Source organism: Mus musculus, chromosome 5 (genome assembly GCF_000001635.26).
Source record: "Mus musculus strain C57BL/6J chromosome 5, GRCm38.p6 C57BL/6J".
Classification (NCBI taxonomy): Eukaryota; Metazoa; Chordata; class Mammalia; order Rodentia; family Muridae; genus Mus; species Mus musculus.
Window position 1 is genome coordinate 107885290 of NC_000071.6, and position 144179 is coordinate 108029468.

General features: G+C 42.9%; 2 protein-coding genes, 1 long non-coding RNA gene and 3 other non-coding genes across 7 annotated transcripts; 4 read left to right on the top strand and 2 right to left on the bottom strand.

Moving 5' to 3' along the window:
- The first annotated feature begins 15218 nt into the window (after positions 1-15218).
- On the top strand, positions 15219-23716 carry Rpl5 (ribosomal protein L5). Of its 2 annotated transcripts, none has more exons than XM_006534684.3 (8): positions 15219-15357; positions 16581-16650; positions 16733-16848; positions 17980-18114; positions 18377-18579; positions 19428-19605; positions 21903-21988; positions 22608-22763. In XM_006534684.3, the coding sequence occupies exons 1-8, from the start codon at positions 15355-15357 to the stop codon at positions 22705-22707; spliced, it is 891 nt and encodes a 296-aa protein (XP_006534747.1). In that variant the 5' UTR covers positions 15219-15354; the 3' UTR covers positions 22708-22763. The 2 variants fall into 2 exon arrangements, with proteins under 2 accessions (XP_006534747.1, NP_058676.1); NM_016980.2 differs by having other exon boundaries at positions 15239-15357; positions 21900-21988; positions 22608-23716.
- Positions 19266-19359, top strand: Snord21. The gene has a single exon. It is a non-coding gene; the product is annotated as a small nucleolar RNA SNORD21 (small nucleolar RNA).
- On the top strand, positions 19888-20019 carry Gm22270. Its single transcript, XR_003956067.1, has one exon. It is a non-coding gene; the product is annotated as a small nucleolar RNA SNORA66 (small nucleolar RNA).
- On the top strand, positions 22056-22187 carry Gm26387. The gene has a single exon (XR_003956068.1). It is a non-coding gene; the product is annotated as a small nucleolar RNA SNORA66 (small nucleolar RNA).
- Dipk1a (divergent protein kinase domain 1A) lies at positions 22753-101788 on the bottom strand. Its single transcript, NM_026062.4, has 5 exons — positions 101660-101788; positions 39296-39430; positions 29057-29164; positions 26323-26499; positions 22753-24927 (listed from the first exon to the last, which is right to left on the bottom strand). The coding sequence occupies exons 1-5, from the start codon at positions 101711-101713 to the stop codon at positions 24115-24117; spliced, it is 1287 nt and encodes a 428-aa protein (NP_080338.1). The 5' UTR covers positions 101714-101788; the 3' UTR covers positions 22753-24114.
- A 4342-nt stretch (positions 101789-106130) lies between these two features.
- Positions 106131-117515, bottom strand: Gm42150. Its single transcript, XR_880537.1, has 3 exons — positions 117434-117515; positions 110045-110191; positions 106131-107153 (listed from the first exon to the last, which is right to left on the bottom strand). It is a non-coding gene; the product is annotated as a predicted gene, 42150 (long non-coding RNA).
- Positions 117516-144179: the final 26664 nt, after the last annotated feature.

Below are 144179 nucleotides of genomic sequence, written 5' to 3' on the forward strand. Positions count from 1 at the left end.
CAGTTCTAGATGAAAAGCCTTTGTTACATTAACTTTTTTTTCGAGACAGGGTTTCTCTGTATAGCCCTGGCTGTCCTGAGCTCACTTTGTAGACCAGGCTGGCCTCGAACTCAGAAATCCATCTGCCTCTGCCTCCCGAGTGCTGGGATTAAAGGCGTGCGCCACCACACCCAGCTACATTAACTTTTATCACAGACAAATATTCTTTTTGTAGAAAATATTTCATGCTGGGCAGTGGTGGTGCATGCCTTTAATCCCAGCACTTGGGAGGCAGGGGCAGGCAAATTTCTGAGTTTGAGGCCAGGGCTATACAGAGAAACCCTGTCTCAAAAAAACCAAAAAAAAAAAAAAAAAAAAAAAAAAAAAAAAGAAAGAAAGAAAGAAAAAAAGAAGAAGAAAAAGAAAATATTTCATACCCAAAACATGCAAATTCTTGAACTAAAACATTTAATGATTTTTATAAATTCTACTTCAAAGAAAATCCCAGAGACTAAAGATTAAAAAACCAGGACTCTTGGGTCATAGGGCCTCCTGTTGTTCTTAGGGCAGTGGTTCTCAACTTTCCTAATGATGCGACCCTTTAATATAGTTCATGTTTTGGTGACAACACCCCCTGTACTGGCTGGTTTTGTGTCAACTTGACACAAGCTGGAGTTATCACAGAGAAGAGAGCTTCAGTTGAGGAAATGCCTCCATGAGATCCAACTGTAAGGCATTTTCTCAATTAGTGATCAAGGTGGGAGGGCCCCTTGTGGGTGGTACTGTCTCTGGGCTGGTAGTCTTGGTTCCATAAGCAAGCATACCAAGCAAGCCAGGGGAAGAAAGCCAGTAAAGAACATCCCTCCATGGCCTCTGCATCAGCTCCTGCTTCCTGACCAGCTTGAGTTCCAGTCCTGGCTTCTTTTGGTGATGAAGAGCTATGTAGAACTGTAAGCTGAATAAACCCTTTCCTCCCAAACTTGTTTCTTGGTCATGATGTTTGTGCAAGAATAGAAACCCTAAGTTCCCCACCCCCCACCCCCGCGCGCGCACACACACACAGTAAAATTTTTTCTTTTGCTACTTTATAACTATAATTCTGCTACTGTTATGAATTTTTTTTTCTTTTTTCGTGACCGGGTTTCTCTGCGTAGTCCTGGCTATCCTGGAACTCACTCTGTAGACCAGGCTGGCCTCAAACTCAAAATTCGCCTGCCTCTGCCTCCCAAGTGCTGGGATTACAGGCGTGTGCCACCATGCCTGGCTCTGTTATGAATCTTAATGTAAATATCTGATACAAAGTATATCTGATATGAGACCCTTGTTGTCATGGTTTGAATATACTTGGCCCAGGAAGTGGCACTGTTTGGAAGTGTGGCCTTGTTGGAATAGGTGTGTCACTGTGTGTGTGGTCTTTAAGACTACATCCTAGCTCCCTGGAAGTCAGTCTTCTAGCAGCCTTCAGATGAAGATGTAGAACTCTCAAATTAAATGTTGTCCTTGCATTGGTCATGATGTCTGTTCACAGCAGTAAAACCTGTGACACCTGTGAAAGGGTCCTTTGGCCCCCCCACAAGGGTTCCACAGGTTGAGAAAGCCCACCTTAGGCAATGCTCTGACTCTCACTGATTGGGAAGTATGAAGAGACCCCCATCTCAGACCACGCAGTCAATGTGAAAAGCTTTTGTAGACCAAGGTCTTTTCCTTCCCACACTTAGAAAATTACTCTAACTCTGCAAGCTTCACATTCATCTCCATTGTTTTCTGATGTTTCAATTGGGAAGAGAACACTGTACAGTTTATTGGGTGAATTTTTTTCTACACCTTTCAAGCCTTAAGTCTCTCTTCTGTTAAAAATCCAGTTATACAGCCATCCCATGTTAATCATATGAAAGGTGGGTATAGAAAAACACAAAAGGGGCTGGAGAGATGGCTAAGCAGTTAAGAGCACTGACTGCTCTTCCAGAGGTCCTGAGTTCAATTCCCAGCAACCACATGGTGGCTCACAAGGAGATCTGACTCCCTTTTCTGGAGTATCTGAAGACAGCTACAGTGTACTTACATATAATAATAAATAAATCTTAAAAAGAAGAAGAAGAAAAAGAAGAAGAAGAAGAAGAAGAAGAAGAAGAAGAAGAAGAAGAAGAAGAAGAAGAAGAAGAAGAAGAAGCAGCAGCAGCACTGAGTTGATTTCTACCCACAAGTCAAAAGACATGGGTTTCAGGAACATTACTGTCCATGGTACGTACCATGATGAGAGCTGTCACCATGAAGTGGTAGAAGCAAAGGCTATCTAGGGTAGGTCCAAAAGAAAACAGCAAAGAGCAGTTGAAAAACCAGAATAAAGGTACTATGATCCATACCTCCAATTTCAGGGGATTTGACACACTATTCTGGGTCCTTCGTGTTGTGACAAAATTTTACCTAGGGAGACTCAACACAGAAAGGGAGCCCATGACAGATCAAAACCAGATACCACCAAAGTGAAAACAGTGAACCAATGTTTGGGAAATGACTCAAAGACATCTGCATTACCAAAGCCCACCTCAGCATGGGTGACAGCTCACAAAAGCTGACTACTTGGAGCACACTACACAGCCCACAGGCAGCTCAGCAGGTTGGTGCCTGTCCTTTCCGGGGGTGCCTCAGTTGGTCTGAATGGTTGCAGGATATTTGATCACACTGTGAACCCCAAGATTGTGTTACTGAAAAAAAGCTGTTTGTAGTTGTGTGGCTTAGCCTTGGCACATACCCTTTAATCCCTCTGGCTGGAATACAGACCTGCCCTTAGCACACACTTTTAATCCCAAACAATGAAGGTAAAGTTAGTATATAGAATGAAGCACCATGTTTGAAAGTGATGTCTAATTGAGGTAGCAGTCTAATTAATTAATCAGAGAAAGATTTGACAGAATAGGAGATGCCCAACTCTCAGGAGGAGAGGAAAAAGAGGCCCCTTCAGAGAGAGCAGCACAGAGACTGTAGAGAGATCATCTTTTGTATTGTATGGATGCCTCACAGGTCAGTTAAAAAGCCCACGGCCTATGGCTTAGGCAGGAAGTAGAGGTGGGACATCCAGAGGAGAAAGAACTCTGGGAGAAAGGAGCTGGAGAAGATGTGAGGACACAGACTCGTGGTACCTGAGCACAGGTGACCAGCCACATGGCAAAATGTAGCTTAACATGAACAAGTTATCTTTGGGTGTGATCTAGTGAGAGTAGAGCCAAGCTATATGGCCAAGGCATTTGTAAATATAATTTGAGTCTGAGTCTTTTTTTCTGGGAGCATGGGGCTGGGAGGCAGAACCTGGGCATAAATACAACAGAAGACTGAACGAGCCAGAGAATGAGAATGAGCCAGGAGACTAGAACAGACTGCTAGCGTCAGTCTTAGGCTTAAGCAGAGTCAAAATCAGGTGGAGAGAAAAGCCAGATTTTAAATCAGTCAGCTTGTAGAGGAGTTTTGAGCCAGAACACCTAGGTTAAGTTTTGAGTTGAACTAGTCAGCCAGAGCTCAGAAAGAACTAGAAAAGGTGGGCTTATTCAGCAGTAAGTCTCTGAGGCTAAAAACATTCTAGTCCTAGATTCGGCTGTATGGTGGCTAGAAGCTTCCAGGGCTAGGCCTAGGTTAGTTAGCAGACAGAGGCAATAAGCCTTCGGGGATGAATAGAAGATACGGTTACCCTAAGTCTCTTCCAGGCAGCTGGCCCAGCCCTAGTGCCTTCTTTGCTACTTTTCTCGTCCTCTTTGCAACTCAGCTTCTGACTTAGTCTGAGAAGGATTCTCGGCTTTTATTACTTACGTTGGCAGGGGAGTCTGGAGAACCTGGTGGTTTTCAGGAACTTTCTGAAACTATTTTGGGTTTAGTCTCCTGCTTTTGGAGCTTCCCTGCAGGGTGAATGTTTCAATGTCAAAGGAAATTGTTACACAACAAGAGGGCCCGGGTTTGATTCCCATCATTCATAGGGTAGTGCATAGTCATTTATAATTCCAATCCCAGGAGATCCAAAGCTATAGGACTCTTCAGCATTAGGTATATGAAGTATACGTCCGTACATGCAGGCAAAACACTCATACACATAAAAAAGTATATAAATCTTTTTTTTTAAATTATATGCCTTTATTTGGGAGGCTTAGGCAGGACTGTCTTAAGTTCAAATCCACCCTGAGTCACATAGTGAGTTTCTGGCTAATCTGGTCTAGGCTGAAGGGAACCCTCCTCCCCCTACCCCCTTGCATACCATAGGTTGGGCACAAACCATACCCAAACACCTGTTTTCACAGAGAAATCCTTTACTAAGCAGGGAAGAGAAATTGAAGTGGTTGCTTTCTGACTCAAGCAGAAATGACCTTGCAGGTTAACTTTTAAGAAGAGAAAAAGGGGCTGGGCAGTGGTGGCACATGCCTTTAATTCCAGCACCTGGGAGGCAGAGGCAGGCGGATTTCTGTGTTCAAGGCCAGCCTGGTCTACAGAGAGAGTTCCCGGACAGCCAGGGCTATACAGAGAAAGAAACCCTGTCTCGAAAACACACACACACCCACACACAACACACACACACACACACACACACACACACACAGAGAGAGAGAGAGAGAGAGAGGAGCAGAAGAGCGGTGGTATATTTTGATTTGGCATATTAATTAGGTGTACTAAAGAGGGCTTTTGGTTGTTGAGTTTCAATACTTTTGATAGCTGGACGTTGGTAATCAGTATCAGGAGGAGGAAGTGGCCAAATAAGGGGAAAGACCTTGGTGGCTAGCTTTAGAAATGTAATCTACCCGTTTTTTAGCTAGGAAGAGAGAATTGGTGAGAAAGGCAAGGCTTGCCAGGCTCGGGCTGGCCAAAGTCCCTTCATAGACTGTGAATCTTTGTCTTTAAAGTGGGGGAGGGGGATTGCAGGGAGGCTGGGAATGTAGCTGCATTGGCAAAGTGTCAGACTAGCATACGTAAGGCCTTGGGATCTGCCACTAGGTTGAAGTTTCCTCCTAACTGAAATATTCCCTCCAGGAGGCAGGGAGAGGCTCACGAGATTCAGGTGGACAAACATCACATATCTGAGAAAGCAGAATGTTGCAAGGCTGGCTGTTGACGGTCCCTCCCCAGCTTTATGGAAAAGAAGTAAACAGCTGCTGAAGGAGACTCTGACCTGAAGAGCTGCTGAGAGAAGACCTGTTGGGCTGTCTGCACAGTGTGCTGAGCACTGGGAGGGTGTGTGTGTGTGTGTGAAGCCGTCTTGGGTTTTGAGGGTTTTGTTTTGCTTCTTTGGGTTTTTTGAGACAGGGTTTTTAATGTTTAGTCCTGGCTGTCCTGGAACTCACTCTGCACACCAGGCTGGCCTCTTGAGTGCAGGGATTAAAGGTGAGAGCCACCACAGCCTGGCAAAGCAGCTGCATTTGAGTCATTTCTATTCCTGGTAAGTAACTCCCTCTCCCATACTCCTGCTAGTAACTCCAGTACAACTCATTGGTTCAGCAAATTGGACTTTTGGTGCGTGTCTTTCTTAGTCAAGGTTCCCATTGCTGTGATGAGACACCGTAAATAAAAGCAGCTTGGTGAGAAAAGGGTTTATCTGGCTTATGATTACCACACCACAGTTCGTCATTAAAGAAACTCAGGACAGGAACTCACACAGGGCAGGAACCTGGAGGCAGGAGCTGATGCAGAGGCCACGGAGGGTGCTGTTCACTGGCTTGCTCAGTTTGCTTTCTTAAAGAATCTAGGACCATTAGCCCAGGATGATGCCACACCATGGGAAAGGCATCAATCGCTAATTAAGAAAAGGCTCTGCAGTCTTGCTTGCAGTCCAGTCTCCTGGAGGCATTTTTCTCAACTGGTACTCCCTCCTCTCTGATGACTTCCAGCACAGTGCGGATGTTACTGTGTTTTTGATAGGTTCCCTTTCGGAGGGGAATAGAAATGTGTGTGCTATGCCTCCCCAGGAAACGTCTCTCACAGGACAAACCAGAAGGATCAGAAACCATCCCTCATCACAAATGGCATTCTAAACTTTGTCTCAAAACAACCCACAAGTATTTAATAATAAATTTTAAACCAAAAAACAAATAACATTATGGGATAGTTAAGTAACTCAGAGATAGGTGATACTATTATTGCTATTTTATAGGTTAAGAATTCTGGTGGTGGTGCACGCTTTTAATCCCAGCACTCCGGAGGCAGAGGCAGAGGCAGGCGGATTTCTGAGTTCGAGGCCAGCCTGGTCTACAGAGTGAGTTCCAGGACAGCCAGGGCTATACAGAGAAACCCTGTCTCGAAAAACCAAAAAAAAAAAAAAAGAAAGAAAATAGAGGAGTGTTAGTGAGCATCTCCCAAGATTCCACCTGTATCCTCTTCTCCTCCTTCCTAGTTTTCAACCCATCAACTGGTAGTGGACTGGATCATTTGTTGGGTTTCTCTTTGCCTTCTACCCTTTAGACCATGTGCCTCCTTCTGTTGCATAGTGGAACTGCAACAAGACCAAACTACCCAGCATCAATGCTAATACCTTCAATAAAATTAGAAAAACAAGGGGCTGGAGAGATGGCTCAGTGGTTAAGAGCACAGACTGCTCTTCCTGGAGGTCCTGAGTTCAAATCCCAGCAACACAACCACATGGTAGCTCACAGCCACCTGTAAATCTCACCTGTAATGAGACCTGATGACCACTTCTGGTGTGTCTGAAGACAGTTACAGTGTACTTACATATAATAAATAAAAAAAAAATTAGTCAGGAAGTTAAAGCAGGAGGATTGCTTGAGCCCAGGAGATCCAAAGTTTGATATTTACCTGAGCAACATGGTGAGATTTCATCTCAATGACAACAGGGCGGGGCGGGGTGGGACTGTCAGTGCAGTGTGCTTGCTCAGGGTACACAAGCCTTTGACAAAAGAAGAATGCCAGGTTGTTTGAGTATACATGTATGAAAGTCGGGCATGGTGGCACACACCTGTAATCCCCAGCACTCAGGAGGCAGTGGCAGGCAGATTTCTGAGTTCGAGGCCAGCCTGGTCTACAAAGTGAGTTCAAGGACAGCCAGGGCTATACAGAGAAACCCTGTCTCGAAAAACCAAAAAAAGAAAAAAAAAGAAAGAAAAGAAAAGAAAGTGTTATGTACATAGAACATGGACACAGAATATCAGAAAAAAGAGAGTCATCAAACATGATGCTAAGGTGTCTAGAGTCACTGGCCCTGTATCAAGTTTGTGCTTGTCCTCACAGGGAGTGTCCACTCACATTCCAAGACCAATCAAATAACTCTAGGATGCTGACAAGTGAGTGATTCAACACAGCAGTCCCATTCTGATGTTTCTGTAGCTGATAGAATTACACTTTTGTGTGTGGAATATGTCCTTGTTGTACTTGTTTTAAAATGCTCAAGAAAGAATCAATAATCTGTGTTGTTTCTCCCAAAGATCTTGGTGAATATGTACATATCTTAGTTGTTTTTTTTCACATGCTCTAGTAATGGAAGGAAAAGGCATATATTATCATTGTGATTTAACAAATGGGTTTTTCAAAGGATTTATGAAGTTTATTATGAGGCATATGTTTTAAGTATTGGGGCTGCTGAGATGGCTCAACAGGTAAAGGTGCTTGGTAACACCTTGGTACCCATACAGTGGCAAGAGCAAACCAACTCCCATGTGTAACTGAGGGCTTTCCCCCACCTGTGCCCCAGTTCCTGAAATAACAACTCTGAGACTTAAATATATATATGGATAAATGCCTAGGCCATAAGCTTGGTCTTGTTCTCCAAATAGCCTGTAACTTAATTATCCTGTATATTCTATACTATGAGTGACTCGTGGCTAGGTATGTCTTCTCAGTTTCAAGAATCTGTCCCCTCAGAGTTCCAGACCAATCTTTTCCCTCACCTGACTGTATCCTAGAATTCCTCTCTCCCTATGGGAATTCCCACCTGGCTCAGCTAATAGGCCAGCAGCATTTTATTGACAGGCAGTACACAAAAGATTCTCTCTACATTTCTCCCTTTTAGTCCAATAAAAGGCTCTTTTTCTTTCAATAGTAAACTATAAGCAACAATTAACAATTATGAGAACTTATCAGATAAGATTTACATTCATAATGTCAGGTCCCTTAGTATTTGATAAACTTGGATAAAGTACTTTACTACCAATCTTATCTTGGTGAGTTCAGAGATCTGTACCTAAATCAATTTCTATCATAACTTGCATTACTAACCCATAAATCATCTTCTTGACCTTAAAACATTTTATTCCATTTTTTATTAGGTATTTAGCTCATTTACATTTCCAATGCTATACCAAAAGTCCCCCATACCCACCCACCCCCACTCCCCTACCCACCCACTCCCCCTTTTTGGCCCTGGTGTTCCCCTGTACTGGGGCATATAAAGTTTGCGTGTCCAATGGGCCTCTCTTTCCAGTGATGGCCGACTAGGCCATCTTTTGATACATATGCAGCTAGAGTCAAGAGCTTCTAGCAAAAACATTTTCTTAAATCTGAAACAACTTACACTTAATTGTGAGATTAACTGTTGGCTATTGATGCCACTCAAGTGGCAGGGAAGGCTTTCCCTTTGTAAACCGTTTAAACCCTTAAGGCAGAGCTCCAGCAGCCAAGCCCCTCCCCTGGACATCCCTAAGGTTCATAAGGCTTTCCAGCCTCTGTAAAGGTCATAAAAGTCATCGCCAGCCCTCCTTAGATTATGCTAATTTTAAGTGAAAAGTCAAAACCCAGCAATCCCTGAGCTCCTCCAAGCTGAAGACTTGAAATCCCACATATCGGGCTGGTGAGATGGCTCAGCGGGTAAGAACACTGACTGCTCTTCCAAAGGTCCTGAGTTCAAATCCCAGCAACCACATGGTGGCTCAAAACCATCCGTAAAGAGATTTGACTCCCTCTTCTGGAGTGTCTGAAGACAGCTACAGTGTACTTACATATAATAAGTAAATAAATAAATAAATAAATAAATCTTTTTTTTTTTTAAAAAAGGATTCTTGGAGAGTGCTGATTTCCAGCCCAGCATTGCAAAGTGATACATTGATCAGAAGTTGTCCAACAGCTCCTGGAGTTTTTTTTTTAAAAAAAAAAAAAAAAAAAAAAAGAAATCCTACATATCCTCACCCTGGAAATCTCCACCCCAGAATAGGCCCTGCTTTCCCCCAGCCCTCCCACCCCATTCCCATCCCCAAGAAACCATATAAGCCTTGCCCTGTCCAGTCCCCTGCTGTCTACTCCAGAAAGCAGAGGGCAGCCATCCCTGGATTCGTCCTTCCTCACCCTGGAACCTCCAATAAATCTCTTTCATGAGGTTTGCAGCCTGGTGTGTCTCATCAGAAGACCCAAAGAAGAGAAGAGAAAAATTTGGAGCAGGGCTGAGGCTCCTGAGCGCCTCAGCTCAGCTGGGGTAACCTCCCTGGGAGCTGCAGCGCCTCTGCTGAGGAGGCTTCCTCTCAGAGCCGTGTGGTTCCTGGGCTCCTGTGTCTCAGGATATCTTTCCCTTGGGACACTGTCCCAGCTCAGAGCTGTGTGGTTCTTGGGCTCCCATGTCTCACGAAATCTTTCCCTTGGGACACTGTCCCAGCTCAGAGCCGTGTGGTTCTTGGGCTCCAATGTCTCACGATATCTTTCCCTTGGGACACTGTCCAGCTCAGAGCAGAGTGGTTCCTGGGCTTCCAAGTCCCAAGACATCTTCCCATCTAGGCACCAGGAAAATGCTAACGCAAATTTCTTGTGCTATGTCCACAAAACAGAAGGCAATTGTGTCTGAAGGTCACGAAGACTGGTTTCTGATGCTGCTGACATTTGGGGGGAAAAAATGCTTTTGTGACCAGTAGGACTTGAGTAATACATTTTTTTTAAAACAAGAGAAAATCAAATTGTGGAATTCTTTCTTACATGTTTGTACAAATGTGCACCTCATGCATTCATGAGCACAGTGGTCCATCAGAAGAGGATATGGAGTCCCTAGAAATGAAGTTAAAGACAGTTGTGAGCTGCCACTCTTGTGCTAGAAATAGAATCAGTAATTGAGTGCTCTTAACTGTTGGACCATTTTTCCATCCTATGGAAAAGAGTCTTAAATAATGAAGTGCCACATCTAAGTAGCACCTCTGTTGGTTTTTTGTTGTTGTTGTTGTTGTTTTTTGTTTGTTTGTTTGTTTGTTTTTCGAGACAGGGTTTCTCTGTATAGCTCTGGCTGTCCTGGAACTCACTCTGTAGACCAGGCTGGCCTCATGGCCTCAAACTCAGAAATCCGCCTGCCTCCGCCTCCTGAGTGCTGGGATTAAAGGCATGCACCACCACGCCCCGCTGTTGGTTTTTTTTTTTTTTTTTTTTTAAAGATTTATTTATTTATTTATTTATTATATGTAAGTACACTGTAGCTGTCTTCAGACACCCCAGAAGAGGGTATCAGATTTCGTTACGGATGGTTGTGAGCCACCATGTGGTTGCTGGGATTTGAACTCGGGACCTTCGGAAGAGCAGTCGGCGTTCTTAACCACTGAGCCATCTCGCCAGCCCTGTTGGTTTGTTTTTTAAGGTAAGATCTCTAGCCTAGAATGGTGAATTCCCCAAGTGGCCAGAGGCTAGATAGATAGATAGATAGATAGATAGATAGATAGATAGATAGATAAAGATGTAGCCAGAAAGGCCTCCTCCTTTAATTTCTGATCCAACTGCCTCCACTCCCAAATTCTGAGGGAAATATATATATATATATCCCATGACTAGGTTTGTTACTGGCAATGGGACCTAGGTCCCCAAACTTCGTTTTTCTGAAAAGACTGATTTGCTATTTGAGTACCTTTATTGCCGTGCTAAAAAATTTAAGCTTAAATGTAGCATATGTGTGTGGGTGTGTACGCACAAAGGCTATAAGAGTGTGTTTGGGTGTCTTTCTCTGTCACTCTCCACCTTATTCTTTTGAGGCAGAGTCTCTTACTGAACCTGAAACCAGGTATAATCTCCAGCCTCCGTACTGGGAGGGGAACAGACAGAAAGATAACTGGCATTTGCTGAGCACTAGCCCAGCTTCCCTTCCAAAAAAGGGTGGTGGGGGGGCTGGGGGTTGTGGGGGAAGGCAAGTACTATAATGAGCTGTAAGCTCAGTCCTAAACATCCATTTCTAACTTGTCTCCATGTTCTAATTTCTGGCTCCAGATGCATTCCTTGTGTTAAAATAGCTAGAGTTAATTTAGGCTTGGTATGAGATATTCTAGGATATTAAAGTATAGCAACACAAGGCTGGGGAGGTGGCTCAGTAGTTAAGAACGCTTCCTCCTTAACCATTAGGATTTGAGTTTAAATCCCAGCACTTAGAGAACAAGCCAGGCATGGTCTCAGGCTGTAACCTCAGTGCTAATGTGGGCAGAGACAAGAAGATAACTGGCATTTGCTGGATGCCAGGGCAGCCAAGAATTTTAAGTTTCAGGTTTGGTTCAGTCAGAGACTCTGCCTCAAAAGAATAAAGTGGAGCATGAGAGAGGCAGACACCCCATACACTCTTACAGCCTTTGTGTGTACATACCTTTACATATACGCCACATTAAACTTAAGCCCAGGTACACTCGTGTTCATACATACAGCAAGGCAGCAAAGGTGCTCAATGAGCAAATCAGTCTTTTCAGAAACGTTTTGAGTTAGTGATGTCTACTTGTGTACTACTGCTTGCTCTGAATTATGTCAGTACAAGCGTTCAAAACCCAAAGAGACCTGAATTCTAAAAGGAATTCAATTTATTTGGGTATGGTGATGCACACCAGCGGTCTCAGGACTCAGGTAGACTCAGAAGGATCACTGTAAGTTTGAAGCCAGCCTGAGCTACATACTGAACACCTGTCTCAATTCAGGGACAGGGCTGAAGTGGCACAGCAGATAAACACACTTGCTACCCTACCCCCGTGACCTGATTTTGATCAGCAGAACTCTGATAGTGGAAGGAGATAATTTTGTCTTGCAAGTTGTCTTCTGACTTCCCTATGCTTGCTGTGGCACACACAGTATAGCCCTTACAAACTATACAAATGTAAAAGAAGAAGAAGAAGGAGGAGGAGGAGAAGAAGAGAGAACTATTAGCACCTTTGAAAAATTGAGAATAAAGATAATATGAACTACTTAATGTGCATATATATGTAAACATTATATACATACATATACAAATGCACTATATATATGTACACACATATATATATAGTGTGTGTGTGAGTGTGTGCACGCACGTGCGTGTATTTATGATTTTCAGAACTAAGATTGAAGCTACCCTTTGGCAGATAGAATGAAGTGGAAGTTTTGTGAAGTGGGTGTGGTGTAGCCAATCCTTTTTTTTTCTTAATGAATACAGCTGATGATATACTGGTTTAAGGAATTGCAACCATTATGCATGATAAGTTAGCTGGTAATTATGATTTGAGTATATTTGCCTTTCAGAATGAAATTAGGAACAGTAAAACTGAAGGACTATGTAAACTAGCGTTTTTCAACATACAACTCTTTCACGGGGGTTGTATATCAGATATTCTGCACATCATATTTACATTACAATTCATAACAGTAGCAAAGTTACAGTCATGAAGTAGCAACAAAGTAATTTATGGTGTGGGGGGTCACAACAACATGAAGAATTGTATAAAGAGTCACAACATTAGGAAGGTTGAGAACCACCGTTGTAAACAAATACTCTTGTTTTACTTAGCAATGGAGAAGATTATTCTGGTAAAGAAGAATCGCCCGAGGCTTTTTCTTGGAGAACTAAAGAGCAAGAAGAGCCAAAGCTGACTAGGAGTCAGTGTTGTGTGTCTAATGATCTCTACCTGCTGTCATTAGTGATTTTTAAACTTCTGTACTGGATTTGTAAGAGCTTGAATTTTTTATTTCCTGTAACCAAAACAATTTTTTTCTTTCTAAATAAAATAATTATGATCAGAACCAATGGCGGGGGTTGGGGGAGGCATGCTAGTTGTCATACTTAGGGTTTCTATTGCTGTGATGAAATATCATGACCAAAAGGCCATTTGGGGAGGAAAGGGTTTATTCAGCTTACACTTCCACAAAGGAAGTCAGGATAGGAACTTGGAGACAGAGGCTGATGCAGAGGCCATGAAGAGGTACTCCTTACTGGCTTGCTCTGCTGCTTTTTTTTTTTAGAGCCCAGGACCACAGCTCAGGGATAGAACCACCCAGGATGAGCTGAGCCCTACTCCATCAACAACCAACCAAGAAAATGCCCTACAGCTGGACCTCATGGGGGCATTTTCTCAACTCCTCTCTGATGACTCTAACTTGTGTCAAGTTGAAACAGAAAACCAGCTAGTACAATAACTGAGCACACTTTTTTTTAAAAAGTATTTATTTTTATTTGATGTGTGTTTTATTTATTATTTTATTATGAGCATTTTATCATTTGTTTGTCTGTTTATTTAATGTGTTATTTTATTTGGTGTTCTGCCTAGATGTGTGTCTGTGTGAGTGTTAGATTTTGGGGTTTCAGAAAGTTGTGAGCTGCCTTGTGGGAGCTGGGAAACTCCAAGATCTGAATCATTAGAGAGGAGGTGGCCTCCACTGAGAAAAATGCCTACATGAGATCCAGCTGTAGGACATTTTCTATTGATTGCTGCTGCTGACCCACACACTTCTAGGGGATTCGGCTTCAACCTGGAATCTCACCACAGGAATGCTGGGATTACAGGTACATACTCCATTCCTGGCTTTCCATAAGGGTTCCGGGGGTCTGACGTCAGTACATCAGGTTTGTATAGCAATCACTTTTACCTGCTGAGCTATCCATAAAAATACAAATATTTTTAAGGAGTCCCACTGCCCCTCCAAAATCTGAGCACCAGTGTCATAAAATGCTATTGCTAAAAATAATTGGGTACACAGAATTTGGGGAAGCAACTTTGTTTTGTTTTTTCTTTTCTTTCTTTCTTTTCTTTTCTTTTTTTTTTTTTTTTTTTTTGTTTCGTTTTGTTTTTTGAGACAGAGTTTCTCTGTGTAGCCCTGGCTGTCCTGGAACTCACTCTGTAGACCAGGCTAGCCTTAAACTCAGAAATCCACCTGCCTCTGCCTCCCGAGCGCTGGGATTAAAGGCGTGCGCCACCACGCCCGGCTAGGGAAGCAATTTTCAAATTGCATTCTCATTGACTTTGGTTTTCCGAGACAGGATTTCTCTGTGTAGCCCTGGCTGACCTGGAACTCACTTTGTAGACCAGGCTGGCATCAAACTCAAATCTGCCTGCCTCTGCCTCCCAGGTCGTGCACCACCACTGCCCGGCTCTCAGACTTTTTTTAGACTTTCTAAAGCTCTCAGCCTTATAACTGTTCTTTCACGTGTTTAAATAATTGTTTGTATGCATTTCTTTTCCTTCAGGCAGCCCAGGCTGGCTTCCAATTCACTAGGTAGCCTAGGCTAGCCTTGCACTTTCTGATTCTTTTTCCTCTCCCTTCTAAGTACTGAGGCTGCAATTCTTAGCTGCACACCCAGTCCTAAAAAGAAACTTCTTGAGGAAGGGGACTAAGAGTGATGGAGGAGGCGGCGCTCATAATGTCAGGAATTCTGGGGACAATGGAAGCATAAAGGCAACAGGAGAGTGCAGTGGGTTTTGTTTTGTTTTCACCATGTAACAGGTAACTAAGAATTGACTGGAGGTCAGCACTCTGAGAAGTGCTGGAGAATGAAAAGTATGCTTGAAGCAGATGTCAAGATGCTATGCAAAGGCAGAAGAGTCTCTTCTAACTCAAACTTGAGGCTCTGAGGCTGAGCTTCCCGGCGGCCCTGTGTGCTGGGAATTCCGAAATATATATTCCAGAAGTGAGTCAAGTCATGGAGAAGGCAAGATTTCAGCATAGGCAAATTCATGTATTTAACTTAATTTTTACCCCCTCCTGCTTAGAAAAATAATTATATAAGTGTGGTGTGTGTGCGTGCATGCCGAGCGTGTTTTTAAAAATGTCCTCCTGCCCGGTAGTGGTGGCACACGCCTTTAATCCCAGCACTTGGGAGGCAGAGGCAGGCTGATTTCTGAGTTCGAGACCAGCCTGGTCTACAGAGTGAGTTCCAGGACAGCCAGGGTCACACAGAGAAACCCTATCTCGAAAAACCACCCCCCCCCCAAAAAAAAAAAAAAAAAAGTCCTCGCAAAAAGCCTCTATTTCCCTTTCTCATCGCCCATCCTCCATGCTCGTTGAGAGGAGGAAGATGACATTCATCCTCCTACCGGCAGGGGGCGATAGCCCGCGCATCTTGAGGCCTACAGCCACTCTTTCTCACGTCGCTTGCGTGCTGGTGGTGCTACATACTGCGCATGCGTACGTGACTCCGGTCTTTTTCCCCCTTAGCGCGGCCGACTCTGCAGGTCTGCGTGGAGCCGCGGTTGCGGGTCTCTATTCCGCAGGATGGTGAGTGGGCATCTGGGTCTCAGGCCCGTGCGTGCACCGGGGTGCCCCCTCCTCTCGCGGATGCCCGCTCGGGGTCGGCTCGTGCGACCCGGGGGGCAGATGGCATTCGATTCCCGGCTCTGCGCCCGCCGTTCCAGCGTGGCCTAATGGCTGCCGGGTGCCAGCCGGGGGAGGGGCCGCGGCGGAGGGTGCTCGGGACGAGGCTTCCGAGTCCGGCTGCCAGCCGCAGTTGTCTCCGGGGTCGTCAGGAGGCCGTGCCACGGAAGCCCGAATCCCTCGGCCTCGCACAGAGCCCTGAAGCCGGGAGTGTCTGTCAGTGGAGGCCGTGGCGCTGCTGCGTCCCGGAAGGGATGTGGCGGCCCCTGGCTCTTCCTGGCCAGAGTCTGGCCCTGTTTTCAGAGATTTGCTGAGATCGGACTTGAGAGGTGGGGTGCAGCTCTTCATTTGCGAGGAGTAATTGTAGATCGTACTCTGCCATTTGAGCCCGGTTTAGGCAGGGAGGAAGTGAGCGCCGAGTGGTTGAACTTTCTCGGTGAGGTGTGCAGTTGTCGGCACAGATTGGCTCCGGTGTAGGTGATACATCCCGGCGGTTTGGCGTAGGGATCGATCAGTGGTACAGGAATTGAAAGATTGTTTAAAGGCAGTACGAAAATGTCTTTGTACCTGCAAGTTGTAGTAAGGAGCCTGCAGTTGTGGATGGAGCGACTTGGGTCGGTGCCCTATTCCGCCCAGCCATCTTTACGTGTTTTCTGAGGCTTAGTTAGGTGTGTTTGGCGAAGAGAACCAGTGCAACAGCAGTTCTCCATCTGGTTCTTAACCCATCTGTCAGATATTTGTATTAACGATGAATAACTACAAGATTAAATTAACGAAGCAGCAACGAGATTTATGGTTTGGGGAAGGGTCACCACAGCATGAGGAACTAACCTTATTAAAGGTTGAGCACTGCACAACAGCGATTCTTGTTTCCGGTCAGCTTAGAAACATGCTATAGAAGTTGACACTTGTAATAATTTGCTTTTGAAACTTGGGCATGATTTTGTTACATAGTTAAATAAAAAAATACAGACCAAAACCCAGGTGGTTCTTGCCTATTAATTCGGCGCTCAGAAACTACCAAATGCTAGGTCATGTTGGGCTACATAGTTGGCCTGTATCAAAAGAAAAAAGTCATGGGACGAAACAATTAGCAAAGCCCTGATAATTTTTTTTTTCCTTTAAAGGGGTTTGTGAAAGTTGTCAAGAATAAGGCCTACTTTAAAAGATACCAAGTGAGATTTCGAAGGCGGCGAGGTATGAACTTTTTCTGTTTTAGTTTCTGAAGACTGTTTCAAGGTGGAACCTTCCCTGGTTAAATTTTTTTTTCCCCTTGCAGAGGGTAAAACTGACTACTATGCTCGAAAACGATTGGTGATCCAGGACAAGAATAAGTACAACACACCCAAATATAGGATGATAGTTCGTGTAACTAACAGAGATATCATCTGCCAGGTGAGTTATGTCCTAGACTTGAGTAGTGTGGTCAGACGCATCAACTCTAACTTTTGGGAGAGACTATTTTCTTGTGTTAGTAGATTTCAGTGGCGGGTGGGGGGGGTGGGGGTGGGGGGAAGGTTTGGAAATCCTGGCTTTGCTTAATTTCCATTATGGAATTTGAGAGGAGGACTGGGAAATCTGTTGATATGAATAGTCTTCCAATTACCTTCATCTGTCACGCATTAACTCCTGGTGCTTACTTTATGGGCTTGTGTGCCATTTTACTGATTTAAAAAGGCTGGTAATAGGGTGGTAGGACTCTTGTTGCCAGGCAGGGTTGCTCATCTGTCATCCCAGCATGACAAGCTATTTCTATTTACTGTTTGAAATAGGTTTTAAAATACACAAAAATGTCTTCCACTTTGAAAGCCCTTTAAAAATGGCAGTCCCTGTATTCAGGGCTTTTACAATAAAAATTTGCTGGTCAGGAGATAGGTGCACTTGCCTTTTGTGACTTTGTTAACTGAAGGTGGGGTTGTCTGGTGTTCTGATAATTAAGGATGAAGTGTCTAAGACTTGGTTAAATTTAGCTCAAAAGATACTTTTAAGTAAGTGAGACCTGACTTTGGTGGTGGTGGATCTTTATTTAGTTAACCTTGGCTGTTGCCTGTAGACCAGGCTGGCCTTGAATTTAAAGCTCTGCCTGCCTCTACCTCCCCAGGGCTAGGATTAAAGGTGCCCTTTTTTGAGATGGGGTCCTACTGTATGACCCTGGCTGACCTGTAATTCTTTGTAGACCAGGCCAGCCTTGAAAGAATCTTGCAATATAGCCATGAGCTCAGGATCTAGTCTGAGATCATCTCCTGCCCAGTTTGTTGACTTCTAAAGGCACCTATGATTTCACCAACTCACCCACCATAAATAATGCCTTCAGTATTTAGAAAGAGCTATTATAATTGAGTTCTAACATGCCATATGTATTTTAACCATACTTTTCCCCCTAAACCACCATGTAGTTGATGCCCATACAGATTAGTCTTCAATGAGTTGTCTCTTCTCATCACAGCTTGTTAAGAGGCACTTAGGTGGGACAGGTACCAAAGCATTGATAGCAACAAGTTAATAACCTGACTTTTCTCACTGCAGATTGCATATGCCCGTATAGAAGGGGATATGATCGTCTGTGCAGCATATGCACATGAACTTCCAAAATATGGTGTGAAAGTTGGCCTGACAAATTATGCTGCAGCCTATTGCACTGGCCTGCTGCTGGCCCGCAGGGTATGTATATAATATCTTCAATAAGGTGCCTGCTATTTGCTTGTGGCTTGCAAAGTCATCAGCAGGGAACATGGTTTTATCAGTCTGGGAAGTTGTCGTCTTGGGATATTGTAGACAAGTCGTTTAGATAGGCAGCAAAGCCCAGGTACCTATATAAAGACTGAAGAAATGTAGGAGTCAAATTGTGAGATTGTTGTAACATGAAGTACATTTAGTGGCTTGACTGTACTGAGACTGTTTATGTTGACTTCTCTGTTCATAGCTTCTGAATAGGTTTGGCATGGACAAGATCTATGAAGGCCAAGTGGAGGTGAATGGAGGTGAATACAATGTGGAAAGCATTGACGGTCAGCCTGGTGCCTTCACTTGCTATCTGGATGCAGGTCTTGCCCGAACTACAACTGGCAATAAAGTTTTTGGGGCCCTGAAGGGAGCTGTGGATGGAGGCTTGTCTATCCCTCATAGGTAATAGATAGTATTTAAGATTTCTGTGATGACTCCACTATTTCCTACTGGTTACTCACTGACTAGCAGTCATTCAATGCCTGTTCTGTGTAGTTACTGTACAAGGAACCTGTACTAGAGAACTCAGGGTGATGATTGTCCAGCCTCTGTCTCCCGAGTGCTAGGATTAAAGTTGTGTAGCACTACCCCCGGTCCTGTGCATTTGCCAGTCAAAGTTCATTTTTTGGGTTAGGGGAAAATGAGGCTTCTAGAATAAAACATTTAGAGGCAAAAGCCTGAGATTTAAAAGCTTTTCAGTCATTAAGATTGCTGAATACTAGAGATGAAGTAAATTAATTTGTAATTCCTCAGAGTTAATGCATTTTTTTGTTGTAACTAGCATATTGACTAACTTAAATTTTCATAAATTTCTTTTTGAACATCCTCATTGATTGTGATTTAGACACGTCACTAACTCATTCTAGCTACCACTGAGAAATAAATACTTAAGGGATGACTTTTGAACTGCCACCTGTGCCACAGGGCAAGGAAACCTGTGAAAGAAAGCACTGGTGGCTCTGGGTTCTTGGGATCAACAGGCTGGCTAGAGCCCAGGAGTTCTGAGGCACCCTGGGCAGAGCAGACTCTAGGAAGGTGAAAAGCAAGTGTGTTTATGGTCGTTTATCTGTGCAATTCAGAGATGAGCTGCCAATGATGACACCACACTAACTGAGCAGTTAGTAGTTGGTCCTTTGATTGCATGTGATGTAATCATTGTTTCAAGACGGGACTGAAGGCGGCTCCTGAAGTGAATTCCTGGGAGTGTTGTAATTTCTTGTCTGTATACTGACATAAAATTTTCATCTTAGTACCAAACGATTCCCTGGTTATGACTCTGAAAGCAAGGAGTTCAATGCAGAGGTACATCGGAAGCACATCATGGGTCAGAATGTGGCAGACTACATGCGCTACCTAATGGAGGAAGATGAAGATGCGTATAAGAAACAGTTCTCTCAGTACATCAAGAACAACGTAACTCCAGACATGGTAAAAATTTACCCGAACATGATGTTCACTTACAGAAACTGCTTATTTCAGTGGTTGTAGTGTTAACATTGATTTTATTTTGCAAACTGGAAGGTTGGATGTGGCTTTGTGGGTAGATACAGATAGGCTACTAAGCAGCTGCTCCTTTTGAGTGAAGTTAGTATATTGGTCAGGCGGGAAGAGGATTTTTAGATGCTAATAAATATGGGCTTCTAGCATTTAAAGTCTCCCTGTAGTAGGAATGGTTCCTGCATTGCCTGCTGTATCTTGCTGGTCAGAAAACTGCAAACTCGATCACTAGCTCTGCATAATGTGGCAGCAGCTAAGGGAACCAGGTTTGCTAGAGTAATTGTGGCGACAGCAATGTACCAACCTCAGAAGCTACTGAGGTGCCCATTCTGTCACAGTACAGCCTTTTTTTTTTTTTTTTTTTTTTTTTTTTTTTTTTTTCCTTTTTGAATGGCTGCTTTATAAGAGACTTAACTTTTTGATTTGTGCAATAAGGTTTTGCTGAGGAGCCTTGGCTATCCTGGAACTCAACTTCGTAGACCAGGCTGGCCTTGGAAATCAGAGATCCGTCTGCTTGTGCTGGGATTAAAGTTGTGCGCCGCCACCACCACCCAGCTTTGGGGGTTGAGGTTGGGGAGGACAAGCCTCACTTCTCCTGGATTTGTCTAGGGACTTGATATTCAACCAGGGTCACCATGGAATTTAAGACAGTCCTGACCCTTTAATCCCAGCACTTGGGAGGCAGAGGCAGGCGGATTTCTGAGTTTGAGGCCAGCCTGGTCTACAGAGTTGAGTCCCAGGACAGCCAGGGCTATACAGAGAAACCCTGTCTGGAAAACCCAAAAAAAAAAAAAAAAAAAAAAAGACCGTCTGACTTAAAGGGGTGAGTTACCATACCCTACTGCAGTTTAGAGTTTATTGAAATCCTCTGGGGCTCTACCAGTTGTTTGTAAAAGTAGGGGTTGGGGAAGTAATTGAGTTTGATACTGGAATCTATCAACTCTAAAGTCTCCTCTCTGAAGTATAGAGTGGAAAGCACTTTCTGTGGTCTGTGCGCTCTCCTCTGGACATAATCTTACATGAGACTCAGTTCATGGTTTCCTGTGTGCACTTCACTTCTTTCTTGTCTTTCTGGGTCTTGTACTGACTTCCTCATGCTGTGCTTGCTCAGCTTGAGGCTCAGGGTTTTCTATGGGATAAAGCTTCTGTGTTCAGCCTCTGAGCTTCCATCCTGTAGTTGCTTTTACTTATCAGGAGTGTTGTGGGTAGCTGCTGAAATCTCCTGCAGACTTAATGTTTCTCAGCAGAGTGAGTGAGTGAGTCCATGGCCTCATCTACATAGTGAAGCTGTTTGAAAGAACTGGGTGGTTTAACTTGCAGTTGTCAGGTTGTATGATAGAGGGTTGAAGAACATTCTGTCTCCTGAGTACTGGGATCACTGGCTTGAGAGAGTGAGGAAATTATTTTCTCTTTGTCACCTCTTCCATGTTGAAATGAATTAGTTTAGAAAGCTGGATTACAGTCACTTTAATAAGAGCTTGCAGGGTATCAAGCTCTTGGCATTCCTGTTCTTGAGCACCTATTATACTTCAGGGGTTTATAGCCTTGGATTTAATTTGTTTTTGTTTTTCGAGACAGGGTTTCTCTGTGTAGCCCTGGCTATCCTGGAACTCACTCTGTAGACCAGGCTGGCCTCGAACTCAGAAATCCGCCTGCCTCTGCCTCCCTGGGATTAAAGGCGTACACCACCACATTGAATTTAATTTTTTAAAACAAACTTGAATCAAAGGTTCCAGTAATGAAATCTAATAAGATAGCTACCACGTACTAAAATTGGCAACGGTATAGTATGTCTCTGGTGCTGGCTTAAAAGGCCTGTCACATAAGAGGGAATATAAATTTGGATATTTGGGATGATAAAAAAATTGTTACCTAGTTTGGTAGGATAACCCCCTCCTCATGCCCTTGCTCTCACTTGTTAGTGTGTCTTTATCCCTGTATAGTTCACATCTTTTAGGTGTACACCTTCTTTTGAAAGAATTTAGGTGAGGCAGTAGACTACAGAGTATGGTATAGTTGTACAAAAATGGGCTTGTAGTTCTCAGGAAAGCATGCAGGTGTTCATCCTAAACAGTGAGATGTAAGGATAAGGGTGGGCTGCACTTGGGGATATAAGGAGGTAATATTGGCTTAGTTAGGATCCTTTGAGAACTGAATGCAGGTGGTACTGTACCTTTAGGGCACATGAAATGAAGGCAAATACTGTTTGCTTTGCTTTCTTCCAGATGGAGGAGATGTATAAGAAAGCTCATGCTGCTATCCGAGAGAATCCAGTCTATGAGAAGAAGCCCAAGAGAGAAGTGAAGAAGAAGAGGTGGGTGGTTTACAATTCTCTAGGAAAGAAACCCGCTGCATCTTGCTGGTCAGATTTCTGTGCACTTGAGCAAACTCGATCACTAGCTCTGCATAATGTGGCAGCAGCTGAGGGAACCAGGTTTGCTAGAGTAATTGTGGTGACAGCAATGTGCCAACCTCAGAAGCTACTGAGGTGCCCATTCTGTTACAGTACAGTCCTGCATGGTTTCTTTTTAGCTACCTATAGAGTAACCTTTCTTTGCCTGCCTGAATTCATAACATTTCTGCCTCTACCTGACAATGTGAATACTGGGCTTGTAGTGTGAGCCATCATGCTCAGCTGAGATAGACTTGAGTTTGATGGCGTAAACAATGAGAATATAGCCATTGCAGTTGAGTACCCGGATTAGAACTTAATGTGTGTACTCAGGTTTTGAGGCATGACAATTGCAACAAGTTCAAAGCCAACTAAAGGATATATAGGAAAACCTATAATATACACACATGCATACACACACACACACACACATCTTCAGATAATGAGATTTTCAATCTATCCAATTACAAAGGTTTTGTCATTTTTTTTTTCAGCTGCACTTGAGAGATATTCCTGTCTTATTCCTTACTTTGTTTTGTAGGTGGAATCGTCCCAAAATGTCTCTTGCCCAGAAGAAAGATCGGGTTGCTCAAAAGAAGGCAAGCTTCCTCAGAGCTCAGGAAAGGGCTGCTGAAAGCTAAAGCAGTTTTCTATGAAGATTTTTTCATAAAGACAATAAACATATTGATCAAGCAGCTTTTTCTGTGTTAAGCTGTTATTAATGAGACTATAGGAAATAGTGTGAAATTACAAAAGCAAAGAAGTAGATAGTTATTTAATTAATTAAATTAATTTTACCTTTTGTGTTGCACCATAACCTACCACTGGTGGGATTAAGGGCAAGTATTACCATGCCTAGCTGAGAGTCTTTCTCCAGGAAAAACCAGCTTACATGGGTTCCTGCAAATCTCATGAGTGTTTCTTGGGTTTCTAGTCTTCCTGGGAGGTGTCCTTATCTTTCAGATTTTCAGATCTGGTAATTAGCATGATCATCAGGACATTTATTACAAACAAATTGATTAGTGGGAAGAAAGTATCTCAAGGTCAATCTTGGAAGTGAACAACTGGTGCTAATCCATGGCTTTAAAGATTTGAGAACAACGGTGAAATTTGGTTTGAGGAGAAGGGGGTGTCTAGGACGTTTCATTTTTATGGTACATGCCAGACATGAATGTACATAGGAAAATAACTTGAAAGGGTCAAATATTAAACCTTGAATATCAGGTTCACTTGGGAAAGCATTAGGTGCTTATGCCTCTTAGTAAATAGCCCTTCATCCCAGAAGGAGCAAGAATTGTCTTCCTGACTTAATCCAGTCTTAGCTGAGGTGCTGTGCATCTTTATCATCTTTGCCTTGCCTCACAGTGTCAGGCTCTGTGGTACTGGGGCTACACAGGTCAGGTAAACAGTTAACTGCTTACCTACATCCCCAGCAAAGATAATGTGACGATACTAAGATGAACCTATCAGAGCTTAAAGATAATGAGTTTCAGTCACAGTGATAACTGCATGCTAACTTCAGCATGTAGAATATATGCCGAAGCTAAAAGCCATTCCACAGTTGACTCCATCTGAAGTTAAAGTGTGTAAGTACACAGTAAATCATGCTATATTAACTGAACTTTTTAATAAATGAGTCATTTGAATTTACCTGTGTGGCATTCTTAATTTGTGTTAATGTGCAAAGTTTTACCATGCTAAAACATTAGTAAATTCATGTATAAATTTCCTTGTTTAAACAGCAGCTTCAATGCAAACAATGTCCGGCAATGGGACTGGCTAACATCTACAGAACACTCACTGTTTATGGAATGAGGATTTTCACAGCATTAATTTTTTTTTTTTAAAGTCAAGATAGTTAACAGTGAATATACTTGTGGACTTGTAAAAGGGCAGGGATGAGTTTTGGACATCTTGGCCCTACACCTGCCATTATTGTTACAACATGCATTTAAGATGATGACTCCACAGGCCTGGGGGGCAGAAGCCACTCTTTAAATGCTCAAAATCATAAGTAGATTCTCAATGATGGCAGTAGTCCAAATGAACTAAGAGTCATTTGTGTAGGAAATTTTCTTCCACAATAACGTTTTTAGGTTATTTAATATCAAAGAATGTTCCATTTCCATTTGATTTGCTGTGACTTTGAGAGCAATACAAGAATAAAGCTGTTTTTCTAATTCTTCCCGAATTTCACTGGGAGCACCGTGCAGTAGGTAGTCTTTGAGTAACTGACAGGCTTTTGCCAAGTTTGGTTGTATTACTTCAGAAGTGCACTTCATTGTACTCAGGTCACAGCTAGTTCTACAGTCTGTACCGTAGACACAGTCCAGGTCAGACTCACAGTGGCGGTCCTTAATAAGTTCCTTTAGGTTTGTCTCTGGCACAATTTTTCTCATATCCACCATTTTCAAGTCATACTTCTCATTATATCCTAGGTTTTTGGCACTGGTGTCACACATGAGAAAGTTTCCATAGGGGCCATGGAAAACATCCTCTACAAATTCTAGAAGTCCTATGGCTATCTTTGCCTTTCTGGGCCATGATGGTGTGAACAATTGATCCATGCTCCTTCTGAACCCAGATGGAATAAAAAGTTCCATAACCCATGGTAGACTTATTCCATACAGAGAGGTATATTCAACACTTTCCATCACGTAGAGATCACCACAGAATCCCATTAGTTTGGGGGTGTGTTCTTTATCTTGAAGTATCACCATCAGGAGAAACTCATTCAACTGAAGAAGTGCCCATGCTGACTTGGCTTCTCCTAGGGAGACCTGGCCATCTCTGTCTCCGTCAGCCACTGTCAAGATGAGATTAACCAATTCAGAGAGGTTCCCTTGGTCACCTAATTTTGCCTGTCAAGACAAGAATTTGTTGAGTTACACAGAGGAAACTAGAATTAGGATCCTAAGTTCAAGGCCAGTCTGTTTAGCAGGTAAATCCAAGTCTAGAGTTCTATGTGTGAGGCCCTGAGTTTAACTTCTAGTCCAACAGAGAACAAAAGCATCTGTAAAAGAATCCGTTCTAGGCCACACCACAGTGCTAGCAATGCAACAGTAAGGACGTCTGTGTGCACGTGGTGCACATGATCAGCTGTGTGGGTGGATGTTGGTGGACAACTTGTAGAAATCAGTTCCCTCTTTCTACCATGTCGGTTCTGGAAATTAAATTGTAGTTAATGCACTTGAGTGGCAAGTAAATTTAAGCCATTTCTCTAGAATAAAAAGTAAATTATTCTAATACTAATTGTTTTTGGGTGTTTAAGTGTTCTTTCTTTTGAGATAGTCAAACGTAGCCCAAAGACTAAACCAAACTCCTGACTCTCTTGCTTCTCTTTTCTAAGTCCTGGGGTTATAGGTGTGCACCACAATGGACTTTAAATTTCAAGTCCAATGTAATGGTGCACATCTGTAATTAATCCTGGCTACTCAGAAGGCTGAGATAGGAGGATCCCAATTCAAAGCCAGCCTGATCAATTTAGTCTGTTTCAAAATCAGCTAAAAAAAAAGAAAAGAAAAGAGAAAAGAAAAGAAAAGAAAAGAAAAGGAAAGGAAAGGAAAGAAAAGAAAAGAAAAGAAAAGAAAAGAAAAGAGAAAAGAATGGGCTAGAGATAAAGTTTAGTGATCTTGGTTTGTTCCCCATGTAAGAGGAGGGGAATGGATGGGAACCCAGGGATATAGAGTAGACTCATTTTATTTCACTATTTTGGTTTCAGATTTATTGATTTATTTATTTATGCACATGGTGTCACATTGTAGTCCAGGCTGACCTGTAACTCACTATATGGTCTCAAACTTGAGGCAACTCTCCTGCTTTGGTCTTCGAAGCAGCTGAGATAACAGCAGTAAGACATCGTGCCTGGCTCTGCATCAGCTGAATGTCAAAACGTACAGCAATCTAATACCCCTCAATTCTATGAAATATTTTAAATAAGAAAGCTTAATATTGCCGGGTGGTGGTGGCACACACCTTTAATCCCAGCACTCAGGAGGCAGAGGCAGGCGGATTTCTGAGTTAGAGGCCAGCCTGGTCTACAAAGTGAGTTCCAGGACAGCCAGGGCTATACAGAGAAACCCTGTCTCGAAAAAAAAAAAAAAAAAGGTTAATATCCTCCAATTTTTCCCTTTCTCTGAATCATTTATTCCAGATAGAGTCTCTGATGGAAGTAAAAGAATGTCAACAACATGAGGCTCTGCCAGGCTCTGTAAGGACGAAGCTTCCTATGGAGGTGTAGTATTGCATACACTCACCTTAAAGAGACTGTACACCATTTCTTTGAATTTCTGTACAGTAGTTCCCCTGGTTGGTTTATCAAATAGCACTATTTCTTTTCTTGGCTCCAATTCAGTTCCAAAATCAAGATGAAGAGCTTGTTCCATTTGACACTTCACAACACCTGGTAGATTATCCCAAACTCCTAAATACATCTTTGTGAAAAAAAGTGATAAGTTATGCATCATATGAAAGGCGACTGCACAAAGCACACAGCGGAATTTTTCAGGTTCTCTACAAAATGTAAACAAGCACTGGGCCTCTCAGATCTGTGACTTTGTTTTTACCTTTTTGAGATAGTCCATTGTGTAGCCCATACTCAAATCTTCTTGCCTTAACCTTCTGGGTATACACTAGCATACTCAGCTCCTGACTTTATTTCTGAATGCAAATCTGAAGTATTTCCAAAGTATTTTTTCCTTAAATGACTTTTAAAAGATGAACATAGGGTTGAGAGATGGCTTAGTGGTTAAAGCACTGACTGCTCTTCCTGAGTTCAATTCCCAGCAACCACGTGGTGGCTCACAACCATCTGTAATGATATCCGATGCCCTCTTCTGATGTGTCTGAAGACAGCAACAGTGTACTCATATACATAAAATAAATAATTAAAAGAAAAAGATGAACATAATGCATACCTAAGTACAGTTTTTTTGGTTTTGGTTGTTTTTGTTTTGTTTTGTTTTGTTTTGTTTTGTTTTGTTTTGTTTTGTTTTGTTTTTCAAGGCAGGGTTTCTCTGTATAGCCCTGACTGTCCTGGAACTTAGGCCAGTCTGGCCTTGAACTCAGAAATCCGCCTGCCTCTGCCTCCTAAGTGCTGGAATGAAAGACATGCGCCACCACTACCGGGCTCTAAATACAGTTTTTTAAAAGTAAAATTGGAAGGATCCTAGCCAAAAGCAAGGCCCACTATGAGCTACTTCTCTGGTCCCTATTTCAGGGGGGAAATTTTGTGTTTTTGTGCAATGTTTTTTGTGCAGCTAAGACTTAGGGTCTCTAAGCTGTTCATTCAGGCTGGTGGCAAATCATAGACATTAAGTAGGTACTTATCAAATTAACATTATGCAATATTTACTACATTTTATGCAAGGCTGAGTTCCCCACAAACAGCCCCTAAATGGGTGATGAGCTTGGTGTAAAGTCAACATTACAATGGAAACTCAAAGAGGATGGATGTGAAGATAAGGAATGTGTGAGGAACTTACAGACAGCAGAGCAGTAAGTGTCCCTGCTGGGCCTGCTGAGTCCCCCAGGAGCCCACATGCCATAGTGTATCTAAATGCCAAACAAGAAGCTGTAGGACTGAACATTGACCATGGCCAATCTCTTCCTCCTCTACCTCACTCCTCCATTTGGGGTGGGAATAGTTTTCTTAACAAAACAGTCTTCATGGCTCAGACAGTGTCTAAATGTTAGGGAAAGTGGATTAAGAAACCTTTGTTTTGGGCTGGTGAGATGGTTCAGTGGGTAAGAACACCGACTGCTCTTCCAAAGGTACTGAGTTCAAATCCCAGCAATCACATGGTGGCTCAAAACCACCCATAATGAGATCTGATACCCTCTTCTGGTGCGTTTGAAGACAGCTACAGTGAGCTTATAATAATAAATAAATCTTTGGGCTGGAGCAAGTGGGGTTGGCCAGAGCAAGCAGAGGTCCTAAGTTCAATTCCCAACAATCACATGAAGGCTCACAACCATCTGTACAACTACAGTGTATACTCATATAAATAAAATAAATAAATCTTTAAAAAAATCTTTTGTTTTATCTTGTTTGAGTCAGTGTCTTTCTAGGTAGGTCAGGATTACCTTGAACTCACTGAGTAGCCCAGGCTGACACTAAATTTGCAATGATTCTCTGCCTCAGTCTCCCAAATGCTCTGATTATAAGCATGCACCACATGCCTTGCTTAATAAATACCTACTTAGTGAATATGTATCAAACCTTACAAAATGGAAATGCATAAAATTCCTAAAGCTTTGTTTGATTCAAGAATTTTTAGTTATGCATATTTGGGAGGATGTGTACAGACACACACACACAGAGACACAGACACACAGAGACACAGACACACAGAGACACACACACACAGACACACACACACAGACACACACACACACACACCACACACACACACACACACACACACACACACACACACACACACACACACACACACACCACACACACATTCCTGGTTTACCCGGAATTTGCTATTTGTATAAAGCTGGCTTCAAACTCAAAATCCTCCTGCTCCAGTCTCCTGATATAAGTACTCCTCAGCTTCAAGAATTTAAAAAATATATATTTATTTAACATATATGAGTACACGGTAGCTGACTTAAGACATACTAGAAGGTGGTATCAGATTACATTACAAATGGTTGTAAGCTATCATGTAGTTGCTAGGAATTGAACTCAGGACCTCTGGAAGAGCAGTCAGTGCTCTTAACTGCTGAGCCATCTCTCTAGCCTCCAAGCTTCAAGAATTTTTTAATAATGCTTTTAGTTTAAAGGAAAATTAGAATTTACTAGCCAGGTAAAGTAGAGCAATACTATAAACACAGCTCTTAGAAGATAGAGACAGAATAATTAAGAAAATCTACAGCCACAGAGAGAGAGAGAGAGAGAGAGAGAGAGAGGCCAGTCTGACCTACATAAGACTGTAGCAAAAAACCAATAATGAATGATGATGACAACGGTCAGATCCATACCTGGTTGCTGGGCTTGTTGGACAGACATTTTCCAAAGTACAGTGTTTCTGTGACACAGAGGCTGTTGCATGCAGGTCCGTCAATAACTCCGGTCTTGTATTTGTCACACTGAGAATCAGGAAACAAGAAGGTAGTAAATGTTCATGAATAGAAATATCTCAAGGGTCTGAGTAACTAATAGTTACTTTCTGTAAGAGAAAGTTCTCAAGCCACGAGGTGGCACACGGCTTTAATCCTAGCACTAGGGGGGCAGAGGCAGAGAGAGAGAGAGAGAGAGAGAGAGAGAGAGAGAGAGATATGGATTGATGATTGATTGATTGATTGATTCTTTCTGATGAGAGGAACTCAGGCTTTGCATTTACACAGACCTGGATTTTAACCCAAGCTCTGTTATTTTCTTGCTCTGTGAAAAGCGTGCTTTGCTTCTGGGGTATACACAGAATTTTGGAAGCATTCTTCTCCACTTAACATGGTCTGAGACAGTACGGTTATTACTCCTTCCAAAAGAAAAGTACTATATTTTTAAAAATGGTTCTGAATTTTAATTAAATTTAAAAGTTTAAAGTAACAAAATAACATTACCTTGGTCATTTTGTCATCCTTGAAGTCATATAAAAACAAGAAAAAAATGAGAAAAGAAACATCCACTCTATGTTTGATAAAATTACGTTCAAATCTAGGTGTGGTAGTATGTGCCTCTATTCCTAGCACTCATGTGTCTAAGGCAGGAGGATCTTGAGTCTGATGACAGTCTTAGGCTACAACAAGGCCCTGCCTCAAAACAAACAAAAGTATATTAATGGACAAGAAATGAGTATGATCTACTACTACTACTATAATAATAATAATAATAATAATAATAATAATAATAATAATAATAGTCATCTACATAATTCAAAGATTATGTCAGAGCCCAGAAATAGTTGAGATTAAATTCCCACTGAGACATCAGACTAAGTCGGCAAGGCACCAAGTAGAAGGTGCAGCTCAGAAACAAAACCATTGAAAGGTTTAAGGGACACAGCTGTGGGAATTTCCCAGAATTCTGTTTGGCTTCATCAATGCAGGGCTGAACAGCAAAATCCTTAAACTGTTACTTTGTTGGGGACAGACAGTGGGTGGCTTGGAGTGGGAGGGGCTGTGATCAGCAGCCTGCAGGGGTCCCCAGGACAGCCAATCTGCCGCCCTGCCTCAGTTCTCTCTCCTTCTCATACACAATGCACATAGGCACACGCACATCAACTTCACTTCTAGCTTGGTTTACTGCCTGACTGTTTATGAAAGGAATATGAGAAGCAAATATCAAATAAAGACAATATCCCGGGAACTGCTGGGAAGAAGCAGAACAGAAAGAGTGCTGTGAATTCAAAGGCTTTCCTGACATCCCTTAAAAAAGACTGCAAAGCATCAGAAACAACGAAAAACAGAGGAAATGTAAAACAAGCTAATGGAACTTAGAAAGAAAAGGGACAAAAACCTAGAAATAAAAAGCCACATTATGGGGACTGGCGAGATGGCTCAGTGTTTAAGAGTATTTGCTGTTCCTATAGAGGAGCTGGGTTCAGTTCCCAGGACCCACGGGGTGGCTCACAGCCGTAAATAAACTGCAATTGTGGGGACCTGACATCCTCTCTAGCTTCCACTGAAGGCTCATGGTATTCAAACAAGCAGGCACACATACCTATTTTTTTTTAAAGGTACTGTGGGAGAAAGGATAAACAAGGGTAAAAATACAGGAAGACCTAAGATACTATATTGAAAAAAACTGAGAAAAATAGGGACTGAAAAAAATTAAAAAGAATTTGAGATAAATCTGTAGATGATATGAAAGACCAAAGATGTAGAGCATGCTGGCTGTGGTGGCACACGCCTTTAATCCCAATACTCGGGAGGCAGGGGCAGGTGGATCTCTGTGAGTTTGAGGCCAGCCTGGGCTAAAGAGTGAGTTCCAGAACAGTCAGGGCTACACAGAAAACCCTGTCTCATTAAAAAAAAAAAAAAAAAAAAAAAAAAAAGGGTGCACAGCAGTCCACATGTTAGAGCTTGCAACTGGACCGACCCACCCCCCCAACGGCTCGTGCACTGAAAGCCCTGGTCTCCAGCTGGGAGGTGGCGTCAGTGTCAGAAAGTAGAGCTGAGCTGTAACAGGGGCCGCTGGGTAGAACCTGTGAAGGATCTTCTGCTCTCTACCCTTCCTTCTCTTCAGCCTTTGCTTCCTGGCATCTGTGGAGCCTCCTTCACCACAGGCTCCGGCCACCGTAATATTCTGCCTGTGTCAGACGTACAGCAGTGGATCTAGCTAGGCACGAAGCCCGTGGCACGAGCCACATGAACTTTTCTTCCTGAAAGCTGTTTTTTTCTGGGTATACTGTTACCCACCCTGACAGAGAGCTGTCAAGAACAGTGGAAAAGAAAAAATATTTCAACATAGATTTTTTTGGTTTTGTTTTGTTTGTTTTTGTTTTTTCGAGACAGAGTTTCTCTGTATAGCCCTGGCTGTCCTGGAACTCACTCTGTAGACCAGGCTGGCCTTGAACTCAGAAATCTGCCTGCCTCTGCCTCCCAAGTGCTGGGTTTAAAGGCGTGTGCCACCACTGCCCTGCTCAACATAGATTTTAAAAGCTTCACTTTAACCTGCAGACAGGAAGGGTATATATCCTAAGGAGGGCCGATGTGAATGACTCTTGTGACAGGTGCCTTGAAGTTACTGGACTGTGGGTATGGATGTATATGAATGGTGGGCAGCTGGGGAGCAGGTCTGGGGTGAGAACACCCTTGGCACTGACTTGGGAACTGCTGATGCAGTACTGCCGTGCCTGTGTGTCCTCAGTGTGATAGGCACTGCCCTAGGGCTGCAATCATCTATTGTCTTGACAATTCTGTCACAGAACCTAATTACTGCCACTTCCACTGTAAACCTAAGGAAACACAAGTGTAAGTTAAAAAGCCAGGATCCCAACCGCTCCTGTACATACATGTACATACATGTTCCAGGCTCCTGACACCTGCTCTCACTACTAACAGCACTCGGTGCAGTTTCCTGTGAAGATAAGGATGGTCCTGAGGAGGGCTGAGAGCCCTTCCCTCATGCAGAGTAAAGTGCTACTACCTGGAGAAGCGCCTTTAGCTGCCAATAGCAAAAGGTTTTGAGACAAGCCTTGGACTATGCCCTGCTTTCTCCTTTAGCTCTGGCTGTAACTAGAGATGTAGAGTTCCATCTTCATACAAGGAGTAAGGCAATCTGGTCCCTACCGTATGTCTGGGAGGCCATGAGGGTGCAGTGATGCTCAATGCCTTCCCTTTGTGAGATTTCTTAGGAAATGCAGGCATCTGCATGGTGCATCTGCTTGGCAAAGGTGGTGGGAGCCCTGAGCTTCACACTGGAGTGCAGCCTCCTACAGGGACTGTCCAGTGAGGGATTTAAACCATGCAGACCACATATTCTCTGACCAAGAATCAATAAATAGATTGGAAGGAAAACAAATGTCATTGAAGTTCCACAGCTCAAATATAGACCAACGCCCCCCACCTCCTCAAAAAAAGATGAAAATAAAATTTACTGAAAGTCTATGTAGGAAGAAAAGGAGGCTGGGCATTCAGAGTGAGCATTCATTAGAGTGGTCTGAGCTACAAGATGACCTCTGGACCAGCCTGGGCTAGAATGAGACTCCATTTTTAAAGAGGAGGAGAAGGAAGAAGAGGAGGAGGAGGGAGGAACAGGAAGAATCTAAAAGGAAATTTTAAAGTAAACTAGAAAATGAAAATACAAAATATTTAGAATGCAACAACAATTAAAACTTGTAGGATACAGGTGCCACATCTCTCAGAGGGGAATTTATAGCTCTAAATGCAAGGCTGAAAAGAATAAGAAAGCACACGGAGCACTACATAGGCTCAAACTTAAAGCTTAAACTAAGTAAAAACAAAACCTCAGCACTAATGACAGTACAGTCAATTCCTCAAGATAGAGAGGCATGGGAGCAAAGAAGTCAGCAATGAAATATCCAAAGATCCTTCCTCATAATCTTAACAAAAAGGAGCCCTTAGGAAGACTGAAAGCAAAACAAAGCACTAACAGGCAGCCACTGGGCAGTGACTGTGAAAAACACAAATGACTTTATGGCAATATATTTAAATGAGCAATTTTCTAGAAAAGTACAAATAACAACAATAATGCCTGAAGAAGCAGCCAGGCTGAACAAGGTTAACAGATCATTAAAAAAAATGTCCCAGATAGGATGTCACCCTGTAATCCAGGCTGGGCTGGAACTCGGGACCTAGGCTTGCATATGTGGAAATCTTCCTGAGTTGGCCTCCCAAGTGCTAGCATTATAGGGACGACTTACCTGGATACTCGAGAATACTTTATATAATTAAATCAGAACTGAGAGAAAAAAAAGGAACTGCTGAAGAAGGAAGCATGAAGAGGTACTGAGCAGAACGAAGTAGCACAAAGCATGACACATGTGTGCAGACGCTATAACGAAACCCATGCCACCTGTCCACGAAGACTCGTATCTTTGAACACTGGGCCCTCAGTTGGTGGAACTGTTTGGGAAATATTAGGAGGTATGGCCTTGTGGAAGGAGGTGTGTCACTCGGGGTGCATTTTGGCAGCTCAAAAGCCCATGACATTGCCAGTTAGCTCTCTGCTCCTGCTCCTGTTCTTGCACCATGCCTGCCTTCCAATATGATGGTCATGGACTCACCCTCTGAAATGTAAGCTCCAATAAACTCTTCTATAAATTGTCTTGGTCAGCCGGGCAGGGTGGCACACGCCTTTAATCCTAACACTCAGGAGGCAGAGCAGGTAGATTTCTGAGTTCTAGGCCAGCCTGGTCTACAAAGTGAGTTCCAGGACAGCCAGGGCTATACAGAGAAACCCTGTCTCGAAAAACAAAACTTTAAAAAAAAAATTTCGGGCTGGAGAGATGGCTCAGGGGTTAAGAACACTGACTGCTCTTCCGAAGGTCCTGAGTTCAAATCCCAGCAACCACATGGTGGTTCACAACCATCTGTAACAAGATCTGACACCCTCTTCTGGAGTGTCTAAAGACAGCTACAGTGTACTTACTTACATATAATAAATAAATAAATCTTTTTAAAAATTGTCTTGGTCATGTGATAAGCGTGTCTGATCATAGCAATAAAAAAGTAACCAAGAAACTACCATAAAGCTGGGTAGTGGTGACACACACCTTTATTTTTTAATTAGATATCTTCTTTATTCACATTTCAAATGTTATCCCCTTTCCTGGTTTCCCCTCCAAAAACTCACTGTCCTCTCCTCCCTCCCCCTGCTCACAAACCCACCCACTCCCACTTCCTGGCCCTGGCATTCCCCTTCACTGGGGCATAGAGCCTTCACAGGACCAAGGGCAAGGGTCTGTCCTCCCACTGATGACTGACTAGGCCATCCTCTGCAGCTGGAGCCATGAGTCCCACCATGTGTACTCTTCAGTTGGTGGTTTAGTCCCTGGGAGCTCTGGGGATACTGGTTAGTTCATATTGTTCCTCCTATGGGGCTGCAAACTCCTTCAGCTCCTTGGGTACTTTCTCAAGTTCCTTCATTGGGGAGCTTGTGTTCAGTCCAATGGTTGGCTGAGATCATCCACCTCTGTATTTGTCAGGCACTGGTAGAGCCTCTCAGGAGACAGCTTTTTTTTTTCCATTTTTTTCATTTTATTTATTTTATATATGTGAGTACACTGTTGCTGTCTTCAGACACACCAAGGGCATCAGATCCCATTACAGATGGTTGTGAGCCACCATGTGTCATTGCTGGGAATTGAACTCAGGTCCTCTGGTAGAGCAGTCACTGCTCTTAACCACTGAGCCATCTCTCCAGCCTGGAATACATACACCTTTAATCTCAGCACTCGGGATGCAGAGGCAGGTAGATCTCTGTGAGTTCAAGGCCAGCCTGTTCTACAGAGTGAGTTCCAGTACAGACAGCTAGAGCTACACAGTGAAACTGTCTTGAAAAACCAAATAAAGGAAGGAAGGAAGGAAGGAAGGAAGGAAGGAAGGAAGGAAGGAAGGTGGGTGGTGTTGGGATACCCTAAGAAGTTAAAAAGCCGAAAACTAACTTTCTCTCTCTCTCTCTCTCTCTCTCTCTCTCTCTCTCTCTCTCTCTCACACACACACACACACACACACACACATCTACCTTAACCAATAGTGAGGTGTTTTCATAATATGTATGAGGATTCATTCCAACACTACATAACCAACAAAAACTAAATCAGTATCCAAACATCTTTTGCTCCAAAGAAAGTAGGTCTAGGCGATTCTCTATATGCTGCATGGAGTTTTGTTTGCAGGCATGGAAAACGGAGCCTAGGCCCAGTCAGCTTCCAGAGCCTGTGCAGAATCAGTCCAGCTAGGCTGACAAGCTGAGCTGGAGCTAGCAGAACAGGTTTAAGGCTGACTAACCCAGGGCTTTTGTGCAATGGCTGACAGATCATCAAACACAGAGGAAGGCACCTGCCAAACTGACAAGCTGAGGGAGTCTTCCCTAAGTGTAGCATATTCTGTCAGAAGAGCTGGGGCCTCCTTCAACTGACCTGACTTCAGCTTCTGAATCCCACCACCACTTCACTGTTTAAACTAGAGATTTGGAAACAGCCTCTCTGCAACACTTTGCTTTCCACTCGAGCGATCATTGCACACCGAGCTGGTACTCTCCCTCTCTTCTTTCCTCCTATCCCCCAGTCCAGCATCATTTGCAGCCTGGCTATACTGATAGGTGATTTAGAGGCACAGACTGTCTTGGGCATCTCTGAAGTTCCCCTGCCCTTGTACCATACAGAACAGTACACAGTATTGAAAGTTTCTTTTTATTTTCTTAGTAAAGTCTCTTATTAGTAAATCAGTAAGCAGCGACTAGTCTGGTATTCAGCTGTGAGAATCAGATTTCTTGTTGTGAGCAAAGGCCTCAAGCTAATCTTGCGTCACAGGGGTGGTCACAAAGAATAGCTCTGGCTTTCTATCCCAAATTAAAGGCAAATTTCCCAAACATTTGTGTGAAAAGAGCAGTTGGCTTCATAAAGCTATAGCCACCCTAAGTAATGTCTATAAAAATGTTCAGCTGTATATCAAAATAGTCAATAATGATACTAAGTAACTTTTAAATAATTAAAAGCCCAAGATTTACTACTATTGTAATAAACAGCATTTAGCTTTGATTGCACATACCTCATTGTACCAGAAGAGGGCACTGTTTACCCTTATTTTTACAAAACACACTCCTATTGAAGGAATCCTGCCCTAAACTACAAACTGGACCACAAGAGGGCAATAACCACAAACATATGTGTAAACTTTGGCTTCTAAATATTTTCAAAAATCCATGCTCTAAAAGTGTACTTAAGATATCATTTTCAGACAGCTGGTTTTCCTTAACAAGACTTAAAAAACCAAGCACAGAGATACATACACACAGACACTGACACAGACAAACTGACAGACACACAGACATAAGACACAGGCACATGCATACACACAGACACACCTACACACACTCACATACAAGGCACTCAGACACACACACACATACGTATACACACATATAGACACACACAAAACCATACAGGCCTGCCCCCACACACATGTACACACAGACACATATGCATTCAGACAAGCACACACATATATACACAGACACTCCACCTTCCACAGATACACACAAAGACATCCACACAGACACACAGACACCCACACACATATACACACAGAGAGATAAAGCTAGCCACAAGGCACACACACAGACACCCACCAACAGACACACGCAGACACATAAAGATGTACAGAGACAGGCACACACAAAGACATACACTGACAGAGACACACACATACAGAGACACACACTGACAGACAGACACAGGCAGAGTTGGGTTTTTCACAATTCCTGGAAACTTTTGAGTCTTCAGTCATCATTTTCTCCCTCTTCTCTCTCAGGCATTACCAGTCTTCACCATGTTCTGCGCTCTGTCTTAAGCTTTTCCAGTGTTTCCTCTATTGACTTCTTCCTCACACATTAAAGAAGCCCAAGCAAGGCACAGCTAAATGGAATACTGTCATGCATTACTGTCTAACCAAGAACATAGCTCCTAATGGCTTCAATTTAGTAGGTCTTAAGTTGATTGTTTTAAGTAACAAACCATTATCCTTGGAAACTGAATCTCAAAGGAGACTGTGATTAAATTAGGGTTCCTGAAATCTTTTAGTGCTTCAGGTTAAAGGGTTCCTTTTGTTGTTGTTGTTGGTGGTGGTGGTGGTTTTTCGAGACAGTGTTTCTCTCTGTATAGCCCTGGCTGTCCTGGAACTCACTCTGTAGACCAGGCTGGCCTTGAACTCAGAAATCTGCCTGCCTCTGCCTCCCAAGGGTTATGCTTCTTTAACACTCACACCAGCCCTCTAAAATGTGGCGGAGGCACTCCTCAGAGAAGTGCAGACTCCCCCCACAGAGGAGTCAGTCAGAGGACTCCGATGGAACTTTGTGGTCCTCAGATGTGCACAGAAGAGAAGCACCTCTCCTACTCCAGTTAATGAAACAGGCCATGTCTGGGAGATCCCACCTACAGAGTCCAATTATGTAAGATTTCTACATAGTTGGGCATCAAACAGGATTGGCTGCAATTACTTAGTAATTAGGAAATCATGGCTATAGCAAGCAATCATATCGCAGTAGAAGGGGAAGTATATGGAAATGGCATTAGTCACCATTCTGCAGAAGCTCAGGAGCTTGCACAGCTACTGAGAAGGTGGCTGACCTCAAACCTGAGGAACTTTTACTTCAGCACCCACACCACAACAGATGTAACCCCTCACACAGAATAGAGAGTGTAAAAGACAGCAGATAGTCAGAGAAGAAACCAGCATGGCCATGACAGTGATGACCACTCACCTCTAACTCCTAACAAAGCGGAAACGATGCTCTAGGGCGCTTCTCCAGCTGTCTCTCAGGAACAGCTTACAATACTACAGTGACAGTATGAGGCTGTTTGCCTCAGACCAAACAAGATCGAGTCAAGGACATTTGAACCTACTCTATACCCAGCTGACATGTCCGAGGACCATCACAGTTAGTGCCCAAGCGTATTGGCTAAAGTCAGCATCATAAAAGCTAAGGGGCAAGTAGGGCAAAAACATTTTTCTTGCCTGTAAACTAGAACTAAATCAAAGCCCTGTTATGAAAAGGTGACCGCAGCCTAGGACTTTGTCTCTAGCCTGGTGTTCTTGACAGTGAACCAACGTGACATGGTAATCAGGAAGATCCTGACTCTCAGTAACTGTATTAATGTACAACACTTCAATATATGTACTGCGGTGAAAGTAGTAAGATCTCAGGGTTGAGCATGAGAGGTAGTTCAGCAAGAAAGGATGCTTGCTGCACCCAAAGTGCTTTCAGGCTACCTGAGTGTCGTTCTCCAAATCCACATCAGGCAGCTAAGGACTACCTGTAACTCCAGCTCTAGGAAACCTGATGCGCTATTCTGGTCTCAGCAGGAGCGCCACTCACACGCGTGTGCACACACGCACGCGCACACACTTTAAATGTTTTGCATAGAGATGGGTGTAGTTTGGAGGTAAGCACCTGCTTGAACGCTTGAGGTCCTTGGTTTGAACTAGCGTCCCATAAAAACAAACAAACAAATTCAAAAATAAATATATGGTCCTGAAATAAGTGTTTTGATATATGTTGAAAGATAGTAGTAGAAAATAAGGAGTTGACTTAATTAAGAAACTCAAGGATTTAAAATAAGTGTTCTACAACACTCACAGCCAGTAAATATGGCTATTACTCTTGCACTGATAAGGTAATTTTTATAAAATATACTGAATTACTCAGAGAGAAAATAAGTGATAAATATATACCCTTTAGATAAAGTTTAGTGTTTGATATGACTCTTTATTAAAAAAATATATATTCTAGAAAATCTATAATAACATACTTATGCCCTAAACATTTTTAAAATCTGATATATAATAAACCAAATTTCAAATATATTTGAAAATAAAAACCATTTCATAGTGAGATTGCTTCCACACTGATTTACCTGTACTACATATTTAGATTTCTGAGTACTGAATTTACTAAAAAGCTAGGACGTTCAGCACAACTGTAATATCAAATTGCCTTTACTGTTGAAGACATTTAATAATTAGGCCATTTATCATAACTATAGTCTGTTATAGGACATTTTTTAAAAAAACTAAAATATTTAAAATACTTACTATGATTTTCTTACAGTCCTTCCCTCTGCATAGCTCTGTATAGGTTGAATACTGCACATATATGATCCAGCTTCCGACAAAAACCACCAGCCAGGAAAAGAAAAGATACTTCACCCGCATGTAGGACAACCGAGCCTGCAAGCAAAGGTCACATGACAGTCAGTCAGCAGCAAGCTGGCACTCACCGCACTGGAACGGGCGTTCTCCTTGCTTGGAGAAGCACAATGTATAATCCAAGCTTTTATATGGCAGCTCTAGAACAAAGTGCATTGTCAAGAAGCCCAGACAACATGGGTCTTAGGAAAGTAAGGGAAACAAATACCCTTTCAGGATGTACGTTCGGCATCTCCAATGCCATTCAGGCCACTTACTCAATAAAGCACAACACCACTTCTAGACCAGGCGAGCAGACAAAACACTGTTTCAAGTGAGAATTTTAAAGGTCTTTATGAATAATCATAGTAATACTTAATATTTTAGCCAGGCAGTGCTGGCACACTCCTTTAACCCCAGCACTTGGGAGGCAGAGACAGGTGGATCTCTGTGAGTTCAAGGCCAGCCTGGTCTACAGAGCAAGTTCTTTTTTTTTTTTTTTCCCGAGACAGGGTTTCTCTGTGTAGCCCTGCCTGTCCTGGAACTCACTCTGTAGACCAGGCCTGCCTCAAACTCAGAAATTCGCCTGTCTCTGCCTCCCAAGTGTTGGGATTAAAGGCATGTGCCACCATGCCCGGCTCAGAGCAAGTTCTTAACACTAACCCTGAGTCCCAAATAGCCAGTACTACATAGGAAAACCCTGCCTGATCTGGTGTGTGTGTGTGTGTATGTGTGTGTGTGTGTACACAAGTCTGTAAAAATAAGATTTATCCAGGTATGTTGGTAGAAACCTGTATTCCAGCACTTGGGAGGTAGAGGTAGGAGAATCAGAGGTTCAAGGTCATTGTTAGTTATACTGAGTTGCCAGACAAGGCTATATAAGATCCTGTCTCAAAGAAGAAAAGCAAAGCAAAACAACAACAAAAAGAAAAACAAAAAGAAAGAAAAGCAAAAATTATTCCTTGCACGCCAATGGGCAAAGCTACACAACAGGCTCCCCTTTGCAATGTTTTGTGTGCGCTGCTCTGATATCTGATCTCAGCTGTTGATGCCTTTCTACATCAGCCATAGATCAAGCCATTCAATATTCAAACGTGGCGGTTGGTCAACACAGCCTGATAGTTACTTTTTGGATCTAGAGTTCCAGTGGTTCGATTTAATAAACAGTAGAACTGAGGTCTACAGATAGAACTGAGCAGAATAAATTAAGGATGCACACACACAATGAAAAGCTAGTTTTGCTTTTATATTCCCAAGCCAGTTTCTCACACTTGGAAACAGTAGAATACTGTGAGCAGGATGAGCTTGCAGAGAAAGCAGAAAGAGACTAAAGAGCCATGGTGCACGAGCAGGAGACAGCAAGCTCAAAGGGAAAACACACCCAACTCAGCAAGCACAAAGGGAAATGGTTCTATCTGCAGTTCAGACATCTGTCCTCAAGGGGTTTCACAGATGGTGAATCCCAGTACAAATAATTCAGGCCTTTGAGGGGTTTGTTTGTTTGTTTGTTTGTTTGTTTGTTTTTGTTTTTTGTTTTTTGTTTTGTTTTGTTTTTTCGAGACAGGATTTCTCTGTATAGCCCTGGCTGTCTTGGAACTTACTCTGTAGACCAGGCTGGCCTTGAACTCAGAAATCCGCCTGTCTCTGCCTCCCAAGTGCTGGGATGAAAGGCGGGCACCACCATGCCCGGCTGAGTCCTTTGAGTTTTATTACTAATTGTAAAAGCACTTTTAATGCAAAACATTTTTATATAGCACTAAGTGAATTCACACACACACACACACACACACACACACACACACACACACCACAAAATTAAATCACATGCAACACAATGGACCCAAGAGGCCTGTCTAAAAATCATTTGAGATTACTGGACCTAAGAAGTGTGATCATCAGCTATAAACTGACACGTGCTAGCATTCTGAGCCTCCACTAAGATTAAAGCCTGCAAAGCATGCTGTGCACCAAGCAGACACACACACACACAAAGTCCCCGTGCAAGAAGAGATCAACAATGCTGCCATTGGCTACAGCCGAAAAGGAAGGAAGCTCTGGATCGGATCAAACCTCTAGCTGCAACCACCCGTTCACAGGAAATGGTGGAGACAGCCGGTAGCACTGGCAACCTTGAAGCAAAGGACAGTTTGTGGCAAACTCCAGACTGTGGGAAACATGCAATACAAAGAGACCATTTCTTCAACAATTAAGTCACAAGGGTTAAGTCTAGACAAGGAGAAACTTAAGATTGGAAAATATTTATGAAACACAAGACAAAACCAACGAACAACAAGGAAACCAAAATGTATGCTAACACAGAGTGGGAAGCTATCAGTGCCCCAACCCGGAGGTAGAACTATAGGCAACTAAGCAACGATGAGCAGGGTAGACAGCCTTCTCAGAGTCACATCAAAGGGTTACCCAACACCACACAGTCAACCCTGAAATCAGTTACATAAATGAACCTTATACGGACTGAGCAGGTAGGTTGTAGTTGTATATTTAGGAATATATTATATATGTATGTACAATTTAAGAAAAAGAAGCCATGAATTCGAGGTGTGTGAGTGTGGTCTGGAGAAAGGAAAGGGAAGAAGAAAATGGTATCATTTTAATTTCAAGAAAAACTAAGAAAATGAAGTTTGAAAGTTTGGAAGTCAGCACTTGGGGCACAGAGGCTGACCTTCTTGAGCTCTAGACCAGTCAGGGCTACAAAGTGAGACCATCTCAAAACAAAACAGAATGAAACAAAGGGAAAATGGTATTGGTGACACAAGTCAAAAGTTTTTTTTTTCTGTGTGTGTATGTGTGTGTGGAGAGGTGTGTATTCAAGTGCCACAGGACAAGTGTGGTGGACAATTTGTGGGAATTAATTCTGTACAACCAACATGTGGCACCAGAGGTTGAATTCAGGTCCCCAGTTTGACGGTGCTAAGTCATCACATCCACACGCCTCTCTCCTCTCTCCTCTCTGTCTCTCCCATCTCTCTCCTCTCTTCTCCCTCCCTCCCTCCCTCCCTCCCTCCCTCCCTCCCTCCCTCCCTCCCTCCCTCCCTCCCTCCTTCCTTCCATCAGGTCCTTCCTCCATTCTAATTTTTTGAGTGCTGGGGACCAGACCCAAGGTTCTGTGCAAGCACGTGTCCCCGGAACTAATCCCTAAGCCTCACAAAGTACCACTAATACTTGGGAGACAATTGATAATTTGAAGTGCTGAGGATCACGCAGGAGGAATAATAAATGGTTTTAGAACTCATGGAAAGAATTTGGCTCACCGGTTAGCACAGCCAGGACGGTGTCTCTCAGTTGAGGCATGGTTCTGAGGACATCATGTTGTTGTGCAGTTCTGCTCTGCTTGCTGCCCTCACATCCCTCTTAATCTAAGAATTATGTGAAAACTCTAGGGGGCTTCCAGCCCCTCACTGGGCAGTATCTCTGGCACTCACAGTACTAATCCTTGATCTCTCTCAGGCATTGCTGCTGGAGCAGATTATTATCATTGCACTAGAGAAGAACTTAGAGACCTATTGTGAGCAATGACCACCAGCCTTAAAAAACTTTTGGAAAAAGAATGTTAGTGAAGCTGGGCTGAGATGCTTTTACTACTGGCTTTGATGTAGAACATCTTGGGGAACAATTTGAAGTTCAGAAAGGAACTCTGTTATTAGTTACGCGAGGAGCTTTTACGTTCAGGGACAAGAACAATGGCAGCACTAGCTCACGTGACTCTCTCTGAGGCTGAACTGGTGATGATAAATTTCTTATATCCATTTTTTTTGTTTTTGTTTTTTTGTTTCTTTTGTTTTTGTTTTTTGAGACAGGGTTTCTCTGTATAGCCCTGGCTGTCCTGGAACTCACTCTGTAGACCAGGCTGGCATCAAACTCAGAAATCCACCTGCCTCTGCCTCCCGAGTGCTGGGATTAAAGGCATGCACCACCACGCCTGGCTGATTTTTAAAAAAAAAAATATTTACTTATTTATTTTATGTATGAGTACACTGGAGCTATCTTCAGACAAATCTGAAGAAGGCATCAGATCCCATTATAGATGGTTGTGAACCACCATGTGGTTGCTGGGAACTGAACTCAGGGTCTCTGGAAGAGTAGTCAGAATTCTTTTTTTTTTTTTTTTTTTTTTTTTTTTTAGAATTATTTATTTATCCAGAAGACGGAGTCAGATCTCGTTAAGGATGGTTGTGAGCCTCCATGTGGTTGCTGGGTTTTGAACTCCGGACCCACTGAGCCACCTCACCAGCCCAGTAATCAGCATTCTTAACTGCTCAGACATCGCTCCCAGCCCTTTTATAACTATTTTTGTTCTCAACTTCTTGATATGACTTAATAAAAATTGCTGATATGCAGATGTGCATTCTGAGAATTTAAAATAGATATGACTGATTTAGAGTTTAGATTTGTACTTAAGATTATTATACGATTATTTTAAAAGATAGATAGTAAAATAATAAAATAATTAATCCTTTCTTTGTAACCACAAATTTCTACCTGCCAGTAAGAGAAATTGGCTGAGAGAACTCTCTTGCTTGCTCACACTTTGTTAATTTATAACAAGTTGCTTAGTTATGAATGTACGTGGATTCTTGAGAACAACTTGTTTTCTTTACCTGTACTGCATAATGTTATTTCATATAAAGCTATTGGGGAACACACTGTTTTTCTTTTTTTTCTTTTTTTTTTTTTCCATTTTTTATTAGGTATTTAACTCATTTACATTTCCAATGCTATACCAAAAGTCCCCCATATCCACCCACCCCCACTCCCCTGCCCACCCACTCCCCCTTTTTGGCCCTGGTATTCCCCTGTACTGGGGCATATAAAGTTTGCAAGTCCAATGGGCCTCTCTTTCCAGTGATGGCCGACTAGGCCATCTTTTGATATATATGCAGCTAGAGTCAAGAGCTCCGGGGTACTGGTTAGCTCATAATATTGTTCCACCTATAGGGTTGCAGATCCCTTTAGCTCCTTGGTTACTTTCTCTAGCTCCTCCATTGGGAGCCCTATGATCCATCCATTAGCTGACTGTGAGCATCCACTTCTGTGTTTGCTGGGCCCCGGCATAGTCTCACAAGAGACAGCTACATCTGCGTCCTTTCAATAAAATCTTGCTAGTGTATGCAATGGTGTCAGCGTTTGGATGCTGATTATGGGGTGGATCCCTGGCTATGGCAGCCTACAGCAAACCAGTAGCCAACATCAAAGTAAATGGAGAGAAGCTGGAAGCAATCCCACTAAAATCAGGGACTAGACAAGGCTGCCCACTTTCTCCCTACCTTTTCAACATAGTACTTGAAGTATTAGCCAGAGCAATTCGACAACAAAAGGAGATCAAGGGGATACAAATTGGAAAAGAGGAAGTCAAAATATCACTTTTTGCAGATGATATGATAGTATATATAAGTGACCCTAAAAATTCTACCAGAGAACTCCTAAACCTGATAAACAGCTTCGGTGAAGTAGCTGGATATAAAATAAACTCAAACAAGTCAATGGCCTTTCTCTATACAAAGAATAAACAGGCTGAGAAAGAAATTAGGGAAACAACACCCTTCTCAATAGTCACAAATAATATAAAATATCTTGGCGTGACTCTAACTAAGGAGGTGAAAGATCTGTATGATAAAAACTTCAAATCTCTGAAGAAAGAAATTAAAGAAGATCTCAGAAGATGGAAAGATCTCCCATGCTCATGGATTGGCAGGATCAACATTGTAAAAATGGCTATCTTGCCAAAAGCAATCTACAGATTCAATGCAATCCCCATCAAAATTCCAACTCAATTCTTCAACGAATTGGAAGGAGCAATTTGCAAATTTGTCTGGAATAACAAAAAACCTAGGATAGCAAAAAGTCTTCTCAAGGATAAAAGAACTTCTGGCGGAATCACCATGCCAGACCTAAAGCTTTACTACAGAGCAATTGTGATAAAAACTGCATGGTACTGGTATAGAGACAGACAAGTAGACCAATGGAATAGAATTGAAGATCCAGAAATGAACCCACACACCTATGGTCACTTGATCTTCGACAAGGGAGCTAAAACCATCCAGTGGAAGAAAGACAGCATTTTCAACAATTGGTGCTGGCACAACTGGTTGTTATCGTGTAGAAGAATGCGAATCGATCCATACTTATCTCCTTGTACTAAGGTCAAATCTAAGTGGATCAAGGAACTTCACATAAAACCAGAGACACTGAAACTTATAGAGGAGAAAGTGGGGAAAAGCCTTGAAGATATGGGCACAGGGGAAAAATTCCTGAACAGAACAGCAATGGCTTGTGCTGTAAGATCGAGAATCGACAAATGGGACCTAATGAAACTCCAAAGTTTCTGCAAGGCAAAAGACACCGTCAATAAGACAAAAAGACCACCAACAGATTGGGAAAGGATCTTTACCTATCCTAAATCAGATAGGGGACTAATATCCAACATATATAAAGAACTCAAGAAGGTGGACTTCAGAAAATCAAATAACCCCATTAAAAAATGGGGCTCAGAACTGAACAAAGAATTCTCACCTGAGGAATACCGAATGGCAGAGAAGCACTTGAAAAAATGTTCAACATCCTTAATCATCAGGGAAATGCAAATCAAAACAACCCTGAGATTCCACCTCACACCAGTCAGAATGGCTAAGATCAAAAATTCAGGTGACAGCAGATGCTGGCGAGGATGTGGAGAAAGAGGATCACTCCTCCATTGTTGGTGGGAGTGCAGGCTTGTACAACCACTCTGGAAATCAGTCTGGCGGTTCCTCAGAAAACTGGACATAGTACTACCGGAGGATCCAGCAATACCTCTCCTGGGCATATATCCAGAAGATGCCCCAACAGGTAAGAAGGACACATGCTCCACTATGTTCATAGCAGCCTTATTTATAATAGCCAGAAGCTGGAAAGAACCTAGATGCCCCTCAACAGAGGAATGGATACAGAAAATGTGGTACATCTACACAATGGAGTACTACTCAGCTATTAAAAAGAATGAATTTATGAAATTCCTAGCCAAATGGATGGACCTGGAGGGCATCATCCTGAGTGAGGTAACACATTCACAAAGAAACTCACACAATATGTATTCACTGATAAGTGGATATTAGCCCCAAACCTAGGATACCCAAGATATAAGATATAATTTGCTAAACACATGAAACTCAAGGAGAATGAAGACTGAAGTGTGGACACTATGCCCCTCCTTAGATTTGGGAACAAAACACCCATGGAAGGAGTTACAGAGACGGAGTTTGGAGCTGAGATGAAAGGATGGACCACACTGTTTTTCTTAATCATTCACTAAAAGAAAAATAGTACACAATCATATTGTAATTTTATAGCTTGATATACAAGTCATGAAAGGAAAAATAAAGTTGTTGGAACACTGTTCCTTCCTTCCATCAACTATGTGTGTGTGTGTATGTATGAATGAATGTATGTATGTATGTATGTATGTAAAATTTATGTGAGAGTGAGTTGGAACTTTGGGCCTTCAACTCTCTAAATGTGTGTGTGTGTGTGTGTGTGTGTATATATGTATACGCATGTATGTGTGTGTGTGTGTGTGTATATATATATATATATATGTATGTGCATGTATGTATATGTGTAAAGTCTGTGTGAGAGTATGTTGGAATTTTGTCCCATCCATCAAATCTGTATCTATGTATATATGTCTGTGTGCTGTAGCTTTCTACATCATCAACTGTGTGTATATGTATGTATGTATATATGTATGTACTGTGTATGTATGTGTATGTGTGAAATGCTTGGAGCCTGCTTGTTGGAACTTTTTTACATTCGTCCACCAGATGTGTATATGTGCACATATGTATATATGTGCATAATGTTCCCTTAGAGAAGAGTCTGCTGAGTAATTTCTCTAATCACTGGCTGCTATAGCGGCAGCACCAGTCAGTATCTGGACCAACCTCCCTCAGAGACTGTAAGCACTGAACCCCTCCCCCCACAGTGGCTGCCTGCTTCAGTTTACCCACCCCACGGATGACAAAGCTGATGACTGGCATTGAAAGACAGCAGAACCCTCAATGATGTAAAAAGATGGTTCTGGGTTAACAGTGTTTGCTCTTCTCTCTGCATGAGCTGTTTGCCCACTTCCCCTGGCAAACATCCAAGCTGAAGAACACCCTGAGAGCTGAGGTGTTCCACAGAAGGCCAAACCTGTTGTAGAGGAAGTCAGGTTAATGATGGCCTCAGCAGGATGCTGGGCATCCCTGCTGTAGGTATCATGACCAAAGAAGAAAAACACATTTTTATCCATCATGCTGCGGAAAATTGCCATGACTCGAGTATAAAGAAATAGTACACTGGCCCTTATGTGTCCCTTAATAACTGCAGCTCTGTAGCCTGACATTCTAAAAGGACTGAAGAAATGACTATAAATTAAATCTCTGTCAACTAATTCTACTTTTCCCATGTGGCATTTGCTAAAATGCTTCTAGTGATCTGTTTTTATAACAATTGCCAAGACAATCTAGCCTTTGATTAAGAAATATAGTCTGAAATTTTTGTTCATGCTGAACACCTTAAAATTACTGCCTAGCAGGTTTTTTATTGTGTTGATTTTGTGCTCAGCTCCTAATGGAATGTTGCTTTATTCAAAATTACACTCCTGTAAAGTAAGACACACAGGACAGTGGTTCTCAGCTGCATCAGTGTAGCCCTCTAGTGAGGCACTCGGCAACATCTGGAAACATTTTCAGCCTCAAGCTGCGGTTCACCACTAGACTCTCATGGGTAACATCTGGAGATGCAGCTAGACATGTTATGATGTACCCTATATTCCTTCCCCCAAGAATCACCCAGCCCAACATGTCAAATTTGTATGACACTATAATTTTATTTTCAATTAGCCTTTAATGCATAAATTATTACTAATTTAAAAAGTGTGTGACATCTGTCTGAAAACGACAGGCCACCTGGTAAGAATCATCACCAATTTTTTATTATAAATAAAGTCACTGGAAATGGAAAATATGTACATAATAAACAAATCTTCTCTGTTAGTTCCAACCTAAGGAAGAGTGGTGCAGTTGGGCACAAAGCCCTGGGGCCATCCGCAGCACAGTGTAAACTGGGCTTGTTACATGTCTGTAGTCCCAGCACTGTGTGGTAAAGGTAGGAGGACCAAAAGCTCAAGATAAAACTCAGCCATGGAGCAAGTTTGGGGCCAGACTGAGTGACATGAGATCCTTCTCAAAAGCAAAGGCAAGGGGCTAGAGAGATGAAGAGAACTGGCTGCTCTCCAGGTGACCTAGCACCCCCATGGTGGCTAATAACCATCTATGACTCTAGATGTCTAAGGGAACTGACACCCCTTTCTGACCTTCACAGACACCGTACACAAGTGGTGTGTAGACATATGTGTGGGCAAAACACATAAAAATGACAGGGGAACAAAAAAACACAAGGCTGGTGACTTGGCTCAGTGGGGAAAGGGGGCTTGCTACCAAGCCTGCCCTGACCTGAGTTCAATCCCTAAAACCCTCAGGACAGAAAGAGAAAATGTACAGCCTCCTGTAAGTCCTCCACACAGAAGGCATGCATGGCGGGAACAGTGTATACACATATACACATAAACCAGCCCCCTAAATAAATATAAGGCAGATATAAGAAAATCCCACAAAATCCCAGAGTGACTGTAGTGCCAGACCAGTGGTGGTAAATGCCTTTAATTCCAGCACTCGTGAGGGAGGGGCAGGCAGATCTCTGTGAGTTCCAGGCCAGCCTGGTCTACAAAGGGAATTCCAGGGCAGCCAGTGTTATTACACAGAGAAAGTGTGTCTTAAAACAAACAAACAAAAAGTGGCAACTTTGCTTCTTTTAATATGGCTGACATCATTATGATCATTTATTTTGAAACAAATCTGAAGATTTTTGTTGTTGTTGGTTTTTGTTTTGTTTTGTTTTGTTGTTGTTGTTTTTGATAGGGTCTACATAGCTAGCTACCTGTCCTTGAACTATGTAGACCTGACTAGACACTCAAGAGATCTGCCTGCCTTTCCCTCCAGAGTACTGGGATTAAAGGAATTCTTACATGATTTTCCTGAAAAAAAAGGTGTTCTGGAATGCCCAGATGGAAGCTACACCATATCTTAGCATTCTTTTGGTTACACAAGACCAGCTGAGAGAAAATGAAGAAGAGAATCACATACAAGCCAATGAGCTCACTGAGGGCCAGCTATGTAGACCAGGTGCCACAGCAGAGGAGGACTGAGAGGCAAGACCTAGGGGTGAGCTCAGAGAAAGGCATGTCTGTAATACCAGCCCTGGGGAGGCAGGCACTCAAGGCTCCTGGGCTCAGCTGGCCAATCAGTCTAGCCTAATTACTGAGGACTTGGCCCCAGTGAGACACCTCATCCCAAAAAAACAAGGTAAACTGCTCACGAGGAATGACTACCAAGGCTACCTCTGGTCTCTACATACATACATGTACTATGGGCAATCCTTCTACACACAAAAACACACTTAATTGTCAATATTTTGTGAGACTGAAGAAAAAAAGAGTTTGGGAGATTCTGAAGGTTCCTTTGCCAGTCTTCACGTGACGTCTAGACCCAGGGCTAGCAAACGTTGTAGCATAATCTTTACTTTCTAAGAGAAGCCGGAGTGTACGTCTGGATATTCAGATAGCCAGAGGCATGAGAGGCTGCCCTCGTCTGTACACCAGTATTCTGCCTTATTATCACTGAAAGGACAGTTGGACGCTCGAGGAAGAGTCAGTAGAGGGGTGCTACCCCATGGGCCGGTGTCCTGACCATCTTCTGAGTCCTAGAACAGAACTGTTTCTTCTTACTGGACCTTGGAAAGTGTCCATCTAGTTTACTCTCTCAGCTATCCTGGAGAATAAACCTTTGCACACACAAAATACATTATTTTCTTTAAAAAAATAGACTCATGTCATAACAGAAATTATCTCTTTACTGAATACAAACATAATCCTTTCCCATTAGGTTTTTATTAAGTCATTAGTTGTGTGTGTGTATGTCTGTATAGATGATTTTAAGCCTTCTGGTGATATGAATAGTGTGAAGCAAACCAGGTCCTCTGGAGGCCCAGGAGGCACTCTGAACATTGGTCCAGCCGGCCTTTACATTAAAAAAAAAAAGTTTTGTTTTGTTTTTGTTTTTTTTTTAAAGATTTATTTATTTATTACATGTAAGTACACTGTAGCTGTCTTCAGACACACCAGAAGAGGGCGTTAGATCTCGTTACAGATGGTTGTGAGCCACCATGTGGTTGCTGGGAATTGAACTCAGGATCTTCGGAAGAGCAGTCAGTGCTCTTAACCACTGAGCCATCTCACCAGCCCTTGTTTTGTTTTGTTTTTTTAAAAATAAATGAAAAAAATGTTTTTAAGTGTATGTACCTGGGTGTATATACATGTAGTATATGCACATGCATGTGTGCGAATGTCTGCCTCTGAGAGGCCAGAGGAAGATATTGAGTGTCTTGCTCTGTCACTTTCTGCCTTGCTCCCTTGAGTCAGGGACTTTCACTGAACCTAGAGATAGGCTAGCAACCAGCAAGCTCCAACCACCCTCTTGTCTCTATTCCCCAATTCCAGGGCTGGGATTCCAGGCATGAGAACAACAATGCCCAGCTTCTTATATGGGTGCCAGGAATGTGACCCTCGGGTCTCATGGCTGCACAGAAAATACTCTAAATCAAGCCAGCCCCTCCCCTTAGTTATTTTAAAATGATATCTAAAAGGATACGTAACATTTAAAAGTGTGGTGTGCTGTAATATATTTGACCTTATATAGATTGTTGAACACCTATTATTTCCAATATTTGCTAAAGTAACAAAAGCAATACTGCTAATGAAGATCAACATGTGCTAGTGATGTTCTACATATGCAACTGGTATGTACTTTAGTATATTAACTTATTAAATCCTCTAAAAATTTATTTGGGGGGGGTTCGGACAGGGTTTCTCTGTATAGCCCTGGCTGTCCTGGAACTCACTTTGTAGACCAGGCTGGCCTCAAACTCAGAAATCTGCCTGCCTCTGCCTCCCAAGTGCTGGGACTAAAGGCATGCGCCACCACCGCCCAGTTACAACTGTCAGCTTCTATAGCAAGTTTCTAAGCCGACCAGAAACAAGAACTGCTGTTGTGCAGTGCTCCTCAACCTTTAATATGGTTAGTTCCTCATGCTGTGACTAAAGGCGTGCGCCCACCACTGCCCAGCTCCCTCTGAAAATTTCTGACTGATTAGAATAAACTAGTCAATGGATAGAAAACTCTGGCCCATAAGCCAACGTGCCACCTGCTTTTAAAAACACGATTTTATTTAAATTATAGTCATGACCCCATAATCAATGTGTTAACTAATCCAGCTTCCATCCTATAGGTAACATTCAGTGGTTGCAGAGGCCGTATGGCCATCAAAGCCAATGTTTAAATCATGGATGTTGGTTCAGCATGCGATGTGCTTTGGCCTCACATTACAGACAGAGACACCTGAAGCATTAAGGATTAAGCTAAGCCACAGTGGTTCCAAGTAAGAGAACCTGAATTTGGACTGAGGCAGCTGGGCTTCAGGACTTGTAACTGCTCTGCTCTACAGCCTATTGTATTAAATACATAAATCTTTGCCTGAGTATTTGATTATTTCTTCAGAGAGGATTTCAGTAACTGACATTTCTAGGTCAAAAGCTTTGCAGTTTTAAGAGGGTTAAGATAACATAATGTTACAGTGTTTTCCCAAAAGCTTGTAAAAATTAACACTCACTGTTTTTTCAAATATACTTATTTTACCTTCCCCAGAACCCAGTTCTACAGACTACTACAGGTTCATTTCTTTGACAGTGGCATATTTTGTTTCTTTAAATGATTTTATTTATTTTATGTATATGAGCACACTCTTACTATCCTCAGATACATTAGCAGCTCACAATTGTCTATAGCTCCAGTTCCAGGAGATCCATCCAATTCCTTCTTCTGACCTCTATGGATACTCGAACATAAGACACACACACACACACACACACACACACACACACACACACACACACACACACACAAAACAAATAAATATTTTTAAAAAATCAGTTTGTAAGCCGGATGTGGTAGCACACACCTTTAATTCCAGCACTCAGGAGGCAGAGGCAGGCGGTTTTCCAAGATTGAGGATAGCCTGGTCTACAGAACTAGTATCAGGACTGCCAGGACTACACAGAGAAAACAAAACAACAACAAAAAACCAGTTTGTAATGATAGAATGTTTTTAGTAAGGTTTAAGAGCACACCTTTACATCACACCACTTGGGAAGGAGAGACGGGGATCTCTGAGTTGGAAGCCAACCTAGAGGACAAACAGAGTTCTAGGGCAGCCAGAGCTATACACTGAGACTCTGCAATGAAACAAACAAAATCTTATTTTGAAAGTATTTCAAAGCATGCAAACAGATGGCCCTCTATAATTTTGGAATTTCTCCAACAGGTGTTAATCTAAAATTACCTTCTCAGTTCTCAAATTGTAAAGAAAGCTAAAAACAAAACCTAGAGAAAGTTCTTAAAGAAAAATAACAGCTGTTTTGATAACAGCAATGTTTACTTAGGAATAAAATTATAAAGAAAATGCAGGGAGATATTCTAAGAGTTGTGGCCACTTCTACACTGATAATTTCTTGTCAAAACAAACTCAAGCCCAGGCAGTAACAGGCTTTGCTCTGCCCTAACAGGAATGCTGAAAAGCAGCTAGCCAAAATCCTTCATTAAAATACAGTGACAGAATTACCTACAATGCTTAACTAAGGTAATGAATAACACTAAATGAAATCTGAAATGCTACAAATTTCTTAAATATGCAGCATATGTTTCATAGGCAAAAGACATGAATGGATTTTAAATTTTACCAAGGGTCTGTGTTGAGGAGTGTTCACCACAGCATAGCTGCAGCCATTTTGTTCCATGCCTGCCAGCTATTTCATATTGTTGCTGTAACATGCCTGCCAGTCACTGGCACAAAAAAATTGACTCAGAGCATTGTCATGCTGACCACATACCCTGTTTGGTTCTGTATGTTCTATACAAGGTTTGTTAATCTTTAAAAAAAAAAAAAATCCAGGGCTGGAGAGATGGCTCAGCCGTTAAGAGCACTTACTGCTCTTCCAGAGGTTCTGAGTTCAAATCCCAGCAACCACATGGTGGCTCACAACCATCTTTAATGAGATCTGATGCCCTCTTCTGGTGTGCCTGAAGATAGCTGAGGTGTACTCATATATAATAAACAAATAAATCTTTAAAAACAAAACATTTTTAAAAAAATCCACAAAGCTTTACATAGGACCTATCAACTTAAAGGTTAATATAAACTGTTATTTCTAAAATGGCTTGCGTCAGAGCTGACCACTGAACAGCACTTCCTGCACCTGTGTATGAGTGCATTGTGGTTTTTATCCTTTATAAACTGATAGAGGAAGATATTCATGGGTGTAGCTCCAGCTCCTCAAGTCCAAACTATGCCCCTGATCTGATCAGTATTAGGGTGTGCATTCAATAAACCACCCCTGCCTGACTGAGATCGGAGTTTGTGTGGCCTTTGTAAGGGACTCATGGACTCCAACAGTCTAGAAAGATCTTGCAGTGGAACCTGTGTTCAAACAGCCAATACCCACATAAAAGCTGGACATGGTGTGTGTCCATGTAACCCGAGAGCTGAGTGCTGGAGACAGGGATCCCAGGAGTGGACCAGTTAGCCCAGCCTGATCAGCGAGCTTCACTTACTCACCGTTAATCTCAAACAAGGCAGGTAAAGTTAGATTATAGAAGGAAGCAGCCACGTTGGAAAGAAGACATCTAATTGACTGGCAAAGTGACAAATCAGAGAAAGATATGACAAACTAGAATATGCCCAGCTCTCACTAGAAGAGAGATGAAAGGGAAAAGCTTAAGAGAGAGTACATAGAGAGAGCGGTGGGGAGGGGAGGAGAAGGGAAGAGAGAGGAGGAGAGGTGAGGAGCGGGAGAGAGGAGAGAAGAAAGAAAAGAGAAAAAGGGCCATTTTACTGGGACAGTTGTGCAGAGACAGGCTGCAGAGAGAAGACAGACACAGGTAAAGACAGAACAGGCCAGAGATGAGAAAGAGCCAGGAGATTAGAGCAGATTGCCAAACTTAGCACGAGGTCAAGCAGTGCAATTCAAGAAAACTCTGCAAAGCCAGACTGAACCAGTTAGTGTGAAGAGGAGTTTGAGCCAGATCAGCTGAGATGAAGCAGCCAGTCACAGTTCAGAAAGAACTAGGAAGGGTGAGTGTATTCAGCACTAAGCCTTAGAGGCCGAGCAGTCTAGGCCTAGATTAGATTGTATGGAGGCTAGACACTTCCAGGTCTGGGCCTAGGTTAGCAGACAGAGGCAGTAAGCCTTCACGATTATCAGGCAAATAAAAGATACTGCAACAAGTGTACACTACCAAACCTAGTTCGTGAAATGCTGGGGATTGAATTTAGGGCCCCATTTTTGTTAGTACTTTATCAACAGCTACATGTCCAGCTTCAGATCTGTGTATTTGTTCTTTATTTAATCTCCTGGAAGCACTGGACTGAATGAGCCATCCCACTAACCTCCCCATGTTTTTATAAAAATATTTATTTATTTATTTATTTATTTATTTATTTATTTATTTATTTATTTATTTATATGAGTACACTATAGCTGACTTCAGACAGCACCAGATGAGGGCATTGGATCCCATTACAGATGGTTGTGAGCCACCATGTGGTTGCTGGGAATTGAACTCAGGACCTCTGGAAGAGCAGTCAGTGCTCATAACTGCTGAGCCATCTCTCCACCCCCCTCCCTGTATTTTTTAAGCCTTAAAATACTACTTTGTGTTTTAGTCTAGGGTGTTATTAATTTAAAAATTATATCAAACATTTCTTAAAAACAGCTGAGTGGTTGCTTTATGGGGGTAAGTGACTGACAGGATTATATGAGAAAATTTTAAGAAAATGGAAATGTCAGTATAATTCATGTGTTGGTTAGCCTATGAATACATTTGTCTAAACTGGTCCGACTACACAACTGAAAACTAAACCGGTCTTTATTTTGTCAATTATACCTCAGTAAGACACATTAGAAATATACCAAATATTAAAATACTTTTAGATTTAAACACATCTAAATGTCAAATTCTAAAAAATGTCTATAAAATGTCTTTCTTAACTCTGTTAGCCGGACTGGACAACAGACAACCAACCCCAGGAAAGTACTAGTCTTGGGAGGAGTGGGTGTGTGTGTGTGGGGGGGAATAAGGAGCATGAAGTAGAGGAGGAGGAGGTAGTGATGGAGAAGGAGGAGGAGGTAATGATGGAGGAGGAGGAGGTAGTGATGGAGGAGGAGGAGGTAGTGATGGAGGAGGAGGAGGATGCAGTGATGGAGGAGGAGGAAGTAGTGATGGAGGAGGAGGAAATGGAGGAGGAGGAGGTAGTGATGGAGGAGGAGGAGGATGCAGTGATGGAAGAGGAGGAGGTAGTGATGGAGGAGGAGGAAATGGAGGAGGAGGAGGTAGTGATGGAGGAGTCGTTGATAATAATTAACAAGAACAAAAATCTACTAAACTCCATCATTTCCAAAACATAGAGAATAAATGAGTGTGTAGTTTCAGAGCTTATAAAAGAGCTTCTGTTTTCTAGGCTGGCAGAGCCTTCCTTTCCTGAGCAGAGGTAACTAAGCACGAGTCTCTGCTCACCTCGTGACAAAGAACTCATGAGGGATCACTCAAGCAGAATAGCTAAGAAGTGGGGCGGGGCCTCTTCAGCAGGAGCAAGAACCAAAGCCAAGCCACTTCTGCTCTAAGTGCTCAGAGCAGTGCACAGCGAGTTTAGTCAAGCATTCTTTTTCAACACACGGGTGTTTGAAACATTTTATCAGTAAGTTGACTTTAAAATTCTCACCTGATTATAATTGCTCTATGCCACAAAAGGACTTAAAAGGTTCTTATCTGCTCATAATAAACTCATAGCCCATTATTCATAGCTGTTGATATATTCCATGAGAACTTGATTGATCTGTTGAATCAGAATCAGCTGATAAAATTCTTTAAGTAAGAGTTTCGAAGATTTATCCCAAGACCTGCTGAATCTAAATCTTTGGGATTAGGCCTGGGAATCATACTCATTTTGTTTATTTGCTTGTGTGTGTGTGCTCAAACAATATGTGCATGTACTACTTACTGCAAGTGTGTAGAGCTTGGAGGACAACTCTGGTGGTCAAGGATGCCAAGGCTGAAAACTCAGATCATTAGCTATTCATAGCAAGAACCATCCAAGCCAGGAATATTCCCCTTACAAGTTCCCACACCTAGGAGAAAATGGCTGTAAATAAAAGCTAAGTGGATGAGGACCCATGGGAGAACACCTATCCAGTCAACAACAGTGAGATTATAGGAACCTCAGACCCTTCCATCCCAAGGTTTCATTTAGTAAATGACTTTGAGTGATAGGTCACAGCTAATGGTAATCTAAGGAACACAAGTGCTGCAGCTCCTGGAAGGTGAGACGAGGCACGCCAACAAAGGCGTCCACCTAGTTCAACCCCGAGGACCCACATCTAGGGGCGTCCTAACACTCACAGGTCATCCGCTGACACCTGCTGCCATATGTAAACATATAAATAAGTGTTGTTGTTTTTAAAAATAAGTTTGGGTAATTTTCTTTTGAGACAGGGTTTCTCTTTGTAGCCCTGGCTGTCCTAGAACTCACTCTGTAGCCCAGGCTGGCCTTTAACTCAAAGATCCACCTGCCTCTGCCTCCCAAGTGCTAAGATTAAAGGCCAACACCACTAACACCCAGCTATAAATTTGAGTAATTTATTAAAACTTGGATTTTAAAATTTGTACGTGGCCTGGAGAGATGGCTCAGTGGTTAAGAGCACTGACTGCTCTTCCAGAGATCCTGAGTTCAATTCCCAGCAACCACATGGTGGCTCACAACCATCTGAAATGGGGTCTGATGCCCTCTTCTGGTGTGTCTGAGAGAGCAATGGTGAATACATAAAATTTGTACAGATCATGTGTAGCTGCTGAGATATAACCTATAAAATTTATAGGATCATATGTAGCTGCTGAGAAATAACTCAGTTTCTCCCAATGATAACATTTTGGAAATCATAATACTACAACTACAATACTGATACAACTCACTGATTTTATTCAGATTCATTAATTTCTTTCACTTATTTTTGTGTTTATAGACAGGGTCTCACAAAATAACCCTGGCCATTCTGGAACTCCCTATGTAGACCAGGCTGGCCTTGAACTCACAGAGATAGATAGATATCTACAACACACCTGCCTCTGCCTCCTGAGTATAGGACTAAAGGTGTGTGTACTGCCACACCCAACTTTTACTTACGTTATTTGTATGTGTAGGGAATATTTCCACCCTGTGGGTTCCAGAGAGTGAACTCAGGTTATCAGGCTTAGGGGCAAGCACTTTCACCCACTGAGCCATTTTGTCAGCCCCAGACTTCCTGTTTAACATACACAGGTCATGTGCTTGTGGTGTTAGAATGGCTATATTTATTTCTATACAATTTTATGATCACACTAAAGAGTTCTGTCATTAGAAGTTCACAGCCTTTTTACAATCACAGTCACCTCTATCCCCTCCCACTCCCTGGCAACATTAATCCATTCTCATCGCTACAATTTCACGACTGCCATATAAAAGGCATCATACAGTTGACAAGGGTTTGAGACTGGTAAATTTTGTATGTGTGTGAGTATATTGTGTGCATGCCTGATACCCACGGAGGGCCCTAGTGAGTGCTGAACTACAGGGTACTGAGGTAAGGCAGTAGTCATGTGTTGTTATGGAAGTAAGAAGAAGAGCATCCAGTGCTATTAACCACTGAGCCATCTCTTCAACCCCTGAGTTGGTTTTTTTTTTTTCACTGTGCCTAATTTTCTGGAGACTTATCCAGGTTACGCTGCTTTGAATGTTTGTGCTCCCACTTGTGGGGCAGTGGGCCGTGCCAGGAAACTTGGTAAGGTCAAGTGTGTTCAGAAGCCCTGGCACCCAGGGACCCACCTGAGGACGACAGGTGTTTCAAACAGATTCCTGGCCTGGAACACGTGGCCACAACTGCCCGCATAAAGAATGTGACCACTGGTCACGAAGCACAAAACACAGAAAACATGCCAATGAGGTATCTAGATAGTCCCTGAGAGGTTAGCCAATAAGCTTCCCTTCCCAGACATTCCTCCCTGCAAATGGTATTTAATCTCTGGTCCACCCTGAGGAAGTTGTATGCATATATTCTTCAGGATGAACAATCAATAAACAGTTTGGAATCAAGGACTGTCTCTCTCATCAAGAACCACCGTGGGGGTGAAGGGGGGGGCTTCCTCGTATAGAGCCCTAACCTAAGTCTCCTGCAGAAGGCCCCTCAGTACTCCGGGACATTCACCCCCTGAGCTAAGTCAGAGTTCCCTATCCTTCTGATCCTAGTCTCATTGCAGGCCTGGTGGCCCACTTTGTTCCCAACTCCACAAGGTTTCCAGCGGTGACTGGATGCCCAGGAGTTGGAGAGCCCCAACTTCGTCCTCAGCCTGTGTCATTTTCCACCCAGGCTAGAGTCTCCATCTTAGGCTGTGTTTCCTAGTTTCTGATTGGTGGCTGGAGTTCCACACCCCAGCGGGAAGGCAGAACGCAGGGCCACACCCACTCCTCCAAATTCTTCAAGTTGGTGGCATCAGGAGTTTTTGGAAGGCAGCTAAGCCATGAGGTTGTAGCCCTCATTTATGGGATTAATACACTTATAAGGGGCCTCGGTTTGTTTCTGTTTGTTGTTTTGTTGAGTTCTCTCCATGAAGGGACATAGCTAGAAGGCAGCATTCCACAGTGCAGAAAACAGACCTTCACTAAATAATGTGTCTGCCTGCTGGTATCTTCATCTTAGGCTTTTCAGACCCCTAAACCCTGAAAGATAACACCTATAAAGTCTGAATGGATTTGGAGACCATGTGTGTCAATAGTGTTCCATTCCATCTTTTGGTAGCATCCCACATCTATTTGTCTAGAACTTGGTTAAGCTTTCCTACTCGGTGACACCAAGGCGACACATGGGTTGCTCCCGACCTTTATATGGGCTCCTGTGTCAAAGCAAGTTTTTATTTCCCCGGAATAAACAAGCAGGAACATAAGTGCCAGGTCATGTAGCATGTGTAGCTTCAAAAGTGATTGCCCAACTATTTTACAAAGGGGTTTTACACTTTATCTGCCTGCTAGCAATGTGGGAGTGATCTGGTCTTTCCATATCCTCAGCAGACTTTGGTGCTGTCCCAAACTCCACTTGGAATCACAATACTACACAGTTAAATGAGGAAGCACTCTGGACTTGTGGTGGAAAAATTTACGGTCCTGTTTTGACTTCGGCACTTAGTAAATGAAGCAATCTTGAACTCAAAAACTTTTTTCATTATTTATTCACTTTATATTCCAATTTGCAGGCCCCCCCCTTCTCCTCCTAATCCCATCCTTACAAATCCCTCCCACAATTACCTCCTCCCCTTCTCCTCAGTGAAGGGGATGGCCTATTTGGGTACCACCCCACCATGGGACATTAATTTGCATTCTCTCCCACTGAGGCCAGACAAGACAGTTCAGTTAGGGGAAGGGGGTCCAGTGGCAGCCAACAAAGTCAGAGACATCCCCCACTCCAATTGTTAGGGATCCACATGAAGACCAAACTGTACATCTGCTACAGATGTGTAGGGAGACTAGGTCCAGCCCCTGAATGCTCTTTGGTTGGCAGTTCAGTCTCTGTGAGCCCCTATGGGCTGAACTCAAAACTTTTAAATTCTGCTGGGCATGGTGGTGCACGCCTTTATTCCCAGCTCTTGGGAGGCAGAGACAGGTGGATCTCTGTTCTAGAGCAGTCTGATCTACAGAGAAATTCCTGGACAGCCAAGGTTACATAAAGAAACTTTGCCAACTTTTAAATTCTTTATATGTATAGGAGCTTGCCTGTATGTATGTGTGTGAACCATGTGTGTACCCAGTGCCTATGGGGACTAGCAGAGGGCATCAGATGTGGAATGATGGGTGGTTGTGAGTTAACATGTGGGTGCTAAGAATGGAACCTGGGTCCTCTGAAAGAGCAGTCAGTCATCTTAACTGTTGAGCCATCTTTCTAGTCCCTTAAAACTTTTTTGAGACAGGTCTCACTTGTGTTGCCCAGGCTGACTGTGGGCCTCCTGAATAGCTGCGATTACAAGTGTGCCTCAGCTGGCCTAAGAACTCAGACACTGGGTCGATATAAGGTCATAAGTGGTAGTTTGTTCTTTAACTTATGATTCATAACTCAGAATAAGTATTACAATAGAATTACATTAATGAAAACTTAAAAATCTATGTGTCCGTATAAAGGATTCTCTTAGATGGAAGGGAAGACAGGTGGAGTACAAAAATATTATACAAAAATTTGCAAGAAATTTTATGTAAAGAGAGTGAAAGCTCTTAAGTTGTTTAAGATTATTTTTATTTTATGTACATGAGTGTTTTTCCTGCATGAATGTCTGTGCACCATGTGTATGTTTAGTGCCAGTGGATGCAAGAAGTTACCAGATGCCCTGGAACTGGAGTTACAGATCATTGAGAACCACTATGTGGTGCTAGGAACCAAACACTGATCCTCTGCAAAAGCAATATGTACTCTTAACCACTGGGCAGGCTCCCTAACTCCTAAAAGTAATTTGAAAAGCATTACAATGTATTAGGTACCTCAAAAGGGTTTCATTTGCTCAAACCTGGGAGCACACCCTACACTCCTCTCAAAGGCTTGACAAGTGTACAGAGCTGAGCTTGCTGTCTTTAGAGTTCATAATCTATGAGTTCAGAAAAATCAAAAGGTACAGGGCAGGTTTAAAAATTTTAAAAGTATATAGTCTTTTTGTTGTCAATCTTGTGTAGCTACGCTGAACAGACTCTTAGCAGCCATGGTATCACATGCAGGAAACCACAGAGTTAGCTGAGCTGCTATTTCTGTCCACCACATTCATGCCAAAAACAGGCTGGCTTTCTAACTAAGGCAAAATTAATACCAAATCATTATAATACCATCATTTATACACTTTATTCCTGAGATCATACAATGAAATGTGAGAGAATTAAGGGTGAGCCAAGATACTGATTGCCTTAAGTTCAAGATCAGCCTGGGCTACAATAGACCTCTGATGAGTTATCTCTACCCATCAGTAGCCCTGTGTGCTCCAATTCTTAAAGGATACAGTCTTTAAGCCATGATATGAAGAAGACAAACTGGTCTGCTCATTTTATCCATATTTGGGGGACACTTATGCTTTTGAAATATCACAAAGATGGATTCTGAGTCCTTCAGTAGAACACGCCAGAAACACCCATTTTATTCTTCCTGATACCAGCCTCTTTCACATAAACTGCACAGACTGGGTACTCTGTTCCTCACCCTGTGAAGGAGTCTAATCATCTCTTAAATTCCTTCAGGCTTCACATACAATGTACAGGGACCACAGAGTGTAAGAAGCTGTCAACAGTACAACACAGCACATACCAGAGGCTCTAACCATGCCTCACAGCCCCTACTCTGAAACAATCTTTTAGTACTCTTCTCTGTTTATTTTCTCTGATCTACATCATTCTTCCAACCCTAATAAACAGAAAAATAAAGAATATACCAAAATTGTCATCCTTCAGCCTCCATGCTTGTACAGTGGGGACTGAGTTTCCAGGACATGAAACTTAGAGGGTAAGCCATACCCAAGCTGTAGCCATGTTGGTAGGGCTCTGACACTGTCTGAAGCCTCCACCATCTGCAGGAGGTTTTAGTAGCTATCAGCCTTCATTTTGCTTACTCCAGTTTTCCCTGATGTGAGAACATCAGTAAGAAATTTGGCATCTACTCAATGTTTACCACAGAGCAAGTCCTGCATTGAGAGCTGGAAATGAAGCCAAAAGGTATCAGACTCTTGCACACTGCTGGCAGGGATGAAGACTGGAGCAGCTGCTTTGGAAAGCAATTTGGCAGTTCTTCAAAAGGTTAAGGAAAAACTGAGCGTGTGACCCAGCAGTTCCATTTCTAGGTATGCAGTCAAAAGAACTGAGAACAAATGTCCACACATGAATTTGGACCTGTTCCACATGTTCATAGCAGCATTCCTTGTAATAGTAAAAAATGGAGAAAATTCAAATACCTATCATCTGGCGAGCAGATAACAGAGTATGCTGTCCTATACAACAGGCTATTACTTGATCATAAAAAAATGAAGGGATGGGGATGGAACTTTAGTATCATGTCTGCCTAGCACACACAGGCCCTGGATTCAATTCCCAGAGCCATGGAGACTGACTAGGAGGCCCATACCTATAATCCCAGCACTCAAAAGGCAAAAGCGGAGGGATCAAAATTTAAGGTCATCCTCCTCAGCTATAGTGTAAGTTCAAGATCAGCCTGGGCTACAAGAGACCCTAGAGTCCTGGTGCATACCACAAATGTGAGCCTTGAAAGCTTCATACATGTAAAGAAACCAGATTAAAAAGGCCACATTGGGGGCTGGAGAGATGGCTCAGTGGGTAAGAGCACTGACTGCTCTTCCAAAGGTCCTGAGTTCAAATCCCAGCAACCACACGGTAGCTCACAACCACCCATAAGGAGACCTGATTCTGGCACGCTTGAAGACAGCTACAGTGTACTTATGTATAATAATAAATAAATTCTTTTTAAAAAAAAGCTCACATAGGAGACACAAAATGGATTAGTGGTTGTCAGGGGCTGGAGTGAAGATAAACTTGTAATTGTCTTAATGGCATCTGAGAATGGAGTCTGTGATCTCCCCCAGGAGGCCATTCTAATATCATATGTTCCCAGCATGTCTGTTTTAATAACTGTAAGAAAGTAGAGGTTTCCTTCATTCCTAGGACATAATTATTTAGGCTCATGTAGAAAAGGGAAAGGGGGAGCCGGGCGTGGTGGCGCACACCTTTAATCCCAGCACTTGGGAGGCAGAGGCAGGCGGATTTCTAAGTTCGAGGCCAGCCTGGTCTACAAAGTAAGTTCCAGGACAGCCAGGGCTATACAGAGAAACCCTGTCTTGAAAAACAAAAACAAACAAAAAACAAAAACAAAAAAAAGAAAAAAAAAAAAAAAGAAAAGGGAAAGGGTTCAGTATCTAGGGTCTTCTTTTTACTCAAATCTTCCAAGACAAAAATAACCTTAATTAACTGACAATCTGAAACTCTTCAGATTTTTCTGGTTATATTTTAAAATGTGTCTATAATTCCATTATACTAGAAGAACAGCTTTAATTATCTGTTTGCTTTCCTAGTCATTCAGATGCAATTTACTTTATAGACAGCTATAATCAGTATGCATTCTTTCGGCTCTGTAAACACTGTTAGCCTAGTTTTTAACAATGTTTCCAGTGTTGCAATGATACTCAGTCCAGCCAAATGAACATTATTTACCTAGCCTCTTTTCTTTCTTAACATTTGTTTTAGTTCCTCAGCTCTGCTGGGTATAAGCAAAAGACACACACACAGATTTTTAGTTTCATTCTTTTCAATTATTTTCCTTAGGCTGTCTTTTAATAGTAGTTTGTTTATAAGTCATGAAACATGAACATCTTTGTGACTTTTGCTCTCCAAACAAGTTTCCACACTGTTTTGCACAATGTCATTAACAGTAGGGGTGGTTACTGCAGAGATTCAAAACCAGTCAAAGTTCTGAAAAGTAACACTTAGTCCTAAATGGGACAACACCCCCTCCAAGGTTCAGACAACTGCACAGAAAGGAGGTAGGAGTAGAGGAAGAGAAGGATTTATAGACACCTGTCTTCTCAGCATGAGATGACCACTGCACTCGTGATCTGTCAGTAGTAGCAATTACCTGAACAAGATGTCCAAGATTAGGTTTATCAAGTCTGTCATGCAGTATGGTGGAGCTCAAAAAGTTCTACCTTTCCTTGAGGATCTATAGGCAGTTAATGGTTGCTCGGGGTAGGGAGAGACATTTGCTTTACTGTTATAACCACTGTTCAGTTACCCACACTTCTGTAAACAACCATACTTAAACTCATTGGTTGACCACACAGAAAGGGAAGACATGAAAATGGGAAGGGACTGCTTGGAAAGCGGAAGGGAAAGAGAAGGGGAAGCAGAACAGAGAGGAACTCCAGGTTGTCACATCACAGCTACAGTCAAGACAAGAGAAAAGCGCCATGCTGCTTGCCTGCTTCTGCTTATGTTCAGGAAACTTGCTTTATTCTTAATGCACTGTAGGAGCTAGCCCATGAAATGGTACCACCACAAAGAGCTGAGTCTCCCAGCATCAAGTAACCATCAAGACAGTCCTTCTCCTCAGAGTTAATTCTAGACCGTATCAGGCAGGTAGTTAAAAGTACCCAGTTCAGAGGAAGACCTGAGGAAATAGCAAGACCTCTGAAGGGAAGCTATTCATTTACATATATCCATACAATTAACACACATAGGAACTCACCAAAAGTTTGATAAACTGATTAAACACCAACCTTTAAAATACAAAAGTATTAAACAATTCAGCACAAAATTCTTATCTGAAGAAGACTGATGTCAATCAAAAGAATGTATTATTTGAGCCAAATCTATTAGGGCTCAAATAGCATTAGGTGCTCAGTCTGAGACTCTGCATGAGACATAGCCTTTCCTTCAAAGAGCTTAAAGTCCAGATAGCATGTAAAAAGCATACTTACGGCAACACATGATTAAAACCAGGTTCAGGGCAGGATCTCTAAAGAGATTTGTGTAGTTGGAGGTAACAAAGAGTAGAGGATTTTGAAAATAATGTCCTGGAGGAGACGGTCATTGAATTCAGTTTTAGATGGTTACAGTATGCTTGAACATTTAGATGGTTACAATACTGTATGCTTGAACATTGAAAGGGACTATTTGTGGTATGAGCTAAGTGTTGTCCCAGAAAAGAACATGTTCAAAGCGGGTAAACCTTAGCATACAGCCAGGAATAAAGAGGTTGGGCGGTGTTGGAGGGGTAAGGAAACATTGCTGCTTAAACCGACCAGTTGAAGAGCCCAGCTGAGCACCCAGGCCTTACAACACATTGTGTGTCTGAGCAAGGGAGTGACAACTTTTACCACAGTAAAAGCCTGTGAGAGGAAGGAAGGGGTGTAGGGCGTGGTGACCGAGAGAAACATTCAGGAACACAGGCTAGGGAGGTAATCAGACACAGGCTAGCCTGTGGAACTGGGAGGCAGGCCTGAAGCACTCCTGGCAGGGTCTGGAGGAAGCCAGATCTCCACTACTAGAGAGTAATGATTGCTTGCTGTTGCTACTGATACTTTTTAAAAATAATTTTTTAAATCCCAGGTTGCTTGTCCTAAATTGTGTAGTAGAAGGAGGCACTTTTCCAGTTCTCAAAAACTTGACAATTGTGTTGAGGAAGCAGTTCTGTGTTCTAGTTTTTAAGGGCTACAGAAAAACACTTTATGCAGATAAACTGTGACAGACTTCCTTGAAAAAAGAGCAGAAAATAAATGGTATTTACAAAGGCGAGCACATCAGATAAATCTAGCAGGCACACAGAGAAAGTATAATGTGCAAAGGCTAAACCAAAAGCCTTGAAGTGAGGTGGGGTGGTGTACACAGGCTCTGGGGGCAGAGAAGTCTGGGATGGGGAATATGAAGACAAGCTGCTATAACTTATGTGCCCTTGAGGAGAGTGCAGCGGGATCTAAGAACACATAGATCATGACGATGTAGCTGTCTTGAGCATGGCAACTCTAGAGTGACAACCATCTAGAAAGTTCCTTAGGGTTAGGCAGAAAGCAAATCAAAACCCAGAGTACAGAGACGATTTCTGAGTCAAGAGCTGTATATATAGGGAACTCTTGAAGCCATCTGTAACTGACAGACACTGTTAAAGATCCCAGCTTATACAGGTTATAGGCTCCCCAAAAGGCACACTTTAAAAATAGTTTGTGTTTTTTAATGTGTACATATGTCAATATGGGAGTGTCTGTGTGGCGTTCCCAGCACCCACATCTCCACATCATCATGGAAGAGGATCCAACATCTTTTGATTTCCACAGGCACCATACTACACAGCACGCATATATACTCATGCACATGATATTTGAAAACTAAATTTAAAAAGAAGAGCCCAGTCTGGGTTATGAGAGACACAGTCACAAAAAGGAAAAGAAGGTTATCATGTTAGTGTTTTAGATGATATTCTTTATTATACTGTTTAGCTAATGCTATCACTTGTTTGTTTGTTGGTTTTTCCAGACAGGGTTTCTCTGTGTAGCCCTGGCTGTCCTGGAACTCACTCTGTAGACCAGGCTGGCCTCAAATTCAGAAATCCACCTGCCTCTGCCTCCCGAGTGCTGGGATTAAAGGCGTGCACCACCACGGCCCAGCTGTTATCACTTTTTAAATATTTTAAGTTTAGCTATCTAAAAAATCCACTTATGCATTCTCATATTGCACTATTTTATATGGTCTTTTTGCTTAATAATGACATTTTCATCAATTTCTTAAAGACACAGGGCTGGAGAGATGGCTCAGCGGTTAAGAACACTGGCTGCTCTTTTAGAGGTCCTGAGTTCAATTCCCAGAAACACATGGTGGCTCACAACCATATATAATGATACCCGCTTCTGGTAAGGAGTTGTGTGTGCAGTTAGAGCACTCAAATACATTAAATAAATAAAAAAATAAATAAATAAATAAATAATCTTTTTTAAAAAACCCTCAAAGACACAAGAAAGTTTTTGGTTGTTTTTTTTTTTTTTAATTGGGTCTAACTAAGTAGCCCTAGCCATCCTGGAACTGGTTCTGTAGACCAGACTGGACTTGAATTTATGGAGATCCTCCTGCCTCTGCCTCTTGAGTCATTTAAAAGTATTTCCTTTCAGTATATATATATTTTTTACTTTTTGTTCCTGTTTTGTTTAACATGGCTCCTCTACCCTCTCACCTAACTGAACTTCTGAATCTATAGTAAACCAGGCCACAGGAAGAGGATTTCCCAGATGTATATTTTGTGCCTGGTTATACAATCTGGTCCCAGGGGAAACAACCATCCGTGAGGAACCACATTTGAGGTTGACCCAGATCCAACCTGGTACACATTCTGTAGACTCGTTGGACTCTGTGGTTGGCCAAGATAAAAGTTTATTAAGAACGTGGGTGGCCCTCTCCTTCCTGGTAGTCTTTCTGGAATCTGCAGGTCTTTCCCAACAGGCACTCTCTTCTTAAGTTCATCTTCATTTGTCCTTCACTCAGTTAAAGTTTGTTTGTTTGTTCGAGGTTATGCTTAGCACAGCATAGATGGACATGTTTGGCTGTTCACAGAATGCATCTAGATGCTATAGTCTCGGGTCACAACCTTTCTGACACTCATTTCTAGAAAAGTCTATCAACCACAGTCACTCCTACAGTTGCCATGTCTTCTAGTTTCCCCTCTGAATTAAATAATCCCTCAGCTGTGTTTTCCCCATCACTGCTGCTGTGTACACTGAGGTAAAGCCCTTCTCTGCTCTGTCATTTATAGTCTGTCCCTGCAGTGGCATGCCTGGTTTACCTCCACCTATTTCCACTTACTGCCCCTTTCCATTGCTCTACTCCTGTTGCTTGTTCCTTTAACCGATCCCACAAAGCCTGTGACTTCCTGAATCAACTAAGAAAAGGTTTAGGTTTTTTTATAGTTATTGCAATAAATAAGCTTCAGAAAGTTGCTCATCCTGCAACTCCTCACGATGATTCCCCCTTTCCCTAGTGCCATGACACTCATGTAGAGGTCAGAGGACAGTTTACCGGCATCAGCTCTCTCCGACTGTGTGGGCCCCCAGGAACTGAACTCAGGTCTTCAGTGGCAAGTACTTTTACCCACTGAGCCGTCATGAGAGTCTGTAAGTTTTATGGGTTCCACGTTGTTATGTGAGCTCTCATCTGAGGATGAGAAAACACCTAGACTTGCTAGCTGCCGGTGGTGTATGTGGACCACTGCAGCCCCCTGCAGTGATGTGAAGATGGGATTCCTGCTCTGATCCACCGATGGATGGTGGATGACCACAGCTTCAACACTGGGGCAGATTCACCAAACTAAAATCTAGTTATCAGTGTTGATGAAATGAAATGAGAAGATTAAAGATTACAAACAAAAACGTTGTCAGGTATGATGACACACACACCTACATCCCAGCATTCAGGAGGCTATGGCAAGAGGATCTCAAGGTTGAGCTAGCTTGTATTACATAAGAACTTGTCCCAGGGGTTGGAGAGATGGCTTAGCAGTTAGGAGCACTGGCTACTCCTCCAGAGGACCCAGGTTCAACTCCCAACACCCACATAGCAGCTTACAGCTGTCTCTAACTCCAATTCTAGGGGATCCAACAGCCCCATACAGATATACATACAGGCAAACACCAACATACATAAGATAAAAATAAATAAATCATTAAAAAAAAAAGGCTGGGTGGTGACTCATACCTTTAATCCCAGTACTGGGGAGGCCAAGGCAGGCAGATCTCTTGAGTTTAAGGCCAGCCTGGCCTACAGGGTGAATTCCAAGACAGGGTTATACAGAGAAACTCTGTCTTGAAAACAAAACAAAAAAGAGCTTCTCCCAAACAAACCCCTACAAGCAGCAGTGTAGAGTTTGAATACTGTTGCCTGAGTAGCAGAAACATCTGTATCTGACTGACTGCGACAGAAGGAGACTTTGTGGGCTCAAATGCTGTCCTCCTAAGTCTTTGTTTGCTCTTACTTTCATTACAGAAAACTTCAAATCCATATAAAGTACAAAGAATGCTACCATGAGCCCCTATGTCCCAATCACCCAGTTCTAGCAACTTAGGGGATTTAGGCATGGGGTATAGTCTTTGCCTTGTCTCCTCTCCCTCCTCCCATCTGATGTTTTTGTTGTGTTTATTTGCTTGAGACAGGGTCTCACTTATCCTTGAGCTCAGACTGGCTTTACACTTGTGACAATCCTCACCAGGTCTCAATCTTTAAGTGCTGGGATTACAGGCATGAGCCATTATGTTTGGTGTGACTGTCATTTTTTAGAAGTTTTTTAATATTTATGTAAACTGGAAAGCAAAATCTTAACTAAAAAAATTTGTGGTTTTTTTTTGTTTGTTTTTGTTTTTTGTTTTTTGAGGTGCTGCCGTCAGATCCTGGGCCTCAGTCACAGCTGGCAAGCACTCTTCCATGAAGCTATATCCCCAATCATTCCATTAGAATCAAAAGGTTTGGGTTTGTCTTTGTTGGAGACAGGGTCTCCCCAAGCTCTCAACGTTCTATGCTCGTGAGGATGATCTTGAACCTGTGGCTCCTCTGTTCACCTCCCAAGTGCTGGGATTTCAGGAATCTGCCACCACACTCAGTTTTTATGCAGCTCTGGGGGCTGCACTCGGGGTTCAGAGCATGTTAGACAAGCACTCTACCAACAGAGCTAGATCCCCACTATTTCATGGAGCCCAGGCTATCTTCCTAGTCACTCTGTAGCCAAAGATGATTCTCCTGCCTCCACCTCCCAAATTATTATTTGGGAGTTATGGGTAAATCACCAAGACCTGATAGCTATAACAAATGGCTACACCTGTTAACTCACATTCTATTAATATAATCACAATTTATTCTCTTGTTAATGGACATGTGGGTTGCTATAACTTTCTACATAGTAAGTGGGGAAAGCTGCTATGGACAAGTCTTTTTGTAGAAGATATTTTCACCTATCTTGTGGAGGTTTTCTTTTTGTATTTATTCTTATTTGCCTAACTTTAAAATAGTCTTTAAGTAGCTGTTTGAAAAACTACAAATGTGGAAACATGGCTGGTAAGGTGGGTCAGCAGTTAAAGCATTGCTGCCATAGCTTCCTTCCTCAGAGCAAATGGTTGGAAGACAATTTTCTAAGCAAAATGGTCCCAAGAAACAAACTGGAGTAGCCATCCTAATATCAAATAAAATCAACTTTCAACCTAAAGTTATCAAAAAAGACAAGGAGGGACACTTCATATTCATCAAAGGTAAAATATACCAAGATGAACTCTCAATTCTGAACATCTATGCTCCAAATGCAAGGGCATCCACATTCATAAAAGAAACTTTACTAAAGCTCAAAGCACACATTGCACCGCACACAATAATAGTGGGAGACTTCAACACCCCACTGTTATCAATGGACAGATCATGGAAACAGAAACTAAACAGAGACACAGTGAAACTATCAGAAATTATGAAACAAATGGATTTACCAGATATCTACAGAACATTTTATCCTAAAACAAAAGGATATACCTTCTTCTCAGCACCTCTTGGCATCTTCTCCAAAATTGACCATATAATTGATCACAAAACAGGCCTCAACAGATACAAGAAGATTGAAATAATCCCATGTATCCTATCAGATCACTATGGACTAAGGCTGATCTTTAATAACAACATAAATAATTGAAAGCCCACATACACGTGGGAGTGGAACAACACTCTACTCAATGATAACTTGGTCAAGGAAGAAATAAAGAAATTAAAGACTTTTTAGAGTTTAATGAAAATGAAGCCACAACTTATCCAAACTTATGGGACACAATGGAAGCAGTCCTAAAAGGAAAACTCATAGCTCTGAGTGCCTCCAAAAAGAAACTGGAGAAAGCACACACTAGCAGACTGACAGCACACCTGAAAGCTCTAGAACAAAAAGGAGCAAATTCACCCAAGAGGAGTAGATGGCAGGAAATAATCAAACTCAGGGCTGAAATCAACCAAGTGGAAACAAAAAGAATGTATAACCAAACCAGGAGTAGGTTCTTTGAGAAAATCAACAAAATAAATAAACCCTTAGCCAGACTAACTAGAGGGCACAGGGACAGTATTCTAATTAACAAGATCAGAAATGAAAAGGGAGATATAACAACAGAATCTGAGGAAATCCAAAAAATCATCAGATCCTGCTACAAAAGCCTATGCTCAACAAAACTGAAAACCCTGGATGAAATGGACAATTTTCTAGACAGATGCCAGGTACCAAAGTTAAATCAGGGTCAGATTAACGATCTAAACAGTCTCATATTCCCTAAAGAAATAGAAACAGTCATTAATAGTCTCCCAACCAAAAAAAAAACCCAGGACCAGATGCGTTTAGTGCAGAGTTCTACCAGACCATCAAAGAAGGCCTAATACCAATACTCCTCAAACTATTCCACAAAATAGAAACAGAAGGCACTCTACCCAATTCATTCTATGAAGCCACAATTACTCTGATAACTAAACCACACAAAGACCCAACAAAGAAAGAGAACTTCAGACCAGTTTCCCTTATTAATATTGATGCAAAAATACTCAATAAAATTCTTGCCAACCAAATCCAAGAACACATCAAAACGACCATCGATCATGATAAAGTAGGCTTCATCCCAGGGATGCAGGGATGGTTCAACATATGGAAATCCATCAATGTAATCCACTATATAAACAAGTTCAAAGAAAAAAAAAACATGATCATCTCATTAGATGCTGAGAAAGCATTTGAAAAAATCCAACACCCCTTCATGATAAAAGTCTTGGAAAGACCAGGAATTCAAGGCCCATACCTAAACACAATCAAAGCAATATACAGCAAACCAGCCAACACCAAACTAAATAGAGAGAATCTTGAAAAAAAATCCCGGGGGCTGGAGAGATGGCTCAGAGGTTAAGAGCATTGTCTGCTCTTCCAGAGGTCCTGAGTTCAAATCCCAGCAACCACATGGTGGCTCACAACCATCTGTAATGGGGTCTGTAAGATGTGTCAGACAGTGTACTCACATAAAATAAAAATCTTTTAAAAAAAGAAAAAAATCCCACTAAAATCGGGGACTAGACAAGGCTGCCCACTCTCTCCCTACCTACTTAATACAGTACTTGAAGTCCTAGACAGAGCAATTAGACAACAAAAGGAGATCAAATGGATACAAATTGGAAAGGAAGAAGTCAAAATATCACTATTTGCAGATGATTCTATAGTATACATAAGTGACCCCAAAAATTCCACCAGAGAACTCCTAAACCTGATAAACAGCTTCAGTGAAGTAGCTGGATATAAAATTAACTCAAACAAATCAGTGACCTTTCTCTACACAAAGGATAAATAGGCTGAGAAAGAAATTAACAACACCTTTCACAATAGTCACAAATAATATAAAATACCTTGCTGTGACTCTAAGCAAGTGAAAGATCTGTAGGATAAGAACTTCAAGTCTCTGAAGAAAGAAGTTGAAGAAGATCTCAAAGATGGAAAGATCTCCAATGCTCATGGATTGGCAGGATTAGTATAAATTGGCTATCTTGCCAAAAGCAATCTACAGATTCAAAGCAATTCCCATCAAAATTCCAACTCAATTCTTCACAGAGTTAGAAAGGGCAATTTGCAAATTCATCTAGAATAACAAAAAAACCTAGGACAGCAAAAACTATTCTCAACAATAAAAGAACTTCTGGTGGAATCACCATGCCTGACCTCAAACTGTACTATAGAGCAATTGTGATAAAAACTGCATGGTACTACTGGTACATCGACAGACAGGTAGATCAATGGAATAGAACTGAAGACCCAGAAATAAATCCACACATCTATGGTCACTTGGTCTTTGAGAAAGGAGTTAAAACCATCCAGTAGAAAGAAGACAGCATCTTCAACAAATGGTGCTGGCTCAACTGGCAGTTATCATGTAGAAGAATGCAAATTGATCCATTCATATCTCCTTGTACAAAGCTCAAGTCTAAGTGGATCAAAGAACTCCACATAAAACCAGAGACACTGAAACTTATAAAGGAGAAAGTGGGGAAAAGCCTTGAACATAGGGACACAGGGGAAAAATTCCTGAAAAGAACAGCAATGGCTTGTGCTGTAAGATCAAGAATTGATAAATGGGACCTCATAAAATTGCAAAGCTTCTGTAAGGCAAAGGACACTGTCAATAAGACAAAAAGGCCACCAACAGATTGGGAAAAGATTTTTACCAACTCTACATCTGATAGAGGGCTAATATCCAATATATAAAGAACTTAAGAAGTTAGACCCCAAAGAACCAAATAACCCTACTTTAAAAATGGGGTACAGAGCTAAACAAAGAATTCTCAACCGAGGAATATGAATGGCTGAGAAGCACCTAAAAAAATGTTCAACATCCTTAGTCATCAGTCACTTCCCCCATCGACTCTTTACCTTGTTCTTCATTTCCTGAAGGTCTAAACCTTTGGTTCCAAATCCTTTATTACAGCCAAGCTTTGCAGCATACCTTGTAATGCCAGAATTAAGGTGACAGAATCAGGAGGAATGACACAAGTTCAAGGGCAGCCTAAGCTACATACTGAAACGTGGCTCACTGTGATGCCCATTATTAGGGTTCTACAATACTCTATATATACCCCTGACCTAACAAGTATCTCTCCAAGTGTGTGCTTACTTCCCTTACTGGTCTATAGATTCTTTGAATGAAATATACATTATATACAACAGCCCCCACTTATCCATGTTTTCTTTTAACTGTTTTTACATATTTATTTTTATTCTTTATGCATATGAGTATTTTGCCTTCATGTATACAAATCTAAACTGTGGTACACTTACCCAAAAGAATGTTACTTACTCAGCAACAACAAGAAATAAAATATCTAGACATAGGAGAAACTTGGGGCCTATGAGAAGGCTCAGTGTGTAAAGGCACTTGTGACCAAGCTTGGCCACTAGAGTTCAAGTCCTAAAACCTACATGGTGGAAGGAAAGAACTCCCAGATGTCAGTCTCTGACCACCATATGTGTACTGTGGTATGACTGCTGCACACATACATAGAATAAATAAATATTAAAAAATTTAAGACATGAAGGGATCTTAAGTCATATTACTCTGACTGGGGGCAGGGTGGACTGGTGGCAGAGTGATTATCTATCTTTCATGAGGACCTCAGCACAGGGAAAAAATAATTTAATGCATATTATTATGTAAAAAGCCAACCTGAACAGGCGGGCTACATACTGTGCTAGTCTAACAGCAGGATATCTAGAACAGCAGAAATGTGGAGGCGATAAAGAGATAGCCAGACAACGTGGGTGAGCGGAAGGAGATAAGTGGCCTGATGTCAATGCAGGCTGACTGACCTGATGGACTGTAACCACTACTGTGCTGCATGCTGACAGTGAGAAAGACTGAATCTGTGGGGATACAGAGTAACAGACCCTGCAGTTTACTCGGTTCTATTAAATCTTAAACTGCTGCCAAAAAAAAAAAAAATTTTTTTAATTTAGAGGTAAGGGCTGGAGAGATGGCCCAGCTTTAAAAGCCTTAACTGCTCTTTCAGAGGCCTAGGTTCAATTCCCAGCACCTCTGTCAGACAGCCCACAATTTTCTATAACGCCTGCCAGTCTCACAGATCCAGCACTCCTCTGGCCTCCATCACCACCTGTACGTGTGTAGGGGACACACACACACAAATACAGATCTTTCTCAAAAAATTAAAAGCGCAGGAGAGATGGCTTGGAGCTAAAGAGCACTGGCTGCTCTTGAAAAAGGACTTTGTAAAAATTCTGTCCCAGCACCACTATGTGGCTCACAACCATCTATGACCCCAGCTATAGGGATCCAACACCCTTTTCTGGCCTCCATGGTTAATGCAGACACACATAGATTCAGGCAAAACACTTCTATGCACAAAATAAAAATAAATAAATCTTTAAAGACATACAGCTCAGCAAGCCAAAAAAAGACAAAAAACAAAACCAAAAAAAAGGAGAAAATAATAAAGACAGAAACGAATAACACAGAAAACAACCTAAAATATCCAGGTACGGCGACACATTTCTGTAATCCCAAAAATCCCAAAAATTGTAGGGCCAGAAGGATTAGGAATTCTAGGCCATCCGTGGCCAGATAGTAAGCTGGAATCCAATTTAGGATAGGGAAGGGACCAAAATTAAAGATGGACAAAAACCTATGCTTTGTTCCTTTAAAAATTCCAAGAACAAATGGAAAGTATGAGTAATTTCTTTACCTAAGAACTCTGGAGACAAGCATGGTCAATGTATTAGTTACCTTTCTGTTGGTGTGATAAAACACCATGATCAAAGCAATTGATAGAAGTTTATTTGGGCTTATGGCTCCACAGGGATATGAGTCACCACGGTGGGGAGACATGGCAGCAGGCGGCGGGCAAGGGGGCAGGAGCAGGAAGCTGACGGAGCACATCTCGACTACAAGCAAGAAACAGAAAGTGGACTAGAACAGAGCAACACTACACACTCTCAAAGGCGGTGCCAGTGACAAACTTCCTGCAGCAAGGGGGCACTTCTTAAACTTCCCTAGACAGCATCCCAGCTAGGGATGGGGACTATGTGATCCAATGCCTGAGCCTAGTCAGCAATATACAAAGCTATAGCAAAGCCACGTGCTGTTAGGACTGAAAACTGCCCGCGGAGCGGAGCCTGGCGGTGTGGAGATAACCTCAGCATAACCCCAGCGTGCTTAAGCAGAATGCGGTGAAGTAGAACCAACTTTCAAATGGAAAAGGTCCTGGGGAGGGTAGCAATAATGTTGATATTATACACCTTCAGAAGCTACATCTTACTCACTTTTACCTTTTCACAGCAACTTACACTTAGATGCTTACAATGTTTGCTTAATTAACTTTAGATGTTTGACAATAATGAGAATAAAAAAGTTGTAAGATTCCTAAATAAATGAATGAATGAACATAGCCTGGTAAAACTGTTATTTTAGATGTGAGTGTGGAAGCTTTGAAAGGAACTCGAGGACAGAGAAACTAGTGAGGGAGCTATTGCAGCAACACAGACTGTAGGATGTGGCAATGCGCTGTAGGCAAAGTTTTAGTTTGTATAAGTGCATATGCATAGTTCAAACGCATTTCAGCGTGAGATTTCTCAGCCCTTCTTTCCACCTCAGCTCCCCTCCCCCTCAGAGTGTCTTGAGACACAGGTAGTTATGGAACAAATAAGCACCCTGCGTTCCTCTTCTTTTCCACCAAACCATTCGCCACACCACAAAATTAAACAGCCGTCTCTAGGGAAACCCATTTGCCAAGAGAGTTTCTGGCAAAAATAAATTCTGGCTTTCCTCCAGCATGCTATGTGCGGACAACGGCGGCTGTTGGAAATTGATCGCTGGCTGACTGTGGTTCCTTAGCAGTGTCAAGATGAAGGATATCAGGTGCAGACGGCCTCATGCCCAAAGACTTCTGACAACGAACTTGCCCTGCCTAACTTCTCACACTCAGCACTAATGAGGATTATTTACTGAAGAGAGGGCATAACTCTGTCCTGTTCCTGTATGCTACTGGCAAGCAAACTAAAGCAGAAAGCCCAGGTCATTTACCCCCAATCACACAGATGCCTGGTGTCAGCTCAGTAACTGCTAAACCTGTCTACCAAGCAGTACTGCCTGCCAAATGGTGAAGCAGAGAGATCAGCTAGCACACCAAGTACACTTGTCCCATCCATGGCAAGACCACGATGAGGAGACGAGCCAATAGCATGGGGCACTGTGGCTCCGTGACAGAAAACAAGGGCTGGACCTATAATATCTCTCTACTGTCAAACTCAAGTCTGCCATCAGAAGACTCAAGGTACTGAAAGACCAGTAAAAGTGCTTCCATCTGAGACTTGCCTAGCCTGCAATGGATGGGTTAATTTATGTAGCCAAAAAGAAAATAATGTTCACGTCTTTAATAAACACTTTTCATCTTAGTTATCTCAAAGGCTTGAACCATAGACTCTTCCCTATTCCGTATAACCTTTGTAAGACCTTGTATGGCCAGTTTTTGTTTGGCTTTGGGTTTTGTTTCAGACAGAATTTCACTCAAGCTAGCCTGGGATTCACTCTGTTGCCCTGGCTGAATGTGAACTGTGGCAACTCTGTCTCAGCTTTTTCAGTGCTGGAATTACAGGTATGAAACAACATGCCTGGCTCATGCTAGTCTTATTTTACCTAGTGGTGGTGATGGCAGTTGTGTATGTGTATGTGTGCGCATAATGTGTGTGCTGGGACATGCATGCCACAGGCACAGGAAGGTCCGGGGAGGACAATCTTGTGGAGCTGCTTATCTTCTTCCACCTTTACATTGGTCCTGGGGATTAAGCTTGAGGTTGCTGGTGTGGCTTAGCAAGTGCCTTTACCTGCTCATCCATCTCAGTTGACCCTCATAATAGCTTTCAAACAGATTGTGTGTTAGGATTATGAGTTCACAGCCTTCCTAGGCTATATAGTAGGACTGTATCTGAAAATACTCGAATAAATAAATAATTATGTACTTTAAGTTCTAGAGTCACAAAAAAAAAATAGAACTGGTTTAAAATCTACTAAGCAATAGTAGAGAATGCCTTTGATCCCAGCACTCTGGAAACAGAGGCAAGCAGATCTCTGAGTTCAATGCCAGCCTGGTCTATTGAGCAAGTTCCAGGACAGCCAGGGCTACACAAAGAAACCCTGTCTTAAAACAAACAAACAAAAATACAATGACAAAGAAAAATCTTCATTTGTAAACTCTGGGTGATTCTTTTTTTAAAAAAAAATTATTTTATGTGAGTATACTACCTTCAGACACACCAGAAGAGGTCATTGGCTCTCATTACAGATGGTTGTGAGCCACCGTGTGGTTGCTGGGATTTGAACTCAGGACCTTTTGGAAGAGCAGTCAGTGCTCTTAACCGCTGAGCCATCTCTATAGCCCTGGATAACTCTTTAAAACTTGTGGTCTAATAAATTTAAGAGGAGGGACATGGGAATCAAAGCCACTGACTGAGCCGATTATGGTTGGATATGAAGTGTTACCCACAAGATCTTATGTTGAATGAAGCCTTGCTCTCCTGCATGTGTCACAATTTAGGGTTAGTGCTAGAAGCTTTGGGAGGTGAGGCACAGTTATAAGTAGGGAGGGAATTCTTGGAGCCTATGTCTGGTCCTTGTTTCCTGTACCCATCTCTCTTTTCCTGACCACCATGGGATGATCAGTTTTGCTCCTTATACCTTATATCTATCTCACCAAGGCCCAGAAATAATGGAGCTGCCGATCGTGGATGGAGAGCTCTGAAACCATGAACTAAAACGCATCTTTTCTTGTTCTGAACTGCTTACTTAGTTTAGCTGTTAGTCACAACAGGGATGAAAAACTGGCTAGTACAGATTAAAAACTTACGAAACTGACCAGCTATGTAATTTGAGCTCATTTCCTCCTCACCAAAACAATAAGTAAATGGAACTAGAACCATAAAAATTAATACCATTATTTAAAATTTTATTCCAGACAACTCAAGGATAAGATCTTTACCTTATTCCCATCATCCTGTAGCCTTGCTCCATATCTGATCAGGAAATACCATCTCTATTATTTAAAAAAAATAGTTGCAGACTAAGCTCTGCATACTCTGAGAGAAAACACTAACAAAAAATGTAATACACAGTTGGTGTTAAGGAGACTTGAATCTCATCTCCTTGCACTCATTTATCCAGACAGATGGTTTTTACACCCTAAGTGTGGTGTAAGGGGAAACAGAGAAGCATAAGGATCCATCAGATCAGCTGTCTGAGTTCAATCACATCAACTACCAACCGTGGCTGTCAGATATCAGCAACCTCCATGAATTGCTCTGTCTAGAATCATTACATGCAGACCCTGGAGGATTTACATTTGATTCTGTCTAATCAATAAGTCACTCAGATCTTTGTGTATGTGTGCTTGATGTATATTGTGTAAGTGTCCACACATGCGGAGGGGAGAGGACACTTTTGGGAACAGTTTCTTATCACACCCCAAGACAGGGTCTCTAATTTCCTCTGTATTCCATATGCAAGCTAGCTGCTGGCCAAGATTCCTGACAACCACTCTGTCTCCACTGCTGTCTCACTACAGGAATGCTGGGATTATGTCCCCACATGTGCCAGGGTTCTGAACTCAGGTTGTAAGGCTTGTTCAGTTAGGTAGGGTTTTGCCCAATAAGCCATATCCCAAGCACTGAGTCTTTAACAACAACAACAACAATTTTAGTTTCATGGAATGGGTTTCACTGTGACTTTTTTATACATTTTATTTTGTTACACTTTGCTGTAACCTTTACTTTTTCAAGACCTATTTTTAATGATGGCTCTTAAATGCTCTAACCTCTCTTTTAACCTACCACCCATACAGAGGAAGTGTAGTCTGCCCCCAGGGACAGACTAAATAATGCTTTGTTAACTCTCAATTTTCTTAATATTGGTGAAAAAGGGAACAACAGCAACTGAGATACACTGGGTTATCAAATAAACAAACAAACAGAAACAAAAACAAACAAACAAAAAAACCAAAACTGAGGACCTAGGCAAACCAATATACTATAAGGATGTGTTGACATTAGAATGGAAATTTGCAATAGTTTTAAGATGGGGATGTAGTTATGCTTATATAGCTACAGGAAATGAAAATAATATGGTTACCAACAAAACATAAAGATTAGATCTGGTTAGGAAAACCTCTTATTTGCTGAGACGTGGATGTCTTCACAAAGCAAATAGGCCAAAGGGATCACAGACTGCCTCAGTTACTGACTTCAAAAAAAAAAAGGCAAATCAGCTTCACAAGGGCTAACCCAAGAGATCACTCACTAAGAGACTGGCAGAACCCAGAGGCTGGGGGAGGCTTGCTTATAGAGCCAGCTTATAGAGCTTATAGAGCTGGTATAGAGCCAGCTATGCAACGCGCTGATCTTTGCTTCACTGAGAAAGGCACAGCCGAGAACTTCTCTCCAGGCCTCCCTCCTCATCCCTCCTGCTGACTTGTGCCTAGGCTGAGGCCTGGCTGTCTCTGCTAGGTAATGCCACTGCTGCTACCCCAGCCCCACCGAACTGGACTGCTAATATAGCCATAAAGTGCCTGTGATCAAGCTGCAGCTGGGCTGCTGAGTCCTGTGAACTGAACTGCTGATTTCCTGACAACACAGATAAGAGTTACTCCAAAGGGCCTTTTTTTTTTCCTTTGGTTTTTCGAGACAGGGTTTCTCTGTAGCCCTGGCTGTCCTGGAACTCACTTTGTAGACCAGGCTGGCCTCGAACTCAGAAATCCACCTGCCTCTGCCTCCCGAGTGCTGGGATTAAAGGCGTGCGCCACCACTGCCAGGCTTTAAGCTCTTTCTACAACTGTCATGTGAGATTGTGTGGTATACCAGTAATGGGAATGTAACAGTAAATGTGATTATCCTGCCCTGTGAGCCAAAATACAGGCCAGAACTGACAGTAAGTTCCAGCTCACTTGTCAGACCTACAGTGTTTTTTTAATAAACATTTATTTTATTTTATTTTATTTATTTTTCTTTATATCCTTTATTTATTTATTTTATTTATTTTTCTTTATATCCTTTTCTCAGAATAAACCATATTTTGGGGATCTTTGTTCCTTTGGGTCTGTCTGTTGAAGCTGAGTGATGAAGGCAAGTAGACCACTCCAGATTCCTTTCAGCAAGTTAACTGGTCACTTAGCAGAAATAATTGTTAGTGTTACTTGACAGAGGATTGTAAACTGAATTTCTATTTAACTCAAGGGACTTTCAGTGTGTGGAAAGGAAACTCCCACGTGCCTGTCTTGGTGGAGACCAAACAGCAAGTCAGGAAAGAAAAAGAGGCTCAAGATGTCTTTAGACCTCTCTTGGGGCCAGGACTGAAACTTATTCTAGACATGAATGACTCAGCAATTGCTACGGAATTCCTGTTACTTTCAAAATCTCTGGCAGTTCATGTCAGATAGCTCACAACAACCTGTAACTCACGCTCAGGGGGAAGGGACCTGGCTTCCTTAGGCATCCATGCCTGCATGCATACACATACACATATAAGGTTGATTAAAAATTAAAAATATACATATATAAAAATATTTTTTAAATTGTGTATGTTTTCAGGGAGGGTGTGTAAGGTGAAGCCAAAAGTCAACCTGAATGCTATTCCTCAGGTGCCATCCCCCTTGCTTTATCTGAGACAGGCTATCTTGTTTGACCTGGAATTTGCTAACTAGACTATGTTGGTTGGCGAGGGAGACTCAGAAATCTACCTGTCTCTACCTCTCCAGAACTGGAAAAACAAGTGTGTATCACTATGCCTTTTTACATGGGTCCCGGGAATCAAATAAGGGTCTTCAGGCTTGCAAAGCAAGCATTTTACTGTCTGAGCTATCTCCCTAACCCCAATTATATCCTCAGTTACACAGCATTCTGGAGGTCAGCCTGAGAGCTACATGAGATCCATGAGAGACAGATAGACAGACAGACAGTCAAGCAGGCAGGCAGGCAGACACAACAAGATTGATTCTCTAATAGACCCGACGTTGTGTTGCCTACAGGAAGTGGCAACAGCAATGGAACCAAGCCTCACCAGTGAACGTGAGGTTCCTTGATTCTGAACTTCCCATAACTACAGAGCTATTTAAAAAAAACAAAAAAACCAAACATTTCAGTAAGTAATAATAGATCCAGTAATTAAAAATATACTTCAGTCTTGGTGTTCTGTTAAAGCAACACAAGTGGACTACAGCACTGTTTGTTGTTTGTGGCATTTATGAAGCCTGGGGAGTCCTGTGTCTGATGCCCAGTTTCTTCCTCAGGCAAAATTCAGCATGTGTCTATACTCTGCACAGCATCTGGATTGGTCACACTTCATGTTTTTGTGTCTCCATCTTTACTGAGGTCTTTTTTTCCCCGACCCACATTAGCAAGGAAGTCTCTGAGTTTGAGAAAACAAAACATAGCAGAATCTTTTGGAGAACTGATTTTAAGTATTTATTAAGACAACACAAGGGGAAACTGTCCCTCAGAGGATACAGTTTCATCTAGATAGGTCAAAGAATACAAGATTTGAGTTGGCTGAGAGGAGTAAGTAGGAGAGATCTATTGTATAACATTGTATAAATGTATACATGTATAACATGCATAGTTAATAACAGTGACTGCCTATAATCACAGAACTCAGGAGGCTAGGGCAGAGGACTGCCAGTTTGAGGATTATAATAAAATCCTGTCTCAAAACAAATATACATTAAAATCCACAATGTGTTGTACACTTAAAAACTGGTGAAAGCAGCTAGAGCTATACAGAGAAACCCTGTCTCAAAAAAAAAAAAAAAAAAAAAAAAAAAGTAAAAAACTCGTGAAAGAGCTGGGCAGTGGTGGCACATGCCTTTAATTCCAGCACTTGGGAGGCAGAGGCAGGCGGATTTCTGAGTTTGAGGCCAGCCTGGTCTACAGAGTGAGTTCCAGGACAGCCAGGGCTACACAAGAAACCCTGTTTTGAAAAACAAAAACAAAAAACTGGTGAAAGTAGAATTTTAAATGTCCTCACCACTTAAAAATGTTTAGTTTTATTATTAATGTGCATGCACTAATGTGTGTGTGTGTGTGTGTGTGTACACATATCTGTGGAGTCCAGGAAAGAGCTGGACCATCTGGAACCAGCATCATGGGCTTTGTGAACCCCCTCATACAAGATCTGGACACTGATCCTCAGGATTGAGCAGCAAATGCTCTTAGCTGCTGAGTCATTTCTCTTTCCCCAAGACTGTTCTTTTATCTCAGCCATTGGCATGCCTTCCACACTGAAGAAGACCCAGAAATTTCACTTCCACAGGAGCCAAATCCACTCCCACTGACAAGTACCAGAAGCACTCAGGAGGATCGGGTAATGCTGTGGCGTGGATCACCTCAGCGAAATTTTTAAGTTACTTTATTCAGGTTACTTTGGAAAGCTGGTATGAGGACCAGAGCTTTCATCAACTGTCAATTTTGAAAAACTGGACACGGGTCAGTCAACAGACATGGGCAAATTTGACAAACAAAACAAACAACAATAAACCGGCCTGCGCTACCCTCCCCATCACCGACTGGCCCTGCTATCAGGCTACTGAAGGTTGAGGAGAAAGCTCCCTGTGCAGCGTGTGCTCTCTAAGGCCAGCTCTTCAGCAGAAACCATGAATAGGTTTGTGGATCTCAGGATACCTGTGTCTTGGTGACTTGAAAGTGTAGACAAGAGGTTCATAAATGCTAATAAATTCTCTTAACACAGCAGTGCCTGCCTGTAATCCCAGCACTGGAAAAAGACTTAGGTAATATTCGAGGGCATCTTTGCCTACAGAGCAGTTCAAGGCCAGCCACACTATAATTCCTGTCTTTAAAACCAAAGCATACACATTTATTCTATGACCTAGCTAAACCATTTCAACACACACGTTCATATATATTTATCAAAAGACAAGAACCAAGAATATTTGCAACTTCAACAGCTTAAAACTGAAAACAACCCACCCTTATTAACAGTAGGATGAGTAAGTTTAGCTGTGTTCACACAGTGCAACCTCCTGAGTGCTGGGACTATAGGTATGTGGCATTGTGGCCAACTGAAATCTCATTGTTTAAATAGAGGGAAACATAATACACAGAGCTCCCCCAACATTCACCAGACAGTTTCTGTATAGCCCTAGTGGTCCTGGAACTCACTCTGTAGACTAGGTGACTTTGAACTCAGAGATCTACCTGCCTGCCTCTGCCTCCAAAATGTTGGGACTAAAGGTATGTACCACACACACACACACACACACACACACACACACACACACACACACACACACACACAGCATGTTAGAACTTTTAAGGCTGTGATGGTTTGAATAAGAATGGCCCCTGTAGGGTCATATATTTAAATTTTTGGTTTCTAGTTGGTGGACTGTTTGGGAAGAACTAGGAAGTATGATTTTTGTTGGACTAAATGTGTCACTGTGGTGGAGTTTTCAAAAACCCACACCAGATCCATTCTCAACATGTCTATGTCTGTCTGTTTCTCTGTCTCTCTGTGTGCTTGTCTGTCTCTGTTTGTGTGTCTGTGTGCCTATCTGTCTATCTGTCTTTGCCTTCCCCGCATGCCTGTGGATCAGAAGTAAGCTCTCAGCTCCTGTTCCAGGGCCAGGCTTGGCTGCTTGCTGCCGTGTTCCTCGCTGTGTACTTTTCTATTGTGTCTGTGATGCTGGTTTAGGCTCTTCTTCCCTTCCCCTGTGCAGTCACTATCTTCCCACTTTTGCATAAGAAAGTCAAGAGATCTTACACAGGTTCCAATAGAGCAGTATTTTAGTCTTTGTCTTGGTTACTTTCCTATCACTGTGAAGAGACAAAGGCAACTTATGAAATATTTTTAATTGAGGGCTTACAGTTTCAGAGAATGAATCCATCACTGTCATGGTAGGGAGAACAGCAGCAGGCAGGCATGGCACTTGAGCAGTAGCTGAAAACGTACATCTAATCCACAAGAAGGAGGCAAACAGAGAGCCAGCTCAACTGGAATGGCATGGGCTTTTGAAAACTCAAAGCCTGGGCTGGAGAGATGGCTCAGTGGGTAAGAGCACTGACTGCTCTTCCAAAGGTCCTGAGTTCAAATCCCAGCAACCACATGGTGGCTCACAACCATCTGTAATGAGATCTGAAGTCCTCTTCAGGTGTGTCTGAAGACAGCTACAGTGTATATTACATGTAATAATAAATAAATTAAAAAAAAAAAAAAAGAACACTGACTGGTCTTCCAGAGGTCCAGAGTTCAATTCCCAACAACCACATGGTGGCTCACAATCACCTGTAATGGTATCTGATGCCCTCTTCTGGAGTGTCTGAAGACAGCTACCGTGTACTTACATATAATAAATAAAAAGAAAAGAAAACTCAAAACCACTTCCAGTGAGACCTCTTCCAATGTGGTCGTACCTCTTAATCATTCCCAAATAATTCCAGCAACTGGGGACTAAGCTTTCAAATATATGATCCTATAGAGGACATTCTGATTCAAACCACACACCACACATCATGGATAACACATATTCCCTTGTCAGATATACTTTATAAGAAGGTCTTGAGCTGGCCTCAACCTCCATCTGTCTGCTTCAGTATACATGAACTGGGATTACAGATTTGTGTCACAACCTTTTAACAAGATCTGCTACAAAGCAAAAGAGGTTAATTTTGCTAAAATCTTACCAACTTACCAATTTATCTTTTTATAGACCAGGCTTTATCAAATCTAGGAATCTTTAGGGCCAGTTTTCTGCTCCTGCCTTTACAAAGGTACTCAGTCAGGCCTTCGGTGGCCCAGCTATTGGCTGAATCATCACCCCACCTCAAACACTAATATGTTCTATTGCCCTTTTGTGTTCCAGTAGAGCTTTCAATGCAGCAAGGAGCCTCTGTAAGATCCTGGTAGATCTCTTGACTTTCTTTTGCTGAAGTGGGAAGGTGACTAGTGTAGAGGGGAGGGGAAGGGGAGCCTAAACCCTCACCACAGACTCTCAGGAAAAGCACAGGGAATTCAAAGACCTCCAGTAAACTCTTCATCTCCATTCTCTGAAGATAAGAGTGAGATTGGGATTGTCAGGTGTGGTCGTACAGGCCTCTAATCCCAGCAGATAGAGATAGAGGTAGGAAGATTTCTGTGAGTTCAAGGCCAGGCCTGGCAAGGATTCATAGTGAGATCTTGTCTAAAGCATACAAAACAGTCAAAGCAAAACTGAGAATACAGATCAAGTGGTAGGATGTTAGACTCGAAGGAAGGCCTATCTTAGATCTCTAGTACAATATAGCCACCTGGCATAGTGACACAAACCAAGTATTGCAGCACCACCAGTAAGCCTGGCACCTGAGAGGTTGGAACCGGAGGATCGGAAGTTCAAGGTCATCCTTCATACATTATAAGTTTGAGGTTAGCCTGGGCTAGAGACTCCATCTCAAAACACAAGAGTGCAAGCAAGGGGAACCCATCTAAGGGAAGAGCTGAAAAATGAGGTTTTGTTTTTGTTTTTGTTTTTATAAAAAGGAAAACTGCAAAACCTGATGTAATCCCAGCTGTCCATTCTCACTTTTGCTTCCCTGATCTTTGTCTCTCTAAGACTGGTTACTCTATTCTCTTGCCTTATTTTAATAAAATAACTTGATAATTCTGTAACAAATAAACACACTAAACTAAACACGGGAAGATCAAAATTTATATCAGGACTTCAAGATGTTACACTGAAGACACATGTTTGCTATTACACAGCTTGTCACGCCACACTGTATCCAAATAAGCAAAAGGATCAATAAACTGCTAACATTAAAGAGAAAGTGGGACATTCCATAGTGTATAGAAGGGCTAACAAATTGGTAGAATTCAAAAGGCAAATGTAATTCTGATGGAGGTAGGAGGAAGGTAGACAAAGTCACAGAAAAGAACATTCCATCACACAACCTAAATAAGCTGGAACCAGAACTCCGGTTGGAATCCAGAAGGAATCCAGAGAGCCAACCTAGCCCCTTAGCACACCTAAGGACTTTAGGCTCGGTGTGAGCCAGCAGGAAAGACAATGGATATGGACAGTGAGACTAAGGGTGGGGTTAGGGTGGGAAGGGGCTGGGTAGGTAAGGGTGGGGAGGGTGGGGTGATATTTGAGGAGGAGTACCTAGGCCTTCTGGTTGGCAGCCTGGCAGCCTGATTGCTTCCCCCACTCAACATAGGTCAGCCAAAAACAAAAACCAGATTTCTGGCTGGGCCTGGCAATACATTCCTGTAGCTCCAGCACTCAGCAGGCAGAGTTTCTGGGAGGTTGAGATCAGCCTGGGCTACACTGTGAATACCAGGTCATTCTGGGCTGCAGTGTGAAAACTCTCTCCAAAACTCAAGAAGGAGCGGGGCCAGAAAAAAAAAAATCAAGAAGGAAAAAAGAAAAACTGGATATCTGAAGAAAAGGAGAATCCAAGATGGCCAGAGCGTCTGTGTAGGTGCAGAAAGTGCCTGTAGACCACAGGAAAGTACTCCAGTGACACAAGGGGCCCAAGGCCATAGAGCAAAGCAACAGCCACTACATTCTGGCTCTAGATGGGACTCAGCCAGCTACCACACCAGTCAGGAGGCTACTGATAAAACAGAACAATCGACCACACCAGTTACCCAGTCCTTTATGAAATAGACAACCAAAGATCAGCAAGTACATCAGGGGATCCAGGGGCGTGAAAAAGAAGAGCTAAGAAAACACACAGGGAAGAAGCAGCTGAAGGGAACAAAGATGAAGGGGAAAGAAGCATTCTTGACAGCTCCCACGAAAGCTGTGAACAGTCAGCAGCACAACACTTACCGAGCAAGCCTTACATTTGGTCCTCAGCAGAGGCATGGCAAAGGAGTGGTGGAGCGAGGGAGGGGACATCTATAGTCAAAATACCAAAGAGGAAGGTCCACAAAAAAAGAGTAAGAGCTGAGAATGTAGCTCAGTTGGTCGAGCACTCCTAGAATGCATGAAGTGTGTCACATAAGCCAGACATGCTGACACAGGCTCATTAGCCAGCATTCCAGATGTAGAAGCAAGATAAGAAGTTCATAGCCTAACTGTGGATATAGCTAGCGTCGCCATGCAAGCCTGACGACCCGAGTTGACCCCTAGAACCTGTGGTAGAAGGAAAACTCCTGAAAACCATCCTCTGACCTTCACTTGAATATAGTGGCGTGCGTGTGTATGTGTATACAAAAGCTTTTTATTTTAATTTTAATGTAAGGAAATGATTCATGGTCATCAGCTATATGGCAAGTTCAAGGCCAGCCTGGGGTTCTTGAGAACCTTTGTGAAGCTGTTCGTGGCTGTCACCTTGACATACTGAGAAAGAGGGAGCCTCAGGTGTGGAACTGCCTCCATGAAATTAGCTTGGGGCATATTTGTGGAGCATTTTCTTAATCACTAACTGATGCATGAGGGTGCAGCCTGTGTGGGCAGTGTCACCCCTAAGCAGCTGGGCCTGGACTGTGGAGGAAGGAAGCTGAGCAGGCCAGGAGGGCAACACAGTAAGGGCTGTTCCTCCAGGCTGTTTGCCCCAGTGCTTCCCTTGGGTTTCTCCCTTGGACTCCAGTCCTGGCTTCCCTCACAGTGGTCTTTAACCCTTTCCCCTCCGTCATGGTTGGCCTCAAAAGAACTCTGGCAATCTGTTCTAATCTTCTGGCTCCTTCTCATTCTCTGACTGGTTCTGCCTTCACCTGTGTCTAGCTTGTTCTCTCTGCAACCTGTCTCTATAAAACCCTCCCAGTAAAAACTACCTCTTCTGTGTGTGTGTGTGTGTGTGTGTGTGTGTGTGTGTGTGTGTGTGTGTATGTGTTTTCTCTTAAATAGCCTCTCTTTCCTGTCTGTTTTCATGAGAATTGGGCATATGCTGTCCTGTCAAATCATACATGACACATTACTAGCCAAGTTATAAGGTGCCTGATATAGGTAAAACTATGAATTTTAGATAAAAGCAAATAACATATTTGTACTGAAAATATTTTATTAAATGTTATCAAATTTTATGGCTGTAACTTTATTATGTCAATGAGATCTGGCACTAATAATTTTCTACATACACTTTCCTACTAAACTTATTAAGTGGCTGTGATGGTTTATATATCCTTGGACCAGGGAGTGGCACCATCTGAAGGTGTGGCCTTGTTGGAATAGGTGTGACCTGGTTGGAATGGGTATGTCACTGTGGGTGTGGGCTTAAGACCCTCACCCTAGTTGCCTGGGAGTCAGTCTTCCACTAGCAGCCTTTGGATGAAGACATAGAACTCTCAGCTTCTCCTGTGCCATGCCTGCCTGGATACTGCCATGCTCTCACCTTGACGATAATGGACTGAACCTCTGAACCTGTAAGCCAAGCCCTGATAAAATGCTGTTTTTATAAGACTTTCCTTGATCATGGTGTCTGTTCACAGCAGTAAAACACTAACTAAGACACCCTCCAAGTTATTTTTTGACAATTTATGGAAAATGATACAAATATGGTCACAATAAAGTACAGGAGACACAAGGAACCAATCCAAGAGACAGGTGATCTGACAAAGGCCTAGAGAGAGGAAACAGAAGTCAGCATACCCTGGAGCTGAAGTAGGAAAGTTCTAAGTTTTACTACCTAAAGGGATAATAAGCATGGTGGCACATGCCTTCAATCCCAGTACTTGGGAGGCAGAAGTAGACAAATCCCTGTGAGTTCTAGGCCAGCCTGATATATGTTCTAGGTCAGCCAAAGCTATAAGGTAAGACCTATCTCAGAAAAACAAACAAAAACTATCCGAAGGGCTCAGGTAGAGCCCAATACAACTGATATAGACCCTGTACCAATCCTCAGGGAATTTCAAAACAAGTATTAAAAAAAAAAAAGAAAGAAAAGAAGAGAAGAGAAGAGAAGAGAAAAGAGAGAGAAGAAGAGGAAGAGAAAGAAGAAGAGAAAGAGATCACATACAAAGGGCTGAGACTCAAACTGGCCCCTTGGCCAAGACAGGGATCCATGTTTTCAATTTTTCAGGAAAAAAAAATTACTTTTGGCTCCAAATTCTACACCCAACTCAATAATAAATAGGAGGTAGAATATAAGAAATTCCGTTTTAGACATGAAAGCACGCAGAAGGTTCACTTCCCTCACATGCTTCCTTTAGAGCTCATTTCAGGATTACCGCCCTAGTAAGATGAAAACATAGACCAGGATAGACGAAAACTCAGGATCCTGAAAACTGTGAGTCCAACCCAGAGGGAAAAAGGAATCCCAAGAAGATGAGGTGTTGCAAGCCCAGAAAATCCATGGGGTCTAGAGAGTGGAGGGGTATTGGTTCTAATTTTTAAAAGTGGGGGATTCAAAACATAAAATATAGCCAAGAGTACAGAAAAGAAAATGGCACTATGACAAAGGCAGGTTGTGCCAGGAAAAAAAAAAATCAAGTCTATTAGAAAACACCTAGAAGGGCTGGAGAGATGGCTCAGCGGTTAAGAGCCCCGACTGCTCTTCCAAAGGTCGTGAGTTCAAATCCCAGCAACCACATGATGGCTCACAACCATCTATAATGAGATCTGATACCCTCTTCTGGGATGTCTGAAGACAGCTACAGCAAGGCAATGGGGCCAGAGCGAGAAGGAAAAAAAAAGTGTCTGAAGACAGCTGCAGTGTACTTAACATATAATTAAATAAATAAATCTTTAAAAAAAAAAAAAAAAAAAAGCACGGGCTGCTCTTCCAAAGGTCCTGAGTTCAAATCCCACAACCACATGGTGGCTCACAACCACCTGTAATGAGATCTGACACCCACTTCTGGTGTGTCTGAAGACAGCTACAGTGTACTTAGATATAATAATAAATAAAATCTTTGGGCCAGAGTGGGGCCTGAATTCAATGCCCAGCTACCACATGATGGCTCACAACCATCTACAGTACACTCATATACATAAAGTAAAATAAATAAATCTTTAAGAAAACAAAAAAGAAAGAAAGAAAAAGAAAACACCTAGAAAAAAATTATACTTACTAAGTTCACTGAAAGAGTGAGCTGGGCAGAGTGTGGCCTACAGCACAGGGCAAGGCATTTGTTTTTAATTAAAGAAAAGTCAGATATGGTGGTGCTGTCCTTTAATCTCACTCAGGAGGCTGAGGAAGGAATTTGAGACTAGCCTGGGCTACATTCATGAGTTTCAGACCAGACTGAGCTAACAAAGTAATACCTTGTATGCTTGTTTGTTTTTAAAAAGAAAAAAAAAAAAAAAAAAAAAAGCCGGGCGTGGTGGCGCACGCCTTTAATCCCAGCACTAGGGAGGCAGAGGCAGGCGGATTTCTGAGTTCGAGGCCAGCCTGGTCTACAAAGTGAGCTCTAGGACAGCCAGGGCTACACAGAGAAACCCTGTCTCGAAAAAAACAAACAAAAAAAAAAACAAAAACAACAACAACAAAAAAAACCATCCCACCCCACCCCCCCCCCAAAGGAAACACATTACAACAGGACAGCCAGTGCCTGATTATAAAGAACTTATAGTATATAAGAAAAGTATCCAGTCGTTATTAATGTTGGAAGCCTGGGAGCCCAAGGGTCATTATCTTAACCCTAGAGAGAGAAAAAAAAAATGTAATCTTAGCATACAAACTAGGTCTGCACTGAATACTATTTATGGAATCGCATTTTAGGGAATACTAAAATTAAAGATTTCTTTTATCTTGGGCCACAACAAACAATGATTCTGTTGGGTCTCAAGACATAAATTGCAGGATGCTAGGACCATCAACTTTGCCTTTTTTTGTTGTTGCTTTGTTTTGTTTTTGTTTTGTTTTTTTGAGTCAGGGTTTCTCTGTATAGCCCTGCTGGCTGTCCTGGAACTCACTTTGTAGACCAGGCTGGCCTTGAACTCAGAAATCTGCCTGCCTCTGCCTCCCAAGTGCTGGGATTAAAGGCGTGTGCCACCACCGCCTGGCAGCTTTGCCTTTTTAAGACACACAATATCAACACCCACTTCCACCTTTCTTTCCTCTTTCTCTGGAGGTGAGCGTCCTTTTCATTATTTGAGTGGCTCGATGCTCTTCAACTCGCTCAGGTCACATGGACTTGAGGAGCAGATAACTGGGAAAAACTGCATCGACAGCTGAGCATAGGCAATCATTCAGCAAGAAACTCACGGAAGAAAGTTCGTAATGCTCTCAAACATAACTTGCATTTTATTAGAGCTAGCCATTCTTCTCTAACATATATGTCAAAAAGCAACCAAACCTAGGCAATTTGCAAATGTCACATTTTCTTTCCAGGTGGCAAATATGTGGTATTCTCTGGGAAGGGAAAAATTCTCCTACTAGTGTGCTTAATAACAGAGGAACTGCTAAGGTCTGCTACCTCAGGTGGTAACTACAAGCTTCAGTCTATAGGTCTCATGTTTACTTCATGGAAAAAGTGGAAGAAAAAAAACAACTCCTGCAACAGCTGGCCCTTCATGTGTATGCTATAGCACATATGCAATCACACACACATATACACACAACTATATCTGAATAAAAATGTATTGAAAAGTTAAAGCCAAGTGTATTGTTTATATGACCATGGAGGACTCAGGTGAAACTCCGGGAGTCAAAGGCCAGCATGGTGGTTTGAATATAAATGGCCCCCACAAGCTCATAGGAAACAGCATTACTAGGAGGTATGGGGTTGTTGGAGTAGGTGTAGCCTTTTTAAAGGAAGTATGTCCCTGGGGTAGGCGTTCAGGTTCCAAATGCTCAAGCCAGACCCACTGTCTCTCTCCCTCTCTTCCTGTTGTTTGCTGATCTAGATGTAGAACTCTCAGCTATCTCTCCAGCTTCATGTCTGCCTGTGTGCCTCCATGCTTCCTGCCATGATGATAATGAGCCAATTAAAAGTTTTCCTTTATAAGATTTGCTGTGGTCATGGTATCTCTTCACAGCAACAGACGCAATTAGCAGTTAGAAGTATAGCTACCAGACAGGCTTTGGGAGTAAAGCAGATCAGATAGAAGTGGCAAGAGGCAATTAAGGCTTGTAGGATATGACCAGCTGTGTGCTTTTACTTACTGTGTACACATTCTTTCACATAAGGGATTAATGTATCTAATCAGTTCCACAAGACTCTATACCATGAACCAGCTGTGGGGGTGCCTGTGTGATCTCAGCAACAACAGCTGGGTATACATACAGCAAACACTCCTGGCCCATTTCCCCAGAAAAACCCCTCCGTATCTCTATAAATGTTTAAGCACATTCACTGTACCCCACAAACATTTATTGGCCACCTACCCTGAGCCAGACAAAGCAGACAGAGAGGAAATGGACATTTCAGCTCTCAAGCAGCTCACACCTTTGAGAAAAGATAGGAAAAAGCCCAAGATGCTTCAGTATCTTGTAAGAGATACTGGCTATCATTTGCTTAGAGTCTGTAGGTCTTAGAGAGGGATGTTCAAAGGTTACTTCCTCTTTGAGTTGAGACTTAAAAGATAAGAGAGAATAAACCAGGTAAGCAGATATAAAGACTTGGCAGAGGAAGCGCTCTACAGGACGAAGAGGAACACTAGAACTGGGGAAGCGGTTAAGGGGCAGAGCACTTGTCTAGCATGCACATGCTCCTGCTGCAATCCACAGCACTACAAGAGAAAAATTAAAACTAACTTAAAGCAAAGAGGAAAGGACTGAGTAGACACGAAGACTGAGTAGCATGCTAGTATGTTTGGAAAAGTCAAGTTTCTCAGGTCTGCTGGAACAAAGGGCCATGTTCTCCACAGAACCAGGTCTCCTGAGGTAAAGGAAGGCCACTAGGAGGGAAAAAGCGAGTCCACTGAAGGACAAGTACAAAGGAGGGAGGCCCAGCCAGATTTGCCCCTTGGGGAAGATGTTGCTAGAACAAGATGGGAGGGTGCTTCTGTACCGGTAGAGCAGGCTGTTCTGCTAGGCCAGCAGAACAGAAGGCTACAGTGCATTCATGTGTTATTTAGCAAATGCACTCTTCAGAATCTGGTCACATCACTTTCTCCTATAATTAGAGATGAACCCTAGAAGAAATGGGGAAGAGATTCAAGATAGATGACAATCCAGAAACAGAAAACAGCAAAAGCTAAATAGAGTATGAAAGAACTGGAGTCCTTGCACACCACTGGCAGGAATGTGGAGGAAAAAGTATAACCACTATGAAGAATAGTATGAAGATTTACTAAGAAACCAGGAAGATAAGCACTAAGCATTCTCTCTATATGTAGATCTAGATTTAAATATTTAAATATACATGAGATGTGAATATAATTAAAAGGAAGGAAGGGGTTAGAAGGAAGGAGAGGGGAACAAAAGAGGAAAGATCAAGTATTGCACATTTTTTTCTCATTTTCAGATTATAGAAACACATACCACTATTTAAGAGGCAGAAAAGGAGCCGGGCGTGGTGGCACACGCCTTTAATCCCAGCAGTTGGGAGGCAGAGGCAGGCGGATTTCTGAGTTCGAGGCCAGCCTGGTCTACAAAGTGAGTTCCAGGACAGCCGGGGCTACACAGAGAAACCCTGTCTCAAAAAACCAAAAAAAAAAAAAAAAAAAAAAAAAAAAAAAAAAAGAGGCAGAAAAGGAAAATGAGGAGAGAGGAGACATGGGTGATGGAGGCAAGGATATGAACAAAGCACAATAATACACATGACAAAGATGAAAATGTCACAATGAACCTATTACTCTACATACTAACTAAAATACTAGTTATTCTAATAACACAAAAAGGCATTAAGCTGGATGGTGGTAATGAACATAGTTAGTCCCAGCACTTGGAGGCAGAGGCAGGCAGACCTCTGAGTTCGAGGACAGTCTGGTCTACAGACTGAGCTCCAGGATAGCCACAGCTACACAGTGAAGAAACCCTGTCTTGAGAGAGGGAGTAAACATGGGGGGGTGCTATTAATATTTTTGTTTGTTTTGTTTTTCAAGAAAGGAGAGAGGGGAAGAGGAAGGAGGAGAAGGGAGAGAAGAGGAGGAAAGAAGTGGAGGATAGGAACTGGAGGAGAAAGAGAAAAGGAGAGGAAGGGAGGACAGGAGAGGAGGTAACGGGTGGGAAATACTGCAGGGTTCTATTTACACAAGATATTTTAAGAGAGTCAAACTAATAGAAACAGAAAATAGGATGTGGTTACCAAGGACTAGGGTGGGGTCAGAGACTAGAAGGAAACAGGGAGAATTTCAATGGGTGGAGTTTCAACTTTGCAAGATGAAAAAGTTTTATAGGTCTGATACACTCAAAGTGCATAGAGTACACTTAAAAATATTTAAGTTGTTGAATGTGGTGGCATATGCCTTTAATCCCAGCACCAGAGGCAGAGACAGGGAGATCTCTGTAAATTCACGATCAGTCTACATAGTGAGTTTCAAACAGCCCGAGCTAAATATCGAGATCCTATATAAAAAAACAAACAAACAAACAACAAAAAGGGTACTATGAAGGCTAGAAAGATGGCTCAGCAGTTAAGAATATGACTGCTTTTTTAGAAGATCCAAATTAAATTCCCAGTACCCAATTGGTAGCTAACAACCATTTGTAACTCCAGTTTCAGGAGATCCAATGCTCTCTTCTGGCCTCTACAGGTACCATTCACAAAATACCCATGCACATAAAAGCAGTTTTCAAGTCTGTAAGTTTGGAAAAATTGCTACAAAATTAATCATTTATGGTTCTCAAGAAGCATGATAATGTAGCTACACACTACTTCTATGTTTAAATTTTCTTTTTGATTCACTTGTTCCTTTCTTTCTTCCTTTCTTCCTTTCTTTCTTTCTTTCTTTCTTTCTTTCTTTCTTTCTTCCTTTCTTTTTTTTGAGACAATGTTACACCAGGTAGCCCAGGATAGGTTACAATTCTCAATCTTCCTTGGCCTCCTAAATCCTGGGACTGCAGGCGTACACTTAAATGTAAAGCAGTATCAGTCATGCACATTCTCTGTACACTCACAACTTCAGAGAGCTAATTATAGCTCGAGAGATTTCTTTTCAGGCAAAGGTCAAGACATGGGTTTTTCCCTCTGCCACCTTTTAGGAATACAGAACCACCTACTCCAACATTCAGAGACCATCTTACTTTTACTCTAGCATTTGTCTACATTGTAACAGCTACCACTGATATGTCAAAAACTCTCCCTAGCACTAAATTCTACAAAATATCCATATTAAAACACACAAAAACCAAACTGTTTGGAAAATGGTACTAATAGAAGTCAAAATTCCAGGTATTAGAAATTTTAAATAATAGGTGCCATGCTTATAATACCAGCACTTGGGAACTGAGGGAAGAAAGGCCAAGAACAGCCAAAATACAGTTCTATCTCAAAATACAAACAACAAAAGAAATGTTTAATAAGTTCCAACAGTCTAATGTTGAGTAGGTTCCAAAGTCTAAAGCAGGCCATTGATAGATGTGATGGTATATACCTGTAATCCCAGAAGCAGGAGGGCTGCCACAAGTTCAAGGCTACCCTGATACATATGGAGAGTTCCAGACCAGTCAAGGCTACATAGGGGGACTCTCTCAAAGAGTTAAGAACAAAAATGTTTATCCATTCATTCATGACAGCCCTGACTGAACAGATATTAAAAATGCCAGAGCACTTATTTTGGACAGAACATCCCAAAATTTAAAACTGCTACCACTGGGTTGTGGTGATGGTGCACGCCTTTAATCCCAGTACTGGGAGGCAGAGGCAGGCAGATCTCTGTGAGGTCAGTCTAGTCTACAGCGAAAGCTGCAGGACAGCCAAGGCGTCACAGAGAAGCCCTGGGGGGGGGGGGGTGGATCTGCCTAAAAAGGCTTGAAAACCTTCAAAGGAAGATAGCTTAGTCCTCAAATTTCATTATAATTGTACAATCTTTTTCTATGTTGCACAGTATGATCAGAATGGCTGGAATGGAGAATGTGTATAATCTAAGCATATGAAATTACCACAAACTGTCTTAACTTTCATTCTTCCAGGGTTTAATGATAGAAGAAAGCAGGTATTTTACACTAAAGCCAACAAATTACAGGGCTAGTGTGTCATCTGTCACCCTCCCTCAATTGTAGTAAACCCCAAACAAAAGCGGATCCTAATTTGTAGATAACACACTATTAAAAAACACTGCAGGTTCGATGCAGAGTCCTGAGACACTCCTGCTCTAACTGTAATTAAGAGTTGTTTATTTAAGCTGGTTGACAGAGCAATGAGCCAAGTCAAGAGTTTAACTCGGTTCACTATGCTACAACATTTGGCACATCCAAAGAGTGTTATTTCCAGGGTTATTTTTCAACAAAACAGTGGCAAAGGATATTGGCATACATTAGCTTTCTCTGAGAATGATGCCTTGATATGGGAAAACTGGTACTCAGGTACATGCAGCTTGGCTAACTTATTTAGAGAGGTTGCACACTGTGCTTGCATTGCTGCCCTGGAAGCAAGAATTCCCTACACCAAAGAGCTGGCATTGGTGAGAGCTATAAGAGGGGTGGGGGAAAACAAGGTCTATGCCCATAGAGTCAGCTCAACTCATCACTTCCCTTTCTGCTTCCCTCACTCCTTGCTGCTTTACTGAACTATATGTAGTCCATGTACTAGAGAACACATGCCTTTAAGTAGATTGTTAGGTAATATGCAGTCATGCAAGCACTTCTCCTCATCCCCTTCCTCTCAAAATCTACCCATTAGTAACCACTCTTTCTTCCCACCCAACTCTAAGTAACTAATCTATTTCAGTCTTTACTGCTAAATTGTATTTTACTATATGGATACCACACCTAAGTTCTTTTCTTCACAAGCAGTAGAATCTCTTGGTTATATCAACTAAGGTGTCTTAGTCAGGGTTTCTATTCCTGCACAAACATCATGACCAAGAAGCAAGTTGGGGAGGAAAGGGTTTATTCAGCTTACACTTCCATACTGCTGTTCATCAAGGAAGGCAGGACTGGAACTCAAGCAGGTCAGGAGGCAGGAGCTGATGCAGAGGCCATGGAGGGATGTTCCTTACTGGCTTGCTTCCCCTGGCTTGCTCAGCCTGCTCTCTTACAGAACCAAGACTACCAGCCCAGAGATGGCACCACCCACAAGGGGACCTCCCTGCTTGATCACTAATTGAGAAAATGCCTTGCAGCTGGATCTCATGGAGGCATTTCCCCAACTGAAGCTCCTTTCTCTGTGATAACTCCAGCTTGTGTTAAGTTGACACAAAACTAGCCAGTATATAAGGTAACCATAGCGGTTAGGTACTCACAAATCCCAGTTATAGGTTATAGTTACATTAATTACAAAATACTAAGTTTTGGTGGGGAGGAGAGGAGACTTACTGGTATTTTGTTTGTTCTGGGTTTTGTTGTTGTTGTTGTTGTTTTGTTTTGTTTTGTTTTTCCAAACAGGGCTTCTCTGTGTCACTCTGACTGTCCTGGAACTCTCTTTGTAGACCAGGCTGGCCTTGAACTCACAGAGATCCAACAGCTTCTCCCTCCAGAGTGCTGAATTAAAGGTGTGTGCCCAGTTATTGTTTTATTTTTAACTAGCTCAAAATGCTTAATTTTCTAGAAGTGGCAGTAACTACCAGTGACATCTGGGTTGATGGGAATTCTGTGAGGAAAGGTCCTTGACAAGCAAGTCAAATTATTAAGTTTCCCCCTCTAAATTATGGGGGAGGGGGTAGACATAGCTCCTGGGTTATAAGGACTCACTGCTCTTGAAAAAAAGACCCAGGTTCAGTTCCCAGCATCCTCATAGTGGCTCACAACCACATGTTAACTCCAGTTTCAGTGGATATGGTGTGCTCTCCTATCCGCCACAGGCAGCATGCACATAAACATGTCACACATACACAGGCAGGCAAAACATTCATACACATAAAATAAAAAATGTCTTCATTTTGTTTTGCTTGTTTAGTTTGTTTTGGCTTTTTTGTCTTATTTTTGTTTGTTTTAATCTTTGTTTTTGTGAGGGCTTTTTGAAAGAGAGAGAACGTTAAGTTGGGTGGACAGAGAGGTCGAGAGAAGCTGGGGGTGGGGTGGGAATATGATCAAAATATATTGTATGAAAAAAATTTAGAGAAAAAAATACTAAGGAAAAAATAGGGAAAAAGAAACTTAAACTCTCTAAGGGCTAAATAAGGACATAAGTGACCTTTGGCCCCACCCAGTTGAGACAAACAAGAACAACTGCCAAGGATATAAAACTGGTTTCAAAAACTTTCCAGGCCATTTATCTTCCCCTCCTCTTGGAAATAAATCTACCTTGCTGTTTCCCTACCCACAAGGTAAGAGCATCTCCCATACCTGTTGAATGGTTACAGCCTCACTGTAACTTAAAATGTACCTGGAGGGCGAGGTGACGCGTGCTTTAGTCCCAGCACTTGGGAGGCAGAAGCAGGTGGACTTCTGAGTTCAATGCCAGCCTGGTCTACAAAGTGAGTTCCAGGACAGCCAGAGCTACAGAAAAACCCTGTCACGAAAAACCAACAACACAAATGTACCTTATCAGAAATATTATTGACATCAGGTATCTGCAGGTGTGGCTGGGCATGCCTGTTATCCCAGCACTTGAGAGGCTATGACAGAGGGTCCACCATGAGTCTGAGGTTAACCTATATACATATCCAGTACAAGCCAGCCAGCACAATACATAGCAAGACCTTATCTCAAAAGAACACAAAAGTAAAAACAAAACCCCCTCAAAACGGGTATCTGTATTCCCTCAAAACAAAGTGTAAGAACTAGTTTCCCTGAAGCACTGTATACTGGGCACACTTGTAAACCCTGCACTAGGGAGGTAGAAACAGGAAGATCAGAAACAGGAAGATTGGGAATTCAAGGCCAGCCTGTGCAAGACTGGGACTTGGTCTCAAAAAGTGTGTGTGTGTGTGTGTGTGTGTGTGTGTGTGTGTGTGTGTTCTAACATACACAGGCTGTTAAAGTTTTTTTATTTTCTTTTGCCAAAAGACAGTGCACAAGAAACCCTCTCCATGACAAATCAAATTTAGCTAATACTAAGTTAATGCTAAGCATGATCTATGAAGAAGAAGAAGGAGGAGGAGGAGGAGGAAGAGGAGGAGGGGGAGGAGGAGGAGGAAGAGGAAGAGGAGGCGGCTACAGAGTTAGCTCAGTCTGTAAAGGTCTTGCTCTCCAAGCACTTGGCGTCCAGATTTGCACATCCTTGCAATCTCAGACCTGACTAAGTGGAGACAGGGGGATTCCTGGGACTCCCTGGCCTATTTGGAGATTTCGATGGGAGGAAGCTCCTGGGGAAAACACTGGACTCTCAACTGTGCCATTCATTCATACCCTTGCAATCACAAGCTCTTAAAAGCAAGAGGATCAGAAATTCAAGGTTATCCTTAGCTACCTCGAGAGTTCTAAGTCAATCTGTGTCACATGAGAACTTGTCCTTTAAATCTTAAGTTTACCTTTAAATTTTTTTGAGACAAAATTTCTCTATGTAGTCGTCACTAATCTCGAACTTGTTATGTAGACTATGCTGGCCTCAAACTCAGAGGCCTGATTCCCAAGTGCTGGTATTTAAATAGTTTAAACATTTTTAAAAATTAATAATCTTAATATTAGCCCACTAGCAAGCTTACCCTAATTTCATCATTGATAACGATGCAAATTCAGAAAAGTAAGAAACACACTAAGTGTTTGTCATTAATGTAAGCATAACTATTTGTAAAACTAATTTTGTTTGCGTGGTGTCGGGGATTGAATCCAGAACTCTTAATTTCTAACCTTAACCACATCAGAAAACCTTTGTACAGTTATAGCGCCAAAGATTGCATTCACATCTGTGGAAAACATTTAAAGCCAAAACTAAAGCCTAAAGCTCTACCAACTCCAAAAATTAATAATAGAAAGCTAAGTAGTTTAAGTTCAAAGATTTTAAACATGCCCAAATACTTTAACCTGGAGGGGTGGAATGCTAGACTAGGTTCTAATACTGGTACTCAAGGCACAACTATTTCTGGTGGCGCTGCTACAAACATTCAGTTTTACACCCTTAAAACCATGAGTTGTCAAGTCAGTCTCTCAATCTGGGTTTCTCTCGTTTCGATGTAATGACTTACACTTGCAAATTTCAAATTAAAATATAAGATTTATTTGGACAGTAACGGTTTCTCCTCAACTTTTTCTTTTTTTTCCATACTCATAAGAAGCACACCAACAACTGACCTAAATACACGTCCCATGTCGTCAGGCCTTTTAATGTAAGCAGTGTCCTCTAGAGACATATAACAATACTGCCAATGTGTGAGGCATTGATTTGTAGTTGTTTTTCCATCCGAGCTATGGATTTGTGCTCAGCTACTCACGACGTCTACTAGGTCCCCCTGGTGACCAAACAGTGCACCAAAGCAGCAGGAGGGTTCTAAAGCCTACTGACAGCGGAACAGAAAATCATGAAAAATTAACACGGCAACAGTACACACGACGTGACTGTGAATTGCGTTCGCACTGCTGGCGGGCTGAGTGAAGAGCCGTACAACGGTCACCATCCCCTTTTTGCAAAAGCATCGCCTCGATCGAGCTTGCCTACTCCTCCCTCCCATTTAAACCAGAGATGTGATGAGAACACCAAACCCAGGGGATCTGCACGAGGCACAGCTACTGGCTGGGACTTGGGGAACCACTGGTATGACAATCGGTCACGATTCTGTGGAGCATGGAGGAATGACACACCACCCTTTCCTACCCCAGACACAGAGTCAGGAATGGCAGGTCGAGGGGGGGCCCTTGGGGAAAGCGGGAGAGCACGCAGAGGAGGGACCGCGGCGCGTCCGGGGCCGGGACTCAGAGGGGCTCAGGGCTGGGGCGGCGCCCGAGGAGCGGGACCAGGGCTGGGAGGGCGCGCCGCCAGGTGCCGGTCCGCAGGAGGCGGCGGGGCGCGCACGGAGGGAGGACGGGGCGCTGAGTCCCGCGTGGCGCGGAGCGGAGGGCGCGTGGCGGGGCCGCGGCCGGCCTACCTGGAGGTAATGGGGTTTCCTCAGCCAGGCCCCCGCGCAGAGACTCCTCGCCATGGCACTCACATCGCCCCGCCGCGCCGCAGTCGGAGGCGGACCCGAGCGCGGCCGCCCGCCGGCCTCCCCGCCCCTGCCCCGCCGGCCCGCCCACGGCCCGCCCCCGGCGCGCGCTCCCCGGGGCCGCGCTGCGGCGAGGGCGGCGGGTAGCGGAGGCCGGCTCCGCGCGCAGAACCCCACCCCCACCGCCAGCCGCGGCGGTCGTCAAGGCGCGGGCGCGGGGCTCCGCCATAAAGGGGAGTCGAGCCTCGCGTCCGCCGACACAAATCCGCCTGCGCCTCCGTGCTTAAAGGGGAGGCGCGGACGGGGGAGGGGTACGGCCGAGGCGGGTGCGAGCAGCACGGGGGTGCGCAAAACGTGGGCTCCGTGGAGCGCCCACTTCACTGTGAGGCTTGCGGCTTCACGCGCGGAGTCCCGCCGTCCGCGCTCTGGACCTGTGCGAGCGGATTGCACGGAAATTCTGTGGATGCTTAGAGCTGCATCCTAGGCGACCAACTAACTCATAGATCCTCTCCAGGGAAAGGAGGCTCTCCGGAGACGCGACCACCGCTATCTAGGGGAGGAAGGGACTCCTTCCCGCTCAGTTCTGCGTGGCCTTCCAGACACTTCGCCTCTTTGCGTACCTTAAATTTAATGCAATTTTTTTCTTTTATTTCTTTTTCTTTCTTTTTTACCATTTCGACTTTTTGAAGTTTGCATTGTTTGCAAAACAGCCTCAGAGTTTTCTTGCCTCTACCACAGAATCATGATTCACACGTTAAATACATAATTAAATAAATAAATGCCGGATAAATACAGTGAAGGCAGGAGACCTTCTAGGATATAGCAGAGCAGCTCAGTTAAGGCTATACACCTCAAGGCGTTGCTTTCTTCTGTTGACACTGATGGCCAAATAAGGGAGAAGGGGCCACCCTGGGAGGAGTACAGCTATTGATCTGAGTGACTTCAATGCAGGGAGATGCAGGTCCTACTTCATTTTTTTCCCTTGCTATGCCGTACTTTATGTTTCTAGTGCTTTCAGTTTCTGGAAACAGGTCTTTAACCTGGATAATATTTTGTTACTCGCAAAGAAGTGCATGAGCCACTGACTTTCACTTTTAATTAAATGACTTCAGTAATTTCTAAAGTAAAAGTAAATATGAGCTGGGCATGGTGACTCATGCCTGTAATTCCAGCACTTGGCCAACCGGAGCTACTTAAGACAAAGACAGACAAAGGGAGGGAAGGAAGAAGGAGGAAAGGACGGATCCTACCGGTTTCCTTTAGTTGTTTTTTTGTTTTTTGTTTTTTTAAAGATTTATTTATTACTTATTATATGTAAGTACACTGTAGCTGTCTTCAGACACTTCAGAAGAGGGAGTCAGATCTCGTTACGGATGGTTGTGAGCCACCATGTGGTTGCTCAGATTTGAACTCCGGACCTTCGGAAGAGCAGTCGGGTGCTCTTACCTGCTGAGCCATCTCACCAGCCCTTTTTTTTTTTTTTTTTAAGATTTTATTATTTATATGTGTATGTCTGCCATATTTGTGTGATTGCTTATAAAAGCCAAAAGAGGGCATCAGAACACCTGGGGCTGGAATTTCAGTTGGTTTTAAGCTGCCCAACTTGGGTGCTGGGAACCAAACTCGAGTTCTCTGGAACAGCCAGAAGCCCTCTTAACCACGGAGCAATCTCTCCAGCTCTGCAATAAGTATTTTCTTAGCATCCAGACACTGTTCAAATTTTTTTGCTATGTACACAAAAAGACAAAGCAGGCAGAATTCCTAACTTTATGGATATTACATTTTGGAGATGAGAAGACAGGCAATAAATAATAAACACAATGACTATAGAGAAGTCTGGTAAGAGCCAGTTGTGGTGACATGCCCACAGTCATAGTACTTGGGAGGTGTAAACAGATCAGGAATTCAAGGACAGCCTCAGCCCAGCTCACCTGCACAATTTGGAAACCCTATCTCAAAATAAAATAAAATAAAATAAAATAAAATAAAATAAAATAAAATAAAATAAAACAAAACTGGTCAAGGCCAGGTGAGGTAGTAGCAAGCAGATATGTGTGAGTTCAAGACCTGCCTGGTTTATATAGCTAGTTTCATGCCAGCCAGTGCTTCAAGGTAATGGGGTAGTGAGAGGTAGAGAAAACTACAGACAGTTGGCTAGGAGATCAAGAGTTTATTTGCTCATGTTACATTTAAGTATGTATTTGGAATTCAAGTGGTGTCTGGGTTTGGGGTTTCAGTTTTTTTAAATCAAGGATGCATATAGGCCAGGCTGGCCTTGAACTCACAATCATCCTGCCTCTACTCCCAAGTGCTGGGATTGCAACTCTGTACCACCACATCCAGCTCTCATGGCAATCTTGAGTAGGTGATTGTGTACACGAGAGTATGGGATAAAGGAAAATATTGCACGTTAGAGATACACAGGTGTTATCGGCATTTTCAGATGGCATTGAAGCCAGGTTTTACAAACTACATGCATTTGTAGAGGGGGAGGTGTAAATAGAGGTGTAAATCAAGGATGAAGCCCTGGGTATAGTGCAAATCAAGGGAGGCGAGCAAGGAACAGGGTCTCAGGAGCAGCCAGTTAAGGAATAAGGTAGCCCAAGAGCCAAATTAAGCTAGTGTATCAACGAGGAGTGAATGCCATAGTAAGGAATTGACCACTGGATTCACTGTGTTAGAGAACTCTGTCAGCACCTGCATAGCGGCTCCCTAACCATCTGTAATCCAGGTCCAGTTCCAGGAGATCCAGTGCTGTCTCTGGTCTTTGAGGGCGCCAGGCATGCAAGAGTGTGTGAGTGTGTGTGTGCCTGTGTTCGTGAGTGTATGTGTGTGAGTGTGTGAGTATGAGTGTGCGGGTGCATGTGTGTGTGTGTGTGCATGAGTGTATGTGTGTGAGTGTGTGTGTGCATATGTGTGCCTCTGTGTGTGTGTGCGTGTGTGTGTGAGTGTGTGTATATGCCTGTGTATGAGTATGTGTGCGTGTGTGTGTGAGTGTGTGTGTGCATGTGTGTGTGTGTGTGTGTGCATGTGGGGTGTGTGTGTGTACGTGTGTGCGCAGTCATACAGATAAAATAAAAATAAAGTTTTTTTTTTAAAGAAAACAATGAGAAGGAAGGAAACATTTGAAGAAGTGGGGGTGTGGCTCAGTTAGAATGCTTGCCTAGCATGTACAGAGACCTAGGTTTGACTCCCAGCACCACATTAAACTGCATGGATCCAAAACTTACCCATTACCCAATACACTTAAGGTCTCACTATGTAGATGTGGAAGTATGAAGTTCAAGTCCATTCTCAATGTCATAGTGAATCTGAGATCAGCCTCATGTACATGAGTCCTGCCTCTAAAAGGAAGAGGGAAAGGAGGGGGCAGAAGAAAAGGGATGAGGAAGTAGAGAAAAAGAAAACAGAGGAGGAGAGAGGGGAAGCAGAGAGGGAGGAGAAGGGAAAGAAAGAAAACAATGGTAGGAGGGAGGTTGAAGATGGCTAACACAGACCTTTTTTGAGATGTTTTCCTAAAAAGCTGGAGCCCCATATTGGAGCAATAATCATTGAATCAGAAAGAGATTTAGGTCACTGTGTACCTTCAGCGACAGTGAATGCGTGAATGCAGAGATCGTGGCTGCACAAGATACTGAGACTAACCAGCCATGAGCAAGTGCTCAGCCCTAAACAAAACATGTAACAGGACCTTTTCTAGATGTCAGGAAACGTCTCAGAAGAGGAGCAGAAAGTGTGTGAGAACTGGAAGATGGTGTGGAGGGATGCAAAATGCCATCCTCTAGACTCAGCACAACTGTTGCAATCATTAATTTACAACAACTGCTAACACAAGACCAGCCTTGAAAAAAATCAGCCATACATGGAGAAGGCACTCCTGAGCCCTTACTGCTGCTGAGCTATTGACTGTTGATAAACTCAGAGAGAGAGAGAGAGACAGACATTGTCTTCAGTAACCCACTAAGCTCCAAACCTATAATCACACAGCTCTGGTTAAACTCAGTAGGCGAGTGGCCTGGACCAGCAGGTTGTTCTTCAGCAGCAGGTACCTGAGGAGGAAGGGCCAGAGGAGATGAGAGATAAAAGCAGACCTGTGGGTTGAGAAAGTCTTACATAAACTATGTTTTATGCCAAGCAAGCTATAAAAAGAAAAGATTAATTCATCTATGTATGCAAGTACACTGTCACTCTCTTCAGACACACCAGAAGAGGGCATCAGATCCCACTACAGGTGGTTGTGAGCCACCATGTGGTTGCTGGGAATTGAACTCAGGACCTCTGGAAGAGCAGTCAGTGCTCTTAACCTCTGAGTCATCTCCTCAACCCCCAGCAAGCTTTTTAAGAATTATAGAATCTTAGTGAAGTATGGTGATGCATGTCTTTAATTCCAGCACTTGGGAGCAGAGACAGGCAGATCTCTTGAGTTCCAGGGTAGCCTGGTCTACAGAGTGAGTTCCAGGATAGCCAGGACTACACAGAAAAACCCTGTGTTGAAAGAGAAGGGAGCAGGGAGAGATTTGAAGGAGAAAGGGATATAAATAGGTAACAGGAAGATAGGAGGTAGTGGGGGTAAGATTGGTCAGTATGCATTATATACATTTGTGAATGTTTCAGAAAACTAATTTCTAAAAAATTTGAAAAATTGCAGAGATATATTTTGATGCATATGACACAAAAATTAGAAAAAAAGTACAGAGTAAGAGACTTATTCTGAGTCTTGCTGGAGTAGTATCCTGGAGAGGTTTTGTCTTGGAATCTAGTTCTGGTGGTCTCTATGTGGGAACAGACACTGTATCTAGGCGTGCAGTTGGGTAGAGGTGGTGGTGGGAACCTTTGGGACTCCTGACGTTTCAGTTCTGTTAGAGGCGTAGGAGGTAGTGTTTCCAAACTGAGAAGTGGGAAAGGTTAGTGGAAGTTTGAAGAAGGAGAAGAGAAGGTGTAAAGTAGTCGTCTGGATGGGAAGATGAGTGGGCTAGAAAAAAATCTGAGCTTTCGGAGTATGCCCGCTGCCCAGAGCTCGTGAGTTTAAGTGGGATGAGTTGATGCGATCATGTTATTTTCTCTAACACAATCAGCAACCAAGGGTACAGGTTCAGAATAAGCTGAGACTTCCCCATCACCAAAATTTACAAGGGAATAAATAAGAGTAAAGAGAGGGCAGTAAGGAAAAGAGGATGTGAGCAAGAGAGTGGGTTTGATTCACCAGGGGACTTAAGATGAGTGAAGAGACAGGGTGGGCACGGGGAGGTCAAGGATGCCAAAAAGGCAGAAGGGTCAGTAACTGGCAAGTACCACATCAGTGAGCCTTGGGATGGAAGAGCTGGAAGAAGTCTGTGTGGTTCTGAGGGTTCTGGGTCACGGGGAAAGAGAATCATCTGGAGAGAAAGCAGGGAGGAGAGCCTGGCTCCGGCTGGTCTCTCTCTGGATAGGTTTCAACCTGCAGGGACAATGGAAGAGACTCAAGGTCAGAGTGCATGATTACAAGAGCCTGGTGTGGAGACACAAACCTAAAATCCCAACACTGGGGAAGTGAGGCACCAGGAACAAAAGATCGGGAATTCAAGGCCGTCCTCAGCTATATTTGAGAAAGTAGGGGGAGTATGGTCACGCCTTTAATTCATAAGCCAGCTGGCTCAGCCACCTTTGTGGAGTGTCTGGGCTCGGCCTGCCATTTTGCCCAATCTTTCTCGGCACCACCCCCCAATGTTTATTTACCTTTACTGTCTGATTCCTTTGGCGTCTGACTTTGAAGTCATGACTTCTGGGTTAAAGTCATGGAAGTGATTTGGGATGGTAGACTCCAATAGGAGCTTCTTGGAAACTTCAGAATGGGAAAGCAAGAAGGCAAAGAAAGGTAAAGAAGGTGGGGAGGGGAATTAGGCTGTGGAGTAAGGAGTCCATTAGAAGAGAACCCAAGGGCTGTGGTTGCAGCTCAGTGATATAGTGTACAAACCCCTGGTTTTGATTGCTAACAATGAGGGAGTAGGAAATGAATGAGACAGAGAGAGAGGTAATCTTTACCTGAAATTCCACAATTAATACAATTACAAATAAGTTATTTCTATAAGCTGTGTGACTTGTATTTACCTCTTTGGTCAACATAATGTAGAGCATTCATAATTCAAGATGGTAAGTGAATTTACACCCCAAGAAAAATTAAGTATATGAAATATGCTATAATTTGATCATGAGGATGTAGATTGAAATAAGAGGTAGGACTTAAAATTTTTCCATAAAAAGGCATATTGGATATAGAAATAAACACATACATGCATCAGGTCAACATGGCAGGCAAAATGCTAGCCATGCAAACCTGACAGGCTGTGTTCTAGCCCAGGAGCCCACGTGAAAAAACAAACAAGTGGCTGGGTGGTGGTGGCGCACGCCTTTAATCCCAGCATGGGGAGGCAGAGGCAGTCAGATCTCTGTGAATTAGAGGACAGCCTGGTCTACAGAGCAAGTTCCAGGACTACACCCAGAAACCCTGTCTCAAACAAACAAAAACCAGATTCAGTGGTACACATTGTAATCCCAGCAGCCCTACAGTAAAATGGGAGGTGGAGACCATAGGCTTGCTAGCCTTATATTGAGAAAACAGCAGCATCAGACAGGAGACCCTCAACAAAGTTGTCTTAGAGCTATTTTGCTGGGAGGCAGCACCATGATCAAAAGCAGCCTGAGGAGGAAAGGGTTTGTTTGGTTTACACTTCCTGAATCATAGTTCACCGAGGAAAGCCAAGACCTGGAGGCAGGAGCAGCTGCAGAGGCCATCCATGAAGAAGTTCTGCTTACTGGCTTGCTTCTCATGACTTGCTCAGCCCGCTTTCTTGTAACACCCAGGACTACCAGCCCAGGGATGGCCCCACCCACAATGGGCTGGGCCCTCCCCCATCAATCACTACTTTAAGAAAATGCTTTATACAGGTTTGCCTATGTCCAGTATTGTTTTGTTTTGTTTTGTATCACCACCACCGCCCGGCCCCAAGAAAAATTCTTGAGGGGGCTGGTGAGATGGCTAAGTGGGTAAGAGCACTGACTGATCTTCCGAAGATCCTGAGTTCAAATCCCAGCAACCACATGGTGGCTCACAACCATCCGTAATGAGATCTGACACCCTCTTCTGGTGTGTCTGAAGACAGCTACAGTGTACTTAGTTATAATAATAAATAAATCTTTGGGCCAGAGCGAGCGGGCCAACCGGAGCGACCAGAGAAAGCAGAGTTGACAGGAGCGAGCCAGAGCAAGCAGGGTTGACGTGAGCAAGTAGAGGTCCTAAATTCAATTCCCAACAACCAGATGAAGACTCACAACTATCTATACAGCTACAGTGTGTACTCTTATACAAAAATAAATAAATAATTAAATAAATAAATCTTTAAAAAAGAAAAGAAAAATTCTTGATAGAATTCTAAAGGCCCACCTTCACAACATAAACTTAGGTAAGTTATCCAACTTCTCGCTCCTGGGAACTATTTTCAACTCATAGTTCCAGTCTGTGACCTAGGGTCAAGCCATCCTTCCTCTGGTCTCATCTTGATGAAGTTCTAAATGTCAATTGCCCCCATGAACCTCTATTCTAATAGGGTTGGGTTTTGTTGGTTTTTTTTTTTTTTGAGACTGGGACTTACTTTGTAGCCCTGGCTGGCCTAGAACTTGCTGTGTAGAGCAGGCTGGCTTTAAACTCACAGAGAATCGCCACTCAGTACTAGGGTTAAAGGTATGTGCCACTACACCTATTGTCATAACTAGACTTTGTTCTGGTCTCTGTTTTAGAATTGAATTTCCAATGACCTACACAGTTCATTTGATCTCTGAATTTGGGGCCCTGTCCTGTTAGGTTATAGACCCAACAATCCTCAAACAGTTACCAGCTCTCGACCACCAGTTTGAGTCCCACAGCATCTCTCCCTGAATTTGATGGTTCTGTGTCAGCTTGAGCCTGGCTAGCTGCTGCCCTTGTGCCCTTCACTGACAACAGCTTTATGAACTTTATCCTGATATGAAATCTTAAACATGCCTGCTCACGCCAAAAATCCCAAGATCCAGCCTCATGCTAATGAATGTGTTCAGTACTGATTCTGAGGTAGGATAAAAAGATAGGGGAAAATTTTTTTTGAAATTGGGTCTTTGGCTGGCAAGATGACACAGTAGAGACAGGCTCTTGCCAAATAAGCCTACTTACCTGAGTTTGATCCCTAGAACCCATAAGGTAGTAGGAGAAAACCAACTCCTGAGAGTGTCTTACAGTTGGCACACATGGGCAGCAAGCCCCAGTGAAGCTCTCGTCTGTTTCCCACAGTGAGTTCACTACCATGCCACAGCATTCACCTGGGTGCTTGTGTTTCATAGGGAGCATCTGTGACCATCTCTTCAACAGCACCTCAACTCATTTTCTTCAGTAGTGTAGCCACTTTCAAGTTGCCTGTGCACCAGCAAAAAAACTTTCCCGTGTACATTCAAGCATCTCTAATAAACCTAGTGGGTCACAAATGAAAGATGTGACATTAGGATGGGCACTTGGGAAAGAAGAAGGGGTCCAGTGCAAGAGGCAGAGTGATGAGGAAGTAATGGGGTGCAATGACAAAAATACAGTATATACATATATGAAATAGAGAATAATACAGTGTATATATTTTCATATATATATATATATATATATATATATATATATGAATAGAGAATAATACAGTCAGAGAATAATAAAAAGTGTTTAACCTCCATATGGCTCAGTATAGCAAGAGTTTCTTTGACCTTTGTGGCCTTATCAGCCTGTATAATCTCCTTACAGAAAAAAAAAGTGGAGAGTCCTCTTAGGATCCCTTTGAACAACTTATGTAGTCAGGTGTGGTAGTGCACACCTTTGATTCCAGCACACAGGAGGCAGAGGCAGATGGATCTTGGAGTTCGAGACTAGCCTGGTATGTAGAGCAAGTCTTGAAACAGTCAGGGCTACACAGAGAAATCCTGAGGGGAAAACAAAAACAAAAACAAAAAACAAAACAAACACACAAAAACCAAAAACCAAGGAAGCAGGGTATATCACTGTATCACTAATCGTCATGGCTAGGCATTGGGCCAGCCTGGTAAATTAGTCAAGAGGACACATCCCTCTGCGGATGTGACTCAGTGCAGACAGAGCCTTGCCTGGCATGCATGAGGCCCTTGTTTAGTCTTCAGTATAGCTTACATCATAGAACAAGCACTCAAGAGCCAATGATAGGAAGAATCATCTAGAAACAAAAGATCTACCTAATGCATGTGTGGAAGGTTAGGCACACAGACAGTGACCAGAGAGACTAGGAGGCCAAGAGCCTTTCATCCCAGCACTCATGAAGCAGAGATGGGCAGATCTCTGTGAGCCTGAGGCCACCTGGTCTGCATAGGAAGTTCCAGGCCAGCCAGAGCTATCCAGTCTCAGCAAAACGGAACAAAATAGAAACAGAAGGCTTGAGAGACGGCTCCTTAGGTAAGAGTGCTTGCTGCTCTTGTAGAGAACCAGTTCAGTCCCAGCATCTGCACTGAGCAGTTCACAACTGCCTATTAACTCCAACTCCAGGGGATCTGATACCTTCTCCTGACCTCGGTAGGCACCCACCAAAACGTGCCATTCACTCTCACAGATGCATAAACATAAATAAAAGTATTTTTTAAAAATAATAAAATAAAATAATCTTTTCTTTTAATAGAAAGAAAGGCACCAAGACAGGAACCACACCCATGAGCATGGGTGTGGACCCCTCAAAGAGGAGTTGCCGTTATCAAAAGGCTGTAAACAGATGTTTTTGGTTTTGTTTTTCTTTTCTCTCTTTCTTTCTTTTTTTTTTTTTAAAGATTTATTATTATGTAAGTACAAGGTAGCTGTCTTTAGACACATTAGAAGAGGGCACCTGATCCCATTACAGATGGTTGTGAGCCACCATGTGCTTGCTGGGATTTGAACTCAGGACCTCTGGAAGAGCAGTAAGTGCACTTAGCGGCTGAGCCATCTCTCCAGCCCTTTCTTTTTCTTTTTAAAAACACTTTTAAAGGTTATTTTTCCTTTACGTTTAATTTCTTTGCTTTGTGTGTATGTATGCACATGTGCACCAGGGCACACTCATGTACCAGAAGGTACCTAGTGAAAGTCTGCTCTTTCCTTCCACCCTTTGGGACCCAGGAATCACACCTAGGTCATCAGGCTTGCTGGAGAGTCTTTACTTCCTGGGCCCTCTTTTTACTTTTTGATAGGTGAGGTTATCCATGACTCCAATGGTCTTGGATGGATTTTATCTGATAAAGTAAAACCGGAACCTGACAGGGCTGTACAAGACTTTGTATATGTCCTTTCCTTGTAAAGTATTTTCTGGTGAGGTTTTAAGAAAATTGCCGGTCTGTAGACAGGAAGGGAGGAAGGCCTCACACATTTGCCAATTGTGCTGTGATTTTTTTTTCCTTCTCAGATGGAGGAGGCTTTAGCCAGGCTTTGGGGTCAGGAGCTCCTTTCCTTTGCAGGCTCCCACAGCTCTTCTTTCTTTCTTTCTTTCTTTCTTTCTTTCTTTCTTTCTTTCTTTCTTTCTTTCTTTCTTCCTTCCTTCCTTCCTTTCTTTCTTTCTTTCTCTCTTTCTCTCTTTCTCTCTTTCTCTCTTTCTCTCTTTCTCTCTTTCTCTCTTTCTCTCTTTCTCTCTTTCTCTCTTTCTCTCTTTCTCTCTTTCTCTCTTTCTCTCTTTCTCTCTTTCTCTCCTGTCTGTGAGTAGTCTCAGCAAGAGGTCAGAGCTGTGGAGGTCAAGTACCAGGCAGAGAATTCCCCAAGGAAGTCCTCATTCTCAGGCGAAACAGTGTCTGGAAATAACGTTCACTCTTGCGTAAGGGACATGGGTTGCTCTGGACTGGCCTTTCCTTTTCCTACTGCTAACAAATGGTTTGGCTACACAACATGAGAGCTGCCAATTTCCTTCACTTTTGGGCAGTGTCCGCTGCTCTCTCTCTCCCTGGGTACTATAAAGTTCTTAATCGGGACCAGCAGATGCTTCTGCACTGATTCTATTTTGGCAAGAGACTCCGAGCATCTGGGGACAAGTTGAGAACTGGAAATAGATCCTGCCCATTGACTCAGCCTGACAGGACGGCTTGCTTCTTAATCCCACACCAAGTAAGGACTTATCAGTGGGGAGGACATACTAGTGGATCCCTCTCTGGGTCTGGTTTTGTTCCAGAGGTGTCTTTTATATTGAAACAGAAGTAGGGACAGCTGGTACAATGTTATATTCTCCCTCTTGAAAACTAACAAAGTCATATAGTTCGAAAGTCTGGTGACATTCCTCCTCCTGTGAAGCAGGAATTTCACAGAGCACTACCCCTCTTTAGGCCATCTGGGGAAGCAATCTCTCGTCTCACAGAGTAGAGGAGCTCAAGGTCTACTTCCTTCCTTTAAGCTAGAGAGCTTGTCATTTCATCCACCCTAGGGTAAAGGTCTATATTCCTGTGATGATTTGTATATTCTTGGGCCAGGGAGTGGCACCATTTGGAGGTGTGGCCTTGTTGGAATAGGTGTATCACTATGGGCGTGGGCTTAAGACCCTCACCCTAGTTGCCTGGAAGTCAGTCTTCCACTAGCAGCCTTTGAATGAAGATGTAGAACTCTCAGCTCTTCCTGCGCCATGCCTGCCTGGATACTGCCATGCTCCCACCTTGATGATAATGGACTTAACCTCTGAACCTGTAAGCCAGCCCCAATTAAATGTTGTTTTTATAAGACTTGCCTTGGTCATGGTGTCTGTTCACAGCAGTAAAACCCTAACTAAGACAATTCCATTTGTTTGGTCTTTTGAAACAATGTCTTAGGCTGAATCCCAGGCTGGCCTGGGACTTACTGGGTAGACCAATGCTGTCAAACTTTCAGTAATCCCCCTGCCTCTGCAATGTTGGGATTACAGGTGGGAATCATCACGCCTATCTCAAAAACTTAACATTATCTGATAGGTAAATTACATTCTATTCCTGCTTTACCTGCAAGAATTGATAGCAAAAGCGGGAACATTTGTTTACAAGGAAATATTCCTTTACCATTGGATTCATGAATAAAGATTGATGCATCCCATCTTTCCCTCCTAACCCTTTCCCTGCTGTAAACTCTGACAGCTCTGGTCAACCAACAGTGTCCCTGAGGTGCCCTGTGGTGAGGAATCTTCCCCCCACCCCCCAAGATTTATTATTTCATGTATGAGTGTTCTATCTGCATATACACCTGCATGCCAGCATAGGGGATTATATCACATTATAGATAGTTGTGAGTCACCATGTGGGTGTTGGGAATTGAACTCAGGACCTCTGGAAGCCAGTACTTTTAACCAAAATAGAATCAGTGCAGAAGCATCTCTCTAGCCCAAGGGTTCTTTAAATGAATGTGGATCCCATTACCTCAGCTTGGAGCCCAGCTCTAGAGGTTCTGACTAAGTAACCTTAGATAAGTTACACGATTTCTAGTTTTTGCTTCTCTAAACTAGTGTGATATTTAAATCCCAGGTTGTATCTGAGAGTGTCTGGGGATTAATTTTAGTAGAGAAGCACTTCCTGGCACGCACAAATTCTGGATTCCATTTCTATCATATATATAGTGTCTCACATACTACAGATATTCTACCAGCTGTCCTGAGGATGAGACGTTGTTCTCATAAGTTTTTGATCACAGAACAGTTTGCACCTGAGATTGTCCTGTCATGATACACAATTTGACTTGTGGTTTTTGGGTGCTGGGGAAATAATCATGGTCTTATAAATGTTATTACACAGCATTTATGTTTATTAAACATAAATGTTTCATCCCTGACTTTAAAAAAAAAAGTCACCTGGATGTAATGATTCACACTTGTACTTCCAGCCCTTGGGAGGCTGAGGTGGGAGGATTGCTGCAAGTTAATGGCTGGCCTGGGCTATAATGTAACACCTGGCAGAGAGAGAGAGAGAGAGAGAGAGAGAGAGAGAGAGAGAGAGAGAGAGAGAGAGAGAGAGAGAGAGAGAGAGAGAGAGAGAACATTGCTATGTAGAGCTGTGATCTTAGCACTTGGGAGAGAAACAGGAGAATATCATGCTACTGCTACATCTATTTGATATGCATAATTAATGTGTTAAATTAATAGAACAAAACCTTTAAAAGTTAAACTAGGGATGGTAAGATGGCCCACCTAGGAAAAGCATTCACCAAGCAAGCTTGATGGCATGAGTTCAATCCCTGGAGTCTACATTAAAATGGAAGGAGAGTCGTGACTTCCAAAAGTTGTTTTTCTTCATCTATACACACATATATATATACACACAGGCATGTTATTAATAGAGGGAGAGGGAGGGGAAGGGAGACAGAGGGGGAGGAGAAGGAGAAGAGGAGAGGAAGGAGGAGGAGGAGAGAAGAAGAAGAGGAAGAGGAAGAAGAAATGAAGATATTTGGCAAAGGGAAAAGTTAAAAGGTAGGAAAGATAATGAGGCATGGATAGAAAGAGAAAATTATAGGAACATGCGAAGGGAAAGGGGCCCTTGACCCCAGAGTGTGGCTGAAGCTTCCTTTTAGCAGCTGAATTCTCCCACACAGTTAACAATGGCTTAAGGCCTTCCTCCCTTTCCAGTTGTAAACCTGCCATTTTCTAGAAATCTCACTTAAAACTCCTTTTACCGCTTCTGCAGTCCCGAGGGCTCCTGGCTAAAAACCGTGACATTGTACAATATCGATAGTTCACCATGCTGGGCTGGGACTCTCCCTTGCGGAGTCACATTTGGGTATGTCGTGCTTTCTGCAGCTTTTCTTTAAGAAGACCATGTCCTCGCCCTTAGGTGTGCTTTTATTTTTTTTCAGGGCTGTCTTTCTTTCTAACTTTAATAAAATCCCAGGTCTGTGTCACACTCACTAGTCCTGAAATTCTTTTCTAAGTTCCAGAACAATCAAGGGAGCGCCTCTGGATGCTAAGGATAACAGAGTGGAGCTGTGCCTTATTCCCTCAGTGCTAACAGTAATACCTAGGGTTAAGAACATATCATCTTGGACTGGAAAGATGCCTCAATGGTTAAAAGTGCTTGCTGTCAAGCCTGATTGATAGGTTCCTGTTTAAAAAAAAAAAAAAAAAAAAAAAAAGACTACACTTTCCAGCGTCCCTTGCGGCCGGAAGGGCGGGACTATGGAAGGAAATGTAATGCAGTAAATTTTACTCCCTTATAAAGGTCGCTGTTTCTCCTCTCCCGCGCCCTTTTAAGCATTCTCTCCTCCACGTGTATGGTATTTGATATATGGCTCAGTTTCCCGTAGTGAGATTTATGCTCCCTCGGTGTGTAGTCAATAAACATGTTTCCGTCTGCGTAAGGCCAGACGTGCTTCTCTTTTTCTGCCTTTGCATCTCTTGAAGATGCATCAGAATCAGGTGGTAGAGGTACACACCTTTAATACTAGCACTTGGAAGGCAGAGGTAAGCATATTTTTTCTACGTTCGGGGCAGCCTGATCTACAGAGTGAATTAATTACACGACAGCCTGAGCTACACAGTGAAACCCTGTCTTAAAAAAAGAAAGAGAGCCGGGCGTTGGTGGCGCTCGCCTTTAATCCCAGCACTCGGGAGGCAGAGGCAGGCGGATTTCTGAGTTCGAGGCCAGCCTGGTCTACAAAGTGAGTTCCAGGACAGCCAGAACTACACAGAGAAACCCTGTTTTGAAAAACCAAAAAAAAAAAAAAAAAAAAAAAAAAAAAAAAAAAAAAAAAACAAGAAGAAGAAGAAAAGGGGAAAAAAAAAAAGCATCAGAAATCTAACACACATGTTCTGAGGATTCAGTCCTTGGGATCTACATGGTAGGAGAGAACTGATTCTCACAAGCTGCACAAGCTGTCCTATGCTCTGAGCTCCACATGCACACGGTGGCACATGGTACCGCACATAATAAATACAATATAATCTTTAATATAGTATACTAATACCTAAGTATCTAAAATTTACTTCTAAACTTCTGAATAGGCACAACTGTGACTCATTTTTTCAGGGAAGACCAAATCTATTACAAGACTTCGGTGTCCAGAAAAAAATGAAGCAAGAATCGGGATCTGGGAAAGGGCAGCAGGTGTTGTGTGTGGCTGAGGAGGTGATGAGAAGCTCCTGAGGCTGTCCCCTAAGAGGCAAAAAAATGAATGAAGAAGATAGGGCTTCAATCAGCGCCAAGCCTGCCCCCCCTGCCCCCCTCCCCCGCGCACGCGCACTTGTGAGGCAGCGCTCACTCCTTCACAGTCCTGTGGAGCCTGCTGTAGGAGTCAAAGCACACCCTCCCAAACTGAAGAAACTTATGGACAAGAAGTTATCATTGAAGTTAAACGGAGGCAGACACGTACAAGGAATGCCACAGGGCTTTGATCCCTTTATGAACCTTGTGATTGATGAGCGTGTGGAGATTGCAAATGGTAGGCAACAGAATAACATCGGAACGGTGGTCAGGTGGGGAAATGGCATCATCATGTCAGAAGCCTTGGAAAGAGTAGACACTGTCCAGCAATGGCGTCCACATCCCTCCCCAAAGGGCCTGTTTGATTGTGCTGTAGAATTGGGTCATGTACATTTTCATATGAAACTTTTTGCAAAATAAACTTTTGTGCTACTTAAAAAAAGAAGAAGAAGGTAGGGTTTCAAACAGAAAGAGAGGAGGTGCAGACAGACTAAGGAGCTACTGAGCACAGTTGGAATTTAGAAGTCTAGCCCAGGATTTTGTAATACTCACCAAAATGCAAGAAGCCCTAGAATCCATCCCCTGCATCACGTAAAATGGGTGTGGCAGCATACAATACCAGCACTTGAGAGGTGGAGGGGGGAGGAATCCGTCAGTCATCCAGGGCCACACAAAACCCCGTCCCAAGCAGTCATTTAACCAGCCTGTGTCTTGGCTGACACTGACCCTGAGTCCTGTAGCTGTCCTGGCAGGAGTAAAGACACTCTAGAGAGATGTGTGCCCCTCCCTTTGGCTATCAGACTACTGAAACAATGGACCCCAAGAAGTTGGAATTTCCCCAGGAATCTCATGCTGGGAAAAGGAAAAGGCTGGAGCCTGGTGCCAGGCAGGGGTGGACTGGAGCTGAGACACTGGTGATGGTTGGAACAGAACCTTGACCAGCCTGCGCAGTTATGCGCACCCCTTCCTCACCTCAGGACCCTGAAGAAGGATTCCTCTTCCCAATGTGGCCATATGGAATAAACATCCTCTTTCTGTTTTTGGTATTACTCTTTTCTGTAATTAGCCATTGAAACTAATTGGCCATAGGACTGCTAGGGTTTATATAGTCGTTGATTCTAACATCTCCTCTGATAACAATTGCCTTTCAGATTGTCAGGATTTTGCGGCAAGCCTGCTGCCAGCTGAGCCAGGTTATCTACCCCTACTTCCAGACCTTTGCCTGGGTGTCTTTAAGGCAATCAGCTGATGAAGGACCTGATATTCCCAACACTGTTATGCAATGAACAGATGAGGTGAGCAAACTGTAACTGTTATATGATATATATTTTTGTTTTGTTTTTTTCGAGACAGGGTTTCTCTGTATAGCCCTGGCTGTCCTGGAACTCACTTTGTAGACCAGGCTGGCCTCAAACTCAGAAATCCGCCTGCCTCTGCCTCCCAAATGCTGGGATCAAAGGCATGCGCCACCATGCCCAGCGATGTTTTATTTTTGAGTCATGGTTTCATGGAGCCTATTCTGGCACTGAAACCTGAACAGTAATAGAGAATGTGTCAAATGCCCATAAATATCCCACTTTAAGCTGTAACACCAACATTTTCAAGGCTGACATAGGGGGATCATGAGTTTGAGGATAGCCTGGGCTACATGGCAAGAGCTTGCATCAAAACAAAATCCTTACTTTAAGTTACGTGGTATAGAAAGCACTGCTTGCTTTTGATGTTTTTATAAGACAGCTGGGGAGAAACTGCCTGTCTCTCAAGGCACCAAATGAAATATTAAGCCGGGACTAACATCAACATAAGATCAAAATCTACACCATTACAGGAAAGTTAGTAGGAGGTGTCAGAACATCTTCCTGCTTTGGGATATTTGCTTACTCAGTTTGACAGAGATGAAGAAGAGGTAGGATGTGAGGCCCAATACCTCTGAGATCACTGAGCAAGCGCGTCTTCAGGCAGAGGGCTGGCTTCCACCCCTGGAATATCTTTGTCTTGTCATAACATTCATCCATATCGATCTTACCATGTGAGTTTCTCATGTTAACAGAGGTGCCTGAGACACTGAACCAAACATTTGGTTCATTTCATCGACGACGTAAAGCGGCACACGTAACTAGGGTAAGCGTGCCTACTTCGTACTTTTTCTTCACCTGCGGGAAGTTCTTTTTGACCAGTGGACTAAAGACCATCCTGGGTTTTGGATAGCTTTCTGCAATGTTGCCCAGTGAGAATAGAACTGTATCAGCGATCTAACTTGGATGTGTCCTGACAGACAAAAAAGAAGCTGTGCGCGTGTGCAGAATTTAAACGAAGAGCAGAAACTCTGAAGAAACGGAAGCTGGAGACTTTGCGGAAATGTTCGTGAGTATAGAGGCACCTCCAGGATGTGAGAGTATTTGTCTCCTATAAGATGAATCTTCGAAGGGCTGGGAGGATGGCCCATTTCTCTTGGTGCAGCACTCCCTGTGCAGGCATGATGGCATGAGCTTGTTTCCCAGCATCCACATGAAAAGGCTGGGCTCAACAGCATATTGCTGTAACCCTAGAGCTGGGGAGGTAGAAACAGGAGGATCCTTGGGGCTTACTGGCCAACTAGTGTAGTGGAACTAGGGATCTCCAGGTTCAGAGAGAGAACAATGCCAGTGGAAGGATCCACGCTGGTAAAGGAGCTTCCTGCACAAGTCTGGAAACCTGAGCCTGATCTCGGGGCCCATATCCATGGAACCAGCTCCACAAAGTCGTTCTCTGACCTACACATGCGCTTTCTGGCACACTCACTGCCACACCCACAACAAATAAATAAAAGAGAGAGAGTAACTGAGGACATTACATACCAGCCTCTGACCTATATACAGTGTGTGTGTGCGTGTGTGTGTGTGTGTGTGTGTGTGTGTGTGCGCACCACACATCTTAGAAGCTGAGATGTTCTGAATAATCAATGGTCAAGATTACCCCTTTGATGATTCTCAGAGTTCTTTCTCAGTGACTTGCACATCTAATTGCCCATGAGCTTACTGCAGCCGTCCCTTTAACAAACCTTATCTCACTGACACTGTTAAATGCCATCCTGACCTTGAGCCTTCAAGGTCATCTGACTTGTGCCCTCTGTTCAGAACCATGCTCACCAGGAAAAGACTGCCACCATGTGGCAGGTAGGTACTGTTGCCCCCTTTACTAAGTAATCTATAATTTAAGAGATTTTTTTTTTTTTAATTTATCTTTGCTATCTTTAGTTACACATGTGTGTATGTGGGAATGTGCACGGGAGAGGTGCCCTTAGAGGTATCAGATGACTCAGGAGCTGGTGTTAAAGAGGGTTGTAAGTCTCTTTAACTGACATGGGTGCTGTGAGCTGAACTCAGGTTCTCTGGAAGAACAATAGCAAATGCTCTTAACCACTGGACCATCTCCCCAGCCCCAGTAATTTGTAACTTGATAACTTGTCCTCATTATAATCAAAAGTTATTCTGTCTAATCTGTAATTTTTGCCCTCCCCACATCTGCCAGGTATGTTACTGGTAGAATTGCTAATCTTATTTACTAATATGAGATAGCAAACCATACTGTTACGTATTATGGAACTTACTTTCTTTTATAAAGGATCTCATGTAGCCCAGGGCGGCTTTGTACTTTTTATGAAACTAGGGGTGGCTTTGAACTCCTAATCTTTCTGCCTCCAAACCTTAAATACTGACATTGCAGGTTTGTGCCACCATATACCCCGTGTCCTAGTTTCATTTCTGTTGCTCTGATAAATACAGCACATTTGTGCTTGGAGCGTGTGGAGCTCAGAAGAGAGCATCAGATCCCCCAGAACTAGAGATCAGAAGGCTACAAACCATCCCGTGGGTGCTGGGAACTGAATTCAGGTCCTCTACAAGAGCATCAAGTGCTCTTAACTGCTGAGTCCTCTCTCCAGCCCAGGGTTCACTGATCTTAATGTGCATTTCCTGCCCCAGATAGTGGAGGCAGAATAGTGCCATTCAAGGAAATCTATTCACAGTTCAGGCCCCCTGCTCTTGGAAAGTAAGATGACAAAAATGAGGTGAGAAAGCAGGATCTTGACATCTTGGGATAGCATCCTCCTCTGCCGTGAGACCAACCAAGGAGAGCAGAAGAGCTGCATCCTCACAGGGCATTCAGGAACCCTCTGCTCAGATCAGACCTGAGAGCCAAAGCACCCAAACCGGTTTTGTCATCAACTGAACTTCTTTACTATGAGGATGTGGCTTGGTTGGTAAAGTGTTTGCCTCGCATTCATGAAGCCCTGGGCTTAATTCCCAGCAACACATAAAAGTAGGCATGGTGGCACACACCTGAAATTCCAGCTCTTGGGAGGTGGAGACACTCTTGTGAATCAAAAGTTCAAAGCGGTGAGTTTGAAGCCAGCCTGGGCTATGTGCGATGCTTCCTAAACAAAACGAGACTTCTTTTTGTTTGTTTGGATTTTTGTTTGTTTCTGTCTTAGTCAGGTTTTTTCTCTTGCTGCAAAGACACACCATGAGCCAGAAGAAAACTGGGGAGGGAAGGTTTTATTCAACTGACACTTCCACACTGCTGTTCATCACCAAAGGAAGTCAGACAGGAACTTACACAGGGCAGGAACCTGGAGGCAGGGGCTAATACAGAGACTATGGAAGGGTGCTGCTTACAGGATTGCTTCCCCTGGCTTGCTCAGCATGCCTTTTTATAGAACCCAGGACTACCAGCCCAGGGATGGCACCACCCACAATGGGCCCTCCCACTCTTGATCACTAATTGAGAAAATGCCTTACAGCTGGATCTCATGGAGGCATTTCCTCAATTGAAGCTCCTTTCTCTGTGATAACTCCAGCTTGTGTCAAGTTGACACACAAAACCAGCCAGTACAGTTTCTGAGACAGGATCACTGTGTAGTCCTGACTGGCTTGGAACTCACTATATAGACTAAGCCAGCCTCAAACTCTTGGCGATCTTCCTGCCTCCGTTTTCTGAGTTCTGAGATTATGGACACAAGCCACCTTGTCCTGCCTTTAGCACACATGTTTTCTTTTTTTGTTGTTGTTGTTATTTGTTGTTTTGAGGTAGGGTCTTACTATGTAGTCCAAGCTGGTCTGGAACCATCTACATAGACCATGGGAGATAGAGATCCACCTGACTCTGCCTTGAAAATCCTGAGATTAAAGACATGTACCACCATACCTGGCCCAAAATACCTTAGTGCAGGTCTTTGTGCCTGTGTAGTTTTGACAGGCCCTTCTTTTATTTTTCTGACTACTACTCATACCCAACATGTCCAAAAAGTCTTCCTTAGTGCACCCATTTGCCTACAGCGCTTGTGTCAGTTCTTCTAACCTGCCATACTTTCTCTCTGCTTTACTTGTTTGGCCTTCACCAAGGTCTTCCTTCTCTTCCTTTGTTGCTGTTCTCATTGCTCCTCTGTTTGTTTGTTTGTTTGTTTGTTTAACTTAGGGTGATTTTGATTCTGTGAACCTCCAGCCTCAGCCTCCAGAGTGCTAGAATTTTAAGTAATCCATTGTTCAATGACAGGTGGGCCTATCTTGCCTTCCTAATTGGATTCACAGAAGCAATCTCTTAGACTCACAGTAGGGCATAGGAATCTACAAACACATATGGGATAGGAATTAACTCATGGGCATAGAGCTTAGGAGGCACTAAGTCCTTGGAATGATTAAACCAAGGAATGGGTCGATGTGATGTGGCTGACTGTATGTGAGAAACAAGGCTTTGCTCAAGTGTGGCAAGGATGCATTAGTAGGAAAGGCAAGGAGATTCCATGGGTATACATCTCTCTTCTTAACTGTCTAGTGTTACATGTCTTGATCCTACGAGTCACACTCTCTTTCCAACACCACCATTAATATTGCTTAATAAAGAAGCAAGCTCTTCAAGCAAACAAGCTACAGGGTGGGAAAGCAAACTCCATTTGGATTGATATGATCAAGCAATCTTTCCTGACTTGAGTCTTGTGGTGACTTGAATGAGAATGTTCTACGTAGGCTCTAGCATTTGAAGGCTTGGTTCTCAGTTGTTGGTGATGACTGGAGAGGTCTAGGAAGGAAGGCCTTGCTGGAGGAAGTACTTCACAGGGTATGAGCTTTGAGCTGTCAAGGTCTCAAGTCATTCCATTAGATCTCTCCCACTTTTGCTTGAAGTTTACAACGTGAGCTCTTTGCTCGCTGCTCCAGCTGCCATACCTGCCTGCTGATGCACTTCCCAGCCTTAGCTCTTTGGAGCCACAAGACCAAATAAACTCTTCCTTCTATAAGTTGCCTTGGTGTAGGCTTATATTTTTCAAAACCTACTTTAGTAAGAGTTTTTAAACACTTTAACCTTCCTTCTAAGCCACTACCCACCAGAGGTAGGGGAAAGGAGAGGTTAGTAGGGCAAATGGGGATGTGGCCCTGTTTAGACATAGTTCTTTGGGACAATCCCAATCTTTGTTGTTAGGACATCAGCAGTTCAGTTCACACAAATCAGCGAGGGCATTCAATCCAGTAGAAACAGCAAGGCTCTGCCAATCAACTGAAGTCTGCAAAAGTATTGAGAAGCTGCTGAAATATTATAAGAAGTTCTTTGGTGTATTTCTCTCTACAAAGTCACACAAAGTTCTGACAAATAATGATCAGCGAAAAAGGAAAAGGGAGCCAATGCCACAGCATCAGCCACTGTCTGATGGGTTATACTTAAACCCTTTCTAACATCACACGTTCTCTCAAGTGTCTACTCCAACAAAACACCACATGCCCTTTTTCCAGGCAGCTTCCAGAAAAACACATGTCTGTTCTGAGCACAGCATCATCCCATGTCTCTGCTTCAGCAAAGCATCTTCTCATAAGACAATCTCCAGAAAAACATCACATAACACAACTGAGTCTCCAAAGAAACCAGAAATTTCCACTTCACCTTGGTCATGGTATTTTGTCACATCAACTGAAAAGTAGCTAATGCCATTGTCTAGGACCAAGACAAGGACAAATATTTCCGTGAGCTGTGTCCAAAACCCTTGATGTGGCTTTAAACCAACCTTAATAGCACAGACTTAAATTAGGTACTCTGTCCTCTGCCAACATCTGGAAAAAGCCAGTTTTAACCCCTTCCTTAACTGCAAGATATTCTTCTTAGAGAGTTATATGCCATTGGTTAAAATCAAGTCAGGTAGAATGAAAGTCTAAGACAATGTAAAATCTATGTCATTCTATGATGCAATTTGAGTAAACCCAGATTTTGTACAATTTTCCATGAACATTTTGCACAATGTTCTATGATTCTACTTTGGCAGCCATTTCTTGTAGACCAGGAAAAAGGGGCAGTGATTTTTGTGGAAGGAAGAAGATACATACTGACTTAGCTATCCTATGCCTCAGACACTCTAGAAGGATCAGTACTTAAATATTAACAAAACTTAGCTTAGTCACTCTAGATCCTGCAATTGGAATAAAATAGGAGTTGAGTTTGGCAGTACATGCCTGTAACCCCAACATTTGGGATGTAGAGGCAGGAGAATAAGTGTAGTGAGAACTTTGGTTTCTTTAAAACAAAAACAAAACAGAAATGTTATGTGAATATGTTTTTGTTTTAATCCCAGATGTGGAATGTGGAGCTGCTTCAGACTGTCCACAGCAGCTAACTATTATTTGTCTTGTGCTCTGGCAGGAACATGATTTTGTCAGCCAAAGATAGTCTACAGTTGGAATTCTGGAGACTCTTGAGGAAGTATAGAAATGCCAGCGCCCCAAGAGGCACTGGTGACTGCTGCTCCCCTGCTGCCTGCTGCTTTTTGAGAATTGCTGTTTGAGGATTGCTCAATTGCTGGCTGGTTGCTGGGTTGCTGGTGGCTGGTTGGAGATATCCTGAGAACGAAGATTGGACCTGCCCCCAAGGAACTGGATGCCCCTAATAAGCAGGAAGTATCCTAACAAGATTAATATCCCCTTCCCCCTCTAACCTTTTTCTCCTACCTAGTGTTGAGGGGTTGGAAGGGATGGGGGTGAAGGTAGTCATGCGGTAGAAGAAAAACAACCCAATAAGGTAGCTAAAAGTTCAGTTACAGATAAGAATTTCAAGTCACCCCCTACTTCATATTTAGTTCAAGGACAACCTGGGCTGCATGGGAGCCCCTGTGTCAAACAAACAAACAAATAAACAGCACTATTTTTTGTTGTTGTTTTAACTAAGTAATCAGGATTTCTTTCCTTTTTTATTTTAGTTTTTGTTTTGTTTTGTTTTGTTTTGTATAGTTCTGGCTGTCCTGGAACTCCCTTTGTAGGTCAGGCTGGCCTCAAACTCACAAAGATCTACCTGTCTCTACCTCTTGAGTGCTGAGATTAAAGGGGCATGTGCAACCACTGCCTAGCTTGTTTTTATTTTATTTTATTTTATTTTATAGTCAAAATGTGGTCTAGAACTCTTAAAAGCCATCCCCTCAAATTCCAAAATAGTTTTTCTGTTTTTCTTTCCTTCTTCTCTTGTGTGTATATTCATGAAGGGTTAGGGTTTTTGGAATGTGTGTATGTGCCTTTTGTTGTTTTGAGTAGACATTGTGGTTTGTTGTGTTTATGTGATCTTGAATTTATGACTCTCCTGCCTCCATCTGCTGTTGTCCGAACTTCATACTGGGTTCTAAAAGAAGGCTTTTGTTTGGTTGGGTGGTTTGCTTTGGTTTTCAGCAGATTTGACATTTATTTTTTAAGTGATAGTGATAGTGTGTGTGAGATGATGTGTGATGATGATGATGTGTGTATGAGGATAATGATGGATGATGGTGTGTTTATGTGTGATAATGATGGGGTGTGTGTGCACGTTTGTGTTTGTGTATACACAAGTGCTATGGTATGTATTTGGAGGACAGAGGACAACTTTCAGGAGTTGGTTCTCTTCTTTTATTTTTTTATTTTTAAAGATTTATTTATTTATTATATGTAAATACACTGTAGCTGTTTTCAGACACCCCGGAAGAGGGCATCAGATCTCATTATGGGTGGTTGTGAGCCACCATGTGGTTGCTGGGATTTGAACTCGGGACCTCTGGAAGAGTAGTCAGTGCTCTTAACCACTGAGCCATCTCTCCAGCCCCCTTTCTTATATTCTTGACCCGGAGGATGGAACGCAGGTTGTCAGGCTTGAGGAGTCAACACTTTATGGGATGAATCATTTCTCTGACCCAGAGTTGATGTTTACCAGGAATTGCATGCCTTAGGTTGTTTTGCCTTTTAGGAGCTTGGGGAGAGATGTTCTTTGCTATTTGTTCTTGGGCTTTTTGTTTGTTTATGTTTTTTGAAACAAGGTTTCTCTGTGTATCCCTGGGTGTCCTAGAACTTGCTCTGTAGACCAGGCTGGTCTCAAACTCAGAAATCCACCTGCCTTTGCCCCCTGCCTGTGCTGGGATTAAAAGCATGCCAGGTTTTGGGTTGTTGTTGTTGTTCTTGCCATTGTTCTTGTTTGATTGCTTGGGGTTTTTTTTTTTTTTTTGTTTAGTTTTTTTGTTGGTTGGTATAATGGAACCCAGGACTTCATACATGCTAGGCAAGTGCTCTACTACTGAGCTGCATACATCCCAGCCCTTTTTACTTAAAGACAGGGTGTTACTAAATCGACCAGGATGGCCTTTAACTCTTGATCCTCTTGCCTCAAAGTTAACTGCAGTTGTAGACTCAAGCCACTCATCCCAGTTTAAAATAGGTTTGTGTCTCAGTGAATTAGTTTCCTCAGACAATTTTAATTCTTCTTACTATTTATAAGTTTGGGAATTGATTAATATTCATGGGTTTTTTTTTTCTCTTTTTTTTTTTTTCTATCCAAGTCCCTTTCTCAAAAAGAAAAATTAGGCCATGACAGCTTGCCAAAGGGAAAAAGAAAAGGGTTCTGCATAACCATCCTGGCTAAGATCTGACTGAAGGTCTCAGTGGTGTTGAGTAACCTCAGAGATACTGCCTCTCTTATGATTCTGTCTAGAGATGGAGACATTGGAGACCCACCAGTTGCCAGGAACTTCAGTTACTAGATGCCTTATCAACCAAGGGAATCCCATTTCTCTTCCTGTTGAGATATTAAGCAGAGCTGCAGACATCCACAAAAAAGAAAAAGAAAAAAAAAAAAAACCCACACCACCTCTCCCATCTCTACGTAGGATAGATAGATAGAAAGAAAGAAAGAAAGAAAGAAAGAAAGAAAGAAAGAAAGAAAAACCTATCTACTGTGCCAAGTGCTATGCTGTGTGTCTTATGAATCAGGTCTCAAATGATCCTCACAATGACTTCATTGTCCAGATTTGACAATGGGGAAAACTGAGGGTCAATGGAGCTAGGAAATAACTAAAAACACTGGGAAACGGATTAGTTGGTCATTTATGTGGGTGGAGAATGAGAGCCAGGAAACTGTCTGTTTCCCCCACAACAATCCCTTATATAGTGCCTTATATGTAGTGCCTGCTGGTTCACAATTTTGTAAAGCATGTGAACATCCCTTTAGCATCTCTCTGGCATTCATCTTACCTCCTTCATAGCCCCATTCAGTCTTGCTACTCTCATTCTCCCTCCCCATATTCTATCCAACTTGGTCAATATTGAGCGCCTTGTTCCTAGTAACCATTTGACCACATCTCTGGTTCAGACTGGCTCTCAATTCTGCAATTTGCTTCCTACTCTTTGGCTTCTAGACCTATCAAGAAGTGCATTCACCTTCACTATCCATTGACCACTCTGTAGAATTGAACCATGCTTCCTGCACGAAACGTCTGACCCGGGTGTCACAGTGAAGTCAGGTAAGCAAATGAGAGCTAGAAAAGTGTGTTGCAGAAGCAGAACATGAGCTTTGAATGATGGCTTACACCATAAAGCCAGCACTCAGAAGGCTGAGGCAAGGGGGTTGCGGAAAGTTCAAAGTCAGCCTGGGCTACATGGTGAGTTCTAGACCAGCTTATAGTACAGGATGCCCAGTGACAGAGCCATTCAGGAAGGGGACGGCAAGCAAGTAAGTTACCTGGAGATGGCCCACCATTTTACACGACTGGGATGGATGTGCTCTGAGAGGCAAGGTCCCTAGAGACTTCATCTCAGGATTGCTTCTCAAAACTGAGACTGGACAGTTTATTGTAGGTGCAAGGACAGAAATAAATCACTGACTGGTTTATATAAGACTTCAAAATAGGGCTGGAGAGATGGCTCAGTGGTTAAGAGCACCGACTGTAATGGGATCTGATGCCCTCTTCTGGTGTGTTTGAAGAGAGCAATGGTGTTCTCATATACATACATAAATAAATCTTTTTTTAAAGGGACTTCAAAATAATAAGACACAAGACAGATGACTTGTCTCTTGACAAAACCATGCTAATTTATGGTATTAAAACTATTGGTTTGCTGGGCACAGTGGCACACGCCTTTAATCCCAGCACTCAGGAGGCAGAGGCAGATGAATTTCTGAGTTCGAGGCCAGCCTGGTCTACAGAGTGAGTTCCAGGACAGCCAGGGTTATACAGAGAAACCCTGTCTCGAAGAAAAGTAAAAAAAAAACAAACAAACAAACAAAAAAAACAAAAAAACAAAAAAACAAAAAAACTATTGGTTTAAACTTATAATGAACTTGTAGAGCTAGAAAATAGATAAGGAATGTTCGGTCAGGTACTAGTCTCAATGGAAAGACATGTAAACAATTCTACTATAATTCCTTAAAGCTTACCGACCTATGACATTAAATATTACCTTAAACTTACTGTGAACTTATGGAATGCAAAAGTGCTTAGAAAACCATGTAATCAATTTTCCTGAGAAGGTATAAAAACTAGGACCAGCCGGGCGTGGTGGCGCACGCCTTTAATCCCAGCACTCGGGAGGCAGAGGCAGGCGGATTTCTGAGTTCGAGGCCAGCTTGGTCTACAGAGTGAGTTCCAGGACAGCCAGGGCTACACAGAGAAACCCTGTCTCGAAAAACCAAAAAAAAAAAAAAAAAAAAACTAGGACCAATAAAGTGGTAGTGTGACCCTTTTCTGCTTCACCCAGTGTGTGTGTGTGTGTGTGTGTGTGTGTGTGTGTGTGTGTGTGTCTGTGCTTGTTCCTTTCTTTTCCTTTCTCCCTGGCTCACAAAGAGTTAATGAATTCAGAGGCTCTCACCTGGCCAGCAAGAGCCCCAGAATCAAAAAGAGTTCAAGTAACCGAGTTTCTTTTCTTAATCCCCTGCTGCTATCAGCAGGAGTTAATAGCCAGAGCCATCAGCTTTTGGCCCTATAACAGCAAGAGAGAGTTAACCAAAAGTCATTAGCATTTCAACCCCTCCCAAAAAACACCATATGGTGGCTCACAACCATCCATAATAAGATCTGGTGCTCTCTTCTGGAGTGTCTGAAGACAACTACAGTGTACTTACATATAATAAATAAATAAATCTTAAAAAAAAATTAACAAAAACTAGCCAGCTGGTGGTGCTGAACAACTTTAATCCCAGCACTTGGGAGTCAAAGTCAAGTGGATCTCTGTGAGTCTGGGCTCCAAGAGAGCCAGGGCTACACAGAGAAACCCTGTCTCAAAAACCAAAATGAAATTAATGGGAATTTATTTTAATAAGCATTTGACTTTAAGGGGCTGTGAAGCTGGATTTCCATACACGAACCTGAATTCAGGTCTTTGACACCCATCAACGGTTGGCTACAACAGTAGATGTCTGCAACCCTAGCCCTGGTCAAGAGTAGAAGAAAAGACTCAGGTAAAGATCTGGAGCTCATTGGCCAGCCAGCCTAGGGAGTTAGCGAGCTCCAGATTCAGTGAGAGACCCTGCATTTAAAACAAAATAAACAACAAAAGGAAGCAGAGATCCAAGGCTGACCTCTAACCTACACACACTCAAACACATCTGTACACAGCCATTTGAACATGTGCATATGTATCATACATACACACAGGATTTAAGGGCTGGGTATATAGCTTAGTGGGCAGAATGCTTGGATAGCACTCACAAAGCTCTGGGCTCATCCCCAGCACCAAACAAAATCTGGCACAGTAGCACCTTGTAATCTCAGCCCTCAGGAAGAGAAAGAAGAAAGGTCAAAATGTACGCCTACTGTCTGCCCCACCGCAGTTCTCAGGCTAGCCTCAGATACATGAGACCATGTCTACAATGTTTGGTTTTGTTTTTAAATAAAACTCATTTTCATATTCTTGGCTTACTTGCCTTATGGTGAGAGAAATTACCATCAATGTGTTCAACTGTCCAGAGAGACTTTCTGAGGTTAATGTTAGAAATTTAAAGTAAAATGGAAAAGGTAAACTCTTTCTCCCAAGGGAATTTCTCGAACAAGTCATAAAAAGTCAGCTGTGTTGAGTATAATCTGTGAGGCCCACTGTCTAGCTACATGGCCGTGATAAGACCTTGAAATAGCTATACCCAGGGGATGAAGCCAAGCCAACGAGCCCTGGATTTGATCCAGAACTTAATACCACATCTACTTTGTCTTTTACTCTCATGAGCTGTGCTAGAAGCCAAGGAAAACACAAAAGTTTCCTTTATTCTCCTGTCATAATAGGAGAGTCAGGCCCTAGCCCTTCCTGCAGGGCTGCTCTCTGCTGAGTCTTACCCTCGTCATCGTCCCTGCCATGACCCTAATCTTACTCCTGGGTCTTTCAAGGGCAGAAAATGGCAGCGTTCAGGACAGCGTGACACACAGCCATCTAGATCATTCCTCCCACCCACCCCCACCCCCCGAAAGGGTTTCTCTGTGTAGCCCTGGCTGTCCTGGAACTCACTTTGTAGACCAGGCTGGCCTTGAACTCAGAAATCCGCCTGCCTCTGCCTCCCAAGTGCTGGGATTAAAGGCATGTGCCACCACACCCGGCTCCTTTTTAATTACAAATGTTTTGAAACATTTAACATGTAAGGTATTTTGTCTACATGTGTGTCTGTGTATCACGTGTGTGCCTGGTACCAGAAGAGGATATAAGGATCCTCTAGGACTGAAATAACTGGCAGGTGTGAACCATCATGTGAATACGAGGAATTTAATTCAGGTCCTATGGAGGAGAAGACACTGCTCCTAACCACCAAGGTGTCATTCCAGCTCTACCACATTCTTGAAGAGGGAAGAGTGATTTGAGGTCATCTACAAGGAGACAAGAGCCCACATGAAGCCCTTTGTGCCACCAAATGATAGTCAGAGTCCCAGAGAAATCTAATGGACCAGAACTGGGGACTTAATCCTGAGTACACATGCCACACTTTTGGAAACTAGAAACTCTTGTTCAGAGATTCAGAGGGGACACATTGTAAGGATGGGTGAAAATCATGACAGTTCATGATAATGTGACCTTGCCGGGTGTGGTGGTGCAAACCGTTAATCCCAGCACTCGAGAGACAGAGGCAGGCAGATGTCTGAGTTCGAGGCCAGCCTGGTCTACAAAGTGAGTTCCAGGACAGCCAGGGATATACAGAGAAACCCTGTCTCTAAAAACAAACAAACAAAAACAAAACAAACAAACAAAAAAGAATGTGACCTCATCTGTAGTTACAAGCTAGAAGCTGGAGGACATACAGATTTCCTGAAAGAAACTAAAGGTGTTTACAAGTGTTCTTAGCATTGACGTTGAGTTCACTCAAGAGACAGATAGGCACCTTGGAGTTTTTGTCACCCACAGAGCAATTCCATGTGTGAAGGGTTTTGTTGTTCCTTTGGTTTCGGTTTTAAATGTGTATGAGTGTCTTGCCTGCTTGTGTGTCTATTTACCACATGCAGTGGCGCCTGAGGAGGCCTGAAGAGGATGTTGGATCCTCTGGGACTGGAGTACCATTGTAAGCTTCCATGTGGGTGCTGGGAACCAAACCAGTCCTCTAGAGCATCCCATGCTCTTAACCACTCCACAACCGTAAGTACTAGATTAGAAGTGTGTGCCACCACTCCCTATTTCTGTGTCGTCTCCTCCTCCTCCTCCTCCTCCCCCTCCTCCTCTTCTGGGCATTGAACCCATTGCTTTGTGTGTGCTAGGCAAGTGTCTACCATGGAGCTATGCCCCCATCCTCAATTTTCTAGAGGATTTTTAATTTGAAGACAAATATTCTACTTGAGAAAACAGATTGACATTTATACTGACTGGAAAGAGCAGTGACATTTTTGGGAATTACTAGGCTCAAATGGCTTTTCAGGGTTAAGGAACCATTGAACCTGCCAGGTGACATTCTTTTCTCAAGGGAGGGAGGGGGACAGGAGAGAAGGTAATTTGGAATCTTGCTCTCTCCTAAGAATATGCTTTCTTGCTTCTGTGTTTGGCATAGTGTTGAGGGGACTGTCAGCCCACAGGTAATCATTGTTAACTTGCTGTGGAAGGGAGAGCTATTTAGGAAAACATTAAAAGCCTGTTACAGGGTCATAAAACCTTCAAGGGTAAAGAAGTACAAGGCCTGTTTCACTGGGGCAGAGACACTGAGCAGAGGATTTTAGTACCCACTGAGTTTTAAGAAAAAAATTTTTTGCCGGGCGTGGTGGCGCACGCCTTTAGTCCCAGCACTCAGGAGGCAGAGGCAGGCTGATTTCTGAGTTCGAGGCCAGCCTGGTCTACAAAGTGAGTTCCAGGACAGCCAGGGCTATAAAGAGAAACCCTGTCTCAAAAAACCAAAAATAAAGAAAAAAGAAAAAAAAAATTTCCCATGTGGTTTGTCATGGATATTTTTTTTTTAAAAGACAATGTGTATAGAAAAACATACTACCATAAGTAGGATAACAGGGCAAGCAGAGGCAGAGAGTCTAGGCAATCCAGATTGATGATACGCCACATTCTTGTGATCTCACTAGGAGTTCCCATCCTCAGAGGGTTGTAGCTACAAGGAGTTTCCTCAGTTGTCTATGCAAGCAATAACTTACACCTTTGTACCCTTGGTATACTGTGTGGTTTGGAGACAGCTACAGATCCAAAAAAGGTTGTTGATTAAGCTTTCATCAGAATTTATGAGCAAATTCTCTGAGTAGCATGGAAGGATAGGTAAGGAGCTCACCTTGAAAAGCATCACCTTGAGCTGAATGTATGTGATGACATCACCTTGAGCTGGATGTGATGGCCGATGCCTGCAACTCCAGTGTGCAGGATGCTAAACCATCATGTGTGCCCCGCAAATATTATTGTATATGATTTGCATTTGTCAGGTGTACTTTACTGAAATCTTAAAAGATTTATTATTTGTATGTGTGCATGCACATGTGTGTGGGCTCCCTCAGAAGACAGAAGAGGGTACCAGAGTCACTGAAGTTGAAGTTACAGATGTGGGCTACCTGATGTGGGTGTTCAGGACCTCTGCAAGAGCAACAAGCACTTATAGTGCTGGAAAGATGGCTCAGCTGTTAAGAGACCTTGCTGTTTTTCTAAAGGACCGGGGTTGGATCCCCAGCACCCAAATGATGGCTCACAGACATTTGTAACTTTAGTCCCTGGGGTTCTGACATCCTTTTCTGGCCTCAACAGACAGAAAGCACTCATGTAGTACACAGATAAACATTCAGGCAAGGTATTTATATACATAAAATATTTTTAATTAAAAAAAAAGTATCAAGTGTTCTCAACTGCTGAGCCATCTCTCCAGTCCCTAGTGGATTTTTTCTTATGTATTTATTGTGTGTGAGAGGTCAGAAGGGGCCTGAGATTCAGAGAAAAGAGAGGCTTCCCTGATCAAAATCAAATGTGGACCATACAATAGTGAGAGGATAGAATCCTAATCACTAGATCACCAAGAACAGTCAAGTTGCACTTTAATTTAAAACAAAACAAAACAAAACAAAACAACAAAAACCAAGCCTATATAATCCTAGCACTTTGTACCCAGAAGCAGGAAGATATGAATCTAAGGTCATCTTCAGCTGAGCATGATAGCACAGCTGTAATCCCAGCACCTGGGAGACTGAGGGAAGATGGCCACTGTAAGTCTGAGGATAACTAGGAGTGAGTTCTAGGCAACAGGACCCTATCTCAACAAAAAACATATTGGAAAGACAAGAGGGTCACAGGTTCAAGGTCAGCCTCTTCTACATAGTAACTTCGAGGGGTCATAACCATATGAAATTCTGCCTCTCAACCAACTAACAATGCCGACAGCAAGAGAGACTGCTTCGGAAGGTTCAGAAAGTCTTCCTTCTGCTGTTTCCAGATTTACTTCGTTTTACAATATTTTGGCTTTTTGAGTCAGGGTCTTTTGTGACCCGGGTTGACCTTGAAATGATTATGGGGTGGAGCATGGCTTTGAGTCCCTTCTGCTTCTGCCTCCTTGTGCTGGGATGAGAGCTGTGAATATTACACCTGCTGCTTCTCCACTTAGACATCTGAAATCCCACCCTACAGCAGGCCAGAGGTGAGGCTGATTTCCCTGGTTTCTCCCACTGAGACTGTTGAGCAAACACTACAGCTCCCCCTAAGGTCGCCTTTGAATTTCTCCTACTGAGTCAGCTGACTAGTCCTGATCATCACTGCTCAGTGAACCTCCGCTGTTTTCTGTGGACCTCCCACACCATGACTTCCCTAACCCTGCTTTCTCTCCTGTCTCCCTCCTCTCTTTCTTCTCCCCTTCCTACCCCTCCTCACCTTCTTTCTTTTCCTCCCTTCTGGTGTTGCCCATGAAGCCCAGGGCTTTGCATATGCTAGGTAGGTATCTTAAGGCACATCTGCAAGGGGTTTCTTCAAGTCCGTTTATTTTATTCAGCAAAGCATTTCTCATGGTACTTATCAGCTTCAGTGGAACTGAAGGGACCATACAGTCATGGACAACACTGAAAAAGCACCTGCATTGTCTGTGGCTCAGACATTGTTCACCTTGGTGATTGCTCAAGTTCAAGTGCTAGGAAGAGGTACAGGGATAGTGGTACAGCTCCGGAACAACACATGACTTTCAGAAATGGGCCAGGCAAATGGCTCATCAGGTAAAAGCACCTCCTGCCAAGCGAGCGCAATCCCTGGAACCCACACGGTAGGAGGAGAGCAAGTCCTGCCAGCTGCTCTGACTCTCACACATGCACTATGGTACAAGCATGTCCCCACAGGTATACACACACACACACACACACACACTGTAATTACAAAATCAAAAATGCAAGCAAACAAACCCCAGATGTGGAGGTGCATGGCAGTAACTCGAGGACTTGAAGTAAAACAATCCATTTAAGAGCTAGCCTTGGCTATCTGAGACTCTTTTTTTGGGGGGGGGGGTGAGCCTGAGAGGACAAGACATAGCAAAAAATGAGCTGATGCTATTTTCCCTTTTGAACTTTATCCCTCTTGATTCCAGAGGTAATCACTGTTTCAAACGTATGAGCAACAGTTTATTTTATTTTGTATATGTGTGTGTGTGTGTATGTGTGTGTGTGTATATAGAAATAAAATATATCCTTATATCCAAAGCTGATCTTAGATTGTGGAGGGACTGTTGTAGGATTTACACACCTTGATGCTGATGTCTGAACTACAATTTAGACCAGGCTCAGAGCCCCACCCAAAGTATATGTATATAGCATTTTTTTTTTCTGTAAGAAAATTGTTTCTGTCCCATAAAATGAAATGACATATCTCATGATTCCATAAAGAAGATCATGATTTCCCTCATCTCACCCTGGATGAGTGTGCATACCACTGAGAAGCCTTCACTGTTCCCTAGAGCACAGATGCTGCTCTGGGTTCAGGGCTTGATAAGCAACCAACTCCTTGCCTTTGTGGTACATAGACAGAGACAGGTCGGTATAGCTAAGGATAAGTGGGACAAAGCAAATTAATCAGGCATGACATCTGAGATGACTGTGTCTGAGTGTGTGAGGGTGAAGGAATCTTTAATATGAACACAATGAATGTTGTGAATCCATCAGAGAAGAAGTTGGAAAAGATCCGAATATGGAGCAAACTCGAGTACCAGTGATTTTTATTTTTATTGTCATTGAATTAAATAAATAAATAAATAAAAGCATGGCTGCTGCTAGGTATGGTGGAGGAGAAAGTTTATTATAGATTTGTGGGAGAGCATAGCCAGAGACAGAGATATCTAGAGTGGTCATGACCAGACTGAACTGGGCCATGTGTGGAGAGGAGGAGGGGGAAAAGGAAGGCCGGGGGCGGGGGGAGCAGGACAACTGTGTGTAGCAGCCAGGAGGGGCAGGTACGTAGACCTTGGTATGCCAATAGGCACCACAGGCTAAAAGACACGAGGAGGCATATGACACCTTCTAACAAGTAGGAACTATCTTCTTAAGTCCCTGAAGGAATGACAGATTTTGCTACATACCTGACTCTGGGAAAAGGAATTTCTTGAGATTTTACAGATGGCAGGTGCCATTTAACTAGCCTCAGGCTAATATTAACTTAATCTTCCTGCCTCAGATTCGTGAGAATTAATAGCTGGGGTTATGAGCCTATGCCACAAGGCCTCGCATAACGTGATATTTGATGTGATAGCCCTCATTAGGGCTTCTGGGGGAGGAAATGCTAGCAGAATAGGTACATTGCCTTCCCAGCTGTTTGAACATTAACAGGATAAGATGTCTCTGAGAAATGCAGTTGAGTAAGTACATGGTTTGTGATGCTATCAGGGACATTAATCATGATGACTCTGGGGAAGAGAAGGAGGGTGGATTGGGCTAAATTTTCTAGGGCCTGGAAGTAGAGACTGAGTTTGGTTTCCAGAACACAAATCAGGTAATTTCCCAGCTCCAGGGCACCCAACGCCCTCTTTTTAGTTTTATGGGGCACCCACAGAAGTGCCATACACTCAAACACATGCATATATACATATATACATATACACATCAATAATTTTTTTAAAAAGAGGATATTTTTTAAATTTTTTTTCCAAGACAAGATTGCTGTAGAAAAAACCTCTTATGAGCATCACCGGTCAATACAAAAGCCTATGGCCTATGAGCCGAGGCAGGAAATGGGTGGGGCGCTGGCAGGAAGAGAGAGAATTCTGGGAAACTGTCAGAGGTGGGAGATGGAGGTAAACCAGAAGGAAGCTGAACTCAGGGTTATTGTATGTAAGAGAAAGATCCTTTCATTGGACTAAAAGGGGGAAATGTAGAGAGACTTTCTCTTAAGCATCACCTATCAATAAAAAAGGTTATGACCAATGAGCTGAGGCAGGAAATGGAAGGTGGAACATCCAGCAGGGATAGAGAATTCTGGGAAATGGTCAGACGCACTGGAGATTCGCAAACTGAACCGCTGCGGAGACTGACCTAAACCAGCGCTGAGGAGATGACTGACCTAAACCAGCAGGTAGCAGCACTATTATAGAATAAAGGGGAGATTCGCTCCCAGGAACTCTGAGGACACAGCACAAAGAGAGGAAACCAGCCACGTAGCAGAACCCAGGATAGAATAAGAGAAACAACTTAAAAGCAAGCAAGTCAGAGGGTAGGCATGATGTTTCTGTACACTGTGTCAAGTTTTCCCTTGTGTTATTCAAATGCCAATTGCTCTGCCCTCATATTTTGTTTCAATCCATGTCGTTGTAATGCTTATACAAAGAATCTCCTGTCTCAAGTTTGGGTAAACAGTTCTTACCATTTATTCTTTGCCTTGTCAATAAAGGCTGAATACCCAATGACTGGGCAGAATAGAGAATACGGTAGGACATCTGCCAGCAGAGGGGAGAGGGGAGAGAGGGAGATTCAGGTAAGCTGGCAGGATGAAGGAATTGGAGCCATGAAGAAGGGACTGGAAGAGCCAGATCAGTACTAATATGCAGGTCCTATGAGATGCGTCTGGGAGGTTGCAGTTAGCGCAGAAGGTAAAGGTAGATAGACCATTTAATTGCTCAGCTATTGAGGTACATGACTGACTTTGGAAAAGGAATTTCTTAGGACCTTACAAATGGCAGGTACCATTTAGCTAGCCCCAGGCTAATAGTAACTGTTAATAAACTTTTAAATAAAACTTGGTTTCTCTGTGCAGTTATTGGGGCCTAGCATAAAGTAAGGAAATACAGCTGATGAATTAATTCACTGATTACATTTATATTAAGAACAATTCATGGGGCTGGAGAGATGGCTTAGTGGTTAAGAGCACTGACTGCTCTTCCGGAGGTCCTGAGTTCAATTCCCAGAAACCACATGGTGGCTTACAACCATCTGTAATGGGATCCGATGCCCTCTTCTGGTGTGTCTGAAGACAGCTACAGTGTACTCATATAAATAAATACATACATTTTTTTTTTTAAAAAGAATTCACTTATATGAGAGAACAAGCCAAAGCTTATGGCCTGGGCATTTATTGATAATTAGTTTCAGTCATTATTCCGGGAGCGGGGGCTGGGAAGGAAAAGCTTGGGATTTATTTTTTACAGATTTGTCTGGGTAACCCTGACTGACCTGGGAACTCTGTAGATCAGTCTGGACTTTAACTCAGAGACATCTGCCTGTCTCTGTCTCCCATCTAAAGGCAGGCAACACCACTGCCCTTTGAAAATCTTTTCTTAAACAGATTTCCAGAGCTAGAAAACAACTACAGGTTTTGGGAGTTGCATTTGATTCACTTAGATCCTTCTCAAGACTTCTGCCTCTCCCCACTCGCAAGTCTCTTACACTAAGGGCACGGCCAATCACTCAGGCTGTTCTGGTAGATACCTCACAGATGTAGATGTAGTCCCAGGACCCCTTTCTCTTCAGGGAAAGACTACCTTTTCTTCTGGAGTATGTTTTTCCTGCTACAAACTCTGCTCTTTGGTTACACTTCATGACTGCTGGAACCATGAGCCAAGCAGGCCAATCTGACCCCAGCACAGGACAGACCTGTTAAGGCAAGGTCTAACCACAAGCTCAGCATTTATCCCCAGTTTTTTTTTCCCCTTTGGAATGTAGAAAGAAAAACTATTCCTCTAAGAAGGCAAAGCTGCAAGCCCCAAGGCAGGGGAGTGCTAATAGCGTTCTTGGCAATCCCGATTTGCAGTGAAGCTACCTGAAAGAATAAACTGAATAAGCAGAAAGATTCTAAGGATAGGGAGGCTAACTAGCCCTCTTGGTTCCAGATCTCTTCAGATTCCTATTTAACCCTACTGCAATTCCAAGAAACTGCTAAATCCCTACCTCTGCCTAATCTAATTGCATTTCTGTCCTGAGAAAAGTGTCCCAGTGCAATGTCTTCCTCTACATTGACTCAAGTTCTAAAATTAAAACCCCATCTCCCTTCCCTCGCTAAATAAAATTCCTCTCTAAAGTCCTAGGAGAAACTAATCCAACTAACTGCTTGGACTAGTTCCCTCTGAGATACAGTTTCTCTTTGCAGATAATGGAAGGTAAGCACTTGCAGAGACAGAGAGCAGATACCTCCAGAATCCTGCTGTGAGCTTGAACTGTTCCGAATAAAAAGTTATACAAAAAAAGAACAGCAAGGGAGATGGAGAGATGGCTCAGTAGTTAGCACATATTGGTCTTGCAGAGCACCAAAATTCATCTCCCAGCACCTATACCAGATAGTTCACAACTGCCTGTAATGCCAACGCCAGGGGATGCAGAAAATCCAATGCACTCTTCTGGTCTCTGAGGCCACTGTACTCACGTGCACAGAGAGGGTATAATTTTAAAAAGTTTTTTTAAATTGTCAAAACAAACTCACAAGAAAACAAAAACAATAAAAAACAAACAAACAAAAAACAAAAACAAAAAAAACAGAGGCTGAAGCCGGGCGTGGTGGTGCATGCCTTTGATCCCTGCACTTGGGAGGCAGAGGCAGGCAGATTTCTGAGTTCGAGGCCAGCCTGGTCTACAAAGTGAGTTCCAGGAAAGCCAGGGCTATCCAGAGAAACCCTGTCTCAAAAACAAACAAACAAACAAACAAACAAACACCAGAGGCTCTCTGGGGTTTTGGTTTTGTAATTGGTCTACTTATGGCCAAGTGGTTCTGCTCCTGGTTGACTGACAGAGAGATGGATATGGGTTTACATATAGTATTATTCCTAATAGGTTAGGAGACATCACAGTGTCCGTGGATGCAGGTTGGTTGTGGTTTGAGTGTGTCTTCCAAGGCTTCATCTGTGGTGATGTTGAGAGATGGTATGTACCCTTTAAGAGTTGGAGCCTAGGGCTGGTTGTGATAGCCATATGATCTGCCAGTAACCTCAGTACCCAGGAGGTGGAGGTAAAAAGATCAGGAGTCCAAGGCTATCCTAAGCAACATAATGAATTCAAAGACCATCTGAACTATAGAGCACCTGTGTCAAAGCAGGGGCTGGTGCTGGAAAGAAGGCTAAGTGCTAAGAACACTTGCTGCTCTTGTAGAATATTCAGGCTCAATTACCAGTAACCATGTTGACCATCTCCAACCACCCATAACTCTAGCTCCAGAGAATCCAATAATGTTTTTTGGATTTCTTGGGTACCCACATTCATACATGCATAGACCTACACACATACTAGTTAATTAATACCAGAAACAGGCTTGATGGTGTATGCCTTTAACCCCAGCACTCAAGAGGCAGAGGCAGGCAGATCTTTGTGTTCAAGGCCAGCACAGGCAGGGCTACATAGAGAAGCTGTGTCTTGAAAAACAAAAACAAGAAAATACCCCCAAACAACAACAACAACATACAAACAACAAAACCCTGTACCACTGCTAATAGAATATTTTTAAAAACACAAGAAAGCACGTAGGATTTGCATTAGAAAACATGCTTGGAAGAAGCCGTCTCTTCTCCTTTAACAATATCTAGGCAAGACAAGATGGCTGAGTTAAGTAAATGCAGAGTTAAATTCTCAGAACTCACAGTGAACTCCTGAAAATTGTCTTCTGACTTCCACACGCATTCGATGGCACGTGCACTCATAGTCACACATAAATGCACACTTTGATAGTTAAATAGAAGAATGACAGTGACTGTAGCATAAGAGCAGCTGGGGGACACGGAGTTGAGACTAATGAGATACAGGCTGGTCTGATATAGCATTTTCTCCTGCTTTTCCTTTGCCCATCCCACCCTCCCCACCTGCCCCCATCCCCATGTTTGACCTTTAAGAGTATTACACACAACTCAATTTGGCTTTGTGAGTTTTATTATTCATTTATTTTGAGACAGGGTCACATGTAAACTTTGAATTCACTATGTAGTCATAGTTTGAACTCCTGATCTTCCTGCGTCAAACTTCCAAGTGCTGGGATCGCAGCACACACCACCATGCCCAGCTCCACACTCATGATTGCATTGCTTTGAGGCTTCCTCTTACATGGCTGCCTTCCCTAATGCCCTAAAGTTCTTTGGTCTCATTTGCCTCTATTGTGTTTTTAGATTTATTTTATGCATATGAGTGGTTTTTGCTTGGTTGTCTTGTATGCACACTACAGTGTGTTTGGTGCCTGGGAAGATTAAAAAGACAACTTTGGATTTCCTGAAACTACAGATGACTGTGAGCTACCACATGATCCTAGCAATCAAACCTGGATCCTCTGGAAGAGCAGCCAGTGCTCTTAACTGCAGAGCCAATCCTCCAACCTCTCATTTGCCTTTGGCACCTCACTGTTTAGAAAACTGACATATAACAGAATTGCAGTAATTGTTTTTCTCCTCTTCTTTTCAGAAAGGGTTTGTATTGTCTAAGTTGCCCTTACAATTGGAAGTAATCTCCCTCCCCTGGCCTTTGGAGTTACAAATGGTAGCCACTAAGCTCCATAATAATTATTAAAAATCAAAATCAACGAATGGTCTGAGCTGAGGATTCAGTGGCAGAGTGACTACCATTCAGGAGGCCCTGGATTCAGCCCCAGCACTTCATAGAACAAACGTGTTGGTGACACATGTCTATAATCCCAGCGCTCAGGAGGCAGAGACAAGGGCGGAGGTAGAGGGGAATCAGAAGTTCAAAGTCACCCTTGGCTATGTGGTAAACCTGAGGCCAGCCTGGAATACATAAAACCAGCTCAAAAAAAAAAGACATATGACCTCTGCTAATGCCACCTAGTATACCTTCCCTTGAATGATGTTACCATTTTCTCCCTTGTATTGGGATTTTTGTGACTGCGTCCTCACTGGAATGAAAGCCCTCCAAACACCAGGCATAGCACTTTGTTTATAACCAGCATGAAAGTAATATTTGTGATCTAACTGATAAGAAAGCACTACAGATATGATCATGCAGATGCAGGGATATAAGCAGGCCTTCATTTCCACAGAACTGTCTTTCCAGCACTGACAGGGATATTGAGGCTGAAGCTTGCTGAGGTATCTGAAGTAACCACAGGCCTTTCCTCCAGCTAATGGTAATTTTCATTTTTATTTTCACTGTAAGAAAACTGATGCCTGGGAACCAGAAAGTGACTCTGTTCAAACAGCAGGTCAGTTTCAGAATCAAGACTAGGTCTGCCCTCTCGGGGCCCTGCTGGCCTTATCTTCTGCATAAGCCACAGACTTGGAAAAGTGGGGGTGATTCCCATATCAGGATGAAAAGAGGAAGGGGAAAGAGAGGCTACGCATCAATGACCTCTCACACTTTCAGACTGAGAGGTTCTTGTTCAGACTAAGACTCAGTTTGTTGGCCTATGAACACATCACAGCTTCCGGAGCCTTAGGTAGGACACAACTATCTTCATCATGGTCGAGAAACTCTAGTAGATAAGCTATCTCATATTCACTGGGCAATTCTAAGGCACCAGACTAGTCATAAAGTCTACTTAATGATGTTGAACATGAAAGTCCGGATTGTGTATTTCCAAGCAACAATTCAGGCTAGCTAAATGGTCCATTTTTTTACATCTAGCCTGAACTCTAAGTGTGTGAAGGTGGTGTTCCCAGTTTCAACCTACAGCTAGCTACAGTCAGCTACACCAGACTTTCTTCACCTGAGCATATTAAGGCCAGATAGTTATGAGGGCCTCTTGGTGCATGCTGGGAATTTTAGCAGCATCCTTGGCCTCTACCCACTAGATTCCCACAGCAACACTCTGAGTCCAACTACTTGGAACAACTAAAATTCTCTCCAGAGCTGAGGAGATGGGTCTGTGGGTAAGAACATTTGCTGTGCAAGCAAAGAGACTATTGGGTCACAAAGTGTCCCCCACCCCACCCCCAATGGCAGTGCTGGCGGCAATGTTTTAAGATAATGTCTCTACCCACACCTGGGCTGGGTTTTGCTGGGAAATAGAAATGTTAAGTGTTTCTCAGAAGCCCTTAAAGACTAATGAACACTCCTGATTGCAGCTGTCAGCACATCGTCTTTCTGGAAAAGTCCCCAGGCTAACCACCTGGCAGCTCCAGGCTCTGTCATATGTCCATGTAAAACCCAATAGTTTATACAGCTGGGAACTATCTGAGATAGCTTCAGAGATAGCGTCACTCTGAGGCAGCCAAGCAGGTTTTTGTTTGGCGCAGTCCTGGCTGATCTGAACTCAGCTCTGTAGACCAGAGTGACCAAGAACTTGAATACCTGCCTGCCTTCACCTGCGGAGTGCTGGGATTAGAAGCATGTGCCACCACACCTGGCTAGCTAGTTGAATCTTGATGGCTACCAGCCTGGCTCTTGTTTCTGTGAGAGATTCTGTCTACAGGAAGTAAGTCAGAAAGTGATAGAACAGGGTACCTGAAATCCTCTGTTGCTCAACATTTCTTGTTTAGTTTTATGTATATATATATGTGTGTGGGGGGGGAAGCCACATGTGCCGTTGCAAGGTGGCGCTGGCTTCCGCTGGCCACCACGCATACATAGGCAGTAAAGTTTTTTTGCCAAGATGAGGTTTTGAGAACTAACCAAAATTAACCAATCAGATGATAGACACGTTAACCAATCAGATGAGAGAGAAGTTAACCAATCAGATGAGAGACATGTTAACCAATCAGATGAGAGAGAAGTTAACCAGTCAGATGTGAGACATGCAAATGAGGTGGTAAGCATAACCCATGCATAACCAATCTGGGTGTGAGACACGCCTCTCCTAGGCCTATATAAGCAGCACCAGTTCTGGGCTTGGTGTCTCTTTGCCTCTGCAATCAAGCTCTCCCAATAAACTTGTGCAGAAGGATCCTGTTACAGCTGGCGAGTCAGGTGCGCGCAAGATGTGTGTGTGTGTGTGTGTGTGTTCATATATATACATGTACATATATAGGTACACATATACATATAATTATATGTACATATATTTCACCCCACAATAGCATTTGTAAAGCTCTGGGACCCGAGACCAGGAACTGGAGGAGAAAAGCAGACAGCTTGTCTCTTCAGTCAGCCCCTCCCTGACACTATCAGCAGTGGCAGCTGCCAGCCAAGAGACTGCTGGAGTACCACCCACAGCTTTACATACACGTCTCCTCCTGAGAGGGAAACTGTGCTGAGCCCAGTGCAGCAGAGACAGTCATAGGTGCTCATGAGAGCTGC

Coding starts and splice junctions, on each gene's coding strand:
- Dipk1a (NM_026062.4), bottom strand. CDS start 101,713: ATGGCGAGGAGTCTCTGCGCGGGGGCCTGGCTGAGGAAACCCCATTAC. Junction 26,500..29,056: donor CCAACAAGCCCAGCAACCAG/GTATGGATCTGA, acceptor TTTTTCACAAAG/ATGTATTTAGGAGTTTGGGA. Junction 24,928..26,322: donor TGGTGTACAGTCTCTTTAAG/GTGAGTGTATGC, acceptor TTGTCTTGACAG/GCAAAATTAGGTGACCAAGG.
- Rpl5 (NM_016980.2), top strand. Junction 18,115..18,376: donor GCCTGCTGCTGGCCCGCAGG/GTATGTATATAA, acceptor CTCTGTTCATAG/CTTCTGAATAGGTTTGGCAT. Junction 21,989..22,607: donor AGAGAAGTGAAGAAGAAGAG/GTGGGTGGTTTA, acceptor TTTGTTTTGTAG/GTGGAATCGTCCCAAAATGT.